This window comes from Natrix helvetica (genome assembly GCF_964273705.1).
Source record: "Natrix helvetica genome assembly, chromosome: 5".
Classification (NCBI taxonomy): Eukaryota; Metazoa; Chordata; class Lepidosauria; order Squamata; family Natricidae; genus Natrix; species Natrix helvetica.
In genome coordinates, this window is record NC_138551.1 from 79,342,761 (window position 1) to 79,444,029 (window position 101,269).

Sequence of the window (101,269 nt, forward strand, 5' to 3'; positions counted from 1 at the left end):
TCCAAAGAGGACATTAGAGGTCCCAGTAGAGATGGAGATGCTATCATCCTTATGTGAATATACCACGATACCTTTAGTACCAAACCAAGAAACTGAGGGATGACCCACGTCAGTGCCACCATCTCAAAGTCGAATGAAGCATGACCTAATAACTCCTTGTCCTACACCTAGAGAAGAGGCATCGAAATGGCAAGTCCTAATAACTGGTGACAAAATCTCTTAATCTACTGTCATTTAAAACTTTATTCAATATAAAAGGAGAGATGTCATGACTTTGTGATGAGACAGAAACTAAATAGCCAAATTCAACCTACTTTGAAAGAAAACTGCTGTTACCGTTCCAGTGGTGAGTTTCACATTTTTTTAGAACCTCTTCTGCAGGTGTGGCCTGTTTTGTGGGAGTGGCTCGGTGGTCATGTGACTGGGTGGGAGTGGCTTGGAGGTCATTTGGCATGGCCAACTTGGAAAATGTGGTGAAGCTCACTTAACGATGCTCTTGCTTAGCAACCAAAATTTGGGGCTCAATTATGGTCATAACTTCTTTTTCTCTCTCTCCCACTTTCTTTTTCTTTCTTTTTTCTTTCTTTCTTTCTTTCTTTCTTTCTTTCTTTCTTTCTTTCTTTCTTTCTTTCTTTCTCTTTCTCTCTTTTTCTTTCTGTCTCTCTCTCTCTGTCTCTCTCTCTCTCTGTCTCTCTCTCTCTCTCTCACTCTTTGTCTCTCTCTCCCTCCCTCCCTCTCTGTCTTTCTCTGTCATTCTCTCTCTGTCTCTGTCTGTCTCTCTCTCTCTCTCTCTCTCTCCCTTCCTCTCTCTCTGTCTTTGTGTATGTGTGTGTGTGTCTGTCTGTCTCTCACTCACTCATTCACTTAATCACTCACTCTGTGTGAATCTCTTTCTGTCTCTCTCTCTCTGGCTGGCTGTCCCTCCTTCCCTCACCCTCTCTGTCTCTCTCTCTCTCTCTGTGCCTCTCTCTTTCTGTCTGTTTCTGCCTGCCTGTCTGTCTCTCTCACTCTCTCTCTTTCACAAACACACAGATACATACATACTGTGGTCATCTTGTTGAGTGTTCCAATCACATTTGAAACACTCAACAACTGGCCTACATTTATGGTTTTTTGCAGCATTCTGCAGTCGTAGGACCAAAATATATGGTTAAAAGTACCTGGCAGCGGCGTTTTTCCCTGGGGGACTCCGCAGAACATCCCAATATTTGATGGGATTTTCTGCGGAAGGTATCTGTTTGTGTTTATTCAAAAATAAAAAAATATATTAAAAAAATAAAATAAAACCAGAGACCAATGTTGGAGGGGATATGTGGCACTAGGGCAAATAATGAAAGCAGCATTGTTTATATACATCTGTACTTCCTTTTTTTAAATAATATTTTTTTATTCAAAACATTAAAATACAAACTCCAAAGGTGGGGGGAGGATACAAAGAGAAAGCAAAGCTAGGCAAGAAAATAAATGATGTAAAAAGGGGAAAAAAACTATATACATAAATTGTCTCCCCGTCCCCCCTAGTTGAATACTGATAAATGTATTTCAAGTACATCCCAGTGGTTAGAGTGCAGTACTGCAGGCTACATAGTAAAATAATCTCAGATAACATTGAGATAATCTTTCCCATGATAAAAAAAACACACACAGAGAGAGCCCTCATCAGAGCCTTCCCCAGAATCCAGGACTGGCCCATGTTCCTCTCCTACCTCCTCACTGTCCAAATCTGCTGTCACCTTCGCTGACCACTGGCCGGCCACAACACTACCTGAATAGCACGGATTGATTTAAACCATTGTTATTTTACCAAATCTTTTTATCTAAAATTTCAATTTGAACTTATAAATTTAAAAGCATTTTTAAAGGCTTCCTTCAGTTGATGCATTGTTTGTATTTTAAATATATCCATCTTCTGTAACTGAGCCCAAAGTTCATCTCAAAGTGAAGGAGAGCAAAACAAAACAAAATAACCTCAAAGAATATTGAGATAGTCTTTCCATGTAAGGTTTTAAAGGCCATGTAAGGTTTTAAAGGTGAAAAACAGCCCCTTAAATTGCACCCAAAACCAAATTGGTAGCCATTGAGGCTCTAGCAAAAGAAATGACAAATGCGAAAATTTTGATTTATGTAAAACTGTGAGACTACTGTATTTTGGACCAAAGGCAACTTCAGATGATGCAGAAAAGAGGGGGGGGGGGAGGAAAAGAAAAACAACAACAAGATAATAATAAAGAAATACTTTCCAATTTTCAGCATGTTGAACTTTAGTTAATATAGGAACTTTTCACTCTTTTAAAGTTACAAATAAAAAGTATTTTTCTCCACCTAGCCTAACTTTTAATTATAGGCAATTCTGAAACGATCATCTTTTCCGTTCTAATTTAGCAAAAAAATCTTCTAGGCATTGTGAGAAATATCAAGCAATTCGCTTATTCCTGGGCAGACAATCCAAATTTGGATTCCTTATTTCCGCTCTTCACAATCACTACAAATTCTCAATCATTTAACAATCATTAAATCCTTCCTCTGGCATGGCAGGATTGCTGTTTCATCACTTTTGGGCATTTAAAAGGAGTCCTCAAAGGTTTCAATCCCACAAATAGGCATCATGAAAGATTTGTTGTCAGAGCTGTTTCGTGTCCATTCATCCCCGCCCAAACAAAAAGCAGCGATGGACATAATAATGCATAATGAGCAGCCTCAGACTCAAATGTGCATTAGGTTGTGTCTCATGGATCCTGTTTTTCTTTTTTCCCGAGACAACTTTATGCTAATCCCAAAAACGGACTTTAGATGATCTAATTTATTCTAAGCATTGATGCTAGTTGGACTTTTCCCTACATACTTTATACAGATGTCCCAAAAAGTGCTTTTTCAAGAGCCAACTGGGCTGTCTGATTTCTCTCTGAAGAGCTGAAGAAGCTTCTTGGATAAGAAAACTCTGTGATCTCAGAAGTCGTCTATTATGAACATTAATTTAAAGCTGAGTCAGGCAAAACAGAACATTTCAGAAATTAAACTTGGTGCACATTTACCTGAGGACATGCAGAATGTCTAAGCAAATTCGTCCCTACATCATCGTTTATAATAGCATAGATTCACTGCCTTGTACTGAGGTACATTTGGTTAAACCTTATGCAGCATCTGTTCAGTACTCAAGCTCTCCGGAGTGATAAATTAAGAGGTAAGCAAAATCATATTTAAGTTATTTTTGTTATAAGGACAGGACTGATTAATAATGCTGGCTGGGAATCATGGAATATAAGTCATTCATAGGTCCGGCCTCAGAATGATAACTAATACTTCCAAATATTCCAACCAATACTTCCAAAAGCTAGGACAGCCAAAATATGCCTCTCCTCTTTTCCAATGGAATGGAAAATTTATTTGGGTGTTTCTTGTTCTTTTCCGCTTTCTCATGTATTCAAGAATTTGAAGGTATCAAAACCAAGGTTTTCTCTTTGGCTTTTTCCCCATTTATTTTAATGATCTTTTGTAAAATACCTCTAAATTATATTTGGACTGTAAATATATTTTTTTCTTCTTGAAAATATATTTTTTATTATTTTTATTCTAGTGAGTATTCTAGAATAGTTCTGAGAAGCATAAAGTGTAGGATGTGCCAATGCAGCCAAATTGTTTTTGCTATTAGCTCAATAGAGCCAGGTGAATGTATTCTAATGTCTATTTAAAAAGATTCCTGAAGACTTTCAGACATTAACACTGTAATTTTAAAACACTTTCCACACAGGTGGGATGTGGCTGTTTCTGGCAATGGCATGCTTAATCCAGCAGACTACAAATTCAGAAGAATCTTTCCGAAGAAGGCATTTGAATCCTCAAGGATTCATGACAATTGTAAGTTGTTGACATGAAACAAGTAGGTTGACTCATCACCCCCTGCCCTATCTTTCCTCCTCCTCCACCAAGACAAGAACAAAGATTGTCCCACTACAGCACACTACCAGCCCAGGTCCTTTTAAACAAAGAATGGTTTTGTTTTAATGGATACCTTAATAAATTGAACTCAACTTTCATTGACCTCCAAGGCAATATCAAGTCTAAATGTAAATACTAAACTTGTGCATAGCTTAACCTGATGTGGATACAGAATCCCCCTGCCCCAACTGAACCAGAGGAGCAGGTTCAGTTTGGGCAAGGAGTAGCAACAGTGTCTTTGGGCTATCCCTTTGAAGGGCTATAAAGCACTTTCAACTCGATTCAGGAGCCCATTGGCAACCAATGCAGGAATTTTGGCTTAAGAATAACTCTACTTTGGTGGGGCTGCTCTGCAAATACTCTTGCTAACACATTGTATACCACCTGCAATTTCTAGGTACCCCCAAAGGCTACTTTAGGTAGGGGGCATCATAGCAGTTTAACTCAGCAGTTATGAAGACATAACTTTCCAAACTCAAGAGTTTTCTTGTCAAGGCAGGGCATATGAGCCAAGGTCAGTCAAAGGTGTCTAGCTTTTTGTTAGGTATAATTCATTATTGTATTCACCCTCAGGATTATTTTTTCCAGAACTGCTAGGTCACTATATCTGAAGATGATGCCACAAAGGTATATAAAATAGAAATATATTCAAACTACTGAACAGATTATATACCCCATAGGTATACAACTTAGATGTTGAGCAAGAATTTACTATTTCTTTTGCAGCCTGAAATCATCCAATATTGGGGATATCCCAGTGAACAGTATGAAGTTCTGACTGATGATGGTTATTACCTTCAGTTAAACAGAATCCCTTATGGGAAACACTGTCCACATAAGGAAGGTAGGTCTATAATATGATATTTCCAGATATGAATTGCTTACATACTTCATATATAGTCATTCAAGTGGTCATGTAAATCTCATTATGCGTTCTTGGGAAGGGGAGTACAAAACTGTTTGTACTTCCTGTACAGTTGCTGTTTTCAGCTTTGACTGGAAGCTTCTGCTGTGTGTTTTTTTAAAGCCATAGATACTTGGCATGAGTATTCTATTATCTTTCTACAAATAATTGTGCAGCGTGATTTATTATGATGGGTGGTTTAGTCTGAGAGTCCTTTGAACTTGTGAAACCAAATAAATGAGGAGTTTCTCAGTAGCATCAACTCCGTCTCTGTGGGCTGGGTCCATGCCCTTTTGTGGCTCCTGAAGATAACTGGTGGAGCATGAGTGGCTGGATTCAGGAGAGATTTAAGGTTTCTCTGAGGGAGAGAGTTTTTCCACTTGACTTGAAAAAGGGTTGATTGTCTCTCTTTTAAAGGAGACATTCCTTAACCCATCTCTACTTGAGAGAACTTTCACTTAATCTCCAACTGTAGGCTAGTCTCCAATTTTAGGATTGGTAATTAAGAAAGTGATAAGGAGTCCAAAAATGAAGAAGGGGACAACAGAGAATGAGGTGGCTGGATGGAGTCACTGAAGCAGTTTAAATGGACTCCAGGGGATGGTAGAGGACAGGAAGGCTTGGAGGAACATTGTCCATGGGGTTGCAATGCGTCGGACACAACTTCATGACTAACAACAACAAGGAGTCCATTGCACATGATCCTACTGGAAGTGAATAGTCTTCATTACTTTTAATTTGGGTCATGGGACAGAAACTGCATTGATCATTCTGAGGAATGGAGACAGGAGTAGTGCATCTGTCCTGATCCTCTTAGACTCCTTGGTGACATTGAACACAATCACACATTGTATGTTTCTAAACTAACGTCAAGCTCTGGGAGAAGTAGGCAGTACTTCATGGTCATTCATAAATAAATTCATTCTTACTTGTGTATTTCCAATTGATAATCAATTTGTTGCTCCAGTTTGGAATATTGCAAGGTTTCACTTCTCGCTTATATTATGTAATCCCATTTTCAAACTGGGAATAATTGTCAGTTTGGGATGAGAATTTCTCTCTGCTGATGATGCACAGCTGTACATTATTATCCCAGGGTGAGAGTTAGTGAAAGTTTAAATTGGCTCCAGGATGTTGTGGGAGTCTAGATAGGGCAGCTTAGAGTAGACCCTACCAACAATCAGAATTGCTACTTTGTGCCTACACATTAACTTTAATCGTGGTACTTAGTCTTGGTGGGGCCAGGTACATCCTGAATAGCTGGTCCGTGACTTGAGCATCTTCCTGGTTCTACTTCACATTGGTAGAAAAAGCAAATGTGAACCCTCGCTTAGGAGTGCTTTTGAGCACAGCTTGGAAGCTGCAACTGGTGCAGAATGTGGTAGCCAGACTGCTACTTAAGGCAACCTGCTACTGTAAGATGATATTGATGACAAGTTTGTTGCATAGACTACCAGAATAGTTTTGGCCTCTAGAATGATTTGGGGCAAATACACAAGTACTTTATACCTCTGTCAATCCTCTTACGTTCTTACATATTTAGCCTAAGATATTTTATAAATATTGTTAAAGCAATATCAGTGGTAGATCTAGTAGCACAGTTAAGATTCTGCAGGGAAAACTGTGATTGGCGATGCACCACATCTGTTCTTGAGATCCTGTGGCTGTCATTGCAGATGGCCCATAATAGCACTAGCACTTAGACATTTCACAATGCTTTACAATGCTTTACACTCCTCTCTAAGCGGTTTACAGAGTCAGCATATTGCCCCCAACAATCTGGGTCCTCATAATCCTAGGAAGAGAAGCATTTGGTATGGAGCGCCTTCGACAAAGGGTTCATGAGTAAAAATTATATTTTGTCATTTGAATCCAGACCTCTACACAATCCTAATGTAAGTAGGCTGCTGTAAAGGGATCTTAGCAAGACAAAGTGTCATGACTCATTTCTGGAGATGACATACAATAAATCATGATTCTTGGATTCTTTTGCAGGGCCCAGATCAATTGTATTATTGGTACATGGTTTTCTGGCTGATGGGAGATGTTGGATTGCAAATCTTCCTAGCAACAGCCTGGGATTTTTCCTAGCAGATGCTTGCTATGATGTCTGGATAATAAATGATAGAGGGACCACTTGGTCTAGAAGACACAAGAAGTTTTCAATTGACCAGCAGGAATTCTGGGAATTCAGGTACATTCCAAGGAGAATTGATAGTAAAAATGTTTGGTGAAAGTCTTGCAATATGTTAGGAAAGGATGTTGGAGGATTTATGTAAATTAATGAATAAATATTTTTCTATAATATAAACCAAGTTAAAATGGATACAATAATCATTTATTCAAAAAGCAACATCACAAAGGAAAAATACTAAAAAATAGAAAAAAGATTAGCAGCAACCCCAACAATAACAGTATTGAAATATATGAACTGGTGAGGCATCGGTTTTTCAGTGCAAAAAGGTTTTTATTTTTTAAAATAAAGTGTTGATTAATGACACTCTAGTTTTAGAAAACTAAGGTGTCATTAAATTACATTTTATTTCTAAAAAATTAAAAACCCTTTTGGTTTTCTTGGCGAAAATATGAATTTTGAGTACACAATATAAGGAGAAAAAAGATGTCAGTTTTGATATGTTTAAGAGATTAACACTTATCATGTGTTGATGAAGGTTTTGAATATCAAATTATGTTAAACTAAGATCCTTTGATAACTAAGATGTGAAGGGTACAGGAAATGTTGATTTTACATGTTTCTTATATATGGCCATTTAACTACATTATCACACAACTAAGCTAATCTTTTAATATCCCTCATAAATGAGTCACTTGCGGGGGGAAAAGAAAAAGTTATTCGCAATTAGCGAATAAATTATACCAGAAGGGGGTGTGGTTTAGATGGTTGATGCCTGAAGGTATCTTAATATTCTGGGAGGAGACAAGAGTTAGAATTAATACACCCACAGAGGCACAGGCCTTTATGGAAAAAAACAAACTACTCCTAGAAAAACCTGATGATTCTTCACCAGATACACAGGATACGGGAGGGGCCGGAGCCCTGTCGGCAGGGGGAGATGGGGCAACCCCGAGAAAGCTCAGATCACAAACATGAGTAAGAAAATCCACCTGACATAAACTGATTGAAATTATCAACTGAATTTATATGCTAACTATATGTTACTACTTAATAATGAATTATGTGCAAATGTATACTATGAGTATGGAGGGGGGGCGCACCTACCGCACACTGCAGTTGCCAAAATTTGTAACCTTTCCCCTACCTTTCTCCTTTGTAAAATACTAAAAAAACCAATACAACTTTGTTATAAAAAATAAAAAATAAATGAGTCACTTGCTACAAAAAAAAGGTAGAATTAAAGTGAAAGGAGTTGTCACCAAACATGAAACAGTGGCCTTAGAAAACAGAAAGAGGCAGAAGGAATGTTCTTTTTTTAAGGAGTAGAATAGTTCTGCTGATTCTCCTGTTGTGAATCTTGGAATTGTAAGTGACAAAGAAACCTTAAGTTTGTGGACGAACATGACAGAGAAACACAGCAGAGCTGGAAATCAGGTAGGCAAAGAAATGCTTGAAGAAAAAAGAGGACACCTGGGCACCAGGCACTGAAATGGGCCCATCTCTATCCAGCAGCTTCTCATGGCCACTGGAGGGATGGCCGACATCTACCAGCACTTAAATGCGGTGGCATTCCAGCTCTGGCCAGGAAGAGGCAGCAGACATGGATGATACAGTCAGGATACCCACATTATTCAGCAGCAGAGGTCGGTTTCAGGTGGTACGGTCAGGTATGCTCATACCGGTGTGTCAGGGGGAAAAAAAAACGCCTGATATCTGAGATCAATGGACCGTGGCTGATTCCCTTCCGCATATCTTTTGAGATATTGAGAAAAATAAAAGTCTTTAAGAAGTATTCTAATTAATAAACAAACTTTAATAATAAAATAAAAAGTAAATGAAACAGAAATAACTAATGGTTACATTTTGATAATGAAAGCTCCGTCTGCCAAGTTGGCAGCCGAACAAAGAAGAAAGGAATTTTGGAATGTGTAACCGCATGCGCAATAAATCACTTTCAGATAAGAACTTTTTGTTTTATGACCTGCGCAATAAAGCTTTCTTAGTTTAACTCTTGAATGTCAGTTTAGGCAGTTCAGGCCTAGCAAACTTTTTAACATCGTGACACCCCTTCTTTTGCTAGTCTGGGCTGACGTCATCAAATCATCAATTAAGGCACATCTTCTTTCGCAGATATTCGTGTTGATTTGCAGCAAGTGGTTTGTTAAGCATGTCTGCGATCTGATCATGTGTAGAAACATATTGCAATTTTACAAAACCTTGCTTAACAAATTGCTTTGTGTTTTGATAACGAATGTCAATGTGTCTGGACCTAGAACCTGTGAAATGTGACTCAGAAATATAAACAACAGATACATTATCTTCCATCACGGTGATTGGTCGAATCGGACGTGTCCAGATATCTGTGATCAAAGCATCAAACCACGTTAGAGAATTACAAGCATCTGAAACACAAGCATATTCAGCTTCAGTAGATGAACATGAAACAAAACTCTGTTTTCTCACTTGCCAGTAAACAGGACAACCATTTAGGAACATCATGTAACCAGAAGTGCTTTTGCGTGACTTCTTGTTGCTCGCCCAGTCGGAATCAGCAAAACAAATCAACTTTGGTTGATCAGTGTGTGTTGGTTCTAGCAATAACTTCATGTGTTTAGTGTGTTTCAGGTATTTCAACAACTTCTTAATGCATGACCAATGAAATTGTGTTGCCTTACCTACGTGTCGTGATAAAAGATTAACACTAAGTGCGATGTCAGGTCTGGCCCAACTACTAATGTATAATAGTGAACCAATGACTGAACGATAAAGTGTTTGATCCTCGAACTCAGGACTTGGTTCATGTGTTAAGTTGTGAAAATCTGTTTGCATGGGTGTCTTTGTTGTGCTAGCATCTTTCATGTTGCAATGATGTCTTCTTGTGAAAGACTAAACCCCTTCTGTGTCTTTTCAATTTGAACACCTAAATAAGTGCTAATGTGTCCTAAAGATTTTAGTGTGAAGTATCTTTGCAAACTTTTAGCAAAAATCTCACTCATTTTCTTATTTGGACCAATATAAACAATATCATCAACATAAACAAGAATTATCTCATATGCATTGTTAGATCTTTTTGTGAACACGCATTCATCAGTTTCGGACTTAATAAAGCCCATTGAATTTAGTTTGTCAGTAAGACATAAATACCACATTAAACCTGACTGTTTCAGACCATAAAGACTTTTGTTCAGGAACCAGGTATCCCCTTCTTGCTTTCGGAATCCTGGAGGGCTTCTCACGTAGATCTCTTCATCTAGGTCTGCATGTAGATAAGCTGTGTCCACATCAAATTGGAAAACTTCTAAACCAAGAATAGTTGCAGTGGTTAAGGCAATTTTTACACTTTCAGTTCTGACTGTTGGTGACTAAGTGTTTGTGTAGTCCTCAGGATAACGTTGAGCGAAACCCTGAGCTACCAGTCTGGCTTTGTATAAAGACTCACCATTTGGTTTCTTCTTGATTCTGTAGACCCATCGGGTGCCAATGACTTTCTTGTTTGCTGGAGGTTTTGCAGGTCTGAATACATTAAGTTTCTTTAAACTGTCCATTTCATCCTGCATTGCATCATACCACTTGTCTTGTTCTGAATCAGGAAGCTGTTTGATTTGTGTGAATGTCTCTGGAGGAAGAGTAACGTTGCAAATCAAAGGTAATGGTGACTTTGTCAGTTGCCATGAATAACGTTGTGGAGGGATTCCTTTTGTGGCCCTCTTGGAGCGTCTAGGAACATCAGTCCAGTCTTCTTCTTCTTCATCATCATCCTCGTCCTCACGTTCGTCGCTAGCATCAGCATCCGCGGCTTGCGAAGATGGAACATCAGTTTGTGAAGAACTGGTAGAAGGAATATCTGCCTGCGAATTGTCATCAGGCTGCGTGGCATCTGGAACACCATCTCTAGGAAAATAAACTTCAGGATCATTGGAATGAATCCTGGACCAGTCAATATCTTCCTCAAAATTAGCAGATTGTGAAATGACAATCACATGTTTAGTATCAATGAATTTGTACCATTTTGAATTATCATCAATACCCATAAATCTCAGTCTCTTTGCTACTGTACCTCCCTTTCTTCTTTGACTTAAGGGAGTGTTCACCATAGCATATGAACCAAAAATATGGAGGTTCTTGAGATCGGGCTTGTAGCCATACAGCATGTAGAAAGGAGTTTGATTGATTACACTGCTCCAAGTACGGTTGACAATGTAATTTGCATATTTGATTGCTTCACCCCAGTATGCGTTACTGAGATTGGCATCTTCTAGAAGACAACGCATCATGGTTTGTAGAACCCCTTGTCTTCTTTCTACAACTCCGTTATGAGCCGGTGTATATGGAGCAGATGTCTGATGAAGAATTCCATTCTTACGCATCCAGTCCTGGAAACGCTGAGACATGAATTCTGCACCACGGTCACTCTGGATTCTGGCGATGCGAACTTGGTATTGTGTAGAAACAAACGCTGCAAAGTCTTTAAAGATCTGAAAGGTCTCAGATTTCTCTCTCATAGGATATACAAATCCATATCTAGAATGATTATCTACAATTGTTAAAAAATACTTTCTGCCACCAAGTGTTGGTGGGAAAGGACCCACTATGTCAGTGTGTACCAAACCAAAAATGCATGTTGACAGGCGTGTAGCGTGTTTTGGAATTGGAGCCGCCTTGGATTTAGCCTTTTTGCAAACGGCACAATCCAAAAACACCTCACACCCCTTTAGATCCAAACCTTTTGCGAACTCCGGCATCTTTCTAAGAACACGGAAACTGGCATGTCCCAATCTTCTGTGCCACTTGTGAATACACCTGGAATGCAAAGGTTTACCAGTTAGTGAATTCTCAACATTAACAGTTTCATGAGGACCCTCAGGCTTGCTCTGAGCAATCTGTTTCTGTTTTCTTTGTTTGTTGGCTTTAGGAGCCTTTGGCACAGTAACGTTTTCTCTCTCTGGGACAACTCTCTCTGGGTTCACGTTGTGCCTTTTTGGAGTTTGCATACTTGCCTGTGCTTGCCCTTTAGGCTTTGGCTTTAAGTAATAAACACCACCAATCAGCATGGTTTCAGCAACAATATCTCCATCTTTAACTAAGTAACTTGCTTTTTCGAGGTGGTGAACCTGGAACTTTAAATCTCTAGACAAGTGACTTTGACTAAGCAAATTACTGGTTGCTGAAGGTATGTAATAAACATCAGGGATGTGTGTATCGAGTTCTTCAATGTAAACAGTTCCTTTTCCCATAACCTTGCAAGTGTGGTTGGTGAAGGAATACAGTTCTCGATACTCGGGCTCTGGTTCGCCCATCTCTGTGAAAAGTTCCCTTCTGTGGGTAACGTGCACAGCTGCTCCACTATCTAAAGTCCACAAAAGACGTCTGTCGAACTTTGGATCAGGTTGTGGAACGTTGGTTATGGCCAGTGTCACAAGTGGAGCTTGTGAATCACGCCTTGGACCATGATGACCTTGTCTTCCGCCTTTACCTCTGCCTCTGGAATCTGTTCCTCTGGGCTGGTACGTGGCGGGAGCTGGAACTCATTGGGGACAATCCCGGGTGTCATGTCCCACACGGTTGCAGGTGTAGCATTTTGGCATCCTTGGAGCGTAGCCTCTTCCTCGGAAGGGACGTCTGGCTGGAGCCTTTGATGCTGGAGGTCGTTGCAGATGTGGTGTAGCTAACCTGATAGCTTCGTCTTCCACTAAAAGTCTGCAAACGTGGTTAACTGTGCGTTGAGCAATAGGCACGTAGTTAATCTTTGCAACAGCATCTTTCCATTCATAATTCAATGAGTTAATGATGATGCTAATCATTTGGATATCATCGATTACATGGCCATTTTGTCTCAATTCACTTCTCATTCTTTTCAGTTTGGTCAAATGTCCACCAATTCGTTCACCAGGTTTCAACTTCGAACCATGGAACTCAGACATGAGCAAACATGAGGATTCAATTGAAACGGGCCTGTAGCAATCTTCCAAAATAGCCCATATTTCTTGGGCAGTTGCATCAGGTGGAAAGATACCTTGGATCTCAATTTCCATTGACATGAGTAAAGTCGTGATTGCTCTGTTTTCGAGGTCTCTCATTGCAGGTGTCCAGGGTTGAGGGGGAGGATTAAAAACCATGGAATGTGTGCCTTCTCTTCGAAGCAAGAGCGCAATTTCACTGACCCAGGCTTTATAATTCTCTCCTGACTCCTTTAATTTGGACTCACCAGTCAAGGGGGTGACTGTGAATACCTGCTGAGGAACAATTTGTTGTTCTGGTTGCAAAGCTGGTTGTTGAACCAGGGGATGCTGGGGTTGCATCATTGGCCTTTGCGTGGCAACATCAAATTGGCTTCCTCGAATTCGCCTTTGGCTTTGCCTTTTTTCATCTAGGGAGGATTCGACACCGCCAGGGGGTGTTGAAGACTTAACCTTTGGGGGCAAAGTTTTGGCTTCTAAAGGGCTCATAGCCAGATCTCTAAAAATCTGGTCCAACTGCTTCATCTTTTGCTCTAATGATTTTTCTCCGCCAGCAGATGGCAGTGCAGCCTCACTTTTTGGCTGCAGTCGTCTATATGTATGCGGAAGTTCAGTTGACTCAAAGGGACCACGTGACCTCGGTGACGTGTACATGTCTCTTTGTTCTAATTGACCAATGAACTCTGTGGGGTGTGTCTTAGGCTGTTGTTTTGAAGAAAAGATGGCGTCCTCAGACATTTTGGGAGTGGGGGAGCTCCTCCTACTTCGCTTTATTTCGTTAAAGCACTCTCTCACGTCCCTAGCATATTTTTCGAAACGTTCTATTTGATCAAGATAGCTTTGCATTTCTTCGTCATCATCTGGGGGGAATTCATAAAATCTGCTTTCTGCGTGGGAGGATTTTTTTCTGCCGGCCATTCATCAATTGTTTGATAATCTGCGAGGGTCTGGGAATGGAGTGGCTCTGGCAGAGTGGGAAGTTTTGGCTTGGCCCCCAAAAATTCATAATCTCCTGGAGATATTTTAGAAGGAGGAACCACTGACCTCGTTTCGTGGATGTCGCGTCCTGTAGCTCCTTCCCCCACATCTGGCTCGGCACTTTGTTGCTCCTGGAATACGTTTGAAGGTTCTTGCTTCTCTGTGTGTGATGGAGCCTCCTTGTCAGAGGAAGCTGATTCATCTGTGCTCGCCCCATCTTTCTTTTTCTTTTTTTTCTTTTTCTCCGACATTGCTAATTAGGCTTAGTCAGTTATCTTAAGATAGCGCGAAGAGAAAATACAGCCATAAATTGTAGCCATCTCAGCTTGTATCATCGAACCAAACTCTGCATACCAAGTTGTCAGGGGAAAAAAAAAACGCCTGATATCTGAGATCAATGGACCGTGGCTGATTCCCTTCCGCATATCTTTTGAGATATTGAGAAAAATAAAAGTCTTTAAGAAGTATTCTAATTAATAAACAAACTTTAATAATAAAATAAAAAGTAAATGAAACAGAAATAACTAATGGTTACATTTTGATAATGAAAGCTTCGGTTGCCAAGTTGGCAGCCGAACAAAGAAGAAAGGAATTTTGGAATGTGTAACCGCATGCGCAATAAATCACTTTCAGACAAGAACTTTTTGTTTTATGACCTGCGCAATAAAGCTTTCTTAGTTTAACTCTTGAATGTCAGTTTAGGCAGTTCAGGCCTAGCAAACTTTTTAACATCGTGACACGGTGCCAGAAATCTGGCATGCTTTTGTGTACCTGTTCCTCTGGAAGCCCCGTACCTGAACGCTCCCTCCCCTGGCCTGGCTCCACCCCCACTCACTTCCCCACCCACTCTGTCGCTGCTCTCTCTCTAACACCCTGCCTGCCTGCACCATGCTTGTCCCACCCTTGCCGGAGGAGAGGACTCAGCTGTTGGAAGAAGCCCGCGCTTCTTTCTCTTTGAGAAGTGCCTTGCAAAACCAGAACTTCGGAAACCGCTTCCAATTTGGAAATCCGTGATTCATGACTGCAGATCGTGACTGAGAGGTGCAACGTTTTGTGTTATGTTCCAGTTCAGCCAATTTCTGGATTGGCAGCTCCTGCTTATAATCACTTGTGCCCTAGAAACCTCCAGATTGCACTACTCCATTGTGCTCTATATGAATCTTTCCTTGTGTATTATTTTTGTAATACTTATTTTTTATTATAGTTTATGTCTATTATTTACTTGATTGTTGTATGCCACTCAGAGTAACTTTTGGTGACACGGATAGCTAATACAAATTTGAAATTAGTATAGTAAGTATAATATTGTATAGTTTAAACTAAACAGCGGGGACACAGAATTAATTGATACAGAACATTTCTGTCGCCAGCAATCTAAAATTCATAGGGTTATCAGTGCATATAACATAGATGTTTGTGCGGGTAAGATTATCACTCCTGCTGTGAAGCAAAACCAAATATTTAATAGTGAGTGCCATACCATGTGCATGAATCATGCAAGTGGCAAGAAAACAGGGGCAGTCAGGCATAACATAGGTTATGTAGACAGTAAACGCAGAGTCAATCAAAATGGACTCAATTGTCTATACACCAATGCAGAGTATGAGGAATAAACAGGGTGAATTAGAAATTAAAGTAAATGAGGGCAGATACGATATTGTTGCCGTTACAGAAACTCGGTGGGATGAAACCGACAAATGGAACATACAGCTAGAAGGATTTAAATTATTTAAAAGAAATAGACCAAATAAAAGAGGAGGTGGGAAAACTTGCCACACAAGTAAAAAAAATAACATAAAAACAGCTTCTTCCAACATGTTAAAAACAAGAAAAAGGTTAAGGAAACAATTGGTCCATTGCTGGGAGAAAGTGGCAAGAAAGTGACAAGCAACAGGGAGAAAGCAGAACTATTTAACTCATGTTTTGCATCTGTCTTTACACAAAGGGATAAAACAGTCCAACCTATCAAAAATATCACCACAAAAATCAGATTAGGAACACAAGTTGAAATAGGGAAGAAAATGGTAAGTGACCACCTGTCCACCCTAGACGAGTTTAAGCTTAAGATATAGAAGGATCTTGACAAACTTGAACATTGGGCACTATCTAATAAAATGAAATTCAATGGCGAAAAGAGGAAGGTTCTACATTTAGGCAAGAAAAACGAAATGCACAGGTACATTATAGGTGGTACCTTGCTCAATAGTAGTAACTGTGAGAGGGATCTTGGAGTCCTAGTGGACAACCATTTAAATATGATCCAGCAGTGTGCAGCAGCTGCTAAAAAAGTCAACACAGTTCTAGGCTGCATAAACAGAGGGATAGAATCAAGATCACATGAAGTGTTAATACCACTTTATAATGCCTTGGTGAGGACACACTTGGAATACTGCATTCAGTTTTGGTCGCCACGATGTAGAAAATATATGGAGACTCTAGAAAGAGTGCTCTAGAAAGATGATTAGGGGACTGGAGACTAAAAGATATGAAGAACAGTTGCAGGAACTGGGTATGTCTAATTTAATGAAAAGAAGGACTAGGGGAGACATGACAGCTGTATTCCAATATCTCAGGGGTTGCCACAAAGAAGAGGGAGTCAAACTATTCTCCAAGGCACCTGAGGGTAGAACAAGAAGCAATGGGTGGAAACTAATCAAGGAGAGAAGCAACTTAGAACTGAGGAGAAATTTCCTGACAGTTAGAACAATTAATCAGTGGAACAGCTTGCTTCCAGAAGTTGTGAATTTGTCTGAAACGGTATAGGGTTTCCTGCTTAAGCAGGGGGTTGGACTAGAAGAACTCCAAGGTCCCTTCCAACTCTGCTATTGTATAGTACAGTACAGTACAGTACAGTACAGTACTAGTATTAGTACTAGTACTAGTATTAGTACTAGTGCTTCGATCCCATTATCCTAAGATGGTAACCTAGGTGAGGTTGATTTGTATATATTTTCATGTTACAGTTTTCATGAAATGGGAATTTATGACGTACCAGCAACAGTAAACTTCATCCTAGAGGAAACAAAACAAGAGTCTTTATATTATGTTGGCCATTCCCAAGGAGTATCAATAGGTAAGAATATAGTCTTGGCATCATTTTATAATAAAACTGTTTTTCTCTGTCTATCAACCAAGGACCCTATTTTTCAACTGGGTTGAGCAATTAAAAGAAAATGACTGGGTATTTTTCTTGGCTTTGGTCCATATCATCTTACACACCCGCACGCACACACACGCACACACAAACACACACACACACACATCATTCTACATCTCTGCTGCAAAGTTTTCAAAATCTATTCTGGTTAAGAGTCTTTAACCAATATTGTCTATATGGAGATGTCTGTCAAGAATTTACAAAGGCCATCAAGTGGGCCTTGATTTCATGGAGGTGCACCATTTTGCCTGAATGAAGCACCTTTGCTTCCACATGAGGACAATCAACTTCAAATGGCTGCTTCGCTTTCTGAACATTTGCTGAAGCCAATTATGGCAAATGGAGCAGAGCAGCCGGTTTTTAGTTAGCTCCCATAAGATACCGATGTCTTTTTTTTTTGCCACAGTTTTAATAGCAATACCAAGAAGATTTAAATTGATATATTATCGCATAGTGTTTTACAGCACTCTCTGCTGCTTTACAACATAGAAGCATTATTTGCTAATTGCCCCCAACAATCTGGGTCCTCATTTTACAGACCTGGGAAGTATGGAAGGCTGAATTAACTTGAGCCCTATCAGGATCAAACTCCAGGCTCTAGGCAGGGTTAGCCTGCAATGCCACCATTGTGCCACCAGTTACATAAAATATATTACATAAATACATCTCATTTGCTAAGCTCCCAAAACTTGATCACATGACTTTGGGGGATGTTGTGATGGTTTTAATGTAAAAAACATCTGTAAATCACTTTTTTCCAGAGCCATTGTAACTCCATACAGTCACTAAACAAGAGAGTTGAGGCCTCTCTGTACAATATTTCTACAAATTTACCATAATTATCCAATTATTAATCCAAAAGTGTGATCAAGATTATAAATCAAGATTATAAAAATAATGTCTAGCTAAACAAAATCTTAAAAGGACCCAAATAGTCAATTTCATAATCTTCATTAATTCAATTTTCCAAGTACACTCTTTTGTTATTAATTTTTACATTCATTTCACTTCCTCACTAGTATAATTCTAACTCTCCCAAAATCCCATATTTTCTCAATTCCAGTCAATTATAATAATAAAACATTTCCTAATCTCATATTTTCTATTTTTAAAAGATTAAAATACCCCCTACAATTCTATAGTTGCAATTACTTCCTTCTTTACTTTTTGCAGGTTTCATTGCTTTGGCAATTCTGCCCCATTTCTCTGAAAGAGTGAAATTATTTTTAAGCATCTCGCCTGCCTACACCATGAAAGGTATAAGTGGGACATTTGGTATTCTTGGAATAATACCAGAAGGACTTGTAAAAGTAGGTATTTATTTATTTCCAGTTGCTCTGTGGCACAGGTGGCACTTGGAGCCATTTATTAGGGCATGCAAGGTATTGCCCTGTCAGCTCCAGCGCACATGTGTGTCCTGGCCAGCTGACTTTGGCCTTCATTTTTCACAATTTTTCGCCCTCTGGAGTCTTTCCAATACACGTTGAACAATTTTTCTCCCTCCAGAGGCTTCAGGGAAGCCTCCTGAAGCCTCTGGAGAATGAAAAACAATCTAAAACGTAAACTGGAAGTTCAGGAACGGACTTTGTGCATTGAGCCATTTTTCTCCCTCCAGAGGCTTCAGGGAAGCCTTCAGGGTGAAAAACAACTCTATGGGCAACTCAGAAGTTTGGGAACAGATTTCCAGTTTGACTTTGGGACCATTTTCCGCCCTCCGGACATTTCAGGGAAGGCTCCTGAAGCCTCCGGAGGGCCTCCAGGGGGTCGCGGGAGGCTGTTTTCGAACACCTCAGGTTCCTGGAAAGCCACTGGAGCATGGGGAGGGTGGAAAATGGGTCCATTGCATGCCAAAAATTGGGGGAGCATGGGGGTCCCATGTGCATAGAATTATGGGTGTGGGCACACCTGTGCATGACCCCCCTCTGCGCTCCCCATGCTTTGGGCATGCGACGGCATGATTTTGACATCCCAAACTATATGTCTGCCTTATTGTTACTAAGCATATTTAATGGTAACTATGTAAAGGAGATGTGGGTGGGGGAGGGAAAAGAAGGATTGTTCTTTCAGGCCTGCAAGATCGATATCAGACTCGTGAGATAAACCAGATAGGAACAACCAGAGGAGCAAATTCTATCACATAACTACATTGATAAAATCTTGCAATGCTGCCCTGCTTTGATTCAGCAGTAATTCTTTCTTCCTTCCTTCTTCTCCAGTGGTGCCCGATATACATTAATCCCAGTTATATACTGAGCCCAGTTAAACCCTGGAATTAATTACCAGAAATGGGAAAGGGTCAGTCAAATTCCTAAGATCCAAGTAGCAAAATCAGTGAGGCAGAACTTATAAGCTGCATTGAAATCATAGCTAATGTTGGTTCTAATGCTCCTAATGCCTTTTCTATACCCATTTATGGGAAGGAGTCTATTCTACCTTGTAACACTAATTTGTAAGGTTTAATTTAATAAGTTTTAATAACCACTTCTATGTATCCAAAGCAAGGCTGTTGTGCCAGCAGCCTTGAGCTGGGAGCTGTGGCCATGCTGTGCCATTACCTTAAATGCATTTGAGCATCCCAAAGGATGGGGCAGAGGGGAGAGAGGATTTCAAGAGAGTAAAGTGCTAGCATAGAACACCGACAACCAGTGGTAGGATTCAGACAGTTTCTGAACAGTTTGGTGAACTGGCTGTTGGAGGAAATCATCAGGGCAAAGAACTCATTGTTAAATTATTTCAATCCCACCGCTTCTGATTACCCAACAACCCTTAGCTGACAACATGATCACATTACTTTTGACATGTAAAGAAACACTCCGAAGATTGCAAAGGGTAAGGAACTAGTTTGAAGGCTAAGGTGTGAAAATGAATAGTCTTCTCTCTTTCCAGCCAGAATGGATAATCCCAGGAATGTGATTTCCTGCTTAGTGACTGCTTCACCAAGTATTAGGGTTGTTACGGGAGCACTACCACCTGCAATACCTGACTCTGGGTGGCTTACAATAAAAACAGAATGGAAACAAAAAAAAAGTAACCAGAATTAAAAACAAGAAAAACAACAATATAAAACTTTTCTTTTTTCGAACAGTTTGGTGAACTGGCTGTTGCCAATTCACGTTGTCAAAAGCCTTCTGTGCGTCAAGAAACATCAAAGCCATTTGTTTTTCAGGATGGGCCTCATAGTATTCCAAAGTATTCAAAATCATTCTCATATTATCTTTAATTTGTCTCTTTGGTAAAAAAAAACTATTTTGATCAGAGTGGATAAAGCTATTTAGATACTTTTTGAGTCTCTCTGCTAATATAGATGCAAATAATTTGTAATTTGAATTTAATAAAGATATTGGTCTATAGTTCTTGGTTTGTGTTAGATCAGTCTCCTCTTTAGGTAGCAATACAATATGATCATTTAGGTATTCTGCTCTCTGATATCACTCCTCCTCTTCAGGGGAGACAGGATTTCAAAAGAGTAAAGTGCTAGTATAGTACACCGATAAACCAGTGGTGGGATTCAGACAGTTTCTGAACAGTTTGGTGAACTGGCTGTTGGAGGAAATCATCAGGGCAAAGAACTCATTGTTAAATTATTTCAATCCCTCCACTTCTGATGACCCACAACCCTGAGCTGACAACATGATCACATTACTTTTGACATGTAAAGAAACACTCCGAAGATTGCAAAGGGTAAGGAAATAGTTTGAAGGCTAAGGTGTGAAAATGAATAGTCTTCTCTCTTTCCAGCCAGAATGGATAATCCCAGGAATGTGATTTCCTGCTTAGTGACTGCTTCACCAAGTATTAGGGTTGTTATGGGAGGACTACCACCTGCAATACCTGACTCTGGGTGGCTTACAATAAAAACAGAATGGAAATAATAAAAAAGTAACCAGAATTAAAAACATGAAAAAAATAACATAAAACTTTTCCTTTTTGTTTAGAAGTAGTTATTCTGAATTTATGTTGCAATAAAGCATAGAATTGTACTGACTGAAATATGTACAGTCCTACAATGTGACTTTGTAGAGGTGTATGAAAACAAAGGCTTGGGTGCGGGAAGTCTAGATAAGGACTTCCAATGATAACTTGGGTCAAAATAAAGTTCATGTTTCTTTCTCTTCATGGGCCATTTTTTTTACAGCTAATATGGGGCACTAAAGAATTTGCCCTTTTTAATGAGAGAATAAAGAACACCATGACCTATGCATGCAGTTATCCAGTAATTGACCAGCTCTGCCTCCAGCTCATTTTCTCTTCAGGCGGATATAATGAGAAAAACCTAAATGTGGTAAGTAAGCTCTATTTTTATTTAAATTTTCTACAAGCAAGGTAGGGGTTAACCAGATGAGGTAAGACCAGATCAGAAACTAAAGTCCAGGATGAGACTTTAATCGGAGTGCATTTCAACATTTGGCAGCTTTATGGACATCCAGAATTCAAGGTTGAGAAACATTGCTTGATCTTGAATCTTGAAGGTCTGGCTGAATATTCCCTTCTCTTCCCTTCCCTTCACTTAGAAACAAGGGATTCAAGGGAGTTTGGGAAAATCGGCCTGAGACCCTCTTCATACATCCATGCTGTTTCTACATTTGCTGTTTCACTAATATCTACAGCCTGCTTTCTCCAAGGTCATCATCATGGCTCCCTAAAAGTGAGGAGGAAATAGAAAAAGAAAAAATACAGTGCAGAAACCAAGTACTTAACAGCAACACCCCACCCAGGTGCTTAAAATATACCTATTCATTAATCTGGGACATTTGCTCTTCTATTTTGAAGATATCCTTTCTCCTTCCATACACGTAGTCTTTGTTTAGCAACTACATTTGGAACCAGCAATTTGGTCATTAAGCAAAGCAGCTGCCAAATGAAATGGCAACTGGGCTTACACTCCAATGCAGATACACAATCAAACCCTTCATCATGGCCCACATGGCTCTCCACAGCTAATGCCCAGCCTGTAGCACTGTGTGAGATACTGGAGACATCATTGTTAACCCAAATTTATCTTTGAGCTGAGAACAACCTGATCTGAGTCCTCACCAGCTGCCTAGTCCAAAATCTAAATAATTACACCACATGTGTACTTCTACAGATAACAACATCCACCTGATCTGTCATGATCTTGCAAGATAGATGAATTATAGGATGTTATTTGTGTTTCTCGTTGGTCCTACATTGCTAAAATGGATAACCACTTCAATCGTTTGCACACCCTCTCCAAATCCTTCAAAATATTATAAAAATGGAAGTTGGGTGTCTCCTGAATGCCAGAAGTTTTTCTCCACCTCATCTTTCATCTCTGACAAATATAATAAGTTTAGTGTAATTAATCATCAAATCACCAGTCACATTCATACCTATACATCCAGGGCTTATTAGATGTAAAGGTTACTAAGAGTACATTGCGTTGGAACAAAGAGCCAAAGTAGTATGTAGGCCCTCAGTGATCATCACAAAATCAGAGTTTTGGTGATGGGACAATTATTGCAAAAACTTTGGGAGTCCTTTTTAAAGGTGCATAATAGGAAATTACTCACCTATTCTCCAATAGGATTTTCTATTGTTTGTGGTAGTGTGCAAACATTTTTGGGGAAGACTGACGTACGGGATGGAGAAAGAACTGTTTAGCTTATTTGCTTCTGTTTTACAACAATGTAACAATAAAATAATTTTGTATTTTAAAAATTGTAAATATGTAATTTTTTCTTGTTTTTCAGAGTCGGTCGGATGTATATGTTGGAATCTTTCCTGATTATTCATCTGTAAAAACCTGGAATCACTGGACTCAGGTAGAGTACAATTTAAACTTGTTAGTTATTTCAAGGCAAATCAAATTTGATATAATACTGTTTTATATTTAATTAAATGGTTGGTTTGAGTGCAAAAGGCATGACAAGCAGAGGTGTTTATTGGTTGGTTGGTCGGTCATGTAGTCAAATATATATATTTGATAAAATGTCTTCTGACAGACAGCCCCTTTTTGATATTTGACTTTAAAAAGAAAAACAAAACTGGCACCAATGTAATGTCTCCAGTTCTAATTCCAGGGAAATACATTCGATATTGTAGAACAAACATTATTATGGAAGTGATTTTGCTATTAGCACTTCAAAAAAATTGTTTGAAGAAAATAAATGCTCATTAAGATTTTTATACTGACATCAAGGAACTCTTGTTCACTCACCGTGTCTCTCTCATTATTATCCAAGTACATGGATTTGGGGTATGAGAAAGATGAGAACTATGCCAGAGATTTAACCATATTAAACTGGTCTCAGTACGGAAGTCAGATCAAGAGTGGCTCTCTCTTAAACAATATTGTGAGACTTCATTGACAGAAATCCATATCAGATTCCTCATTGCCCAACTGGACAAGGATCTCATTAGATGCTGGAGTTCTTAGATACCTGGTGACAAATGGGATACAGGACTCAGGATTTTGGCTGACCAATGAAGACCAGCAGTTGCAAAATTACTGGAGGAATAATTGTTCACAAATCACAAATACAATACCAAGAAAACCAAGAAAGAATGAATTGTTATAACAAATCAAGTTCACCAAGAACAGAATATCTTTAAAAAATGGAAAGAACAAAATCCAGAATCAGAACTAACAGAATAGAGACTAGCAGATCAATGAGGACCTATATTGCGAAATAAAGTATTCACACAGAAGTCTATGGAGATTCTCAGTCAACCAGATCATGGTTGTCCCAAAGGTGCTTTTTTTTCAAGAAGCAACTGGACTTTCCGGGGGTGGGTGGTGCTGAAGATATTTTGCTTCTCATCCAAGATGAGAATTCAAAATATCTTTTAAAAAAAAAGCTAGAAAGTCCAGTTACTTCTTGATAAAAGCACCTTTGTGATATTCACATGGAAGTAGACTTGGAAGAATTGCAGAAATCTACTCAGGCAAACAAAGGAAACCTTATCAGAAGTAGCTCAGACTGCAGAGGCAAATCAGGAGTTGTTGACAGTAGAGGAAGTCGGCATAGTTATTAAACCAGACACCCTCTTTTCTGCCTTCCCCGCAGGAAGCTCAAAGCCCCCTAACAAAAAATAAGAAAAATGAAGCAAAAAATAATTGAGCATCAAGAACAGATCAGAAACAACAGAATAAGATTGCCTGCATTGAAGCTTGGTCCAAAGAAAAGGCTAGCCAAAATATTAACATTTAAAATAAATTAAACACCTCAGGTTATGACTAAATACCTTTTGGATACAAAATCAACAGGCAAGAACAAAGAAAATAGGGCAAAACTGATCAATATTCTGGATGAAGGACATCATTAAAAATCCCTGAACATCCAATGGCTGCAAAAGTTGATGAAGGTAGCATAGATGGCTAAATTCATTGCTTTGATAAAAGAAAAAATATATACCGGTAAGTAAATTTGTTTCTACTTGGAAACCGCTTCTGGACTTTGTGCTTGAGGTTTTACCAATTAGATAGATTTGTGGATATAGAAAGGGCTAGTTTATACTATTTTGTAAAAGTAAAAAGTTAAGATTGGATATTACTAACTTATTATACTGCACCAAAAGAAGTCAGAAGTCAATGCCTTTTCCTTCTTTTTCCCTTCTTTTCTGCACAATAACCTTCCCCTTTCCCTTCCTTATTTCTCCTATTTTTGTATTTTATATTATAAACAAATAAAAATAATAATTCATTTAAAATGCCTGGACATCCTAGAAACCAGCATTACGCAGGACCTTACAATCAAGAAGGTTAGCAATGAATACATCTTGAGAGTGAAGAAGATCTTAAAATATTCTTCAAATTCAAAGTCACTTGAGGAAATTCCAGCAAGGCAAAAAACTTCTGGGGATATTCCATTCCTTAGATACACAGCTGAAATAATGGTCTGGAATCAGAACTGGAACTTCCTGGATCAGGAGAGCAGAAAAAACAATGACAATAAATCATGCCCCTCATCCACAGAGTGATGTTGTCAGACTCAACTTATCAAAGGAAAATATATGAGCTTGGAGTATTGCAAGTACATCAGGCAGTTGAAGAAGATGCAAGGGAAGAATTGGAAGAATATCTACTAAGTCCAGTGAAGAATATCTACTGAAGCTAATATACCCTGAGGCTTACTGAGTATTGAAGAGACCAAACTGGCCCACAAGAAAGACTGAATGAAGAATAGAAAACGCACATGGCAAGGCAAAAGAACGGACAGATGTGATTTCACTTTATTGTTTAAATAATAATAATAATAATAATAATAATAATAATAATAATAATAATAATAATAACAACAACAACAAAAACAACAACAATAATAACAACAACAATAATAACAACAACAATAATAATAACCCGCCGTTGCCGGTCCCAAGCCCGGATGAGAAAGGAGGAGGGTTGGGGTCAGGTTGGCAACCTGGCCCCATAAAAAAACCCACCAACCCATACAACATGGTGAAAGAAACAAATAAAAATTCTATACCGCATCGGTCATCGGCGGATGTTGAGGTCCCTGGACATCCATCGACAAGTGGGCTACAAGTGGACCAGCCAACAAAACGACAAAAATATAGTGCAGATGAAAACAGTGCCTTAATGGCCTGTTACGACAACTCAGAGCCTGAAAAAAGAGGTTATTTAAAGCGAATGTATGAATTATGGAAACAACAATATCCAGATTCAAATGTTAGTGAACAACGAGTTGCAGATCAAAGGCAATTTATTACACGGAATAAAGTGTTTAGTGAAGCTGAACTTGAGGAAATTCAGGCAAATTGCAAAACTAAGAAAATAACATCACAAGCAGAAATAACTGATACTCAAGACACACCTAAAGACATTGTAGTAGAACTCCCAGAAGAAGCTGTCGGGGAGGAAATAACAACACTATCACCAGAACCAGTTATCACTGAACCAACTGATGAACTAACTCAAAAACAAAAAGAATTGAAGGATAAGATCATGGAGCATTTTCTGTTTAATAAGGAACGGCAACATTTGCCATCATTAAAAACTGTGCCTAAGAAAATTTTGGCCCCTATCATGAAAATGGTTAATGCAGTGCTTTCAACAATTGAATCGGGATCCATCTTGGAAATGAACCAGTTAATGTACAGCGCAGCTGCAATAGTCACTAATGAACTATGCATTAAAATCAAAGCACCTAGTTACACAACGGAAAAAGCATCAAAGCCAAAGTAGAAAATCCGATTAGAACAAAAAGTAAAAAATTAAGGGCAGATGCTAGCAACTTGAAGAACATGCGTGAGCAACGGCTTAAAAACAACAAAATTATAGATCAGCTAATCAGAAGGTATAGATTGGATACAAGAAACATCAATGAAGCTGTAGAGATTGTAAAACAGCAGATAACAGCAACAGCTAGGAAAATTGAAAGATATGAGGCACGAATCATCCAGTATAAACAAAATCAGCAATTTCGATCAGACCAATGGCGTTTTTATCAAAGTCTTAATGTGAATGGTGACACCAAAAGTCAAAAACCAGAAAAGCAGGCCACAGTTGAATTCTGGAAAGAATTGTGGGAAAATGCAAAGGACTACAATAAGGAAGCAAAATGGATACATGACTTTGAGAAAAGCATTGGCAACAAACAAATGCAAGTATTAGAAATAACAACTGAGATGGTCAAAAATCGAGTAAAAAAAGTAAAGAATTGGACATCACCTGGAAAGGGCCAATTACATGGTTTCTGGCTCAAATATCTGACCAGTTTACATGCAATATTGGCCAGGCAACTGAATGAGATTTTACAAAATGGCCAAATTGATGAATGGTTGACAACTGGAAAAACATACTTGATTCAGAAAGATGCAACTAAAGGAACAATACCTGAAAACTATAGACCAATAACTTGCTTGCCAACAACCTTCAAATTACTCACAGGCATTATTGCAGATAACATTATGGATTATTTGGAAACAAACAACATCTTGCCAGTAGAGCAGAAAGGCAACAAAAGAAGGAGCAGGGGCACAAAAGATCAGCTCCTAATTGATAAAATGATATTAGAAAATTGTAAGAACAGAAAAACGAACTTGAATATGGTCTGGATTGATTACAAAAAGGCATTCGACTCATTGCCACATAGTTGGATCATAAAATGCTTAGAAACAACTGGCATTAGCAAAAATATCACATCCTTTACTGAAAAGGCGATGAAACAATGGAGAACCGAATTGGCAGTAGGGAATGAGAACTACGGAATGGTTAATATCAAGCGAGGAATTTTCCAGGATGATTCACTTTCACCTCTTCTCTTCATCATCACGATGATCCCACTATCAGTAATCTTAAAAAAATGAAATTAGGCTACCAAACAGCCAAAGAAGCCGAAAATTTTTTGCATTTATTATATATGGATGATTTGAAACACTATGGAAAGTCAGAAATAGAAATCCAATCATTGACAAACACAGTCCGAGTATTCAGCACCAATATTTCAATGCAGTTTGGCATGGAAAAATGTGCCACTGTATCCATAAAAAGGGGCAAAATCACTACATATGAGGGAATTGAAATGCCCAATGGCCAACTAATTAAATGCAACGAAAATGAAGCCTACAAATACTTAGGCATTCTGCAGTTGGATAACATCAAGCATGGAGAAGTAAAAACTATTGTCAGGGGAGAGTACACCAACAGAGTTAGGAAAATTTTGAAATCTAAATTGAATGGTGGAAATACAATCAAGGCCATAAACACCTGGGCAATACCAGTTATAAGATACACAGCTGGTATAGTTAACTGGACACAAGCAGATTTGGACATTTTGGACCGAAAAACCAGGAAACTAATAACAATGCACTACAGTTTACATCCACGTGGTGATATTGATAGATTATACCTACCCCAAAAATCAGGTGGCAGAGGATTATTACAAGTGAAGCAAATAGTTGAAGAAGAAAAACATGCACTGGCTGATTATTTAAAAGAAAGTCAAGAACATCTATTAATCGAAGTAAAGAACAAAAATCTATTGAAGGCCCAACAGACGAAACAAGAATACAGAAAAACTTTGATAAAATTAAGAATGGAGAGTTGGCAGAACAAAGCATTGCATGGCCAATTTCTGGAAAAAATAAAAGATAAAGTGGACAGTGAAAAAACTTGGTTATGGTTAACAGCAGGTACATTAAAGAAAGAAACAGAGTCACTAATCCTGGCTGCGCAAGAACAAGCTACCCGCACAAAGGTCATTAAGGCAAAAATTGAAAAATCCTCTGATGATGCCAAATGTAGACTTTACAAAGAGGCTGATGAAACTGTTGACCACATACTCAGCTGCTGTAAAAAATTGTGCAGACTGACTATAAAATGCGGCACAATTCAGTAGCACAAATGATCCACTGGAATTTGTGCAAAAATTATAATATTAAAACAGCAACAAACTGGTGGGAACATAAGCCTGAAAAAGTCGTCGAGGGTCAGATGGTCAAGATCTTGTGGGATTTTCGCATGCAAACGGATAAAATACTGGTGCATAATACACCAGACATCACACTGGTGGAGAAAAATAAGGTTACAATCATAGACATCGCAATACCAGGTGATAGCAGGGTCGCCGAGAAGGAATATGAAAAAATCGCGAAATACCAGGACTTAAAAATCGAAATTCAACGATTATGGCACAAACCAGCAGTGGTAATTCCAGTGGTAATCAGCACACTGGGTGCTATTCCAAAAGCACTGGAGTTACATTTAAAACAGTTAAAACTTGACAAAATCACCATCAGTCAAATGCAAAAGGCCGTACTGCTTGGATCTGCACACATATTACGAAAATACGTTACGACGTCCTAGGCCCCTGGGTGGGGCCCGACTAGTAATTAATGCCAAATCCGGCAAAACACCTGGCCGCTGTGATACAATTCTGTTGATGCAATAATAATAATGCAATTAAAAAACAGTAATACATATTAGTAATTTGAATATACTAAAAAGGCGGAAATCCCTAGATTATTATAGGTTATTGTTTTTTCTTGTTGTTTTCAATGGTACACTGTTCAGAGTCCCATTTGTGAGATAGGTGGCTATATGATTAATGAAAATAACTATGATTAAATCTAGACCATATAGAATATATTAAGCTTACTTCCTTTTGTGGGTTTTGCATTTTTAAAATTTTAAAATTTCTGTGATACTTATCTGAGTAAAGTAAATATTTTTATTATTTTTCACTATTTACTTCTTGCCAAGATACCAGTACCTCTTCTAGTACCAACCATCTATACATTATTCTGTTTTTATTTAACTGATTTGCTAAAAATTGGTATTGTCTACGTTGTTCACGAATTTCTCCGTGGAATCTGTTTAAGCGTGATCAACTCTTTTCCCTGGTATGTAATCGTCCATTCTCTGGTTTTTTTGTATACTTCATCTCTAGTTGTTCAAAACTAATTTTTAATTTGTGAATAATGTTTTCATTTTCTTTTAGATTATTCACTCTCATGAATTTAAATATTATGACTATGGGCAGAGAAACATAGAGATATACAATATGGTAAGAAAAGTATAATGGTGATAGGGATTTGACAGTTTTTGAAATTGCTGGTTAAATATTGTTGATTTCCTGTAATTTATCTAACAACTATGAATACCTCCAAACTAAAATACCAATATTAGTTGAAACGCTAGTTCTACAAATTTATATATATAACCATTGGTCTGAGAATTGAATTCTCATGATCTAATTTATACTGTTTGTAGTATATTTGTTGTAAACTGCCTAGACTGTTAAGACTGAGATAAACTCTTGATAATCAATCAACTCACTCAACTCAATCAACACACTCAAAGAAAAAATAAAGATGCCATGTTTGGCTAGGAAAGCTTCAGATCTCCCCTTGTAAATAATTTTCCAGCCTCGTTAAACTTCAGTATCCTCAAAGACAGGCAGAAATTTTTCCTTCGCTCAGTTAATCTCAGGGGAGGAAGAACTCTGATGCCACAGTGGTTAGAATGCTATATTCAGTTTAACTCTGTCCACAGTCTAGAGTTCAATCCTTACGGATCAAAGGTTGACTTCCATCCTTCTGTGGTCAGTGAAATGAGGACTCTGATTATTGGGAGCAATATGCTGACATTGTAAACTGCTCAGAGAGTGATGTAAAGCACTCTGAAGCGGTATATAAACCAAAATGCTATTGCTATAATATTTACTGTCTTGGTTTGTGATCCTTCTCCTACCACTGTAGTCTTGCAGCCAGATGATGGTGTCTTAATTTTGGATGTTAGCTTTCCCTAAACCTCTGAAATTAAGGCACCATCATCTGGCTGCAAGACCAAAGGAGGAGGAGGAAGAGGAGGAGTAGGGGGAGGAGGAAGAGGAGGAGGGGGGAGGAGAGGGATGAGGAGGAGGATGAGGATGAGGAGGAGGAGGAGGAGGAGGAGGAGGAGGAGGAGGAGGAAATCTATTAGGACTAATAGTCAATAGATGTTAAACAAAGCCATTAGTGAGATCTTTGCAGTGTTGCTGCCTTCTGCCTTTCTAATTGGCAATAAGTCATCTACTTATCATAGTCCTGTTGTGAATAGCATATAATTATAAGAGATGCCTACACTAAGGGTTTAACCTGCTGTCAAAAGTCCATGAATCCATTAGGCAACTTCTCTGCCCAGTGGGGGTGACTCCCAAATCACCTTCTTTGTTTCCTCCTCTTTTCATCCACAGACAAAACCTCCATTTTATAAAATAGAAGATGTTACTGTGCCACTGGCCGTATGGAGTGGAGGAAAGGATATTGCTATAACCAAACTTGATACTGAATCCCTGCTTCCTCGAATCCCTCATTTGGTTTTCTACAAGGATATACCTGACTGGCAACATTTTGATCTAATCTGGGGTCTGGATACCCCACAACGCCTCTATCCCGATGTGCTTGAGTTGATGCAGAAATACAAGGATTAATTTCAGGGTTGAAGCCTCTCGGGGGAGGGGGGACAACACCTCAGCCACTTGCCTGTTTCTTGAAATCTTTTTTTTAAAAATTATGTCAGCTTTGGGAGCCATATTAACACCCAATGATTCCACGCTGCCACATTCATGTGCCTGGGAAATCAGGAGGGGGATTTAGTAGAGGGGATGTAGTTAGATAAAATAGCATTCTTCTTTTTGGTCAGTGTATTCCTTCATCTGGAGAAGGAGTGGTTGGAGTGATGTCTTGAGTTGGGATGGATTGGGATTGGACAAGGTGATGGACTGATTCATGCATGGGATGGTTTGGACTTTTCACATTTAGGAGGGAAAACCTGGAACTCTCAAGTTTGGGTTTTCGCAGATGTGCCTGTATACCTACTCTAATAAATGGGAGCTTTGAGAAAATGCCTGTCTTGGAGTTTCATTGGAGTTGGGTTTTCAGGAACGCTGAAAAATTAAGTGAGCTTATTTTAAACCACAACTATATATACAAAATTTCCACGATTGAGTTAAACATTTGAAGTTTTCTACCATACTTTTTGGTTACTTATTTATACAGAAATCCATGTGTATCAAAGTTTCCTGTGTAGATTAGCTCATATATAATGGAAGTTCTCTTTATATCTATAGATATTTATTCCACATTGTCCTTGAAGAGATTTCAGATTATATCTGATCGTTTTTTCCTCAAATGATTTATTCTACTGTATGATAACCTGGGGGGGGGGGAGCTGCAGCTGGTGCAGCCAGTGCGTGTTTGCGGTAGCGCCTCCTAAAATAGAATTTTATTCTATTAATTTTTAGTACTCCCATTGGATTCTTTTTATTTAACTAATATTTTTCATAAGAGAAACTGTGTAGACCATAACACAGACAAAAGTTTTTGTGCTGCCAGGGACTAAAGAGGCATGGGAAAAAGAAATAATTGCCATGGCACTGGCCTGGGATCTTTCCCTACGGTGAAAACTACAAAACAACCAAGAAATGAGGAGCACTATGTTGGCAAGAGATCTGTAAGTAAAACTAACCTCCCTTCCATTTCCCAAAATCTTTAGAGATTAGAACAAGACCGGCAAAGAGATTTAGCAAAGCAACAGCTACTAGACTTTCCCAATTTGGGAGGGGGGGGCAAACTGACAGCCAGGTGTTCTCACAGACAACTAGACCAATTACATCCTGTATGGAGTCTGAGATAAAGGCTAAAAAGGCTAAGAACAACAAGCTAATTCAGAGTACGGAGAGTTTACCGTGGAAAAATACAACAGAGTTTATGCCAAAGCAATGCCTTCGCACAGGGCAAACGGTGGTTTCAATTTTTGAACAACTAATAGCCATTCAACATGATTTAGGGACATTGAGAAAAGATATAGCTGTTTTTCTTCAAGCACAATATCGGCCTCCATGCACCCCCGATAAAGTTCTTTCAGCAGACTTGGTCAACTCTAATGCGCAAGATAGAGAAGTTAGAAAATTTAAAGAAATCCTTGTTGGTCACAATGGACACAGCAGAGCCGCTTATACATCTGGTCTCCCCAATAACTGAGCCTCTCACTTCTCTCCCAGAGGACAAGGGATTGCATGAAGATGAGATCGTGGAAAACAGAAGCCAAGATCCAGAGAGGACATTAGAGGTCCCCATAGAGATGGAGATGCTATCCTCCTTATGTGAATATACCACGATACCTTTAGCACCAAACCAAGAAACTGAGGGATGACCCACGTCAGTGCCACCATCTCAAAGTCGAATGAAGCATGACCTAATGACTCCTTGTCCTACACCTAGAGAAGAGGCATCGAAATGGCAAGTCCTAATAACTGGTGACAAAACCTCTTAATCTACTGTCATTTAAAACTTTATTCAATGTAAAAGGAGAGATGGCATGACTTTGTGATGAGACAGAAACTAAATAGCGAAATTCAACCTACTTTGCAAGAAAACTGCTGTTACCGTTCCAGTGGTGGGTTTCAAAATTTATTAGAACCTCTTCTGTAGGTGTGGCCTGTCTTGTGGGAGTGGCTCGGTGGTCATGTGACTGGGTGGGAGTGGCTCGGAGGTCATTTGGCATGGCCAACTTGGAAAATGTGGTGAAACTCACTTAACGACACTCTTGCTTAGCAACCAACATTTTAGGCTCAATTTTGGTCATAAGTTCTCTTTCTTTTTCTTTCTTTTTTCTTTCTTTCTTTCTTTCTTTCTTTCTTTCTTTCTTTCTTTTTTCTTTCTTTTTTTCTTTTTTCTTTCTTTCTTTCTTTCTTTTTCTGTCTCTTTTTCTTTCTTTCTCTCTCTCTCTCTGTCTGTCAGTCTGTCTGTCTATCTGTCTCTCTCTGTGTGGCTGTTTGTCTCTCCCTCCCTCCTTCCCTCTCTGTCTCTGTCACTCTCTCTGTGTGTCTGTCTGTCTGTCTGTCTCTCTCTCTCTCGTATCTCTTTGTAACAATGCAGCATTGTTTATATGCATCTGTACATCCTTTTTGTAAATAATATTTTTTTATTCAAATCATTACACATAAATTGTTTCTCCCTAGTTGAATACTGATAAATGTATTTCAAGTATATCCCAGTGGTTAGAGCGCAGTACTGCAGGCTACATAGTAAAATAATCTCAGAGAACATGATAAAAAACACACACAAACAGAGCCCTCCTCAGAGCCTTCCCCAGAATCCAGGACTGGTCCATGTTCCTCCCCTACCTTCTCACTGTCCGAATCTGCTATCACTTTCGCTGACCGCTGGCCGGCCACAACACTACATGTGTGTATGTGTGTGCGCACATGTAATCATGCATCAAATACTGTACATGCCAATTTCTTTATGCCAGTTTTTTTTCTCTGTGCTTCACAAAGATTATTGCTGACCACTCTTAATGGATTTTTGCTGACAATCAGGACTGAAATGACCCTTCCAGAAAAGTACAGTATCAAGGTGAAGGCCAATCTTATCTCTGGGGTAATGATATTCTAAAGGGAGCCACTACAGAGAAAGCCCTCTTTCTGGGTCCCACTAGATGTACTTTCCTAATAGAAAGGACCCATAACAGACCTTATTTTCCCATTCTGGTGGGCCAGGTAGATGAAACTGGGGAGAGGCTGTCCTTCAAACAACCTGGATCCAAGTCATGTAATGTTTTAAAGGTGAAAAATAGCCCCTTAAATTGCACCCAAAACCAAATTGGTAGCCATTGTGGCTCTAGCAAAAGAAATAACAAATGTGAAAATTTTGATTTATGTAAAACTGTGAGACTACTGGATTTTGGACAAAAGGCAACTTCAGATGATACAGAAAAGGGACAAAAAGGAAAAGAAAAGAGACAACAAGATAATAATAAAGAAGTACTTTCCAATTTTCAGCATGTTGAGCTTTAGCTAATATACGAACTTTTCACTCTTTTAAAGTTACAAATAAAAAGTAATTTTCTCCACCTAGCCTAACTTTTAATTATAGGCAATCTGAAGCCATCATCTTTTCCATTCCCAAATTTGGATTCCTTATTTCCACTCTTCACAATCATTACAAATTTTCAATCATTTAACAATCATTAAATCAGTCCTCTGGCATGGCAGGATTGCTGTTTCATCACTTTGGGGCATTTAAAAGGAGTCTTCAAAGATTTCACCAAGGTTTCAATCCCACAAATAGGCATCATGAACGATTTGTTGTCAGAGCTGTTTCGTGTCCATTCATCCCCGCCCAAACAAAAAGCAGCGATGGACATAATAATGCATAATGAGCAGCCTCAGACTCAACTGTGCATTAGGTTGTGTCTTCCTGGATCCTGTTTTTCTTTTTTCCCGAGACAACTTTATGCTAATCCCAAAAACAGACTTTAGATGATCTAATTTATTCTAAGCATTGATGCTAGTTGGACTTTTCCCTACATACTTTATACAGATGTCCCAAAAAGTGCTTTTTCAAGAGCCAACTGGGCTGTCTGATTTCTCTCTGAAGAGCTGAAGAAGCTTCTTGGATAAGAAAACTCTGTGATCTCAGAAGTCGTCTATTATGAACATTAATTTAAAGCTGAGTCAGGCAAAACAGAACATTTCAGAAATTAAACTTGGTGCACATTTACCTGAGGACATGCAGAATGTCTAAGCAAATTCGTCCCTACATCATCGTTTATAATAGCATAGATTCACTGCCTTGTACTGAGGTACATTTGGTTAAACCTTATGCAGCATCTGTTCAGTACTCAAGCTCTCCGGAGTGATAAATTAAGAGGTAAGCAAAATCATATTTAAGTTATTTTTGTTATAAGGACAGGACTGATTAATAATACTGGCTGGGAATCATGGAATAAAAGTCATTCATAGGTCCGGCCTCAGAATGATAACTAATACTTCCAAGTACTCCAACCAATACTTCCAAAAGCTAGGACTGCCAAAATATGCCTCTCCTCTTTTCCAATGTAATGGAAAATGTATTTGGGTGTTTCTTGTTCTTTTCCACTTTCTCATGTATTCAAGAATTTGAAGGTATCAAAACCAAGGTTTTGTCTTTGGCTTTTATTCCCATTTATTTTAATGATCTTTTGTAAAATACCTCTAAATTATATTAGGAGTGTAAATATATTTTTTTCTTTTTAAAAAATCTATTTTTATTATTGTTATTCTAGTGAGTATTCTAGAATAGTTTTGAAAAGCATAAAGTATACGATGTGCCAATGCAGCCAAATTGTTTTTGCTATTAGCTCAATAGAGCCAGGTGAATGTATTCTAATGTCTATTTAAAAAGATTCCTGAAGACTTTCAGACATTAACACTGTAATTTTAAAACACTTTCCACACAGGTGGGATGTGGCTGTTTCTGGCAATGGCATGCTTAATCCAGCAGACTACAAATTCAGAAGAATCATTCCGAAGAAGGCATTTGAATCCTCAAGGATTCATGACAATTGTAAGTTGTTGACATGAAACAAGTAGGTTGACTCATCTCCCCCTGCCCCATCTTTCCTCCTCCTCCACCAAGACAAGAACAAAGATTGTCCCACTACAGCACACTACCAGCCCAGGTCCTTTTAAACAAAGAATGTTTTTTTTTAATGGCTACCTTAAAAAATTGAACTCAACTTTCATTGACCTCCAAGGCAATATCAAGTCTAAATGTAAATACTAAACTTGTGCATAGCTTAACCTGATGTGGATACAGACTCCGCCCGCCCCCCAACTGAACCAGAGGAGCAGGTTCAGTTTGGGCAAGGAGTAGCAACAGTGTCTTTGGGCTATCCCTTTGAAGGGCTGTAAAACACTTTGAACTTGATTCAGGAGCCTATTGGCAACCAATGCAGCAATTTTGGCTTAAGAATAACTTTACATTGGTGGGGCTACTCTGCAAATACTCTTGCTAACACATTGTATACCACCTGCAATTTCTAGGTACCCCCAAAGGCTACTTTAGGTAGGGGGCATCATAGCAGTTTAACTCAGCAGTTATGAAGACATAACTTTCCAAACTCAAGAGTTTTCTTGTCAAGGCAGGGCATATGAGCCAAGGTCAGTCAAGGGTGTCTAGCTTTTTGTTAGGTATAATTCATTATTGCATTCACCACCAGGATTAGTTTTTCCAGAACTGCTAAGTCACTATATCTGAAGATGATGCCACAAAGGTATATAAAATAGAAATATATTCAAACTACTGAACAGATTATGTACCCCATAGGTATACAACTTAGATGTTGAGCAAGAATTTACTATTTCTTTTGCAGCCTGAAATCATCCAATACTGGGGATATCCCAGTGAACAGTATGAAGTTCTGACTGATGATGGTTATTACCTTCAGTTAAACAGAATCCCTTATGGGAAACACTGTCCACATAAGGAAGGTAGGTCTGTAATATGATATTTCCAGATATGAATTGCTTACATACTTCATATATAGACATTCAAGTGGTCATGTAAATCTCATTATGCGTTCTTGGGAAGGGGAGTACAAAACTGTTTCTACTTCCTGTACAGTTGCTGTTTTCAGCTTTGACTGGAAGCTTCTGCTGTGGGATTCTTTAAAGCCATAGATACTTGGCATGAGTATTCTATTATCTTTCTACAAATAATTGTGCAACGTGATGTATTATGATGGGTGGTTCAGTCTGAGAGTCCTTTGAACTTGTGAAACTAAATAAATGATGAGTTTCTCAATAGCATCAACTCCGCCTCTGTGGGCTGGGTCCATGCCCTTTTGTGGCTCCTGAAGATAACTGGTGGAGCATGGGTGGCTGGATTCAGGAGATAGTTATGGTTTCTCTGACGGAGAGAGTTTTTCCACTTGACTTGAAAAAGGGTTGATGGTCTCTCTTTTAAAGGAGACATTCCTTAACCCATCTCTACTTGAGAGAACTTTCACTTAATCTCCAACTGTAGCCTACTCTCCAATTTTAGGATTGGTAATTAAGAAAGTGATAAGGAGTCCAAAAATGAAGAAGGGGACAACAGAGAATGAGGTGGCTGGATGGAGTCACTGAAGCAGTTTAAATGGACTCCAGGGGATGGTAGAGGACAGGAAGGCTTGGAGGAACATTGTCCATGGGGTTGCAATGCGTCGGACACGACTTCGTGACTAACAACAACAAGGAGTCCATTGCACATGATCCTACTGGAAGTGAATAGTCTTCATTACTTTTAATTTGGGTCATGGGACAGAAACTGCATTGATCATTCTGAGGAATGGAGACAGGAGTAGTGCATCTGTCCTGATCCTCTTAGACTCCTTGGTGACATTGAACACAATCACACATGGTATGTTTCTAAACTAACGTCAAGCTCTGGGAGAAGTAGGCAGTACTTCATGGTCATTCATAAATAAATTCATTCTTACTTGTGTATTTCCAATTGATAATCAATTTGTTGCTCCAGTTTGGAATATTGCAAGGTTTCACTTCTCGCTTTTATTATTTAATCCCATTTTCAAACTGGGAATAATTGTCAGTTTGGGATGAGAATTTCTCTCTGCTGATGTTGCACAGCTGTACATTATTATCCCAGGGTGAGAGTTAGTGAAAGTTTAAATTGGCTCCAGGATGTTGTGGGAGTCTAGATAGGGCAGCTTAGAGTAGACCCTACCAACAATCAGAATTGCTACTTTGTGCCTACACATTAACTTTAATCATGGTACTTAGTCTTGGTGGGGCCAGGTACATCCTGAATAGCTGGTCCGTGACTTGAGCATCTTCCTGGTTCTACTTCACATTGGTAGAAAAAGCAAATGTGAACTCTCGCTTAGGAGTGCTTTTGAGCACAGCTTGGAAGCTGCAACTGGTGCAGAATGTGGTAGCCAGACTGCTACTTAAGGCAACCTGCTACTGTAAGATGATATTGATGACAAGTTTGTTGCATAGACTACCAGAATAGTTTTGGCCTCTAGAATGATTTGGGGCAAATACACAAGTACTTTATACCTCTGTCAATCCTCTTATGTTCTTACATATTTAGCCTAAGATATTTTATAAATATTGTTAAAGCAATATCAGTGGTAGATCTAGTAGCACAGTTAAGATTCTGCAGGGAAAACTGTGATTGGCAATGCACCACATCTGTTCTTGAGATCCTGTGGCTGTCATTGCAGATGGCCCATAATAGCACTAGCACTTAGACATTTCACAATGCTTTACAATGCTTTACACTCCTCTCTAAGCGGTTTACAGAGTCAGCATATTGCCCCCAACAATCTGGGTCCTCATAGTCCTAGGAAGAGAAGCATTTGGTATGGAGCGCCTTCGACAAAGGGTTCATGAGTAAAAATTATATTTTGTCATTTGAATCCAGACCTCTACACAATCCTAATGTAAGTGTGCTGCTGTAAAGGGATCTTAGCAAGACAAAGTGTCATGACTCATTTCTGGAGATGACATACAATAAATCATGATTCTTGGATTCTTTTGCAGGGCCCAGATCAATTGTATTATTGGTACATGGTTTTCTGGCTGATGGGAGATGTTGGATTGCAAATCTTCCTAGCAACAGCCTGGGATTTTTCCTAGCAGATGCTTGCTATGATGTCTGGATAATAAATGATAGAGGGACCACTTGGTCTAGAAGACACAAGAAGTTTTCAATTGACCAGCAGGAATTCTGGGAATTCAGGTACATTCCAAGGAGAATTGATAGTAAAAATGTTTGGTGAAAGTCTTGCAATATGTTAGGAAAGGATGTTGGAGGATTTATGTAAATTAATGAATAAATATTTTTCTATAATATAAACCAAGTTAAAATGGATACAATAATCATTTATTCAAAAAGCAACATCACAAAGGAAAAATACTAAAAAATAGAAAAAAGATTAGCAGCAACCCCAACAATAACAGTATTGAAATATATGAACTGGTGAGGCATCGGTTTTTCAGTGCAAAAAGGTTTTTATTTTTTAAAATAAAGTGTTGATTAATGACACTCTAGTTTTAGAAAACTAAGGTGTCATTAAACTACATTTTATTTCTAAAAAATTAAAAACCCTTTTGGTTTTCTTGGCGAAAATATGAATTTTGAGTACACAATATAAGGAGAAAAAAGATGTCAGTTTTGATATGTTTAAGAGATTAACACTTATCATGTGTTGATGAAGGTTTTGAATATCAAATTATGTTAAACTAAGATTCTTTGATAACTAAGATGTGAAGGGTACAGGAAATGTTGATTTTACATGTTTCTTATATATGGCCATTTAACTACATTATCACACAACTAAGCTAATCTTTTAATATCCCTCATAAATGAGTCACTTGCGGGGGGGAAAGAAAAAGTTATTCGCAATTAGCGAATAAATTATACCAGAAGGGGGTGTGGTTTAGATGGTTGATGCCTGAAGGTATCTTAATATTCTGGGAGGAGACAAGAGTTAGAATTAATACACCCACAGAGGCACAGGCCTTTATGGAAAAAAACAAACTACTCCTAGAAAAACCTGATGATTCTTCACCAGATACACAGGATACGGGAGGGGCCGGAGCCCTGTCGGCAGGGGGAGATGGGGCAACCCCGAGAAAGCTCAGATCACAAACATGAGTAAGAAAATCCACCTGACATAAACTGATTGAAATTATCAACTGAATTTATATGCTAACTATATGTTACTACTTAATAATGAATTATGTGCAAATGTATACTATGAGTATGGAGGGGGGGCGCACCTACCGCACACTGCAGTTGCCAAAATTTGTAACCTTTCCCCTACCTTTCTCCTTTGTAAAATACTAAAAAAACCAATACAACTTTGTTATAAAAAATAAAAAATAAATGAGTCACTTGCTACAAAAAAAAGGTAGAATTAAAGTGAAAGGAGTTGTCACCAAACATGAAACAGTGGCCTTAGAAAACAGAAAGAGGCAGAAGGAATGTTCTTTTTTTAAGGAGTAGAATAGTTCTGCTGATTCTCCTGTTGTGAATCTTGGAATTGTAAGTGACAAAGAAACCTTAAGTTTGTGGACGAACATGACAGAGAAACACAGCAGAGCTGGAAATCAGGTAGGCAAAGAAATGCTTGAAGAAAAAAGAGGACACCTGGGCACCAGGCACTGAAATGGGCCCATCTCTATCCAGCAGCTTCTCATGGCCACTGGAGGGACGGCCGACATCTACCAGCACTTAAATGCGGTGGCATTCCAGCTCTGGCCAGGAAGAGGCAGCAGACATGGGTGATACAGTCAGGATACCCACATTATTCAGCAGCAGAGGTGGGTTTCAGGTGGTACGGTCAGGTATGCTCAAAACGGTGTGTCAGGGGAAAAAAAAAATGCCTGATATCTGAGATCAATGGACCGTGGCTGATTCCCTTCCGCATATCTTTTGAGATATTGAGAAAAATAAAAGTCTTTAAGAAGTATTCTAATTAATAAACAAACTTTAATAATAAAATAAAAAGTAAATGAAACAGAAATAACTAATGGTTACATTTTGATAATGAAAGCTCCGTCTGCCAAGTTGGCAGCCGAACAAAGAAGAAAGGAATTTTGGAATGTGTAACCGCATGCGCAATAAATCACTTTCAGATAAGAACTTTTTGTTTTATGACCTGCGCAATAAAGCTTTCTTAGTTTAACTCTTGAATGTCAGTTTAGGCAGTTCAGGCCTAGCAAACTTTTTAACATCGTGACACCCCTTCTTTTGCTAGTCTGGGCTGACGTCATCAAATCATCAATTAAGGCACATCTTCTTTCGCAGATATTCGTGTTGATTTGCAGCAAGTGGTTTGTTAAGCATGTCTGCGATCTGATCATGTGTAGAAACATATTGCAATTTTACAAAACCTTGCTTAACTAATTGCTTTGTGTTTTGATAACGAATGTCAATGTGTCTGGACCTAGAACCTGTGAAATGTGACTCAGAAATATAAACAACAGATACATTATCTTCCATCACGGTGATTGGTCGAATCGGATGTGTCCAGATATCTGTGATCAAAGCATCAAACCACGTTAGAGAATTACAAGCATCTGAAACACAAGCATATTCAGCTTCAGTAGATGAACATGAAACAAAACTCTGTTTTCTCACTTGCCAGTAAACAGGACAACCATTTAGGAACATCATGTAACCAGAAGTGCTTTTGCATGACTTCTTGTCACTCGCCCAGTCGGAATCAGCAAAACAAATCAACTTTGGTTGATCAGTGTGTGTTGGTTCTAGCAATAACTTCATGTGTTTAGTGTGTTTCAGGTATTTCAACAACTTCTTAATGCATGACCAATGAAATTGTGTTGCCTTACCTACGTGTCGTGATAAAAGATTAACACTAAGTGCGATGTCAGGTCTGGCCCAACTACTAATGTATAATAGTGAACCAATGACTGAACGATAAAGTGTTTGATCCTCGAACTCAGGACTTGGTTCATGTGTTAAGTTGTGAAAATCTGTTTGCATGGGTGTCTTTGTTGTGCTAGCATCTTTCATGTTGCAATGATGTCTTCTTGTGAAAGACTAAACCCCTTCTGTGTCTTTTCAATTTGAACACCTAAATAAGTGCTAATGTGTCCTAAAGATTTTAGTGTGAAGTATCTTTGCAAACTTTTAGCAAAAATCTCACTCATTTTCTTATTTGGACCAATATAAACAATATCATCAACATAAACAAGAATTATCTCATATGCATTGTTAGAACTTTTTGTGAACACGCATTCATCAGTTTCGGACTTAATAAAGCCCATTGAATTTAGTTTGTCAGTAAGACATAAATACCACATTAAACCTGACTGTTTCAGACCATAAAGACTTTTGTTCAGGAACCAGGTATCCCCTTCTTGCTTTCGGAATCCTGGAGGGCTTCTCACGTAGATCTCTTCATCTAGGTCTGCATGTAGATAAGCTGTGTCCACATCAAATTGGAAAACTTCTAAACCAAGAATAGTTGCAGTGGTTAAGGCAATTTTTACACTTTCAGTTCTGACTGTTGGTGACTAAGTGTTTGTGTAGTCCTCAGGATAACGTTGAGCGAAACCCTGAGCTACCAGTCTGGCTTTGTATAAAGACTCACCATTTGGTTTCTTCTTGATTCTGTAGACCCATCGGGTGCCAATGACTTTCTTGTTTGCTGGAGGTTTTGCAGGTGTGAATACATTAAGTTTCTTTAAACTGTCCATTTCATCCTGCATTGCATCATACCACTTGTCTTGTTCTGAATCAGGAAGCTGTTTGATTTGTGTGAATGTCTCTGGAGGAAGAGTAACGTTGCAAATCAAAGGTAATGGTGACTTTGTCAGTTGCCATGAATAACGTTGTGGAGGGATTCCTTTTGTGGCCCTCTTGGAGCGTCTAGGAACATCAGTCCAGTCTTCTTCTTCTTCATCATCATCCTCGTCCTCACGTTCGTCGCTAGCATCAGCATCCGCGGCTTGCGAAGACGGAACATCAGTTTGTGAAGAACTGGTAGAAGGAATATCTGCCTGCGAATTGTCATCAGGCTGCGTGGCATCTGGAACACCATCTCTAGGAAAATAAACTTCAGGATCATTGGAATGAATCCTGGACCAGTCAATATCTTCCTCAAAATTAGCAGATTGTGAAATGACAATCACATGTTTAGTATCAATGAATTTGTACCATTTTGAATTATCATCAATACCCATAAATCTCAGTCTCTTTGCTACTGTACCTCCCTTTCTTCTTTGACTTAAGGGAGTGTTCACCATAGCATATGAACCAAAAATATGGAGGTTCTTGAGATCGGGCTTGTAGCCATACAGCATGTAGAAAGGAGTTTGATTGATTACACTGCTCCAAGTACGGTTGACAATGTAATTTGCATATTTGATTGCTTCACCCCAGTATGCGTTACTGAGATTGGCATCTTCTAGAAGACAACGCATCATGGTTTGTAGAACCCCTTGTCTTCTTTCTACGACTCCGTTATGAGCCGGTGTATATGGAGCAGATGTCTGATGAAGAATTCCATTCTTACGCATCCAGTCCTGGAAACGCTGAGACATGAATTCTGCACCACGGTCACTCTGGATTCTGGCGATGCGAACTTGGTATTGTGTAGAAACAAACGCTGCAAAGTCTTTAAAGATCTGAAAGGTCTCAGATTTCTCTCTCATAGGATATACAAATCCATATCTAGAATGATTATCTACAATTGTTAAAAAATACTTTCTGCCACCAAGTGTTGGTGGGAAAGGACCCACTATGTCAGTGTGTACCAAACCAAAAATGCATGTTGACAGGCGTGTAGCGTGTTTTGGAATTGGAGCCGCCTTGGATTTAGCCTTTTTGCAAACGGCACAATCCAAAAACACCTCACACCCCTTTAGATCCAAACCTTTTGCGAACTCCGGCATCTTTCTAAGAACACAGAAACTGGCATGTCCCAATCTTCTGTGCCACTTGTGAATACACCTGGAATGCAAAGGTTTACCAGTTAGTGAATTCTCAACATTAACAGTTTCATGAGGACCCTCAGGCTTGCTCTGAGCAATCTGTTTCTGTTTTCTTTGTTTGTTGGCTTTAGGAGCCTTTGGCACAGTAACGTTTTCTCTCTCTGGGACAACTCTCTCTGGGTTCACGTTGTGCCTTTTTGGAGTTTGCATACTTGCCTGTGCTTGCCCTTTAGGCTTTGGCTTTAAGTAATAAACACCACCAATCAGCATGGTTTCAGCAACAATATCTCCATCTTTAACTAAGTAACTTGCTTTTTCGAGGTGGTGAACCTGGAACTTTAAATCTCTAGACAAGTGACTTTGACTAAGCAAATTACTGGTTGCTGAAGGTATGTAATAAACATCAGGGATGTATGTATCGAGTTCTTCAATGTAAACAGTTCCTTTTCCCATAACCTTGCAAGTGTGGTTGGTGAAGGAATACAGTTCTCGATACTCGGGCTCTGGTTCGCCCATCTCTGTGAAAAGTTCCCTTCTGTGGGTAACGTGCACAGCTGCTCCACTATCTAAAGTCCACAAAAGACGTCTGTCGAACTTTGGATCAGGTTGTGGAACGTTGGTTATGGCCAGTGTCACAAGTGGAGCTTGTGAATCACGCCTTGGACCACGACGACCTTGTCTTCCGCCTCTACCTCTGCCTCTGGAATCTGTTCCTCTGGGCTGGTACGTGGCGGGAGCTGGAACTCATTGGGGACAATCCCGGGTGTCATGTCCCACATGGTTGCAGGTGTAGCATTTTGGCATCCTTGGAGCGTAGCCTCTTCCTCGGAAGGGACGTCTGGCTGGAGCCTTTGATGCTGGAGGTCGTTGCAGATGTGGTGTAGCTAACCTGATAGCTTCGTCTTCCACTAAAAGTCTGCAAACGTGGTTAACTGTGCGTTGAGCAATAGGCACGTAGTTAATCTTTGCAACAGCATCTTTCCATTCATAATTCAATGAGTTAATGATGATGCTATTCATTTGGATATCATCGATTACATGGCCATTTTGTCTCAATTCACTTCTCATTCTTTTCAGTTTGGTCAAATGTTCACCAATTCGTTCACCAGGTTTCAACTTCGAACCATGGAACTCAGACATGAGCAAACATGAGGATTCAATTGAAACGGGCCTGTAGCAATCTTCCAAAATAGCCCATATTTCTTGGGCAGTTGCATTAGGTGGAAAGATACCTTGGATCTCAATTTCCATTGACATGAGTAAAGTCGTGATTGCTCTGTTTTCGAGGTCTCTCATTGCAGGTGTCCAGGGTTGAGGGGGAGGATTAAAAACCATGGAATGTGTGCCTTCTCTTCGAAGCAAGAGCGCAATTTCACTGACCCAGGCTTTATAATTCTCTCCTGACTCCTTTAATTTGGACTCACCAGTCAAGGGGGTGACTGTGAATACCTGCTGAGGAACAATTTCTGGTTCTGGATGCAAAGCTGGTTGTTGAACCAGGGGATGCTGGGGTTGCATCATTGGCCTTTGCGTGGCAACATCAAATTGGCTTCCTCGAATTCGCCTTTGGCTTTGCCTTTTTTCATCTAGGGAGGATTCGACACCGCCAGGGGGTGTTGAAGACTTAACCTTTGGGGGCAAAGTTTTGGCTTCTAAAGGGCTCATAGCCAGATCTCTAAAAATCTGGTCCAACTGCTTCATCTTTTGCTCTAATGATTTTTCTCCGCCAGCAGATGGCAGTGCAGCCTCACTTTTTGGCTGCAGTCGTCTATACGTATGCGGAAGTTCAGTTGACTCAAAGGGACCACGTGACCTCGGTGACGTGTACATGTCTCTTTGTTCTAATTGACCAATGAACTCTGTGGGGTGTGTCTTAGGCTGTTGTTTTGAAGAAGACAAGATGGCGTCCTCAGACTTTTTGGGAGTGGGGGAGCTTCTTCTACTTCGCCTTATCTCTTCAAAACACACTCTCGCCTCCCTAGCATATTTTTCAAACAGTTCTATTTGATCTAGATAGCTTTGCATTTCTTGCTCACCATCTGGGGAGATGTTATAAAATCTGCTTTCTGCGTGGGAGGATATTTTCTGTGCCGGCAGTTGCCATTCATCAATCGTTTGATAATCTGCGAGGGTCTGGGAATGGAGTGGCTCTGGCAGAGTGGGAAGTTTTGGCTTGGCCCCCAAAAATTCATAATCTCCTGGAGATATTTTAGAAGGAGGAACCACTGACCTCGTTTCGTGGATGTCGCGTCCTGTAGCTCCTTCCCCCACATATGGCTCGGCACTTTGTTGCTCCTGGAATACGTTTGAAGGTTCTTGCTTCTCTGTGTCTGAGGGAGCCTCCTTGTCAGAGGAAGCTGATTCATCTGTGCTCGCCCCATCTTTCTTTTTCTTTTTTTTCTTTTTCTCCGACATTGCTAATTAGGCTTAGTCAGTTATCTTAAGATAGCGCGAAGAGAAAATACAGCCATAAATTGTAGCCATCTCAGCTTGTATCATCGAACCAAACTCTGCATACCAAGTTGTCAGGGAAAAAAAAACAAACGCCTGATATCTGAGATCAATGGACCGTGGCTGATTCCCTTCCGCATATCTTTTGAGATATTGAGAAAAATAAAAGTCTTTAAGAAGTATTCTAATTAATAAACAAACTTTAATAATAAAATAAAAAGTAAATGAAACAGAAATAACTAATGGTTACATTTTGATAATGAAAGCTTCGGTTGCCAAGTTGGCAGCCGAACAAAGAAGAAAGGAATTTTGGAATGTGTAACCGCATGCGCAATAAATCACTTTCAGATAAGAACTTTTTGTTTTATGACCTGCGCAATAAAGCTTTCTTAGTTTAACTCTTGAATGTCAGTTTAGGCAGTTCAGGCCTAGCAAACTTTTTAACATCATGACACGGTGCCAGAAATCTGGCATGCTTTTGTGTACCTGTTCCTCTGGAAGCCCTGTACCTGAACGCTCCCTCCCCTGGCCTGGCTCCACCCCCACTCACTTCCCCACCCACTCTGTCGCTGCTCTCTCTCTAACACCCTGCCTGCCTGCACCATGCTTGTCCCACCCTTGCCGGAGGAGAGGACTCAGCTGTTGGAAGAAGCCCGCGCTTCTTTCTCTTTGAGAAGTGCCTTGCAAAACCAGAACTTCGGAAACCGCTTCCAATTTGGAAATCCTTGATTCATGACTGCAGATCGTGACTGAGAGGTGCAACGTTTTGTGTTATGTTCCAGTTCAGCCAATTTCTGGATTGGCAGCTCCTGCTTATAATCACTTGTGCCCTAGAAACCTCCAGATTGCATTACTCCATTGTGCTCTATATGAATCTTTCCTTGTGTATTATTTTTGTAATACTTATTTTTTATTATAGTTTATGTCTATTATTTACTTGATTGTTGTATGCCACTCAGAGTAACTTTTGGTGACACGGATAGCTAATACAAATTTGAAATTAGTATAGTAAGTATAATATTGTATAGTTTAAACTGAACAGCGGGGACACAGAATTAATTGATACAGAACATTTCTGTCGCCAGCAATCTAAAATTCATAGGGTTATCAGTGCATATAACATAGATGTTTGTGTGGGTAAGGTTATCACTCCTGCTGTGAAGCAAAACCAAATATTTAATAGTGAGTGCCATACCATGTGCATGAATCATGCAAGTGGCAAGAAAACAGGGGCAGTCAGGCATAACATAGGTTATGTAGACAGTAAACGCAGAGTCGATCAAAATGGACTCAATTGTCTATACACCAATGCAGAGTATGAGGAATAAACAGGGTGAATTAGAAATTAAAGTAAATGAGGGCAGATACGATATTGTTGCCGTTACAGAAACTCGGTGGGATGAAACCGACAAATGGAACATACAGCTAGAAGGATTTAAATTATTTAAAAGAAATAGACCAAATAAAAGAGGAGGTGGGAAAACTTGCCACACAAGTAAAAAAAATAACATAAAAACAGCTTCTTCCAACATGTTAAAAACAAGAAAAAGGTTAAGGAAACAATTGGTTCATTGCTGGGAGAAAGTGGCAAGAAAGTGACAAGCAACAGGGAGAAAGCAGAACTATTTAACTCATGTTTTGCATCTGTCTTTACACAAAGGGATAAAACAGTCCAACCTATCAAAAATATGACCACAAAAATCAGATTAGGAACACAAGTTGAAATAGGGAAGAAAATGGTAAGTGAGCACCTGTCCACCCTAGACGAGTTTAAGCTTAAGATATAGAAGGATCTTGACAAACTTGAACATTGGGCACTATCTAATAAAATGAAATTCAATGGTGAAAAGAGGAAGGTTCTACATTTAGGCAAAAAAAAACGAAATGCACAGGTACATTATAGGTGGTACCTTGCTCAATAGTAGTAACTGTGAGAGGGATCTTGGAGTCCTAGTGGACAACCATTTAAATATGAGCCAGCAGTGTGCAGCAGCTGCTAAAAAAGTCAACACAGTTCTAGGCTGCATAAACAGAGGGATAGAATCAAGATCACATGAAGTGTTAATACCACTTTATAATGCCTTGGTGAGGACACACTTGGAATACTGCATTCAGTTTTGGTCGCCACGATGTAGAAAATATATGGAGACTCTAGAAAGAGTGCTCTAGAAAGATGATTAGGGGACTGGAGACTAAAAGATATGAAGAACAGTTGCAGGAACTGGGTATGTCTAATTTAATGAAAAGAAGGACTAGGGGAGACATGACAGCTGTATTCCAATATCTCAGGGGTTGCCACAAAGAAGAGGGAGTCAAACTATTCTCCAAGGCACCTGAGGGTAGAACAAGAAGCAATGGGTGGAAACTAATCAAGGAGAGAAGCAACTTAGAACTGAGGAGAAATTTCCTGACAGTTAGAACAATTAATCAGTGGAACAGCTTGCTTCCAGAAGTTGTGAATTTGTCTGAAACGGTATAGGGTTTCCTGCTTAAGCAGGGGGTTGGACTAGAAGAACTCCAAGGTCCCTTCCAACTCTGCTATTGTATAGTACAGTACAGTACAGTACTAGTATTAGTACTAGTACTAGTATTAGTACTAGTGCTTCGATCCCGTTATCCTAAGATGGTAACCTAGGTGAGGTTGATTTGTATATATTTTCATGTTACAGTTTTCATGAAATGGGAATTTATGACGTACCAGCAACAGTAAACTTCATCCTAGAGGAAACAAAACAAGAGTCTTTATATTATGTTGGCCATTCCCAAGGAGCATCAATAGGTAAGAATATAGTCTTGGCATCATTTTATAATAAAACTGTTTTTCTCTGTCTATCAACCAAGGACCCTATTTTTCAACTGGGTTGAGCAATTAAAAGAAAATGACTGTGTATTTTTCTTGGCTTTGGTCCATATCATCTTACACACCCGCACGCACACACGCACGCACACACACACACACACATCATTCTACATCTCTGCTGCAAAGTTTTCAAAATCTATTCTGGTTAAGAGTCTTTAACCAATATTGTCTATATGGAGATGTCTGTCAAGAATTTACAAAGGCCATCAACTGGGCCTTGATTTCATGGAGGTGCACCATTTTGCCTGAATGAAGCACCTTTGCTTCCACATGAGGACAATCAACTTCAAATGGCAGCTTCGCTTTCTGAACATTTGCTGAAGCCAATTATGGCAAATGGAGCAGAGCAGCCGGTTTTTAGTTAGCTCCCATAAGATACCTATGTCTTTTTTTTCGCCACAGTTTTAATAGCAATACCAAGAAGATTTAAATTGATATATTATCGCATAGTGTTTTACAGCACTCTCTGCTGCTTTACAACATAGAAGCATTATTTGCTAATTGCCCCCAACAATCTGGGTCCTCATTTTACAGACCTGGGAAGTATGGAAGGCTGAATTAACTTGAGCCCTATCAGGATCAAACTCCAGGCTCTAGGCAGGGTTAGCCTGCAATGCCACCATTGTGCCACCAGTTACATAAAAGATATTACATAAATACATCTCAGTTGCTAAGCTCCCAAAACTTGATCACATGACTTTGGGGGATGTTGTGATGGTTTTAATGTAAAAAACATCTGTAAATCACTTTTTTCCAGAGCCATTGTAACTCCATACAGTCACTAAACAAGAGAGTTGAGGCCTCTCTGTACAATATTTCTACAAATTTACCATAATTATCCAATTATTAATCCAAAAGTGTGATCAAGATTATAAATCAAGATTATAAAAATAATGTCTAGCTAAACAAAATCTTAAAAGGACCCAAATAGTCAATTTCATAATCTTCATTAATTCAATTTTCCAAGTACACTCTTTTGTTACTAATTTTTACATTCATTTCACTTCCTCACTAGTATAATTCTAACTCTCCCAAAATCCCATATTTTCTCAATTCCAGTCAATTATAATAATAAAACATTTCCTAATCTCATATTTTCTATTTTTAAAAGATTAAAATACCCCCTACAATTCTATAGTTGCAATTACTTCCTTCTTTACTTTTTGCAGGTTTCATTGCTTTGGCAATTCTGCCCCATTTCTCTGAAAGAGTGAAATTATTTTTAAGCATCTCGCCTGCCTACACCATGAAAGGTATAAGTGGGACATTTGGTATTCTTGGAATAATACCAGAAGGACTTGTAAAAGTAGGTATTTATTTATTTCCAGTTGCTCTGTGGCACAGGTGGCACTTGGAGCCATTTATTAGGGCATGCAAGGTATTGCCCTGTCAGCTCCAGCGCACATGTGTGTCCTGGCCAGCTGACTTTGGCCTTCATTTTTCACAATTTTTCGCCCTCTGGAGTCTTTCCAATACACGTTGAACCATTTTTCTCCCTCCAGAGGCTTCAGGGAAGCCTCCTGAAGCCTCTGGAGAATGAAAAACAATCTAAAACGTAAACTGGAAGTTCAGGAACGGACTTTGTGCATTGAGCCATTTTTCTCCCTCCAGAGGCTTCAGGGAAGCCTTCAGGGTGAAAAACAACTCTATGGGCAACTCAGAAGTTTGGGAACAGATTTCCAGTTTGACTTTGGGACCATTTTTCGCCCTCCGGACATTTCAGGGAAGGCTCCTGAAGCCTCCGGAGGGCCTCCAGGGGGTCGCGGGAGGCTGTTTTCGAACACCTCAGGCTCCTGGAAAGCCACTGGAGCATGGGGAGGGTGGAAAATGGGTCCATTGCATGCCAAAAATTGGGGGAGCATGGGGGTCCCATGTGCATAGAATTATGGGTGTGGGCACACCTGTGCATGACCCCCCTCTGCGCTCCCCATGCTTTGGGCATGCGACGGCATGATTTTGACATCCCAAACTATATGTCTGCCTTATTGTTACTAAGCATATTTAATGGTAACTATGTAAAGGAGATGTGGGTGGGGGAGGGAAAAGAAGGATTGTTCTTTCAGGCCTGCAAGATCGATATCAGACTCGTGAGATAAACCAGATAGGAACAACCAGAGGAGCAAATTCTATCACATAACTACATTGATAAAATCTTGCAATGCTGCCCTGCTTTGATTCAGCAGTAATTCTTTCTTCCTTCCTTCTTCTCCAGTGGTGCCCGATATACATTAATCCCAGTTATATACTGAGCCCAGTTAAACCCTGGAATTAATTACCAGAAATGGGAAAGGGTCAGTCAAATTCCTAAGATCCAAGTAGCAAAATCAGTGAGGCAGAACTTATAAGCTGCATTGAAATCATAGCTAATGTTGGTTCTAATGCTCCTAATGCCTTTTCTATACCCATTTATGGGAAGGAGTCTATTCTACCTTGTAACACTAATTTGTAAGGTTTAATTTAATAAGTTTTAATAACCACTTCTATGCATCCAAAGCAAGGCTGTTGTGCCAGCAGCCTTGAGCTGGGAGCTGTGGCCATGCTGTGCCATTACCTTAAATGCATTTGAGCATCCCAAAGGGTGGGGCAGAGGGGAGACAGGATTTCAAGAGAGTAAAGTGCTAGCATAGAACACCGACAACCAGTGGTAGGATTCAGACAGTTTCTGAACAGTTTGGTGAACTGGCTGTTGGAGGAAATCATCAGGGCAAAGAACTCATTGTTAAATTATTTCAATCCCACCGCTTCTGATTACCCAACAACCCTTAGCTGACAACATGATCACATTACTTTTGACATGTAAAGAAACACTCCAAAGATTGCAAAGGGTAGGGAACTAGTTTGAAGGCTAAGGAGTGAAAATGAATAGTCTTCTCTCTTTCCAGCCAGAATGGATAATCCCAGGAATGTGATTTCCTGCTTAGTGCCTGCTTCACCAAGTATTAGGGTTGTTACGGGAGCACTACCACCTGCAATACCTGACTCTGGGTGGCTTACAATAAAAACAGAATGGAAACAAAAAAAAGTAACCAGAATTAAAAACAAGAAAAACAACAATATAAAACTTTTCTTTTTTCGAACAGTTTGTTGAACTGGCTGTTGCCAATTCACGTTGTCAAAAGCCTTCTGTGCGTCAAGAAACATCAAAGCCATTTGTTTTTCAGGATGGGCCTCATAGTATTCCAAAGTATTCAAAATCATTCTCATATTATCTTTAATTTGTCTCTTTGGTAAAAAAAAACTATTTTGATCAGAGTGGATAAAGCTATTTAGATACTTTTTGAGTCTCTCTGCTAATATAGATGCAAATAATTTGTAATTTGAATTTAATAAAGATATTGGTCTATAGTTCTTGGTTTGTGTTAGATCAGTCTCCTCTTTAGGTAGCAATACAATATGATCATTTAGGTATTCTGCTCTCTGATATCACTCCTCCTCTTCAGGGGAGACAGGATTTCAAAAGAGTAAAGTGCTAGTATAGTACACCGATAAACCAGTGGTGGGATTCAGACAGTTTCTGAACAGTTTGGTGAACTGGCTGTTGGAGGAAATCATCAGGGCAAAGAACTCATTGTTAAATTATTTCAATCCCTCCACTTCTGATGACCCACAACCCTGAGCTGACAACATGATCACATTGCTTTTGACATGTAAAGAAACACTCCGAAGATTGCAAAGGGTAAGGAAATAGTTTGAAGGCTAAGGTGTGAAAATGAATAGTCTTCTCTCTTTCCAGCCAGAATGGATTATCCCAGGAATGTGATTTCCTGCTTAGTGACTGCTTCACCAAGTATTAGGGTTGTTACGGGAGTACTACCACCTGCAATACCTGACTCTGGGTGGCTTACAATAAAAACAGAATGGAAATAATAAAAAAGTAACCAGAATTAAAAACATGAAAAAAATAACATAAACCTTTTCCTTTTTATTTAGAAGTAGTTATTCTGAATTTATGTTGCAATAAAGCATAGAATTGTACTGACTGAAATATGTACAGTCCTACAATGTGACTTTGTAGAGGTGTATGAAAACAAAGGCTTGGGTGCGGGAAGTCTAGAGAAGGACTTCCAATGATAACTTGGGTCAAAATAAAGTTCATGTTTCTTTCTCTTCATGGGCCATTTTTTTACAGCTAATATGGGGCACTAAAGAATTTGCCCTTTTTAATGAGAGAATAAAGAACACCATGACCTACGCATGCAGTTATCCAGTAATTGACCAGCTCTGCCTCCAGCTCATTTTCTCTTCAGGCGGATATAATGAGAAAAACCTAAATGTGGTAAGTAAGCTCTATTTTTATTTAAATTTTCTACAAGCAAGGTAGGGGTTAATCAGATGAGGTAAGACCAGATCAGAAACTAAAGTCCAGGATGAGACTTTAATCGGAGTGAATTTCAACACTTGGCAGCTTTATGGACATCCAGAATTCAAGGTTGAGAAACATTGCTTGATCTTGAATCTTGAAGGTCTGGCTGAATATTCCCTTCTCTTCCCTTCCCTTCACTTAGAAACAAGGGATTCAAGGGAGTTTGGGAAAATCGGCCTGAGACCCTCTTCATACATCCATGCTGTTTCTACATTTGCTGTTTCACTAATATCTACAGCCTGCTTTCTCCAAGGTCATCATCATGGCTCCCTAAAAATGAGGAGGAAATAGAAAAAGAAAAAATACAGTGCAGAAACCAAGTACTTAACAGCAACACCCCACCCAGGTGCTTAAAATATACCTATTCATTAATCTGGGACATTTGCTCTTCTATTTTGAAGATATCCTTTTTCCTTCAATACACGTAGTCTTTGTTTAGCAACTACATTTGGAACCAGCAATTTGGTCATTAAGCAAAGCAGCTGCCAAATGAAATGGCAACTGGGCTTACACTCCAATGCAGATACACAATCAAACCCTTCATCATGGCCCACATGGCTCTCCACAGCTAATGCCCAGCCTGTAGCACTGTGTGAGATACTGGAGACATCATTGTTAACCCAAATTTATCTTTGAGCTGAGAACAACCTGATCTGAGTCCTCACCAGCTGCCTAGTCCAAAATCTAAATAATTACACCACATGTGTACTTCTACAGATAACAACATCCACCTGATCTGTCATGATCTTGCAAGATAGATGAATTATAGGATGTTATTTGTGTTTCTCGTTGGTCCTACTTTGCTAAAATGGATAACCACTTCAATCGTTTGCACACCCTCTCCAAATCCTTCAAAATATTATAAAAATGGAAGTTGGGTGTCTCCTGAATGCCAGAAGTTTTTCTCCACCTCATCTTTCATCTCTGACAAATATAATAAGTTTAGTGTAATTAATCATCAAATCACCAGTCACATTCATACCTATACATCCAGGGCTTATTAGATGTAAAGGTTACTAAGAGTACATTGCGTTGGAACAAAGAGCCAAAGTAGTATGTAGGCCCTCAGTGATCATCACAAAATCAGAGTTTTGGTGATGGGACAATTATTGCAAAAACTTTGGGAGTCCTTTTTAAAGGTGCATAATAGGAAATTACTCACCTATTCTCCAATAGGATTTTCTATTGTTTGTGGTAGTGTGCAAACATTTTTGGGGAAGACTGAGGTACGGGATGGAGAAAGAACTGTTTAGCTTATTTGCTTCTGTTTTACAACAATGTAACAATAAAATAATTTTGTATTTTAAAAATTGTAAATATGTAATTTTTTCTTGTTTTTCAGAGTCAGTCGGATGTATATGTTGGAATCTTTCCTGATTATTCATCTGTAAAAACCTGGAATCACTGGACTCAGGTAGAGTACAATTTAAACTTGTTAGTTATTTCAAGGCAAATCAAATTTGATATAATACTGTTTTATATTTAATTAAATGGTTGGTTTGAGTGCAAAAGGCATGACAAGCAGAGGTGTTTATTGGTTGGTTGGTCGGTCATGTAGTCAAATATATATATTTGATAAAATGTCTTCTGACAGACAGCCCCTTTTTGATATTTGACTTTAAAAAGAAAAACAAAACTGGCACCAATGTAATGTCTCCAGTTCTAATTCCAGGGAAATACATTCGATATTGTAGAACAAACATTATTATGGAAGTGATTTTGCTATTAGCACTTCAAAAAAATTGTTTGAAGAAAATAAATGCTCATTAAGATTTTTATACTGACATCAAGGAACTCTTGTTCACTCACCGTGTCTCTCTCATTATTATCCAAGTACATGGATTTGGGGTATGAGAAAGATGAGAACTATGCCAGAGATTTAACCATATTAAACTGGTCTCAGTACGGAAGTCAGATCAAGAGTGGCTCTCTCTTAAACAATATTGTGAGACTTCATTGACAGAAATCCATATCAGATTCCTCATTGCCCAACTGGACAAGGATCTCATTAGATGCTGGAGTTCTTAGATACCTGGTGACAAATGGGATACAGGACTCAGGATTTTGGCTGACCAATGAAGACCAGCAGTTGCAAAATTACTGGAGGAATAATTGTTCACAAATCACAAATACAATACCAAGAAAACCAAGAAAGAATGAATTGTTATAACAAATCAAGTTCACCAAGAACAGAATATCTTTAAAAAATGGAAAGAACAAAATCCAGAATCAGAACTAACAGAATAGAGACTAGCAGATCAATGAGGACCTATATTGCGAAATAAAGTATTCACACAGAAGTCTATGGAGATTCTCAGTCAACCAGATCATGGTTGTCCCAAAGGTGCTTTTTTTTCAAGAAGCAACTGGACTTTCCGGGGGTGGGGGGGTGTTGAAGATATTTTGCTTCTCATCCAAGATGAGAATTCAAAATATCTTTTTTTTAAAAAAGCTAGAAAGTCCAGTTACTTCTTGATAAAAGCACCTTTGTGATATTCACATGGAAGTAGACTTGGAAGAATTGCAGAAATCTACTCAGGCAAACAAAGGAAACCTTATCAGAAGTAGCTCAGACTGCAGAGGCAAATCAGGAGTTGTTGACAGTAGAGGAAGTCGGCATAGTTATTAAACCAGACACCCTCTTTTCTGCCTTCCCCGCAGGAAGCTCAAAGCCCCCTAACAAAAAATAAGAAAAATGAAGCAAAAAATAATTGAGCATCAAGAACAGATCAGAAACAACAGAATAAGATTGCCTGCATTGAAGCTTGGTCCAAAGAAAAGGCTAGCCAAAATATTAACATTTAAAATAAATTAAACACCTCAGGTTATGACTAAATACCTTTTGGATACAAAATCAACAGGCAAGAACAAAGAAAATAGGGCAAAACTGATCAATATTCTGGATGAAGGACATCATTAAAAATCCCTGAACATCCAATGGCTGCAAAAGTTGATGAAGGTAGCATAGATGGCTAAATTCATTGCTTTGATAAAAGAAAAAATATATACCGGTAAGTAATTTTGTTTCTACTTGGAAACTGCTTCTGGACTTTGTGCTTGAGGTTTTACCAATTAGATAGATTTGTGGATATAGAAAGGGCTAGTTTATACTATTTTGTAAACGTAAAAAGTTAAGATTGGATATTACTAACTTATTATACTGCACCAAAAGAAGTCAGAAGTCAATGCCTTTTCCTTCTTTTTCCCTTCTTTTCTGCACAATAACCTTCCCCTTTCCCTTCCTTATTTCTCCTATTTTTGTATTTTATATTATAAACAAATAAAAATAATAATTCATTTAAAATGCCTGGACATCCTAGAAACCAGCATTACGCAGGACCTTACAATCAAGAAGGTTAGCAATGAATACATCTTGAGAGTGAAGAAGATCTTAAAATATTCTTCAAATTCAAAGTCACTTGAGGAAATTCCAGCGAGGCAAAAAACTTCTGGGGATATTCCATTCCTTAGATACACAGCTGAAATAATGGTCTGGAATCAGAACTGGAACTTCCTGGATCAGGAGAGCAGAAAAAACAATGACAATAAATCATGCCCCTCATCCACAGAGTGATGTTGTCAGACTCAACTTATCAAAGGAAAATATATGAGCTTGGAGTATTGCAAGTACATCAGGCAGTTGAAGAAGATGCAAGGGAAGAATTGGAAGAATATCTACTAAGTCCAGTGAAGAATATCTACTGAAGCTAATATACCCTGAGGCTTACTGAGTATTGAAGAGACCAAACTGGCCCACAAGAAAGACTGAATGAAGAATAGAAAACGCACATGGCAAGGCAAAAGAACGGACAGATGTGATTTCACTTTATTGTTTAAATAATAATAATAATAATAATAATAATAATAATAATAATAATAATAATAGCAACAACAATAACAACAACAATAATAATAACCCGCCGTTGCCGGTCCCAAGCCCGGATGAGAAAGGAGGAGGGTTGGGGTCAGGTTGGCAACCTGGCCCCATAAAAAAACCCACCAACCCATACAACATGGTGAAAGAAACAAATAAAAATTCTATACCGCATCGGTCATCGGCGGATGTTGAGGTCCCTGGACATCCATCGACAAGTGGGCTACAAGTGGACCAGCCAACAAAACGACAAAAATATAGTGCAGATGAAAACAGTGCCTTAATGGCCTGTTACGACAACTCAGAGCCTGAAAAAAGAGGTTATTTAAAGCGAATGTATGAATTATGGAAACAACAATATCCAGATTCAAATGTTAGTGAACAACGAGTTGCAGATCAAAGGCAATTTATTACACGGAATAAAGTGTTTAGTGAAGCTGAACTTGAGGAAATTCAGGCAAATTGCAAAACTAAGAAAATAACATCACAAGCAGAAATAACTGATACTCAAGACACACCTAAAGACATTGTAGTAGAACTCCCAGAAGAAGCTGTCGGGGAGGAAATAACAACACTATCACCAGAACCAGTTATCACTGAACCAACTGATGAACTAACTCAAAAACAAAAAGAATTGAAGGACAAGATCATGGAGCATTTTCTGTTTAATAAGGAACGGCAACATTTGCCATCATTAAAAACTGTGCCTAAGAAAATTTTGGCCCCTATCATGAAAATGGTTAATGCAGTGCTTTCAACAATTGAATCGGGATCCATCTTGGAAATGAACCAGTTAATGTACAGCGCAGCTGCAATAGTCACTAATGAACTATGCATTAAAATCAAAGCACCTAGTTACACAACGGAAAAAGCATCAAAGCCAAAGTAGAAAATCCGATTAGAACAAAAAGTAAAAAATTAAGGGCAGATGCTAGCAACTTGAAGAACATGCGTGAGCAACGGCTTAAAAACAACAAAATTATAGATCAGCTAATCAGAAGGTATAGATTGGATACAAGAAACATCAATGAAGCTGTAGAGATTGTAAAACAGCAGATAACAGCAACAGCTAGGAAAATTGAAAGATATGAGGCACGAATCATCCAGTATAAACAAAATCAGCAATTTCGATCAGACCAATGGCGTTTTTATCAAAGTCTTAATGTGAATTGTGACACCAAAAGTCAAAAACCAGAAAAGCAGGCCACAGTTGAATTCTGGAAAGAATTGTGGGAAAATGCAAAGGACTACAATAAGGAAGCAAAATGGATACATGACTTTGAGAAAAGCATTGGCAACAAACAAATGCAAGTATTAGAAATAACAACTGAGATGGTCAAAAATCGAGTAAAAAAAGTAAAGAATTGGACATCACCTGGAAAGGGCCAATTACATGGTTTCTGGCTCAAATATCTGACCAGTTTACATGCAATATTGGCCAGGCAACTGAATGAGATTTTACAAAATGGCCAAATTGATGAATGGTTGACAACTGGAAAAACATACTTGATTCAGAAAGATGCAACTAAAGGAACAATACCTGAAAACTATAGACCAATAACTTGCTTGCCAACAACCTTCAAATTACTCACAGGCATTATTGCAGATAACATTATGGATTATTTGGAAACAAACAACATCTTGCCAGTAGAGCAGAAAGGCAACAAAAGAAGGAGCAGGGGCACAAAAGATCAGCTCCTAATTGATAAAATGATATTAGAAAATTGTAAGAACAGAAAAACGAACTTGAATATGGTCTGGATTGATTACAAAAAGGCATTCGACTCATTGCCACATAGTTGGATCACAAAATGCTTAGAAACAACTGGCATTAGCAAAAATATCACATCCTTTACTGAAAAGGCGATGAAACAATGGAGAACCGAGTTGGCAGTAGGGAATGAGAACTACGGAATGGTTAATATCAAGCGAGGAATTTTCCAGGGTGATTCACTTTCACCTCTTCTCTTCATCATCACGATGATCCCACTATCAGTAATCTTAAAAAAAATGAAATTAGGCTACCAAACAGCCAAAGAAGCCGAAAATTTTTTGCATTTATTATATATGGATGATTTGAAACTCTATGGAAAGTCAGAAATAGAAATCCAATCATTGACAAACACAGTCCGAGTATTCAGCACCAATATTTCAATGCAGTTTGGCATGGAAAAATGTGCCACTGTATCCATAAAAAGGGGCAAAATCACTACATATGAGGGAATTGAAATGCCCAATGGCCAACTAATTAAATGCAACGAAAATGAAGCCTACAAATACTTAGGCATTCTGCAGTTGGATAACATCAAGCATGGAGAAGTAAAAACTATTGTCAGGGGAGAGTACACCAACAGAGTTAGGAAAATTTTGAAATCTAAATTGAATGGTGGAAATACAATCAAGGCCATAAACACCTGGGCAATACCAGTTATAAGATACACAGCTGGTATAGTTAACTGGACACAAGCAGATTTGGACATTTTGGACCGAAAAACCAGGAAACTAATGACAATGCACTACAGTTTACATCCACGTGGTGATATTGATAGATTATACCTACCCCAAAAATCAGGTGGCAGAGGATTATTACAAGTGAAGCAAATAGTTGAAGAAGAAAAACATGCACTGGCTGATTATTTAAAAGAAAGTCAAGAACATCTATTAATCGAAGTAAAGAACAAAAATCTATTGAAGGCCCAACAGACGAAACAAGAATACAGAAAAACTTTGATAAAATTAAGAATGGAGAGTTGGCAGAACAAAGCATTGCATGGCCAATTTCTGGAAAAAATAAAAGATAAAGTGGACAGTGAAAAAACTTGGTTATGGTTAACAGCAGGTACATTAAAGAAAGAAACAGAGTCACTAATCCTGGCTGCGCAAGAACAAGCTATCCGCACAAAGGTCATTAAGGCAAAAATTGAAAAATCCTCTGATGATGCCAAATGTAGACTTTACAAAGAGGCTGATGAAACTGTTGACCACATACTCAGCTGCTGTAAAAAATTGTGCAGACTGACTATAAAATGCGGCACAATTCAGTAGCACAAATGATCCACTGGAATTTGTGCAAAAATTATAATATTAAAACAGCAACAAACTGGTGGGAACATAAGCCTGAAAAAGTCGTCGAGGGTCAGATGGTCAAGATCTTGTGGGATTTTCGCATGCAAACGGATAAAATACTGGTGCATAATACACCAGACATCACACTGGTGGAGAAAAATAAGGTTACAATCATAGACATCGCAATACCAGGTGATAGCAGGGTCGCCGAGAAGGAATATGAAAAAATCGCGAAATACCAGGACTTAAAAATCGAAATTCAACGATTATGGCACAAACCAGCAGTGGTAATTCCAGTGGTAATCAGCACACTGGGTGCTATTCCAAAAGCACTGGAGTTACATTTAAAACAGTTAAAACTTGACAAAATCACCATCAGTCAAATGCAAAAGGCCGTACTGCTTGGATCTGCACACATATTACGAAAATACGTTACGACGTCCTAGGCCCCTGGGTGGGGCCCGACTAGTAATTAATGCCAAATCCGGCAAAACACCTGGCCGCTGTGATACAATTCTGTTGATGCAATAATAATAATGCAATTAAAAAACAGTAATACATATTAGTAATTTGAATATACTAAAAAGGCGGAAATCCCTAGATTATTATAGGTTATTGTTTTTTCTTGTTGTTTTCAATGGTACACTGTTCAGAGTCCCATTTGTGAGATAGGTGGCTATATGATTAATGAAAATAACTATGATTAAATCTAGACCATATAGAATATATTAAGCTTACTTCCTTTTGTGGGTTTTGCATTTTTAAAATTTTAAAATTTCTGTGATACTTATCTGAGTAAAGTAAATATTTTTATTATTTTTCACTATTTACTTCTTGCCAAGATACCAGTACCTCTTCTAGTACCAACCATCTATACATTATTCTGTTTTTATTTAACTGATTTGCTAAAAATTGGTATTGTCTACGTTGTTCACGAATTTCTCCGTGGAATCTGTTTAAGCGTGATCAACTCTTTTCCCTGGTATGTAATCGTCCATTCTCTGGTTTTTTTGTATACTTCATCTCTAGTTGTTCAAAACTAATTTTTAATTTGTGAATAATGTTTTCATTTTCTTTTAGATTATTCACTCTCATGAATTTAAATATTATGACTATGGGCAGAGAAACATAGAGATATACAATATGGTAAGAAAAGTATAATGGTGATAGGGATTTGACAGTTTTTGAAATTGCTGGTTAAATATTGTTGATTTCCTGTAATTTATCTAACAACTATGAATACCTCCAAACTAAAATACCAATATTAGTTGAAACGCTAGTTCTACAAATTTATATATATAACCATTGGTCTGAGAATTGAATTCTCATGATCTAATTTATACTGTTTGTAGTATATTTGTTGTAAACTGCCTAGACTGTTAAGACTGAGATAAACTCTTGATAATCAATCAACTCACTCAACTCAATCAACACACTCAAAGAAAAAATAAAGATGCCATGTTTGGCTAGGAAAGCTTCAGATCTCCCCTTGTAAATAATTTTCCAGCCTCGTTAAACTTCAGTATCCTCAAAGACAGGCAGAAATTTTTCCTTGGCTCAGTTAATCTCAGCATAACAGGGGAGGAAGAACTCTGATGCCACAGTGGTTAGAATGCTATATTCAGTTTAACTCTGTCCACAGTCTAGAGTTCAATCCTTACGGATCAAAGGTTGACTTCCATCCTTCTGTGGTCAGTGAAATGAGGACTCTGATTATTGGGAGCAATATGCTGACATTGTAAACTGCTCAGAGAGTGATGTAAAGCACTCTGAAGCGGTATATAAACCAAAATGCTATTGCTATAATATTTACTGTCTTGGTTTGTGATCCTTCTCCTACCACTGTAGTCTTGCAGCCAGATGATGGTGTCTTAATTTTGGATGTTAGCTTTCCCTAAACCTCTGAAATTAAGGCACCATCATCTGGCTGCAAGACCAAAGGAGGAGGAGGAAGAGGAGGAGTAGGGGGAGGAGGAAGAGGAGGAGGGGGGAGGAGAGGGATGAGGATGAGGATGAGGAGGAGGAGGAGGAGGAGGAGGAGGAGGAGGAGGAGGAGGAGGAAATCTATTAGGACTAATAGTCAATAGATGTTAAACAAAGCCATTAGTGAGATCTTTGCAGTGTTGCTGCCTTCTGCCTTTCTAATTGGCAATAAGTCATCTACTTATCATAGTCCTGTTGTGAATAGCATATAATTATAAGAGATGCCTACACTAAGGGTTTAACCTGCTGTCAAAAGTCCATGAATCCATTAGGCAACTTCTCTGCCCAGTGGGGGTGACTCCCAAATCACCTTCTTTCTTTCCTCCTCTTTTCATCCACAGACAAAACCTCCATTTTATAAAATAGAAGATGTTACTGTGCCACTGGCCGTGTGGAGTGGAGGAAAGGATATTGCTATAACCAAACTTGATACTGAATCCCTGCTTCCTCGAATCCCTCATTTGGTTTTCTACAAGGATATACCTGACTGGCAACATTTTGATCTAATCTGGGGTCTGGATACCCCACAACGCCTCTATCCCGATGTGCTTGAGTTGATGCAGAAATACAAGGATTAATTTCAGGGTTGAAGCCTCTCGGGGGAGGGGGGGACAACACCTCAGCCACTTGCCTGTTTCTTGAAATCTTTTTTTTAAAAATTATGTCAGCTTTGGGAGCCATATTAACACCCAATGATTCCACGCTGCCACATTCATGTGCCTGGGAAATCAGGAGGGGGATTTAGTAGAGGGGATGTAGTTAGATAAAATAGCATTCTTCTTTTTGGTCAGGGTATTCCTTCATCTGGAGAAGGAGTGGTTGGAGTGATGTCTTGAGTTGGGATGGATTGGGATTGGACAAGGTGATGGACTGATTCATGCATGGGATGGTTTGGACTTTTCACATTTAGGAGGGAAAACCTGGAACTCTCAAGTTTGGGTTTTCGCAGATGTGCCTGTATACCTACTCTAATAAATGGGAGCTTTGAGAAAATGCCTGTCTTGGAGTTTCATTGGAGTTGGGTTTTCAGGAACGCTGAAAAATTAAGTGAGCTTATTTTAAACCACAACTATATATACAAAATTTCCACGATTGAGTTAAACATTTGAAGTTTTCTACCATACTTTTTGGTTACTTATTTATACAGAAATCCATGTGTATCAAAGTTTCCTGTGTAGATTAGCTCATATATAATGGAAGTTCTCTTTATATCTATAGATATTTATTCCACATTGTCCTTGAAGAGATTTCAGATTATATCTGATCGTTTTTTCCTCAAATGATTTATTCTACTGTATGATAACCTGGGGGGGGGGAGCTGCAGCTGGTGCAGCCAGTGCGTGTTTGCGGTAGCGCTTCCTAAAATAGAATTTTATTCTATTAATTTTTAGTACTCCCATTGGATTCTTTTTATTTAACTAATATTTTTCATAGGAGAAACTGTGTAGACCATAACACAGACAAAAGTTTTTGTGCTGCCAGGGACTAAAGAGGCATGGGAAAAAGAAATAATTGCCATGGCACTGGCCTGGGATCTTTCCCTACGGTGAAAACTACAAAACAACCAAGAAATGAGGAGCACTATGTTGGCAAGAGATCTGTAAGTAAAACTAACCTCCCTTCCATTTCCCAAAATCTTTAGAGATTAGAACAAGACCGGCAAAGAGATTTAGCAAAGCAACAGCTACTAGACTTTCCCAATTTGGGAGGGGGGGGAGCAAACTGACAGCCAGGTGTTCTCACAGACAACTAGACCAATTACATCCTGTATGGAGTCTGAGATAAAGGCTAAAAAGGCTAAGAACAACAAGCTAATTCAGAGTACGGAGAGTTTACCATGGGAAAATACAACAGAGTTTATGGCAAAGCAATGCCTTCTCACAGGGCAAACGATGGTTTCAATTTTTGAACAACTAATAGCCATTCAACATGATTTAGGGACATTGAGAAAAGATATAGCTGTTTTTCTTCAAGCACAATATCGGCCTCCATGCACCCCCGATAAAGTTCTTTCAGCAGACTTGGTCAACTCTAATGCGCAAGATAGAGAAGTTAGAAAATTTAAAGAAATCCTTGTTGGTCACAATGGACACAGCAGAGCCGCTTATAGATCTGGTCTCCCCAATAACTGAGCCTCTCACTTCTCTCCCAGAGGACAAGGGATTGCATGAATATGAGATCATGGAAAACAGAAGCCAAGATCCAGAGAGGACATTAGAGGTCCCAGTAGAGATGGAGATGCTATCCTCCTTATGTGAATATACCACGATACCTTTAGCACCAAACCAAGAAACTGAGGGATGACCCACGTGAGTGCCACCATCTCAAAGTCGAATGAAGCATGACCTAATGACTCCTTGTCCTACACCTAGAGAAGAGGCATCGAAATGGCAAGTCCTAATAACTGGTGACAAAACCTCTTAATCTACTGTCATTTAAAACTTTATTCAATGTAAAAGGAGAGATGGCATGACTTTGTGATGAGACAGAAACTAAATAGCGAAATTCAACCTACTTTGCAAGAAAACTGCTGTTACCGTTCCAGTGGTGAGTTTCAAAATTTATTAGAACCTCTTCTGTAGGTGTGGCCTGTCTTGTGGGAGTGGCTCGGTGGTCATGTGACTGGGTGGGAGTGGCTCGGAGGTCATTTGGCATGGCCAACTTGGAAAATGTGGTGAAACTCACTTAACGACACTCTTGCTTAGCAACCAACATTTTAGGCTCAATTTTGGTCATAAGTTCTCTTTCTTTTTCTTTCTTTTTTCTTTCTTTCTTTCTTTCTTTCTTTCTTTTTTCTTTCTTTTTTTCTTTTTTCTTTCTTTCTTTCTTTTTCTGTCTCTTTTTCTTTCTTTCTCTCTCTCTCTCTGTCTGTCAGTCTGTCTGTCTATCTGTCTCTCTCTGTGTGGCTGTTTGTCTCTCCCTCCCTCCTTCCCTCTCTGTCTCTGTCACTCTCTCTGTGTGTCTGTCTGTCTCTCTCTCTCTCTCTCTCTCGTATCTCTTTGTAACAATGCAGCATTGTTTATATGCATCTGTACATCCTTTTTGTAAATAATATTTTTTTATTCAAAACATTACACATAAATTGTTTCTCCCTAGTTGAATACTGATAAATGTATTTCAAGTATATCCCAGTGGTTAGAGCGCAGTACTGCAGGCTACATAGTAAAATAATCTCAGAGAACATGATAAAAAAAACACACAAACAGAGCCCTCCTCAGAGCCTTCCCCAGAATCCAGGACTGGTCCATGTTCCTCCCCTACCTTCTCACTGTCCGAATCTGCTATCACTTTCGCTGACCGCTGGCCGGCCACAACACTACATGTGTGTATGTGTGTGCGCACATGTAATCATGCATCAAATACTGTACATGCCAATTTCTTTATGCCAGTTTTTTTTCTCTGTGCTTCACAAAGATTATTGCTGACCACTCTTAATGGATTTTTGCTGACAATCAGGACTGAAATGACCCTTCCAGAAAAGTACAGTATCAAGGTGAAGGCCAATCTTATCTCTGGGGTAATGATATTCTAAAGGGAGCCACTACAGAGAAGGCCCTCTTTCTGGGTCCCACTAGATGTACTTTCCTAATAGAAAGGACCCATAACAGACCTTATTTTCCCATTCTGGTGGGCCAGGTAGATGAAACTGGGGAGAGGCTGTCCTTCAAACAACCTGGATCCAAGCCATGTAATGTTTTAAAGGTGAAAAATAGCCCCTTAAATTGCACCCAAAACCAAATTGGTAGCCATTGTGGTTCTAGCAAAAGAAATAACAAATGTGAAAATTTTGATTTATGTAAAACTGTGAGACTACTGGATTTTGGACAAAAGGCAACTTCAGATGATACAGAAAAGGGACAAAAAGGAAAAGAAAAGAGACAACAAGATAATAATAAAGAAGTACTTTCCAATTTTCAGCATGTTGAGCTTTAGCTAATATACGAACTTTTCACTCTTTTAAAGTTACAAATAAAAAGTAATTTTCTCCACCTAGCCTAACTTTTAATTATAGGCAATCTGAAGCCATCATCTTTTCCATTCCCAAATTTGGATTCCTTATTTCCACTCTTCACAATCATTACAAATTTTCAATCATTTAACAATCATTAAATCAGTCCTCTGGCATGGCAGGATTGCTGTTTCATCACTTTGGGGCATTTAAAAGGAGTCTTCAAAGATTTCACCAAGGTTTCAATCCCACAAATAGGCATCATGAACGATTTGTTGTCAGAGCTGTTTCGTGTCCATTCATCCCCGCCCAAACAAAAAGCAGCGATGGACATAATAATGCATAATGAGCAGCCTCAGACTCAACTGTGCATTAGGTTGTGTCTTCCTGGATCCTGTTTTTCTTTTTTCCCGAGACAACTTTATGCTAATCCCAAAAACAGACTTTAGATGATCTAATTTATTCTAAGCATTGATGCTAGTTGGACTTTTCCCTACATACTTTATACAGATGTCCCAAAAGGTGCTTTCTCAAGAGCCAACTGGGCTGTCTGGTTTCTCTCTGAAGAGCTGAAGAAGCTTCTTGGATAAGAAAACTCTGTGATCTCAGAAGTCGTCTATTATGAACATTAATTTAAAGCTGAGTCGGGCAAAACAGAACATTTCAGAAATTAAACTTGGTGCACATTTACCTGAGGACATGCAGAATATCTAAGCAAATTTGTCCCTACATCATCGTTTATAATAGCATAGATTCACTGCCTTGTACTGAGGTACATTTGGTTAAACCTTATGCAGCATTTGTTCAGTACTCAAGCTCTCCGGAGTGATAAATTAAGAGGTAAGCACAATCATATTTAAGTTATTTTTGTTATAAGGACAGGACTGATTAATAATGCTGGCTGGGAATCATGGAATATAAGTCATTCATAGGTCCGGCCTCAGAATGATAACTAATACTTCCAAATATTCCAACCAATACTTCCAAAAGCTAGGACAGCCAAAATATGCCTCTCCTCTTTTCCAATGTAATGGGAAATTTATTTGGGTGTTTCTTGTTCTTTTCCACTTTCTCATGCATTCAAGAATTTGAAGGTATCAAAACCAAGGTTTTCTCTTTGGCTTTTATTCCCATTCATTTTAATGATCTTTTGTAAAATACCTCTAAATTATATTTGGACTGTAAATATATTTTTTTCTTCTTGAAAATATATTTTTTATTATTTTTATTCTAGTGAGTATTCTAGAATAGTTTTGAAAAGCATAAAGTGTAGGATGTGCCAATGCAGCCAAATTGTTTTTGCTATTAGCTCAATAGAGCCAGGTGAATGTATTCTAATGCCTATTTAAAAAGATTCCTGAAGACTTTCAGACATTAACACTGTAATTTTAAAACACTTTCCACACAGGTGGGATGTGGCTGTTTCTGGCAATGGCATGCTTAATCCAGCAGACTACAAATTCAGAAGAATCTTTCCGAAGAAGGCATTTGAATCCTCAAGGATTCATGACAATTGTAAGTTGTTGACATGAAACAAGTAGATTGACTCATCTCCCCCTGCCCCTTCTTTCCTCCTCCTCCACCAAGACAACAACAAAGATTGTCCCACTACAGCACACTACCAGCCCAGGTCCTTTTAAACAAAGAATGGTTTTGTTTTATTGGCTACCTTAAAAAAATGAACTCAACTTTCATTGACCTCCAAGGCAATATCAAGTCTAAATGTAAATACTAAACTTGTGCATAGCTTAACCTGATGGGGATACAGACTCCGCCCGCCCCCCAACTGAACCAGAGGAGCAGGTTCAGTTTGGGCAAGGAGTAGCAACAGTGTCTTTGGGCTATCCCTTTGAAGGGCTGTAAAGCACTTTGAACTCGATTCAGGAGCCTATTGGCAACCAATGCAGGAATTTTGGCTTAAGAATAACTCTACTTTGGTGGGGCTGCTCTGCAAATACTCTTGCTAACACATTGTATACCACCTGCAATTTCTAGGTACCCCCAAAGGCTACTTTAGGTAGGGGGCATCATAGCAGTTTAACTCAGCAGTTATGAAGACATAACTTTCCAAACTCAAGAGTTTTCTTGTCAAGGCAGGGCATATGAGCCAAGGTCAGTCAAAGGTGTCTAGCTTTTTGTTAGGTATAATTCATTATTGTATTCACCCTCAGGATTATTTTTTCCAGAACTGCTAGGTCACTATATCTGAAGATGATGCCACAAAGGTATATAAAATAGAAATATATTCAAACTACTGAACAGATTATATACCCCATAGGTATACAACTTAGATGTTGAGCAAGAATTTACTATTTCTTTTGCAGCCTGAAATCATCCAATATTGGGGATATCCCAGTGAACAGTATGAAGTTCTGACTGATGATGGTTATTACCTTCAGTTAAACAGAATCCCTTATGGGAAACACTGTCCACATAAGGAAGGTAGGTCTGTAATATGATATTTCCAGATATGAATTGCTTACATACTTCATATATAGTCATTCAAGTGGTCATGTAAATCTCATTATGCGTTCTTGGGAAGGGGAGTACAAAACTGTTTGTACTTCCTGTACAGTTGCTGTTTTCAGCTTTGACTGGAAGCTTCTGCTGTGTGTTTTTTTAAAGCCATAGATACTTGGCATGAGTATTCTATTATCTTTCTACAAATAATTGTGCAGCGTGATTTATTATGATGGGTGGTTTAGTCTGAGAGTCCTTTGAACTTGTGAAACCAAATAAATGAGGAGTTTCTCAGTAGCATCAACTCCGTCTCTGTGGGCTGGGTCCATGCCCTTTTGTGGCTCCTGAAGCTAACTGGTGGAGCATGAGTGGCTGGATTCAGGAGAGATTTAAGGTTTCTCTGAGGGAGAGAGTTTTTCCACTTGACTTGAAAAAGGTTTGATGGTCTCTCTTTTAAATGAACCATTCCTTAACCCATCTCTACTTGAGAGAACTTTCACTTAATCTCCAACTGTAGCCTACTCTCCAATTTTAGGATTGGTAATTAAGAAAGTGATAAGGAGTCCAAAAATGAAGAAGGGGACAACAGAGAATGAGGTGGCTGGATGGAGTCACTGAAGCAGTTTAAATGGACTCCAGGGGATGGTAGAGGACAGGAAGGCTCGGAGGAACATTGTCCATGGGGTTGCAATGCATCGGACACGACTTCGTGACTAACAACAACAAGGAGTCCATTGCACATGATCCTACTGGAAGTGAATAGTCTTCATTACTTTTAATTTGGGTCATGGGACAGAAACTGCATTGATCATTCTGAGGAATGGAGACAGGAGTAGTGCATCTGTCCTGATCCTCTTAGACTCCTTGGTGACATTGAACACAATCACACATGGTATGTTTCTAAACTAATGTCAAGCTCTGGGAGTAGTAGGCAGTACTTCATGGTCATTCAAAAATAAATTCATTCTTACTTGTGTATTTCCAACTGATAATCAATTTGTTGCTCCAGTTTGGAATATTGCAAGGTTTCACTTCTCGCTTTTATTATTTAATCCCATTTTCAAACTGGGAGTAATTGTCAGTTTGGGATGAGAATTTCTCTCTGCTGATGATGCACAGCTGTACATTATTATCCCAGGGTGAGAGTTAGTGAAAGTTTAAATTGATTCCTAGATGTTGTGGGAGTCTAGATAGGGCAGCTTAGAGTAGACCCTACCAACAATCAGAATTGCTACTTTGTGCCTACACATTAACTTTAATCGTGGCACTTAGTTTTGGTGGGGTCAGGATCATCCTGAATAGCTGGTCCGTGACTTGAGCATCTTCCTGGTTCTACTTCACATTGGTAGAAAAATCAAATGTGAACCCTCGCTTAGGAGTGCTTTTGAGCACAGCTTGGAAGCTGCAACTGGTGCAGAATGTGGTAGCCAGACTGCTAGTTAAGGCAACCTGCTACTGTAAGATGATATTGATGACAAGGTTGTTGCATAGACTACCAGAATAGTCTTGGCTCCTAGAATTATTTTGGGCAAATACACAAGTACATTATACCTCTGTCAATCCTCTTACGTTCTTACATATTTATCGTAAGATATTTTATAAATATTGTTAAAGCAATATCAGTGGTAGATTTAGTAGCACAGTTAAGATTCTGCAGGGAAAACTGTGATTGGCGATGCACACAAAAGGGGGGGATACACAGCAACTACATCTGTTCCAGTGGTGGTATTCAGCAGGTGTTGACCAGTTCTGGAGAACCAGTAGTGGAAATTTTAAGTAATCTAGAGAACCGCTAAATACCACCTCGAACTGACCCCGCCCCATCTCTTCTCTCCCTCTCAAGTCCCAGTTGATCGGGAGGGAATGGAGAGTTTACGGTATACTTCCACTATCACACCCACCAAGCCACGCCCAGAGAATGGGTTGTAAACTTTTTTGAATCCCACCACATCTGTTCCTGAGATCCTGTGGCTGCCATTGCAGATGGCCCATAATAGCACTAGCACTTAGACACTTTACAATGCTTTACACTCCTCTCTAAGCGGTTTACAGAGTCAGCATATTGCCCCCAACAATCTGGGTCCTCATAATCCTAGGAAGAGAAGCATTTGGTATGGAGCGCCTTCGACAAAGGGTTCATGAGTAAAAATTATATTTTGTCATTTGAATCCAGACCTCTACACAATCCTAATGTAAGTAGGCTGCTGTAAAGGGATCTTAGCAAGACAAAGTGTAGTGACTCATTTCTGGAGATGACATACAATAAATCATGATTCTTGGATTCTTTTGCAGGGCCCAGATCAATTGTATTATTGGTACATGGTTTTCTGGGTGATGGGAGATGTTGGATTGCAAATCTTCCTAGCAACAGCCTGGGATTTTTCCTAGCAGATGCTTGCTATGATGTCTGGATAATAAATGTTAGAGGGACCTTTTGGTCTAGAAGACACAAGAAGTTTTCAATTGACCAGCAGGAATTCTGGGAATTCAGGTACATTCCAAGGAGAATTGATAGTAAAAATGTTTGGTGAAAGTCTTGCAATTTGTTAGGAAAGGATGTTGGAGGATTTATGTAAATTAATGAATAAATATTTTTCTATAATATAAACCAAGTTAAAATGGATACAATAATCATTTATTCAAAAAGCAACATCACAAAGGAAAAATACATAAAAATAGAAAAAAGATTAGCAGCAACCCCAACAATAACAGTATTGAAATATATGAACTGGTGAGGCATCGGTTTTTCAGTGCAAAAAGGTTTTTATTTTTTAAAATAAAGTGTTGATTAATGACACTCTAGTTTTAGAAAACTAAAACTACATTTTATTTCTAAAAAATTAAAAACCCTTTTGGTTTTCTTGGCGAAAATATGAAGTTGAGTACACAATATAAGGAGAAAAAAGATGTCAGTTTTGATATGTTTAAGAGATTAACACTTAGCATTTGTTGCTGAAAGCTTTGAATATCAAATTATGTTAAACTAAGATTCTTTGATAACTAAGATGTGAAGGGTACAGAAAATGTTGATTTTTACATGTTTCTTATATATGGCCATTTAATTACATTATCTCATAACTAAACTAATATTTTAATATCCCTCATAAATGAGTCACTTGCTACAAAAAAAGTAGAATTAAAGTGAAATGAGTTGTTACCAAACATGAAATAGTGGCCTTGGAAAACAGAAAGAGGCAGAAGGAATGTTCTTTTTTTAAGGAGTAGAATAGTTCTGCTGATTCTCCTGTTGTGAATGTTGGAATTGTAAGTGACAAAGAATCCTTAAGTTTGCGGACCAAAAGGAACATGAGAAATGTTTTGAGCCACCCTAACTATTGTCAGAGGAATAATTTGGGGTTCCAATTCAACCCAGGGCTCTTTAAGAACAAAATGAAATCCGGCCTGCTTTGAGGAGAGGAGATTTATTTATTTCCAAAAGGAAAGCAGTTTCCCTAGGGGTGATGGGTAGCTACAGAGAAAATTTGGTATAAAAGGGCTGTTTTATAGTGGAGCTTGTCCTTGGTGTGGGTCTTGATAGGTGTAGATGTGTTTACGTACTTATTCAAGGTAACTATTGAGGGGGCATGCATGGGCTTATGAATGCGTTGACCCTAGAGAAGGAGTCTATTAAATCAAATAATGTGGATTGAGTCTCTTCATAATTATGTTTACATTGGGTTAATTAAGTTTTTTGTGTTTACTTCAGTAGTGGGATTTAAATAATTTAATAACCTGTTCTGAGGAGGCCACTTTCCCTCTTTCTTCTCCCTGCCCCTTCTCCTTCCCTCGTGCCAGCTGTTCCGCTTCCCATTTCTCCATTGGAGCGCAACACTGCACCATGGAGCTTGCCTCACCCAACACTGCCCAGATGCCCTCGCTTCCCCCAAGCATTTTTTCGCTAACCTCATTTCCAGCATCGTCGTGTTCTCTATCGCATTTCTTGCCAACATGTGCAGAGAAACAAAAGTTTGTGGGACTAAAAACAAAATGTTCAATCAATGAATTCCAACTTCATGAGATATTTATTTTGTGCGAAGTTGGAATTGATTGATGGAACTTTTTTGTTTCCTTGCACACAATGGTGAGAAACGTGACAGTGAAACACGGCAGAGCTGGAAATCAGGTAGGCAAAGAAATGCTTGGAGAAAAAAGAGGACACCTGGGCACCAGGCACTGAAATGGGCCCATCTCTATCCAGCAGCACTCACGCCCACTGGAGGGAAGGCCGACATCTACCAGCACTTAAATGCGGTGACATTTCTCCTCTGGCCAGGAAGAGGCAGCAGACATGGGTGCTACAGTCAGGATACCCACTTTCTTCAGCAGCAGAGGCGGGTTTCAGGGGGTATGGTCAGGTATGCTCATACCGGTGCCAGAAATCCGGCATGCTTTTGTGTACCTGTTCCTCTGGAAGCCATGTACCTGAACGGTCCCTCCCCTGTAAGGGTCACTGGAGGGCCTCCCATGAAACCAGCCGAATAAGAGAAACACACAGTGTTCTTGTGATGGGAGCGCGTACGTCTAAACCTACACGTCTCTTTTATTGGTTACAAAAATGGGTGGTTACAGAAGGCAAACAAAGGAATAGCAAAAGGAAGATTATGATTTCATACATAGCAACACTTTACACGTGATTATAAAAAGTAGTTACACAGCCACAGATATCACACCTAAAGATAAACACCTTTTCTGTTCTGCCAGGAAAGGAATGTCTATGAAAAACTCCCTTTCGTACTTGGAAGGTCAGAGAGAAATGTGTTTCTTTGAAGTCTATATGTGTATCTTTTTTTGTATATTGATACCAAAGTATGTCTCCACAAGGCACCAGGCTAATTGAAGATTGCAACATCTCCTCTGTTTTTATTTTATTAAAAATACGTTGTCTTCTTTGTCCGATGGCATGTGAATATAACTATGGCATCCAGAATTTTTTTCCTCTTCGCTGCTGAGCGCAAATTCCGGTTTTTGCAGCAGCTAGGGTTGTTCACCGTTATTAACTGAGGTAATAACATTGATTTGCTGATTTTTTGGTAAGAAATTCCTAGCCATAGTAATTAAGGACGGGATACATTGAATAAAACAACAAGAACAAATTAGTATTTTTGGTTTAGCTAAAAAATAACAGGCTACTCGAGACCATAGCTGTAATGCGTATGTCTGTACGTAACCATTCCTTTATTCCCACATCTGGTTCTGCTAATTAGGTGAGCTTGTAGGTGTCCAAGATAACCAATTACTGAGATCATGGTAGCTTTCTACGCATGTCTTTACGTAGGGTTACCTCTAGCACAAATGATGACTAAATAATTTACAAGTCAGAGGCCAAATTGTGTAAAATATTGAATTGGTACTGGATAGTTCTGAATTCATCTGAAAAATTAAAACAACACATTAATTACTAAAATAGCTAAAAAGTAGCATTAATTATTTTTACCAAATTACATACAACCACATTAATCTCAGAGTCACAAGTGATGTCTGAAGTTGCTGTTTGGAAAGCAACACAGGAATTAACTAGCTAAAGCAAGATTGTGCTTCACTAATATTAGCAGAAATGTAATTAAAAGTTTCGTGACCATATGTAAAAAAAACCATCCTTGCAAGAGCCAAACATAAGCAAAGTGAAAGGAAATCTCCTCAAAGCTGTACAATTTAAAGCAGGTGAATTAATATGGAGACAGTGAGGCATTTGACTACTTTAGCACATGTTACATTTTCAGGAACTGCTACTATGGGAGTATACAAAGCAATTGCATCAGGGGGAGGATCATAAGCAATTAATCCTCAATGAAAGATAGTCTTATAATTCGAACCAATGAAGTGTTGAATTACTGCAGGCAAGATTCCAACAGGATCCAAACATGTAGAAAGTAAATGTTTCATGTACAGTTCAAGTCAGTGTGTGATGTTAGTTGCACTTCAGTCACTGTTCAAATGAGTTTTTGGGTGAGATGACAGAACAAGTAAACATAAACAAATGATGATGAAGGAATTGGCAAAAATGGCAGCGCATTTGTTCCACGTGTTGTTGTTTCAGCACTGCTTTGGTGGTTTTCGGTTTTTCATATCACTGGACAGCTGTTTTCGCAAGATCGTATTGGCCACTGTGCTGTCTGTAAAGTCATCTTGGTCATCTCTGGAACTGGATTTGGGAACTGGTACCACAATATCCTTAGCTAGACAAACACCACGTGCTAGAATCCACAAAGACCTGTAGAAGCAAGCACAACATATCCTCGTCCCCCTTGCGGGGGAGGCAAACAAACTTTTTAAATCTATTATGTTACCTATGCCAAATTAGCCAAATTGGAGTACACCAAATTTTTAGGTACCCCAAATCCCTTATTTTTTATTTGTTTGAGAAGACAGTCCTTAAAGGACCAATTAACACGTTCCACAATGGCTTGACCTGTGGAATTGTAAAGAAGCCCATGAATTAAAACAATGTTTCAATTTGTACAAAATTACAAAAGGCCAATGAAAAATAGGCCAGGCCATTATCAGTCTTTAAAAAGAAAAGTTTGCCCAAGGCAGTAAAGGCTAAAAAAGATGAGAAAATGTGGCCAAAAAATAAAAATAGATAAATGAATTTACTTCTAAGGAGCCAAAAAGGAAACATAGGTGACATCCATTTGCCATAGTGATTAGAGGCCAAATCATGGGGATTAATTTCCGTGTCCCCAGAGGGGGATGCCCCAAAATACTGGGGGCAAGATGAAACAATTTGCTTGGCCTGGTTGATTGGCATATGGCAAGATTGTGCCAGTCCCCAGGCATTTTAATGAAAAAAAATAATCAAAAAAAAAAATCTGAAGAAAAAACGTAGTTAAAACAAATACCTAGAAAATTAAAAATAAATTGACACACATAAAAAAGTCAGAAATATAGTTAAAAAGTTTATTGAGAAAAGATGTGAAAAGCTAGTGTTGCAAGAACAACAGTATTGCAAGGTAGGAAAAGAAAAATCATTAAACACGCAAGCCAAAGATCTTTAGGCAAATGATAAGAAATACAGACCACATAGTCAGTTAAAGCACACTGAAAAAATAAGTTTTTCTGAAAACAAAATTAAAAATCAGATTTTGGAATAGGAAAAATAATATTAATTAAATCAGTCCAATTTCTACAACAAACCCAAGGTTATTAATTCAACAACTGCCTAAAAAATAATGGCAAAACATTTTGAAACGGAGTCTGTTGTCTTAAAAAACATCAAAAGAGTTAGCTGACAAATTACGCAATCCACAAATGGAATGCTTAAAATCTCATTAATCTTTTCAACTGTGGCAAGGGCACGAAAAAGAAAAGAAAAAATCAAATAAAAAACTTTAAGTAAACTGGCAGATGCAGACGGATGAACCCAAACAAAGGTTCCCCAATAGCTGCCATAAATTAATTAGGAAAATACCTCCGTGTGCATTTAAACAAAGAAAAAACTGGGGGGAAAAGATTGTAACATTTCATGCAGTTATTTTTACTGGAACAATCTGCAATTCATACAATACAATACAATACAATAGCAGAGTTGGAAGGGACCCTGAAGGTCCTCCACTCCAACCCCCCTGCCTAGGCAGGAAACCCTATACCATCTCAGACAAATAACCATCCAACATCCTCTCAAAGACCTCCAGTGTTGGGGCATTCACAACCCCTGAAGGCAAGCCGTTCCTCTGACCAACTGCTCTAACTGTTGGGAAATCTCTCCCCAGCTCCAAGCCGTCTCTCTCCTTGACCAGCCTCCACCCATCGCCTCTTGTTCCACCCTCAGGTGCCTTGGAGAACAGCCTGACTCCTTCCTCTCCGCGGCAACCCCTGAGACATTGGAACAATGCCATCATGTCTCCCCTACTACTTCTTTCTCTTAAGCTAAACATACCCAGCTCCTGCAACCATTCCTCACATGCTCCAGACTCCAGTCTCTCAATCACCTTCGTTACCCTTCTCTGCATTCCCTCCAGTAAAAAATCATTTTTTTTTTTTGAAAGCCAATTAGGTTATATCTTTGGGGCTCCAATCAAAATATCATCCATATAATGATTTACCAAAGCCAATGAATAGCACTTATACAAAGAACTCAATTCTGCAACATAAATCTAAATAAAAAAAGAACTAAATAAATGTGTAATCATATCTACCATATCAAGATAGTTCCCAAGACCAATAAATGCCATCCAGCATTCAAATGTAACATTTCCCTTTGCTAATTTCACCAAAACTTCATTCGAGCCTCAAAATTATCTCTCTGTTGTTTTCCTGCAATCTATTAAACCGACACAGGCTCTTCCAAAAAAGGGAGAAGGTGGGGGAAGGGAACATAAGCCAACACAAACTCTTTCAAAAGAAAAGAAAGTGTGGGGGGAAGCAGCAGGCATCCCGAAGAGGGGGAGGTGGGGGGAGGTAAGAAGCAGGCACACAGAAGACGGACATTTCTTGCAAAGCAGTAAAGTCAAACTTTAGGAAAAATAGAAAAAAGCAATCCGTTAAACTAATTACTTCATGATCTTGTGGAATCAATTTAGGTGGACAGACAGAAAACATATGTTTATTCCCTTCTCTTTTGCCAATTGTTCCTCTAACCGTGGAGGAGCAGAAAAATTAACATCTCCATAAGGAGTGAAAGACCAATTGAAGATAATTTTGGAGAAAGAATTTTTACTTGATAGATAACACTTTTGCAGGGGTTCTTTGTGTCTTGTGGAAATAAATTCCCAATCTTTTCCACATAGACGTTTTTATAGAGCCTTTTTCCAGATAAGCCGGACATTGTAAAAAAGCCAAATCAGATTTACTTGGTTTTTATAAAATCTTTCCATTATTCTTTTTTAAAATAATAATTTAAACCTTGATTAGCTCACCAAGTTCCTTCAGGTATAACCTGCTGCTTGGTTAGTTTTCCTTCCCATACTCACGAGGGGATCGTCGTCTTGCTTCAGATGGGCTCGTGTGCGCACAGCCTTCCAGGCAGTGAGCAAAGGAAGTTCAAGGGTCGTACGACCTAAGTCACCACGTCAGGGTCACCAGTTGTAAGGCTCACTGGAGGGCCTCTCATGAAACCAGCTGAATAAGAGAAACACACAGTGTTCTCGTGATGGGAGCGCGTACGTCTAAACCTACACGTCTCTTTTATTGGTTACAAAAATGGGTGGTTACAGAAGGCAAACAAAGGAATAGCAAAAGGAAGATTATGATTTCATACATAGCAACACTTTACACGTGATTATAAAAAGTAGTTACACAGCCAAAGATATCACACCTAAAGATAAAAGCCTTTTCTGTTCTGCCAGGAAAGGAATGTCTGTGAAAAACTCCCTTTCGTACTTGGAAGGTCAGAGAGAAATGTGTTTCTTTGAAGTCTATATGTGTATCTTTTTTTGTATATTGAGACCGAAGTATGTCTCCACAAGGCACCAGGCTAATTGAAGATTGCAACACTCCCCTGGCCTGGCTCCACCCCCTCTCGCTCCCCCACCCACTCTGTCACTGCTCTCTCTCTCTCACACCCCGCCTGTCCGCACCATGCTTCTCCCACCCTTGCCGGAGGAGAGGACTCAGCTGTTGGAAGAAGCCCGCGCTTCTTTCTCTTTGAAAAGTGCCTTGCAAAACTTCGGAAACTGCTTCCAATTTGGAAATCCTTGATTCATGACTGCAGATTGTGACTGAGAGGTGCAAAGTTTTATGTTATGTTCCAGTTCAGCCAATCTCTGGATTGGCAGGTCCTACTTATAATCACTTGTGCCCTAGACACCTCCAGATTGTACTACTCCATTGTGCTCTATATGAATCTTTCCTTGTGCATTATTTTTATAATACTTATTTTTTATTATAGTTTATGTCTATTATTTACTTGATTGTTGTATGCCACTCAGAGTAACTTTTGGTGACACGGATAGCTAATACAAATTTGAAATTAGTATAGTAAGTATAATATAGTATAGTTTAAACTGAACAGCGGGGACACAGAATTAATTGATACAGAACATTTCTGTCACCAGCAATCTAAAATTCATAGGATTATCAGTGCATATAACATAGATGTTTGTGCGGGTAAGATTATCACTCCTGCTGTGAAGCAAAACCAAATATTTAATAGTGAGTGCCATACCATGTGCATGAATCATGCAAGTGGCAAGAAAACAGGGGCAGTCAGGCATAACACAGGTTGTGTAGACAGTAAACGCAGGGTCAATCAAAATGGACTCAATTGTCTACACCAATGCACAGAGTATGAGGAATAAATAGGGTGAATTAGAAATTAAAGTAAATGAGGGCAGATACGATATTGTTGCTGTTACAGAAACTTGGTGGGGTGAAACCGACAAATGGAACATACAGCTAGAAGGATTTAAATTATTTAAAAGAAATAGACCAAATAAAAGAGGAGGTGGAAAAACTTGCCACACAAGTAAAAAAAATCACCAAAAAAACCCAGCTTCTTCCAACATGTTAAAAACAAGAAAAAGTTAAGGAAACAATTGGTCCATTGCTGGGAGAAAGTGGCAAGAAAGTGACAAGCAACAGGGAGAAAGCAGAACTATTTAACTCATGTTTTGCATCTGTCTTTACACAAAGGGATAAAACAGTCCAACCTATCAAAAACAGCACCACAAAAATCAGATTAGGAACACAAGTTGAAATAGGGAAGAAAATGGTAAGTGAGCACCTGTCCACCCTAGACTAGTTCAAATCACCAGGACTGGATGGATTATACCCCAGGGTTCTGAAGGAACTGGCAGACGAGACCTCAGGACCACTGAACTATATATTTCAGAGATCTTGGAACACCGGGGAACTACCAGAGGACTGGAAAAGAGCAGATGTGGTTCCCATCTTCAAAAAAGGGGGGGAAAACAGATCCAGGAAATTAAAGACCTATCAGCTTGACATCAATACCAGGAAAGATTCTGGAAAAGATAATCAAGCAACAAATTAGCGAACATCTAGAAGTAAACAAACTAATAGCCAAAAGCCAACATGGGTTTGCCAAAAAGAGATCATGCCAGACTAATCTTATTGCATTCTTTGACAAAGAGACAAAATTAGTGGATCAGAGGAACTCCGTCGATATACTTGGTCTTCAGTAAGGCATTTGATAAGGTAGACCATAACCTACTACTAGATAAAGTAGAAGAATGTGGGTTAGACAGCATCACCACCAGATGGATTCGTAACTGGCTGACCAACTGTACACAACGTGTAGTCCTCAATGGAACTGCATCTACATGGAGGGAAGTATGCAGTGAAGTACCCCAAGGCTCTGTTTTAGGCCCAGTACTCTTCAACATCTTCATCAACGATTTGGATGAGGGAATAAATGGGGAACTCATTAAATTTGCAGATGACACCAAGCTGGCAGGAATAGCTAGCACTCCAGAAGATAGGCTTAAGATACAGAAGGAGCTTGACAAACTTGAACATTGGGCACTATCTAATAAAATGAAATTCAATGGTGAACAGAGTAAGGTTCTACATTTAGGCAAGAAAAACGAAATGCACAGGTACAGTATAGGTCAGTCATGGAGAACCTTTTTTGGCTCGCGTGCCACAAGTGGGGGGAGCGCAGGGGGGTCGAGTGCGGGCGTGCCGCACCCATAATGCAACGTGCGATACCCCCAGCGCATGCGCGCACAACCCCGCCATTTTTACATGCTTTTTTCGTCCTCCCCAGGCTCCAGGGGCTTTATAGGAGCCTGGGGAGGGCGAAAAGAGCCTCCCCCGACCCCCCGGAGGCCCTCCGGAGGCTTCAGGGACCGTCCGGAGGCTTCCCTGAAGCCTTCGCAGCACTTAAAACCACCCTCCAAGCAAACCGGAAGTGACTTTGGGGTTGCTCGGAGGGTCGTTTTAAGCGCTCCGAAGGCATCAGGGAAGCCTCGGACGGTCCCTGAAGCCTTCGGAACGCTTAAAACGATCCCCCGAGCAACCCCAAAGTCACTTCCGGTTTGCTCGGACGGTCCCTGAAGCCTCCGGGGGGGCGGGGGAGGCTCTTTTCGCCCTCCCCAGGCTCCTATAAAGCCTCTGGAGCCTGGAGAAGGCGAAAAATAGCTTTTAAAAAGGTGAACTCAGCTGGCCAGCACGCGCATGCGCGCTGGCCAGCTGACAGGGCAGCGCCTCACGTGCCCTGACAAATGGCTCCGCATGCCGCTTGTGGCACGCGTGCCATAGGTTCGCCATCACTGGTATAGGTGATACCTTGCTCAATAGTAGTAACTGTGGGGGGGATCTTGGAGTCCTAGTGGACAACCATTTAAATATGAGCCAGCAGTGTGCAGCAGCTGCTAAAAAAGCCAACACAGTTCTAGGATAGAATCAAGATCACAGGAAGTGTTAATACCACTTTATAAGGCTACATTTGGAATACTGCATTCAGTTTTGGTCGCCACGATGTAGAAAAGATGTGGAGACTCTAGAAAGAGTGCTCTAGAAAGATGATTAGGGGACCGGAGACTAAAAGATATGAAGAACAGTTGCAGGAACTGGATATGTCTAATTTAATGAAAAGAAGGACTAGGGGAGACATGATAGCCGTGTTCCAATATCTCAGGGGTTGCCACAAAGAAGAGGGAGTCAAACTATTCTCCAAGGCACTTGAGTGTAGAACAAGAAGCAATGGGTGGAAACTAATCAAGGAAAGAAGCAACTTAGAACTGAGGAGAAATTTCCTGACAGTTAGAACAATTAATCAGTGGAACAGCTTGCTTCCAAAAGTTGTGAATTTGTCTGAAACGGTATAATGTTTCCTGCTTAGGCAGGGGGTTGGACTAGAAGAACTCCAAGGTCCCTTCCAACTCTGCTATTGTATTTATAGTACAGTACAGTACTAGTATTAGTACTAGTATTAGTATTAGTACTTTGATCCCGTTATCCAAAGATGGTAACCTAGGTGAGTATTATTACAGGTTGATTTGAATGTATTTTCGTGTTACAGTTTTCATGAAATGGGAATTTATGACATACCAGCAACAGTAAACTTCATCCTAGAGGAAACAAAACAAGAGTCTTTATATTATGTTGGCCATTCCCAAGGAGGAACAATAGGTAAGAATATAGTCTTGGCATCATTTTATAATAAAACTGTTTTTCGCTGTCTATCAACCAAGGACCCTATTTTTCAACTGGGTTCAGCAATTAAAAGAAAATGACTGTGTATTTTTCTTGGCTTTGGTCCATATCATCTTACACACCTGCACGCGCGCACACACACACACACACACACACACACACACACACCATTCTACATCTCTGCTGCAAAGTTTTCAAAATCTATTCTGGTTAAGAGTCTTTAACCAATATTGTCTATATGGAGATGTCTGTCAAGAATTTACAAAGGCCATCAAGTGGGCCTTGATTTCATGGAGGTGCACCATTTTGCCTGAATGAAGCACCTTTGCTTCCACATGAGGACAATCCACTTCAAATGGCAGCTTCGCTTTCTGAACATTTGCTGAAGCCAATTATGGCAAATGGAGCAGAGCAGCCGGTTTTTAGTTAGGTCCCATAAGATACCTATGTCTTTTTTTTTTTTGCCCCAGTTTTAATAGTAATACCAAGAAGATTTAGATTGATATATTATCGCATAGTGTTTTACAGCACTCTCTGCTGCTTTACAACATAGAAGCATTATTTGCTAATTGCCCCAACAATCTGGGTCTTCATTTTACAGACATGGGAAGTATGGAAGGCTGAATTAACTTGAGCCCTATCAGGATCAAACTCCAGGCTCTAGGCAGGGTTAGCCTGCAATGCCACCATTGTGCCACCAGTTACATAAAAGATATTACATAAATACATCTCAGTTGCTAAGCACCCAAAACTTGATCAATGACTTTGTAGGATGTTGTGATGGTTTTAATATAAAAAACATCTATAAATCACTTTTTTCCAGAGCCATTGTAACTCCATACAGTCACTAAACAAGAGAGTTGAGGCCTCTCTGTACAATATTTCTACAATTTTACCATAATTATCCAATCATTAATCCAAAAGTATTATCAAGATTATAAATCAAGATTATAAAAATAATATCTAGCTAAACAAAATCTTACAAGGACCCAAATAGTCAATTTCATAATCTTCATTAATTCAATTTTTAAGTCCATTCTTTTGTTACTAATTTTTACATTTGTTTCACTTCCTCACTAGTATAATTCTAACTCTCCCAAAATCCCATATTTTCTCAATTCCAGTCAATTATAATAATAAAACAATTCCTAATCTCATATTTTCTATTTTTAAAAGATTAAAATACCCCCTACAATTCTATAGTTTCAGTTACTTCCTTCTTTACTTTTTGCAGGTTTCATTGCTTTAGCAGTCCTGCCCCACTTCACTGAAAGAGTGAAATTATTTTTAAGCCTCTCACCTGGCTATACCCTGAAAGGTTTAAGTGGGACATTGCGTATACTTGGAATAATACCAGAAGGACTCGTAAAAGTAGGTATTTATTTATTTCCAGTTGCTCTATGGCACAGGTAGCACTTGGAGCCATTTGTTAGGGTATGCAAGGAATTGCCCTGTCAGGTCCAGCGCACATGCGTAACCTGACCAACTGACTTTGGCCTTCATTTTTGGCCATTTTTCACCCTCCGGAGGCTTTCCAATGCACGTTGAACCATTTTTCTCCCTCCAGAGGCTTCAGGGAAACCTCCTGAAGCCTCTGGAGGATGAAAAACAACTCTACGGGCAACCCAGAAGTTCGGGAAAAGACTTCCGGTTTGCCTGTGGGACCGTTTTTCGCCCTCCAGAGGCTTCAGGGAAGGCTCCTAAAGTCTCCCGAGGGACTCCAGGGGGGTGAGGGAGGCTGTTTTCGAACTCCCCAGGCTCCTAGAAAGCCACTGGAGCCTGGGGAGGGTGAAAAATGTGTCCATTGCGTGCCAAAAATAGGGGGAGGGTGGGCATGCGATGGCATGATTTTGACATCCCAAATTATATGTCTGGCTTATTGTTACTAAGCATATTAATGGTAACTGTGTAAAGGAGATGTGGATGGGGGAGGAAAAAGAAGGATTGTTCTTTCAGGCCTGCAAGATCGATATCAGACTTGTGAGATAAACCAGATAGAAACAACCAGAGGAGCAAATTCTATCACATAACTACATTAATAAAATCTTGCAACACTGCCCTGCTTTGATTCAGCAGTAATTCTTTCTTTCTTCCTTGTTCTCCAGTGGTGCCCGATAGACAGTAATCCCAGTTATATATACTGAGCCCTGTTAAACCCTGGAATTAATTACCAGAACTGGGAAAGGTTCAGTCAAAATTCCTAAGATCCAAGTAGCAAAATTAGTGAGGCAGAACTTAAAAGCTACATTGAAATCATAGCTAATGTTGGTTCTAATGCCAATGAGAGAAGATTGTACAATACTGGGTCTAAAGCAAAGGAACTTTGATATAGAGTTATAGTCAGAATATTGCAAGGTCTTAACCTAGAGTACAATTGTACCTCAGCAATCCACCCTTTAAAGCAGCTTTGTACCCAGAGTACTTTTGTACCCACAATGAAAAAAATACATTACTGTGGTTCAATACCGTATCAACAACAGAACTGAATGAAACATTCATAACATTCCATTTACAGAACAGCTTTGCCTTGTAGATATGGTAATATTGGTCCAGAAAGACTTATCCTGCTTTAGTGTAATTTCCATTGAGAATCCAAATATTGCTCCTAATGCCTCTTCTACACCCTTTTCTGGGAAGGAGTCTATTCTACCTTGTAACACTAATTTGTAAGGTTTAATTTAATAAGTTTTAATAAGCACTTCCATGCATCAAAAGCAAGGCAGTTGTGCCAGCAGCCTTGAGCTGGGAGCTGTGGCCATGCTGTGCCATTACCTTAAATGCATTTGAGCATCCCAAAGGGTGGGGCAGAGGGGAGACAGGATTTCAAGAGAGTAAAGTGCTAGCATAGAACACCGACAACCAGTGGTAGGATTCAGACAGTTTCTGAACAGTTTGGTGAACTGGCTGATGGAGGAAATCATCAGGGCAAATAACTCATTGTTAAATTATTTCAATCCCACACTCCAAAGATTGCAAAGGGTAGGGAACTAGTTTGAAGGCTAAGATGTGAAACTGAATAGTCTTCTCTCTTTCCAGCCAGAATGGATAATCCCAGGAATGTGATTTCCTGCTTAGTGACTGCTTCACCTACTATTAACTACTAGGGTTGTTACGGGAGGACTACTACCTGCAGTACCTAACTCTGCGTGGCTTACAATAAAAACAGAATGGAAACAAAAAAAAAGTAACCGGAATTAAAAACAAGAAAAACAACAATATAAAACTTTTCTTTTTTCGTTTAGAAGTAATTATTCTGAATTTATGTTGCAATAAAGCACAGAATTGTACTGACTGAAATATGTACAGTCTTACAATGTGACTTTGTAGAGGTGTATGAAAACAAAGGCTTGGGTGGGGGAAGTCTAGAGAAGGACTTCCAATGATAACTTGGGTCAAAATAAAGTGCATGTTTCTTTCTCTTCATGGGCCATTTTTTTTTTTACAGCTAATATGGGGCACTAAAGAATTTTCCCTTTCTAATGAGAGAATAAAGAACACTGTGACCTATGCATGCAGTTATCCAGTAATTGACAAGCTCTGCCTCCAGTTCCTTTTCTTTTCAGGTGGATATAATGAGAAAAACCTAAATGTGGTACGTGAGCTCTATTTTTGTTTAAATTTTCTACAAGCTTGGTTGGGGTTAACCAGATGAGGTCAGACCAGATCAGAAACTAAAGTCCAGGATGAGACTTTAATCGGAGTGCATTTCAACATTTGGCAGCTTTATGGACTCACAGAACTCAAGGTTGAGAAACACTGCTTGATCTTGAATCTTGAAGGTCTGGCTGAATATTCCCTTCTCTTTCCTTCCCTTCTCTTACAAACAAGGGATTCAAAGGAGTTTGGGAAAATCGGCCTGAGACACTCTTCATACATCCATGCTGTTTCTACATTTGCTGTTTCACTAATATCTACAGCCTGCTTTCTCCAAGGTCATCATCATGGCTCCCTAAAAGTGAGGAGGAAATAAAAAAAGAAAAAATACAGTGCAGAAAGCAAGTACTTAACAGCAACACCCCACCCAGGTGCTTAAAATATACCTATTCATTAATCTGGGACATTTGCCTCTTCTATTTTGAAGATATCCTTTCTCCTTCCATACAAGTAGTCTTTGTTTAGCAACTACATTTGGAACCAGCAATTTGGTCATTAAGCAAAGCAGCTGCCAAATGAAACGGCATCTGGGCTTACACTCCAATGCAGATACACAATCAAACCCTTCATCATGGCCCACATGGCTCTTCACAGCTAATGCCCAACCTGTAGCACTGTGTGAGATAATGGAGACATCATTGTTAACCCAAATTTATCTTTGAGCTGAGAACAACCTGATCTGAGTCCTCACCAGCTGCCTAGTCCAAAATCTAAATAATTACCCCACATGTGTTCTTCTACAGATAACAACATCCACCTGATCTGTCATGATCTTGCAAGATAGATAAATTATAGGATGTTATTTGTGTTTCTCGTTGATCCTACATTGCTAAAATGGATAATCACTTCAATAGTTTGCACACCCTCTCCAAATCCTTCAAAATAATTATAAAAATGGAAGTTGGGTGTCTCCTGAATGCCAGAAGTTTTTCTCCACCTCATCTTTCATCTCCGACAAATATGATAAGTTTAGTGTAATTAATCATCAAATCACCAGTCACATTCATACATATACATCCATGGCTTATTAGGTGTAAAGGTTACTAAGAGTACATTGCATTGGAACAAAGAGCCAAAGCAGTATGTAGGCCCTCAGTGATCATCCCAAAATCAGAGATTTGGTGATGGGACAATTATTGCAAAAACTTTGGGAGTCCTTTTTAAAGGTGCATAATAGGAAATCACTCACCTATTCTCCAATAGGATTTTCTATTGTTTTTGGTAGTGTGCAACTTTTTTGGGGAAAACTGAGGTATGGGATGGAGAAAGAACTGTTTAGCTTATTTGCTTCTATTTTACAACAATGTAACAATAAAAATACTTTTGTATTTTAAAAATTGTAAATATGTAATTTTTTCTTGTTTTTCAGAGTCGGTCGGATGTATATGTTGCATTCTTTCCTGATTATTCATCTGTAAAAAACTGGATTCACTGGACTCAGGTAGAGTACAATTTAAGCTTGTTAGTTATTTCAAGGCAAATCAAAATTGATATATCACTGTTTTATATTTAATTAAATGGTTGGTTTGAGTGCAAAAGACATGACAAGCAGGGGTGTTTATTGGTTGGTTGGTCGGTCATGTTGTCAAATATATATATTTGGAGATTGCTTCCAGATTCTGAAGGCGATGGACGCTGGGTGTCCGCTGTTCGCTTCTCCGGTGGGCTCCTTTTAGGAGCACAGGCAGTCTCAGAGGGACCACCTGCTGTAGGGCGGCTTGCTGGAACCCCTGGAATCGGTGGCAGCTGTGGGTGGTTTCCAGCTTTGCCTCAGGAGCCCGGGAGTGAGGGGGGTGCATAGCGCAGCAGTCAGCTGCCTGCACCTTTGCTGAATGGACTCCGGAAGAAAGCAATTAATCAGAAGTAGTGGCTGAAGTGCTGGAGGTGAGAAGTTTGCTCCAATCTCTCTAACCCTCTTTAACTGATGAGCAGCAGCCTTTTGTAAGTTGTGGATTCAATCTATTTGAAGTTGGAAGATTGGAGGGGAGTTCTTTCACCCCCCCTCAGGTAAAGCGGCATTTGGACTATCTCTCAATCTCGGAATGGAGAGAGAGAGCAAAAGTTGAATTAGTCACTTGCACTAACTATGTGAGAAAGATTTATATCATAACTGCAAGAGGTGATTGCTGAGCTGTTTTAAAAACTTTATGGAAACTTTTGATGTTCTGCTCCCTCATTCCCTGAGAAAGGGGGAACCAAGATGGCTTGCTTCCATCTTCTTCTTCGCACTTATAAATGAAATTTGCCTTTTGAAACTACATTTGAAGAAATTCCTGGCTTTATATTACTACTCCCCCCCTGAAGGACTCTGGAGCTCCTCCTGTTATGTGGTCTTTCTGGATTTGGATTATTTGATTTTCTTTTTTTTTTTTTTGGCTTGGAAATGTGATTGGGGATTAACTTTCACTTTTGGACTTGCCTGTCTTATCGGACTCACCCAGCTGCATGCTCCACAGACGCCATTTCTTTTACAAAAGATTTACAGTCATCTCTGAACTCAGACAAATGGAGCCCAGAAAACCACCTTCAGGCAAGGCAGCCTCAGCACCTACCTCCTCTACATCCAGCCCAACGACTCAACAGACAAAAATTCCATCATTTTTACAACAAGAAGGGACTGGAGAGAGTTCAAAAGATTTATCTGTTATCCAAATGTTCCAGGCTCTTATGAAGGGACAAAATGAGTTGAAAAAAGAAGTGGCAGATTTTAAAGAAGAGCTCAGAGGTGTACAGCAGCAAACAACAGAAAATAAACAAAGAATTGGTGTGCTGGAGGAGGGTGAGGTTGGGCTGGGGGAGGAGGGTAAGGCAGTCCAGAAGGGGAATAGAGAATTGGAACATTTTATGGTAAAGATAGAACTTGAAAGAATGTCCTTTTTTCTCAGATTCCAGAACTTACCGGAGACAGAAGATGAAGATGTTAAGGATATTATGAGTACAATCTTAGCAGAATATATTAACAGAGATAAAGAACAGTTGTGGTGGGATATGATCTTACAGGATCAACTCAGCATATGCCAGAACACATAATGTTCCAAGGGAAGTACATGTTAAATTTCTTAGGAAGGCCATGAGGGATGAGGTGCTAGGGGCCCAAAGGGGGGGGGACCACTAGAATATAAAGACAAAGAAATAACCATTCTTAAGCAAATTCCGAAAAAAAATAAGAGATAAGAGGAGGAAGTATTCCTCCTTATCAAAGAAATTATATAATGAAGGAATTTGGTTTAGATGGTTATTGCCAGAAGGAATGTTGATCTTCTGGGAGGGAAACAGAATTCAGATTAACCCAGTTGTGAAGGCAGAAGCCTTCATTAAAAAACATAGTGCCCTCCTAAAGGACGAAAATATAAGAGGTAGTGAAAAAGGTGACAATGCACAAGATATGAGGGAGGGAGGGGCTGCAGCTCCACCTGAAGACAGGGGGGAGGGAGCAATATCGAAAAGACTCAGGTCACAAAAATAAATGCATTTGAAATATCATTGTAATTGTTGATATATTAGAAAGTGGCAAAAGAGATGATTGAACACATTCGATATTGTAGAGCAAACATTATTATGGAAGTGATTTTGCTATAAGCACTTCAAAAATTTTTTTGCAGAAAATGAATGCTCATTTAAAATTTTATACTGACATCAAGGAACTCTTGTCCACTCACCGTGTGTCTCTCATTATTATCCAAGTGCATGGATGTGGGATATGAGCAAGATGAGATGCCAGAGATTTAACCATATTAAAATGGTCTCAGTACGGAAGTCAGATCAAGAGTGGCTCTCTCTTAAACAATATTGTGAGACTTCATTGACAGAAATCCATATCAGATTCCTCATTGCCCAACTGGACAAGGATGTCATTAGATGCTGGAGCTCTTAGATATCTGGTGACAAATGGGATACACGACTCAGGATTTTGGTTGACCAATGAAGACCAGCACTTGCAAAATTACTGGAGGAATAATTGTTCACAAATCACAAATACAATACCAAGAAAACCAAGAAAGAATGAATTGTTATAGCAAATCAAGTTCACCAAGAACAGAATATCTTTAAAAAATGGAAAGAACAAAATCCAGAATCAGAACTAACAGAATAGAGACTAGCAGATCAATGAGGACCTATATTGCGAAATAAAGTATTCACACAGAAGTCTATGGATATTCTCAGTCAACGAGATCATGGTTGTCCCAAAGATGCTTTTTTTTTCAAGAGGCAACTGGACTTTCTGGGGGTGGGGGGTGTTGAAGATATTTTGCTTCTCATCCAAGATGAGAATGCAAAATATCTTAAAAAATAATAATAAGAGAAATTGAAACAAAAAATTATTGAGCATCAAGAACAGATAAAAAACAACAGAATAAGATTGCCTGCATTGAAGCTTGTTCCAAAGAAAAGGCTAGCCAAAATATTAACATTTAAATTAAATTAAACACCTAAGGTTATGACTAAATACCTTTTGGATACAAAATCAATAGGGAAGAACAAAGAAAATAGGGCAAAACTGATCAATATTCTGGATGAAGGAGATCATTAAAAATCCCTGAACCTCCAATGGCTGCAAAAGTTGATGAAGGTAGCATAGATGGCTAAAGTCATTGCTTTGATAAAAGAAAAAAAATATATACCTGTTAGATCGGGTAACGAAAAGCACAAAAGGCTCAGCGATAACAGCTCTTTATTTAAGTACGTGCAAACATCCACTGAAGAGATGGTCGGACAGCTCCCCTTTTAAATGGGAGCTGTCCAGCCTCTCAGTCAATCAGGTGCTCCTCTGTTCCTGCCGGCAACAGAGGACCTGAGTGGAGACTTCCATTGTTAGCAGCAATAGAGGAGGAAGTATCTAACAATACCGGTAAGTAGTTTTGTTTCTACTTGGAAACCGCTTCTGGACTTTTGAGTCCCTTTTGTGAGATAGGTGGCTATATAAATTTGATTAATGAAAATAACTATGATTAAATCTAGACCACATAGAATATATTAAGGTTACTTCCTTTTATGAGTTTTATATTTTTAAAGTTTTAAAATTTCTGTGGTACTTATTTTAGTAAAGTAAATATTTTACTATTTTTCACTATGTTTACTGCCTTCATTTTGCAATCTTTCTATAAAATTCTAGATGAAAAATATTGTGCATACATATTTTATATATATATGTTGTTAATTCTTAATATTAAGATTTCAAAACTATTTTTTTACAATTTTATTAACAAACATGTAAAATACACACAGACAAAACTTAGACGTACAACACATTTACACAATGCAATACAAACAGGAGCTTCCTGTTCTTTCTAATAGCAATTATCAATCGATACCGCTCACCTTATATTATTTCCCCTTCTATTGTATTTCATTTGGATTTCACCAGTCTTAACTCTCTTATTTTACTCATAACTATTATTTTTGAGTTTTGTTATATTTCTTCATTGATTCTTGTTTCTTTCCTCCATCCACCTATACCATTTATCCCATATCTGATAGAATTCTGATTCTTCTTTTCCCTCAATTTCTTTAGTTAATTTGTCCATTTCAGCACAGTCCATAACCTTTCTTATTATTTCATCTTCGCTTGGAGTTAGTTTGTTTTTCCATTTCTGGCCAAAAGCAATCCTTGCCGCCATAATTATATGTAGTATTAAATACTGGATTTTTTTTTTTTTTTTGCATTTCGCAGACATTATTCCTAATTTTAAAAATTCAGGTTTCCATTCCATTTTAACCCCCATTTTTGACTCCAGCCAATTTTGATCTTTTTCCAAAAATTTTTAGCCTCCTTACAGGTCCACCATAAATGGTAATATATTCCGTGTATCGATTCGCATTTCCAACATTTTGGGGAGGTATTTGTTGAGATTTTAGCTAACCTTGTTGGTGCCAGGTGCCATCTATAAAACATTTTGTACTGGCTTTTCTTGTATGTAACTGATAATGTCATTTTTAAGTTTGTTCCCCCAAAATTTTCCCATTTGTCTAATTCAATATTATAGCCAAAGTTCTGCACCCATTTTATCATTTGTTCTTTCACAATTTCCTCTTTCATTTTATACTTCAGGAGAAATTTATATATTCTCCCTATCATCTTTCTATCTGAGCTTTGAATAATTTTATCCAATTCATGTGTTTCAATGTCATATAATTTGGTATCTTTATTGTATTTAGCTTTGATTTGAAGGTAAGTTAGCCAGTCAACTTTCATGTTCTGTTCTGCCAATTCTTCAATTGTTTTTAAATTTCCCTGTCTATCAATTAAGTCTCTATATCTTAGCATTTTGTTCAAATCTATAAAATTTGGATGGGTCATCCTTTCTGTCGGTGATAGCCAATTCAGAATTTACACATAGTGGATTTTTTTTATTTTGAGCCATTTTTGCAATAACGCTCTTCTAATTAAATGATTTTGAAAGTATTTGTGCACTTTATTTTTATCATCCCATAGGAATGTATGCCAGCCTTCCTGCAAATCATGGCCTTCCAAGGTCAAAATTCTTTTATTCTTTATCTCTATCCAGTCCTTCACCCATGTTATTGTTACTGCTGATCCCAATTTGGTAATGCTAAACCTCCCCTCTCCTTGCTGTCTTGCATTGATTTTAGTTTAATCCTCGCTTTTCGTCCCTGCCAAATAAACCTATCGATTATTTTGTTTAATTTTTGAAAGAATTTTTTACTCTGATTAATAGGTGCGGCTTGCAACAGGAATAAGATTCTTGGTAAAATATTCATTTTAATTGTCGCTATACGTCCCATGGGTGATAGTTGAATATTTTTCCAATTTTCTAAATCTTTCCTTATTTGTATCACTAATTTATTATAATTATCATCTTTAATTGTGGAACATTTTGCCGACACCCAGATCCCCAAGTATTTCACTTTCTTAGTTATTTGCATTCTGGTTGTTACTTCCAGTTCCTCTTCTTGCTTTTTTGTCATGTTCTTGGTTATTATTTTTGTTTTGTCTTTAATACAATACAATACAATAGTAGAGTTGGAAGGGACCTTGGAGGTCTTCTAGTCCAACCCCCTGCCTAGGCAGGAAACCCTATACAGTTTCAGACAAATAGCTATCCAACATCTTCTTAAAGACTTCCAGTGTTGGGGCATTCACAACTTCTGGAGGCAAGCTTTTCCACTGATTAATTGTTCTAACTGTCAGGAAATTTCTCCTCAGTTCTAAGTTGCTTCTCTCCTTGATTAGTTTCCACCCATTGCTTCTTGTTCTACCCTCAGGTGCTTTGGAGAATAGTTTGACTCCCTCTTCTTTGTGGCAACCTCTGAGATATTGGAATAATGCTATCATGTCTCCCCTAGTCCTTCTTTCTCTTAATCTATACATACCCAGTTCCTGCAACCGTTCTTCATATGTTTTAGTCTCCAGTCCCCTAATCATCTTTGTTGCTCTTCTCTGCATTCTTTCTAGAGTCTCCGCATCTTTTTTACATCGTGGCGACCAGAACTGAATGCAGTATTCCAAGTGTGGCCTTACCAAGGCATTATAAAGTGGTATTAACACTTCACGTGATCTTGATTCTATCCCTCTGTTGATGCAGCCTAGAACTGTGTTGGCTTTTTTGGCAGCTGCTGCACACTGCTGGCTCATATTTAAATGGTTGTCCACTAGGACTCCAAGATCCCTTTCACAGTTACTGCTACTGAGCAAGGTATCACCTATACTGTACCTGTGCATTCCATTTTTGTTGCCTAAATGTAGAACCTTACTCTTTTCACCATTGAATTTCATTTTATTAGATAGTGCCCAATGTTCAACTTTGTCAAGATCCTTCTGTATCTTAAGCCTATCTTCTGGAGTGTTAGCTATTCCTGCAAGCTTGGAGTCATCTGAAAAGTTAATGAGTTCCCCATTTATTCCCTCATCCAAATCGTTGATGAAGATGTTGAAGATTACTGGGCCAAAAACAGAGCCTTGTGGTACTCCACTGCATACTTCCCTCCATGTAGATGCAGTTCCATTGAGAACTACACGCTGAGTGCGGTTGGTCAGCCAGTTACGAATCCATCTGGTGGTGATGCTGTCTAACCCACATTCTTCTACTTTATCTAGTAGTAGGTTATGGTCTACCTTATCAAAAGCCTTACTGAAGTCCAAGTAAACTATATCGACGGCATTCCTCTGGTCCACAAATTTTGTCACATTATCAAAGAATGCAATAAGATTAGTCTGGCATGATCTGTTTTTGACAAATCCATGTTGGCTTTTGGCTATCACTTTGTTTGCTTCTAGGTGTTCGCAAATTCGTTGCTTGATTATTTTTTCCAGAATCTTTCCTGGTATTAAGGTTAGGCTGATAGGTCTGTAGTTTCCTGGATCTAATTTTTTCCCATTTTTGAAGATGGGAACCACATCAGCTCTTTTCCAGTCCTCTAGTAGTTCCTCAGTGTTCCAGGATCACTGAAAGATATAATTCAGTGGTTCTGAGATCTCGTCTGCTAGTTCCTTCAGAACCCTGGGGTGTAATCCATCCGGTCCTGGAGATTTGAACTCGTCTAGGGTAGACAGGTGCTCACTTACCATTTTCTTCCCTATTTCAATTTGTGTTCCTAGTCTGATTTTTGTGGTGCTGCTTTTGATAGGTTGGACTGTTTTATCCCTTTGTGTAAAGATAGATGCAAAACATGAGTTAAATAGTTCTGCTTTCTCCCTGTTGCTTGTCACCTTCTTGCCACTTTCTCCTAGCAATGGACCAATTGTTTCCTTAACTTTTTTCTTGTTTTTAACATGTTGGAAGAAGCTTTTTTTTGTTAATTTTTACTTTTGTGGTAAGCCTTTCTTCATTGTGAGCCTTAGCTTTCCTCACTTCATGTTTACAGGCTCGGGCTATTTGCTGATATTCTGCCTTAGTTATGTCCCCCTCCTTCCACTTTTTATACTTATCTTTTTTGTCTTTCAGTTTGTCAGATAGTTCTTTTTGCAGCCATGCTGGTTTCTTTTGGGAGCTGTTATTTTTCTTCTTCGTTGGTATTGTGCTAGACTGGGCTTTTGTAATCTCATTTTTCAAAATTTCCCAAGCTTCTTGAGTTGTTTTCCCCTTGAGGATTCTCATCCATGGAATTTTTCCAAAGCTCTCTCTAAGTTTATTGAAATTAGCTTTCTTAAAGTCCAAGACTCTAGTTTGACTTTGTTCTACTACTTGTGTTTGCATAATGTTGAATTCCAATATTGCATGGTCACTTGCCCCCAGGGTTCCTATGGCTTCAACACCTTCTATCATTTCCTCTCTGTTAGTGAGAATTAAGTCCAATATGGCTGATCCCCTTGTTTCCTTCTCTACTTTTTGGAAAACAAAGTTGTCTGCTAGGTTTGTTAGGAACCTGTTGGATCTTCCACTTGGTGCAGAGTTTGTTTCCCAGTTGATGTCAGCGTAGTTAAAATCTCCCATTACTATTGTGGTGTGCTTCCTACATACCTTAGTTAGCTTTATTGATCTTTAGTCCTGCCACTTTGCCATATTCTTCTAATGTTTGAATTAATTTCAGGCTGGATTCTGCTGGGTCCTCTAGAACAAATACTAAGTCATCGGCATAGGCTTGGGCCTTATATTCTTCATTTTTGAGTCTTAAACCTTTTATTCCCTGGTCCTTCTGAATTTCATTTAATAAAATTTCCAAAGTTAATATAAACAGCAAAGGAGAGAGGGGACATCCCTGTCTGACTCCTTTTTTTATTTCAATCTTCTCTGTTAATTCTCCATTCATCAGAACTTTGGCTGTCTGATTGTTATAAAATCCTTCTATCATTTTTATAAATTTTTCTCTGAATTTCATCTCGTCCAATAGTGTTATTATAAATTTCCAGATTACATTGTCAAATGCTTTTTGTGCATCAAGGAAAACCAGTACCATTTGTTTTTCTGGATGCGCCTTGTAATACTCTATTATATCTAGGATGATTCTCGTATTATTTTTAATGTGTCTGTGAGGTAAAAATCAGTTTTGGTCCAGATGTATTCGTTCATTTAAAACCTGTTTAATTCTTCCTGCCATAATTGCTACAAATATTTTATAATCTGAGTTTAATAATGAAATTGGCCTATGTGTTTTGAATTTCTTGTAGGCTGGTTTCTTCTTTTGGGATTAGCGATTTTATTACTTCTGTCCATGATTCAGGTATCTTGGCTTTTCCTAAAACTTCATTAAACATTTCCACTCCTAGTTCTTCCAATATTATTTTATTATATTTGTATAGCTCCACCGGTATTCCAACTGGTCCTGGGATTTTATTATTTTTCTGCTTTTTCAAGACTCCACTTCGGCTAACGTTATTGGCCTGTTTATTGCCTCCCTTTGCTCTTTTGAGATTGGTTTTATCTTTTCTGTCTTTAAATAATGTTTTATTTTATTTTCCTCCATACTATCTTGCGCGTATAGTTTTGTGAAGTATTTATGAATAATATTCTTCTTTTCTTCCACTTTGTATTGAATTCTTCCCTCATCATCTTTTAATTGATATATCATCCTTTTTTCTCTTTCATTCTTCAATCTGTATGCCAGCCATCATCAAGGTTTGTTGGCTTGTTCAAAGTAATTATGTCTGGCCACTTTAATTTTCTGTGCTAAGTCCTTTTGAGTTATTAAGTTGATCTTATGTTTTATTATCTCTCTTTTTTCTTTTTTAAATTTTATTCTTTGGGTCTTTCTGTAGTTCATCTTCGGCTTCCATAAGTTCCTTTTGCATACATTCTTGTTGCTCTTTTTGTTTTCTAGTTTTTCTCGCCATGTAGGCAATCGTAAGGCCTCTTGTGTATGCTTTCATAGTGTCCCAGAGATTTTGAATTGAGGTGTCTTCTTTTTTATTTATTCTAAAAAATAGTTTTAATTCTTTCTCCAGCATTTGAGGATATTCTATTTCATTTACAATATTTGAGTTCATCTTCCATCTTTTTCTTCTTCTTTGACCTTTCCATCTTAATTTTATTGGATTATGATCTGCCCACTCATTTGCTTCTATTTCAGTTTCGTCTACTTGATTGCATAGACCAGATGAAATCCAAGCCATATCAATTCTTGATAGGGACTGGTGGGGGTTCGAATAAAAGGTATATTGCTTTCTTGTTTTGTGCCTTTCTCTCCAAATATCATGTAATTTATATTCCATTGCCATCTCAAAAAAGATTTGGGTAACGTATTTTTTATTTGTTTTATTTTTCTTTTTGCTTCATAGTTCATTTTTTATCCACTATTGCATTATTATCCCCAATTAAGCAAATATTTTCATATTCTAATTTGTTTATTATGTTGTGTAGTTTCCTATAGAATTCCTTTTGTTTCTGATTTGGTGCATATATGACTATTAATAATATCATTTTTTCTGTTGTCTCTAATTCAATCATTAATATCCTGCCTTCTTCATCAGAGTAGACTTCTTTGGAGTTTAATTTTTCCTTTACATAGGTTGCTATCCCTCTCTTTTTTTTTATCTGCTAGTGCTGTATATAGTTTCCCTAGTTTTTTGTTTTCCAACAAGTTCTTCTGTTCCCTTTTAATATGCACTTCCTGTATACAGATTATATCTACCTTCAGTTTCTTAAGTTTATTAAACATCTGTGCTCTTTTTTTGTGTGTGTGCATTCAGTCCATTCAAGTTTATTGAAATAATTGTTATTTCCTGGTCCATCTTTAGATGGGGTGTTTTTTGTTGCTTCTGGTTTGTATCTGACTTTTCCCTCTTGCGCCCTCCTTTTCTGCTCTCTCTCTTTCTTGCCTCTGTTCTTCTTTCCTGTTTCTTTCCTTGTCTTCTGATGTTTCTTCCTCTTGACTTCTACTTTCTAGGTCCTCTTTACTTCCTTGTTCTTCTTCCCCTGTGCAGTATTTCTCATAGAATTCCTGCGCTTCTTCTACATTCTCTATCTTATACCTTTTTCCTTGCCAAGATACCAGTACCCCTTCTGGTACCAACCATCTATACATTATTCTGTTTTTATTTAACTGATTTGCTAAAAATTGTTATTGTCTACGTTCACGAATTCTCTGTGGAATCTTTTTAAGCGTGATCAACTCTTTTCCCTGGTATGTAATCGTCCATTCTCTGGTTTTTTTGTATACTTCATCTCTAGTTGTTCAAAACTAATTTTTAAATTGTGAATAATGTTTTCATTTTCTTTTAGATTTCGCACTCTCATGAATTTAAATATTATGACTATGGGCAGAGAAACATAGAGATATACAACATGGTAAGAAAAGTATAAGGGTGATATGGATTTGACAGTTTTTGAAATTGCTGGTTAAATATTGTTGATTTCCTGTAATTTATCTAACAACTATGAATACCTTCAAACTAAAATACCAACATTAGTCTGTCCACAGTCTAGAATTCAATCCTTATGGATCAAAGGTTGATTCCATCCTTCTGTGGTCAGTGAAATGAGGACTCTGATTATTGGGAGTAATATGCTGACATTGTAAACTGCTCAGAGAGTGCTGTAAAGCACCATGAAGCGGTATATAAGCTAAAATGCTATTGCTATAACATTTACTGTCTTGATTTGTGATCCTTCTCCTACCATCTCTATAGTCTTGCAGCCAGATGATGGTGTTGTAATTTTGGGTGTTAGCTTTCCCTAAACCTCTGAAATTAAGGCACCATCATCTGGCTGCAAGACCATAGAAGAAGGAGGAAAAGGGGGAGGAGGAAGAGGAGCAGGGTGGAGGGGGGACGAGGAGGAGGAGGAGGAAATCTATTAGTACTAATAGTCAATAGATGTTAAACAAAGCTATTAGTGAAATCTTCTCAGTGTTGTTGCCTTCTGCCTTTCTAATTGGCAATAGGTCATCTACTTATCATAGTCCTGTTGTGAATAGCATATAATTATAAGAGATGCCTACACTAAGGGTTTAACCTGCTGTCAAAAGTCCATAAATCCATTAGGCAACTTCTCTGCCCAGTGGGGGTGACTCCCAAATCACCTTCTTTGTTTCCTCCTCTTTCATCCACAGACAAAACCTCCATTTTATAAAATAGAAGATGTTGGTGTGCCAGTGGCCATGTGGAGTGGAGGAAAGGATATTATTGCAACCAAACGTGATATTGAATCCCTGCTTCCTCGAATCCCTCATTTAGTTTTCTATAAGAATATTCCTGACTGGCAACATTTTGATCCAATCTGGGGTCTGGATGCCCCACAACGCCTCTATCCCGATGTGCTTGAGTTGATGCAGAAATACAAGGATTAATTTCAGGGTTGGAGCCTCTCGGGGGAGGGGGGACAACACCTCAACCACTTGCCTGTTTCTTGAAATCTTTTTTTAAAAAATTATGTCAGCTTTGGAAGCCATATTAACACCGGATGCTTCCACGCTGCCACATTCGTGTGCCTGGGAAAGCAGGAGGGGGGATTTAGTAGAGGGGATGTAGTTAGATAAAATAGCATTCTTCTTTTTGGTCAGTGTATTCCTTCATCTGGAGAAGGAGTGGTTGGAGTGATGTCTTGAGTTGGGATGGATTGGGATTGGACAAGGTGATGGACTGATTCATGCATGGGATGGTTTGGACTTTTGACATTTAGGAGGGAAAACCTGGAACCATCAAGTTTGGGTTTTCGCAGATGTGCTTGTATACCTACCCTAATAAATGGGAGCTTTGAGAAAATGCCTGTCTTGGAGTTTCATTGGAGTTGGGTTTTCAGGAATGCTGACAAATTAGGTGTGTTTATTTTAAACCACAACTATATATACAGAATTTCCACGATTAAGTTAAACATTTGAGGTTTTCTACCATACTTTTTGGTTACTTGTTTATACAGAAATCCATGTGTAACAAAGTTTCCTGAGTAGATTACCTCATATATTATGGAAGTTCTCTTTGTATCTATAGATATTTATTCCACATTGTCCTTGAAGAGATTTCAGATTATATCTGATCGTTTTTTCCTCAAATGATTTATTCTACTGAATGACACCCTGAAGGGGGCAGAGCTGCAGCTGGTGCAGCCGGTGTGTGTTTGTGGTAGCACCTCCTGGTTTTATTTTATTCTATTAATTTTTAGTACTCCCATTGGATTCTTTTTTATTTAACTAATATTTTTTGTAGGAGAAACTGCGTAGACCATAACCCAGACAAAAGTTTTGTTGCTGCCAGGGACTAAAGAGGCATGGGAAAAAGAAAGAAATGCCATGGTACCCGCCCGGGATCTCTCCCTCTGGTGAAAACTGCAAAACAACCAAGAATTGAGGAGCACTATGTTGGCAAGAGATCTGTAAGTAAAACTAACCTCCCCTCCATTTCCCAAAATCTTTAGAGATTAGAACAAGACCGGCAAAGAGATTTGGCAAAACAACAGCTACTAGACTTTCCCAGTTTGGGAGCGGGGGAGCAAACTGACAGCCAGGTGTTCTCAAAGACAACTAGTCCAATTACATCCTGTATGGAGTCTGAGTTAAGGGGTAAAAAGGCTAAGAACAACAAGTTAATTCAGAGTACGGAGAGTTTACCATGGGAAAATACAACAGAGTTTATGGCAAAGCAATGCCTTCTCACAGGGCAAACGGTGGTTTCAATTTTTGAACAACTAATAGCCATTCAACATGATTTAGGGACATTGAGAAAAGATATAGCTGTTTTTCTTCAAGCACAATATTGGGCTCCATGCACCCCCAATAAAGTTCTTTCAACAGACATGGTCAACTCTAATGCGCAAGATAGAGAAGTTAGAAAATTTAAAGAAATCCTTGTTGGTCACAATGGACACAGCAGAGCCGCTTATACATCTGGTCTCCCCAATAATTGGCCTCTCACTTCTCTCCCAGAGGACAAGGGATTGCATGAATATGAGATCATGGAAAACAGAAGCCAAGATCCAGAGAGGACATTAGAGGTCCCAGTAGAGATGGAGATGCTATCCTCCTTATGTGAATATACCACGATACCTTTAGCACCAAACCAAGAAACTGAGGGATGACCCACATCAGTGCCACCATCTCAAAGTCGAATGAAGCATGACCTAATGACTCCTTGTCCTACACCTAGAGAAGAGGCATCGAAATGGCAAGTCCTAATAACTGGTGACAAAACCTCTTAATCTACTGTCATTTAAAACTTTATTCAATATAAAAGGAGAGCTGGCATGACTTTGTGATGAGACAGAAACTAAATAGCCAAATTCAACCTACTTTGCAAGAAAACTGCTGTTACCGTTCCAGTGGTGGGTTTCAAATTTTTTTAGAACCTCTTTTGTAGGTGTGGCCTGTTTTGTGGGAGTGGCTCGGTGGTCATGTGACTGGGTGGGAGTGGCTTGGAAGTCATTTGGCATGGCCAACTTGTAAAATGTGGTGAAACTCACTTAATGATGCTCTTGCTTAGCAACCAACATTTTGGGCTCAATTGTGGTCATAAGTTCTCTTTTTTCTTTCTTTCTTTCTTTCTTTCTTTCTTTCTTTCTTTCTTTCTTTCATTTTTCTTTCTTTCTTTCTTTTTCTTTCTTTCTCTGTCTCTCTTGTTCTTTCTGTGTCTCTCTCTGTGTCTGTCAGTCAGTCTGTCTCTCTCTCTCTCTGTGTGGCTGTTTCTCTCTCTCTCCTTCCCTCCCTCCCTCCCTCCCTCCCTCTCTGTCTCTCTGTCTCTCTCTGTCATTCTTTCTCTGTGTCTGTCTGTCTGTTTCTCTCTCACTCTCTCTGTATTTCTCTGTCTCTCTCTCCTCCCTCCCCCCATCTCTGTCACTCTGTGTGTATGTGTGTCTGTCTGTCTGTCTCTCAGTCACTCTCTTTGTGTGTCTCTCTCTGTGTGTCTGTCTCTGTCACTCTCCCTCTCTCTCTCTCTCCCCCCTCCCTTCCTCTCTCTCTGT

The 101,269-nt window shown here is 38.9% G+C and overlaps 3 protein-coding genes and 1 long non-coding RNA gene across 4 annotated transcripts; all 4 read left to right on the forward strand.

Annotated features, from left to right (window-relative positions):
• Positions 1 to 4,671: 4,671 nt before the first annotated feature.
• LOC309393523 lies at positions 4,672 to 16,945 on the forward strand. The gene is made up of 3 exons (XR_014175602.1): positions 4,672 to 4,780; positions 6,836 to 7,034; positions 16,876 to 16,945. It is a non-coding gene; the product is annotated as an uncharacterized lncRNA (long non-coding RNA).
• A 1,301-nt stretch (positions 16,946 to 18,246) lies between these two features.
• On the forward strand, positions 18,247 to 30,964 carry LOC309392661 (lysosomal acid lipase/cholesteryl ester hydrolase-like; the record flags this gene model as incomplete). Its single annotated transcript, XM_081954090.1, has 5 exons — positions 18,247 to 18,379; positions 21,205 to 21,351; positions 22,781 to 22,852; positions 29,492 to 29,557; positions 30,728 to 30,964. Exons 1-5 carry the CDS (start codon positions 18,320 to 18,322, stop codon positions 30,962 to 30,964), a joined length of 582 nt encoding a protein of 193 aa, XP_081810216.1. The 5' UTR covers positions 18,247 to 18,319.
• A 4,816-nt stretch (positions 30,965 to 35,780) lies between these two features.
• LOC309392662 (putative lysosomal acid lipase/cholesteryl ester hydrolase) lies at positions 35,781 to 62,943 on the forward strand (the record flags this gene model as incomplete). Its single annotated transcript, XM_081954091.1, has 9 exons — positions 35,781 to 35,864; positions 36,673 to 36,790; positions 38,846 to 39,044; positions 48,889 to 48,998; positions 50,249 to 50,385; positions 53,209 to 53,355; positions 54,785 to 54,856; positions 61,463 to 61,528; positions 62,707 to 62,943. 9 exons carry the CDS (start codon positions 35,781 to 35,783, stop codon positions 62,941 to 62,943), a joined length of 1,170 nt encoding a protein of 389 aa, XP_081810217.1.
• Positions 62,944 to 81,706: 18,763 nt separating this feature from the next.
• On the forward strand, positions 81,707 to 99,037 carry LOC309392663 (putative lysosomal acid lipase/cholesteryl ester hydrolase; the record flags this gene model as incomplete). The annotated part of the gene is made up of 6 exons (XM_081954092.1): positions 81,707 to 81,806; positions 83,065 to 83,201; positions 85,276 to 85,422; positions 86,854 to 86,925; positions 97,601 to 97,666; positions 98,430 to 99,037. 6 exons carry the CDS (start codon positions 81,707 to 81,709, stop codon positions 98,664 to 98,666), a joined length of 759 nt encoding a protein of 252 aa, XP_081810218.1. The 3' UTR covers positions 98,667 to 99,037.
• Between the last annotated feature and the right edge of the window lie 2,232 nt (positions 99,038 to 101,269).